Source organism: Mercenaria mercenaria, chromosome 15 (genome assembly GCF_021730395.1).
Source record: "Mercenaria mercenaria strain notata chromosome 15, MADL_Memer_1, whole genome shotgun sequence".
Taxonomy (NCBI): Eukaryota; Metazoa; Mollusca; class Bivalvia; order Venerida; family Veneridae; genus Mercenaria; species Mercenaria mercenaria.
In genome coordinates, this window is record NC_069375.1 from 44,180,595 (window position 1) to 44,324,773 (window position 144,179).

General features: G+C 35.9%; 5 protein-coding genes across 5 annotated transcripts; 1 reads left to right on the forward strand and 4 right to left on the reverse strand.

Moving 5' to 3' along the window:
• Positions 1-2,775: 2,775 nt before the first annotated feature.
• LOC123552753 (signal transducer and activator of transcription 5A-like) lies at positions 2,776-21,146 on the reverse strand. The gene is made up of 18 exons (XM_053525135.1): positions 21,001-21,146; positions 20,281-20,370; positions 20,047-20,119; positions 19,210-19,334; positions 18,549-18,697; positions 17,617-17,778; positions 16,677-16,751; positions 15,922-16,249; positions 15,165-15,260; positions 14,067-14,211; positions 12,857-12,909; positions 11,643-11,740; positions 11,038-11,222; positions 9,623-9,826; positions 8,423-8,504; positions 6,822-6,883; positions 5,184-6,375; positions 2,776-4,516 (listed from the first exon to the last, which is right to left on the reverse strand). Exons 2-18 carry the CDS (start codon positions 20,350-20,352, stop codon positions 4,471-4,473), a joined length of 3,147 nt encoding a protein of 1,048 aa, XP_053381110.1. The 5' UTR covers positions 20,353-20,370; positions 21,001-21,146; the 3' UTR covers positions 2,776-4,470.
• Positions 21,147-31,336: 10,190 nt separating this feature from the next.
• On the reverse strand, positions 31,337-67,703 carry LOC123552745 (signal transducer and activator of transcription 3.1-like). The gene is made up of 18 exons (XM_053525137.1): positions 67,651-67,703; positions 67,026-67,176; positions 65,909-65,978; positions 64,577-64,710; positions 63,550-63,698; positions 62,183-62,347; positions 60,737-60,811; positions 59,545-59,863; positions 58,994-59,086; positions 54,227-54,365; positions 52,925-52,977; positions 51,837-51,940; positions 44,679-44,863; positions 43,930-44,106; positions 43,431-43,521; positions 37,492-37,550; positions 32,991-34,173; positions 31,337-31,946 (listed from the first exon to the last, which is right to left on the reverse strand). The coding sequence occupies exons 2-18, from the start codon at positions 67,083-67,085 to the stop codon at positions 31,874-31,876; spliced, it is 3,129 nt and encodes a 1,042-aa protein (XP_053381112.1). The 5' UTR covers positions 67,086-67,176; positions 67,651-67,703; the 3' UTR covers positions 31,337-31,873.
• A 579-nt stretch (positions 67,704-68,282) lies between these two features.
• Positions 68,283-92,720, reverse strand: LOC123552719 (signal transducer and activator of transcription 6-like). Its single transcript, XM_053525138.1, has 14 exons — positions 92,593-92,720; positions 91,005-91,163; positions 90,317-90,391; positions 88,771-89,095; positions 88,154-88,246; positions 87,627-87,762; positions 87,326-87,378; positions 86,185-86,306; positions 83,960-84,138; positions 81,509-81,688; positions 79,495-79,561; positions 78,959-79,080; positions 76,684-77,656; positions 68,283-76,251 (listed from the first exon to the last, which is right to left on the reverse strand). Exons 4-14 carry the CDS (start codon positions 88,771-88,773, stop codon positions 76,152-76,154), a joined length of 2,028 nt encoding a protein of 675 aa, XP_053381113.1. The 5' UTR covers positions 88,774-89,095; positions 90,317-90,391; positions 91,005-91,163; positions 92,593-92,720; the 3' UTR covers positions 68,283-76,151.
• A 7,588-nt stretch (positions 92,721-100,308) lies between these two features.
• Positions 100,309-111,419, reverse strand: LOC128546065 (uncharacterized). Its single transcript, XM_053524216.1, has 5 exons — positions 111,367-111,419; positions 104,630-104,800; positions 103,100-103,227; positions 102,242-102,404; positions 100,309-100,443 (listed from the first exon to the last, which is right to left on the reverse strand). The coding sequence occupies exons 2-5, from the start codon at positions 104,705-104,707 to the stop codon at positions 100,309-100,311; spliced, it is 504 nt and encodes a 167-aa protein (XP_053380191.1). The 5' UTR covers positions 104,708-104,800; positions 111,367-111,419.
• Positions 111,420-111,656: 237 nt separating this feature from the next.
• On the forward strand, positions 111,657-127,769 carry LOC123559812 (selenoprotein F-like). Its single transcript, XM_053525139.1, has 4 exons — positions 111,657-111,784; positions 123,500-123,673; positions 123,932-123,995; positions 126,194-127,769. The coding sequence occupies exons 1-4, from the start codon at positions 111,740-111,742 to the stop codon at positions 126,370-126,372; spliced, it is 462 nt and encodes a 153-aa protein (XP_053381114.1). The 5' UTR covers positions 111,657-111,739; the 3' UTR covers positions 126,373-127,769.
• Positions 127,770-144,179: the final 16,410 nt, after the last annotated feature.

Below are 144,179 nucleotides of genomic sequence, written 5' to 3' on the forward strand. Positions count from 1 at the left end.
ATAGTTAATTAATTTTTGCATGCCAAATGCCCCCCCCCCCCACCCCCCCCCCCCCCCCCCCCCCCCCCCACCCCCCCCCCCCCCCCCCCCCCAGCCCCCACACACACACACAAATGCTCTCTTAGTATGATAAATGTCGAGAGCAAAAGGCAAAGGAAGTTGAGACAAAACAAGGAAAATTGACTATTAGATCCCTATATTTCAAATGAATAATGGCCTCTTTATTACGCTACACCGAGGGTAAAAGATGATATCGCAACATTTTCTTCGAGGCTATACAAAAACCTCCAGGTACCAAATTCTAAAACATATGCAATGAAACGCTTCCGAGTTTTGTACCAAATTTGTTAAAATTTGATTTCTAATAATACGGAGATTTCTTCAGCGCACACTTCCTTTTGCAGGCCCATTGAGTCCTCTAAGTTTCAAAACAGATCCTTAATTGTTTGTTTTTAGTTATGATTCTTTTAAGTATTTGTTGAGGATTTCCTTAAACAAAATAGGAACACTGGCCAATATTTCAGTGTCTAAATCACAAAGTTTTACGAGGGATTCCTTTCATCAACTGACTCGTTTAAAATATAAACGTTTACGATTTGCTTATTTTTAGGGTTTCCAAGCTTCATCTATTGATTAACTTCCGTATTGGGATATCAATGTTGGTGGTCAGGTGACAATTGATTTACATATGTACAGCCAGAGTAAACCTTTCATATGAAGTTAGAAGTAAGAAAAATGATCGGCTATATATTGATAGATCCTTCAATATCAGATGGAATTGTTTTGCCTTCGCCAGACAGAACACTTTTTAAACTGAATATTCTTTTTTTTTTTTTTCAAGTAACTTTAGGTTAACATTTGCAAAAAAAAAAAAAAAAAAAAAAAAAAAAAATCTCCAGAATGCTGTTTCAAGAATGAATAAATATATAAAATCACGGACTTGTCATTTTTGTGCTAGTCTGCTAAAAGAAAACAACTGGAGCTTAAAAAAGGTCCGATTTCAAAATGATATGAAGTTAAAAACAGGAAATAACTGAAATTTTCATTCGGCTGACAGTTGACGGAAACTAATGAAAAAAGTACAACTGTAAAAGCGTCAAAATAATAATAAAATAAAAATCTTAATACCAGGTTGGTATTCTTTAGGTGATTGAGGAAACTCCTAGATATTTGATACTTACCATATTTTTCTATTTTATATGCCTCCCTTTGTAGGAGGGGTATATTTTTTAGCAGATGTCCGTCGATTGGTATGTAGACCAATCGGTTTCTGGATGATAACTCAAGAACCCTTGGGCCTAGGATCAAAAACGTTGATAGGGAGGGTTGGTCATGACAAGCAGATTACCACTTTTGACATTGAGGTCAGTAGGTCAAAGGTCAAGGTCACAGTGACCCGGAACAGTTAAACGGTTTCCGGATGATAACTCAAGAACGCTTGGATCTAGGATCATGAAAGTTGATAGGGATGTTGATTCCTATTGATTTTGAGGTGCGTAGGTCAAAGGTCAATGTCAGAGTGACCAGGAACAGTTAAACGGTTTCTTAATGATAACTCAAGAACGCTTGGATCTAGGATCATGAAAGTTGATAGGGAGGTTGATTCCTATTGATTTTGAGGTGCGTACGTCAAAGGTGCGTAGGTCAAAGGTCAATGTCAGAGTGACCAGGAACAGTTAAACGGTTTCTTAATGATAACTCAAGAACGCTTGGATCTAGGATCATGAAAGCTGATAGGGAGGGTGATTCCTATTAATTTTGAGGTGCGTAGGTCAAAGGTCAATGTCAGAGTGACCAGGAACAGTTAAACGGTTTCTTAATGATAACTCAAGAACGCTTGGATCTAGGATCATGAAAGTTGATAGGGAGGTTGGACATGGCCAGCAGATGATCCCACTTGATTTTGAGGTTAGTATATCAAAGGTCAGGTCACAGTCGCCCGGAACAAATAAACGGTTTCCGGATGATAACTAAAGAATGCTTGGGCCTAGGATCATGAACTTTGATACGGATGTTGGTCATGACCAGTAGATGACCCCTATTAATTTTGAAGTCAGTAGATCTAAGGTCGAGGTCACAGTGACCCGGAATAATTAAACCGTTTACGGGCGATAATTGGAGAACGCTTGGGCCTAGGATCATTAAACTTAATAGGGAGGTTGCTCATGACCAGCAGATGACCATTATCGATTTTGAGGTCAGTAGGTCAAAGGTCAAGGTCACATTGAATAGTAGAACTTGTTTTGCCAAATAACTAGAGAATGCTTTGGTTTAAGATCACATTTGATACAGAGGTAAATATGACTGGTAAATGACCCATACTTGTTGATTTGAGGTCAGTATACGTCAAATGTCCAGTGCATAGTGACCAAGTAATTTCTGTTCCTTGTACAGTTACTGAATGCATCAAGGGGGCATTTTGTGTTCTACGAGTTCTTGTTCTGTTGGGTTTAGGATCACACCGATACAAGTTTAGGCCATACGGCAACTGTCCACACTTTAATGGTGGAGAACGACCAAAGGTGCCGCTTCGAGCATTATTTCAGGCACGGGCAGGTACCTGTGTAGAACAACCGACCTTCCGCAAACCAGCTGAATGGTTTTTCTATACGAAGAAAAAATCTACACCCAAAGAGAGGTTTCGAACCCACAGATGGGCCAAGTGACTTTATTCATTCGGGAACGGAAGACTCATATATATTGTTATACTTAAATTACAGTGTAACTTTGGAGGTTAAATATAAATGTAACCCAAACAAGTGTAAGAACAACAAATTTAGTTTTGGGAACAATTTAATTTCTATCTTCTCGAATCAACACGTTCAACATACTGATCCTAAACGATGAATTCAATTAAATAACTCATCAAACACAGCATAAACTAAGAATCGCTGTACCTTTTCGTTTATTTAAATAAAGCTTGGCGTAGATATGAGTTAGATTTTTGAAGCAACCCGTCTGTAATATTTTTCCAATACAGTTTCTTTCAGTTGTGGGCCTACCTTGCAAATACGTGGCTTTGGGGCGGTGGCTTCCGAGAAATCTACCCTGACCTGTTATCTTTTGATGTGATCATGTTTTGCTTAAAAAGCTATATGCTGCGATTTGTGTTTAGAGTGTTAGATGTTATAAAAAGCTTCATATTTGTATGATTTGCAACTATCACGTTATGTTTGTATATATAAAGGCAAAGACAACAATAACCATGTTAGAAGCCAAAGAAAGTGTTGCGTAATCAAGTTAGTCAAGACGAGGACTTTTTTTGAAAATGATTAAATGAATGCATATTAGTCACTCAAATAGCATCAAAAGCTTTATAATGATATGATTTATATTACATATGTTTGCTGTTATTATGCTTTGTATAAAGAAAGACTTTATACTGATGTGATTTATAATTTTGTAAGTTTTTATCATGTATTGTTGATACAAAAGCTTCATGATAAACTGATCCGTAACTGTTTTGGATTTCATCATGTCCAAGATGCCAACTCAACTGTACAATACACTTCTGCCGCTGCATCACCAATCTTTTAACATGCACTTAAAGGAGGCATAAACGATTCCCGCCTGAACTGTTTTTTTTCTGAGTTTTTATCCTTTTAATATCTATTAACAGTTGTTGTCTTGAAATGTTTCCACTTTATCTGACACTGCAGTGAATGAATGAAGAACTTTGTCGCATTTAGTACGTGTCCTCGAAATTGTCCTGGTTTAATAAGTAAATAAATAAATATATGAAGATTCCTTAAAACATTTAATTTTAGAGACTGCAACTCTCACTTTTGTGCGTAACAGATTTGATGAATATACTCAGTTTAATTTTCAAACTTATTTCTAGCGGTTGGGCATTTATCGTCCAAAATCCATAAATGAGCCGTGCCATGGGAAAACCAACATAGTGGCTTTGCGACCAGCATGGATCCAGACCAGCCTGCGCATTCGCGCAGTCTGGTCAGGATCCATGCTGTTCGCTAACGGTTTCTCCAATCCCAATAGGCTTTAAAAGCGAACAGCATGGATCCTGACCAGACTGCGCGGATCCATGCTGGTCGCAAAGCCACTATGTTGGTTTTCTCATGGCACGGCTCAAATATATCTATTTGAATATGCTTTATTAAAACGTCTCAAAAGATAAAGATAAAGGTAACCTCGACTCAAGCGACAGAATCTGATAAATTTTCACAGTATCTGGAGTATTACGACATTGTTCAACAAAAATACAACACAATATTTGTTTTCCTTTTTTGTACATAATAACAGGCATTTTTGGTGAAAAAAAATACAGATATCGCCTATACTCGTAACTATCATGTTTCAAGATATCACCAAATATTCTCATTACATATTCCACAACAGAAGCACTTTCGAACGATTATGATCTTAATAATGATCGTACAACACCAAAAGAGAATTAATGAATCAAATACTAGATAGATTTTCACATTCATACGGGTTCAAGCGAGCGAATTATAAGCCGTTCAGAATTCCGTCCAAGTCTCCTAGATCTGGCAGGCTGAAACATAAAGAACGAAAACATTTATAAACTTTCGAAAAATGCTCTGTCATTTACCGTATTTGGACAATTTTTTATTCTCAAAACTTCTGTTAAAAAATGAAATTTTATAAGTTAAACTATCAATTAATTTTCATATAAACCATGAATCAATTTTTATTACAATGTCAAATATTAGAGCTGGGGATTTTTGAATTTCAGAAATGCATAAAATGCTTTGTATAAAATGTTAAATAATTTAGATTTTTTATTCTAGTATTGTATAACAACTAAGTTTAGCCGTGTTTCCTTACTACTTATAAGAAGCCGATATTTACTTTTGATCACGGTAAAAAATGATAAACTGCATACAAAGCCCAACAAGGAACACAAGTACAATATCAGTTTTCGCAATTTACCTATAACAGTTTTCGCAATCTATCTACATGTATACCAGTTTTCGCAATCTACCTATACCAGTTTTCGCAATCTACCTATACTAGTTTTTGCAATCTACCTATTCCAGTTTTCTCTCAAAAACAGTTTGTGCATATACCTTTAACAATCATTTGTTCAAAACATACATATCAACTCATACAGACAATATGCAAAGTCTCATTTTAAAAGCGGAAATGTTTTAAATGTTGCCGTAATTTCAGTGTCTTTCAATTTTCAAAAAAAATCATACCCAATTTCAAAGCTGTTATCTTGTTCGTTGAGTTTATCAATGTCAGCTACATCAAACTCAGTATCAGCAGTAAACGGCATATCTGTCTCAATGTCATCAGAGTCAGCAATGTTCTGTCCAGTGTAACTGGTGGGTGTAGCAGGCACTGCATTAATATCTTCCTTAATCAATAAAAGAATCTTTCTAAAACCATCAGGTGTAAGTAGTTTCTTCAATTCATTTCGGGTAGGTAGCGATAATACCGGCTCTATCTCTTGATTCATTATGAATGGGTCCAGTAGGTTGTGATTTTCAAGACCGACGTTTTTCTCTCCTGTATCATTCTCACAACTACCAACTTCTTGACAGTTTTCCCTATTACTTTGATTAGGAAACAACACTGATTGATCAAATATTTGACCTCCTAGTGACATGCTGACGTCATCGGTTAATACAAGAGTATTGACATTTTGCAATATAGTTCCATCTACATGTACAACTGCTTCGCCCGCTGGAATGTCAGAGCCAACCTCTAGTTCACTGATTCCTCCATCTTGGGCACTAACTCCTCCATTCAACAACCAACCAATTTCATTCATTGTTGAACTTCCTTCTTCAACAGATGAGATGACATCGCCCAGATTCATATCTGCATCATTAACTGAGAAATCTAATGTTCTATTTGAAGTAGTAACGCCTCCTACTACAGCACTGTTTGCATGCATGATTACAGGGTGTCCTTCCACGCTGTAAGTTGTCTCTGAAAATGAGGTATCTAAGACTGGGCCATTTTCTCCAGCTCGATTGTAACATGGCACAGCTTCTCCAAAAGTCTTCTCAGAACTGTTATTCTGGTAATTGATATGATTTCCACGTGACGTTGTTTCGCAAATTTCCATACCCTCCAGAACTGTTGGCAGTCTTGCATTATCAAGTGAATCTGGTACAACCGAATCTCCATTCACTTCATGTGTTACGTGCCCCTGGAGGGCAGAGTCAGGAACTGATTGAGCTGGACTTCCATCTTCATATATAAGGCTCACAGAAATGAGACCTTGTCTCTGTTCAGTACAGGGACTCTGCATGGGTTTAAATGGGACCTGTTGTATGGAAACGCTTGAGAAACAATCCGTCTGTTCCTGGTTTGATTTTTCATCCGATTCAAGCCTTTCCTTACTACGTCTCGGTTTCTTAACAGTTCTGGTTTCTGCAACTGAAAACAACAACCTACGTCATCATTTTGAATAAGCACGTGATTCCAAATAACTAAAAAAATAAATAAAACAGCACTGCGAGGAAAAGAAAAACACGTTTACTTTATTTTAATTCATCTAATTTTGCTAAAAAAGTAACAATGGGGGTCAATCGGACATATCTATCTGAGAATATGAATTGTTTACACGGCTAAACTTTATTGAAGTGGCATTTACCTCTAACCAGGTGACTAAATACATTTTCTTTTTGCTTGCAGACTATCAGATACAATGTTTTAAGAGAATGCTAAACAATAATAAGGTATGAATATTCTAATAAAAAAGTTGTTTACATTATACAATAAAACACATTTAATAAAGAGTTTGGAAAACTGACTTGCAACCTGTTGTATTACTGTCAGTAAATTAGAAATTGGGCATATACTGGTGACAAATAAGTAATTACCCGAGCTCTGATCAGCCTGTGAACTTGGAGAGCTTACAACTTGTTTACCGAGGTCTAAGTTTCTGAAATACGAGCAATTCTATTCGTAAGTCTCAATTTTTTTAAGGTGTATATGTTACTATATGAAATACATAAATAATTAAAGCCTTGAGACGTCTGTTGGTTGCGGGTTTTGGTAGATTTATTTTCTGTTTAAATGCCAATCTATAAATATACATGTATGAGAAACAAATATAAATGTGCCTCATATCTAAGATGAACGCTGCTGACTTTACATGAAATTTACATGTGAAAGTTTACGACATCTAAGCTTTTGTTGAAACCACACCTTCGGGTGAATTCAGTGTAATAAGAGCTGCTTGTTAAAAAACATATGCCTTCATCTTTTGTGGTGTAAAGCGGTTTCAAACAATAGTACAAAGAAAGAAGTTCGCTACATTTTATATACTTTCGTTGCATGAATGTGAAAATTGATCCAGATAAATACACGGTGTAGACTCACAAAAGAATGTGTTTTGTTTTAAAAAACATATACCTTACATCTTCTAGATAGGTAGTGATTTAAAACAACGGCTTTTGAAAATATCGAGGAAAATGACTTGAGAAAACGTAAATTTTGAATATTTTAATCAGGTAACGATATAATGTACTGACAGTTTTCTCGTTATTTATTGCTATACATGCACAAACAGTACCTGGGCATCCATTATTTGAATTAGCAACTTCTGTAGATATTTTGCAAACTTACACATGAAGTGCGGTAATCTATTTTTTGACCTTTGTACTTGCCAGTTGTAGCGATACACTCCCCATAACGAAAAAGACCCCCACATTATACGATTTCACAAAAAAGACTATATTTCCATAAGCAAAATACTACATGAATGTAAATATCTATCTTTTAAGGTTATTACTGGGATGCCGTTCTACTTCTATTCACGGCTCTGTGCTATCTTAAAATATAAGAGTATTTAATAATAGCCGCCAGTTTCTTTCTGCCACGCCAGTATTTAGCAAATTCAGCCCATATTTTATACGCGCTTTACAAAAAGGATTTGTTATAATTACTAAGCTGTTTGGATGTTAGCATGGTTTTTATCATGACAATTCTTTTGTAAATATGTATGACAAGATTGCATTTGTCATAACAGAAACGTATTTGCCATTGCAGATTGGTCTTTTGCCATGACAGAATGCATTGTCATTAAATGATATCACTAAATTCAAATTATGATATCATTCAATATACTAAGTGATATCCTAAAATGATTTAAAGATATCATAAAATGGAATATTGGATATCTCTAAATGGAATAATTTTCAAATTCGTTACTTCGATTTCAAATAATGTACGTAGTTAGTTAACCTATCCAGTGCAACAGGAACTAACCATATCAACCTAATTTCCATAAGTAGCTGAGAACTCGGTATGAATATGACTTGAAGATAGAATTGTTTTAAAATCACTGTATTCAGTCAGTTAACACGGAAAATATACATCTCGCCCAGGATTCGAACTTCGGATCACAAGGCTGAAAGACGTGTTTGCGGGTGTTGGCTAGTATAGGTCTGACAAGAGTGAAGAAAGAAATAAAACATACGCCATATCTCGTTCCATGTCATCGGCTGCAATATCCACATCAGAAGCATTCCTGTATCCATCCAAACAGCTTTCCCTTTTATCTGTAAAAAAACCCATATAATTTCATCATGACATTGGACTATATTTTACACACCTTAAGACGCAAACGTGTAAGGAAGAGCTATGTGCCGAACATATACCCCCTATTTATACCCTCCCCGCTAACTCATGATGGCCTATCAAAGGTTACTGGGTGTGAAATTTTCTGTTTCAAGTAAGCTATGAAGTTAACTTTTGCCTGAATGTCAACAGAGATCATTTACTGAACAAATGATAACTAAAAACTATACACAAGAGCTGCAGGGAGACAGCGCGTTCAACTTCGATGCTCGATAGAGAAATAGGACATATTTGAGAAAACTAGAGTCACTGGTGGAGTGACTGATATTCCCGATGCAAATGATTATCTTGGACAAACGTTTGAATCAAATCGAGTTAGTAATAACAGACAGAGTGAAAGTGCATCAAAACATTAACCAGAATTTCTAAATATAACAGTCTCAAGGTCATTAAAAACAACTGACCACAAAAAAGGCCATCTCAGACCAGGAAATCATGGTATGAAATTTAACGAATGCAAGCTAATGCGTTCTTCAGATATTGACTGGAAACTGTTTTTAATTTTACGACCACTGATGTGACCTTACACGTGACTTGCATAAGTCAAATAAAGTTTCGTCTTCTAACCACATTTGTATATATATGTATTTATAAATTCAAATAAAAAATTTAAGCTTCAACAAAATTTTAAGTTAAGTGGGGCTATATCCAAACCACAATACTTTCTTCATGAAAAAGGAACTGTCGTTTAGTTAACATATAGTACAATTATATATCCATCACTATGTATTGATCATAATGTCCAAATACAAATATGAGCCGTGCCATGAGAAAACCAACATAGTGGGTTTGCGACCAGCATGGATCCAGACCAGCCTGCGCATCCGCGCAGTCTGGTCAGGATCCATGCTGTTCGCTTTTAAAGCCTACTGCAATTAAAGAAACCATTAGCGAACAGCATGGATCCTGACCAGACTGCGCGGATGCGCAGGCTGTTCTGGATCCATGCTGGTCGCAAACCCACTATGTTGGTTTTCTCATGGCACGGCTCATATGTTTTTTGATTCTAGTATGTTACAAATTTGTATTTAAACTATACCTGTACAGTATTTGTCAAAAAGCTCCTTTCTAGGCTTAAGACTAGGAAACAGGAAGCGATATAATGGTTTCGGTTCTTTCTTTAATATATCTGCCAAGTTTTCTGGTGGGCCATCCTCTTTCTTCGAGAAGTCTTTTATCTTCACATGCTCTATAACCGTTTCTTTCGCAATATCGTGTTGACCAAAGATGTTTCTTTTATTTCCTTATGAACATGAAGTGTTGGAATTATGATTAATTATATACATGTTTAAAAGCAGTAAAGATACTCTAAACGAAACTTTATAAAACTATTCTTATTCATAAACATATTCTGCTCTCAAAATTAACATACATATTTTTAGCCTGGTCCTAGGTAGTTTAAGTAGTACTATATAGAGTGTATTTTCAAAGCAGTGTTTTGATAATTATATATTCATTTCTTCTCACCAACATATGAGCCGCGCCATGAGAAAACCAATATAGTGGCTTTGCGACAAGCATGGATACAAGACCAGCCTGCGCATTCGCGCGGTCTGGTCAGGATCCATGCTGTTCGCTAACGGTTTCTCTAATTGCAATAGGCTTTGAAAGCGAACAGCATGAATCCTGACCAGACTGCGCGGATGCGCAGGCTGGTCTAGATCCATGCTGGTCGCAGAGCCACTATGTTGGTTTTCCCATGGCACGGCTCAATTATAATATGTCAGAAACTGCATTCATTGTAAATATTCGTATAAAAGCATAAAACGCAACCAAGTATTGTAATTGTCTAAGTCAGTTCATGAGAGGTAGTTCACTCTGTAACACCCTCACGCACCATAGCACTGACTAATCAGCGGAATTCTATTCCTGTGAAACTCAGTATACTCCACGATTCAAATTTGTTCGGTTTAACGTCGCGTCGACAAAATCATAGGTCATATGGCGACTTTCCAGCTTTGATGGTGGAGGAAGACCCCAGGTGCCCCTCCGTGCATTATTTCATCATGGGCGGGCACCTGTGTAGAACCACCGACCTTCCGTAAGGTAGCTAGAAGGCTTCCTAACATGAAGAATTCAACGCTCCGAGTGGGGCTCGAACACACAGCGGTGAGGGGTAACCAGGATTCCAAAGAACCGGATATTATAACAACACAACAGTCCAAGTAAAGGGCGACATTTTAAAGCCGCCACACGGCATTTAAAGGCTGTTGTTTTGATGGTTAATAAAATCTGTAAGAAGATCCTTTAGAAGTACATTGTACAGAACGCAATCAAGAAAATAAACCCAGCAGACTTGAGCCTGTCATGGTTCACACCATGTAAAACTTCACCACTTACCCGTCCTCATCAATCTCAGGTTCAACTACGAGCGCACCACTGAAGTATAGATAAGACCTGATATTACCCTAAAGAAATCCAAACACTCAACAAACATATAAATTCTCTGCTGACCTGTTTCTTCTGCTGCTTTATTTCTTTTACACAGGATTGACGATGTCAGGTGACCAAACACGTTTTTATACCCATCTCTGTCATCAAGCAATTTGTCTGAGAATCTTAGAATGAATGTCCCACTTCGGTCACAGTTTAGAAGCATTTTCTCTGCATCTTCCTTTTTAACAAATCCCACGATCAACCTAGAAGAAGCAAACAAATTTCATTAACGAAAATACAAAATCACTTGACACGATTTATTTGGTCCGACAATTGACATACTTCAGATTTTGAAAGTTATATTAATTCGTTTTAGCAGGACATGTATACCCTCAATATAAACACACTGGATTTTGTCGATTCATTTTGTCAGTCATTAAAATTTCATTACATAAGTTCGCTAAAAAAGAACGGTGAATAACAGTAGTCAGGTTTTTAAAACTAACTATTTTTACATGGCCCCGTTTCAAATTAAAACCAGGATTTTAAACTTAAACTTCTAAAACAAACACAGTCACTAAATACATGTTACCTCTTACAAAAACAAACTTAGTTTTTCTGTAAATCTGAAATGTTCAATCATATAACTTTTTGCCGGGATAAGTCAGTGAATATCAACTAACCCGTCATCCCAATACTTGACGAGATGGCCTTCTATCAGGTTGCAAATACCAAGGAACCATTTCCAGAACGAAAATGTCGAACCATCTGGCATGGCAAGCTGTACAATAAAATATTAAAGTATACTTCATAAGATCGAATTCAATCTGTTTTCATGATATGATTTCTGCAGATAATTAAAGTCATTTTAATCATGTTAGCTGATTGGAATAAATATACATAACATCTTTCAGTAAATTGTAAAATATTATAGAAATAAACCATGACATAGTTCGTAAGTACCATTTTGCTCCAAATATGTGTTTGTTTGAAAATGGGACTGACCGTCAAAATGTCAGACAGTGTTACAATGTATCCAGGATTGAATTATATGCGTCCTTGCCCGTGTACCAACATTGCTCAAAGATGTATTCTGCATACTATATGTTTTTTTTTGTCTCAACAATGTAGCCATATCATTTGAAACTCCTTTGATTTAAAAACAAATGAAGCAGACAAGGAGGGTTTTGACCTTCGACGTCATCCAATGAACTTTACCTTGAACAAACGCTTACAGTTAACCAACTGTATAAAGGTTTCTGAAAATCTTTTTATGTGGTTTCAAAGTAACTGTGCAAACACAAACCACTGTCTTTCTTATCTCACGGTGATACCTTGACCTTGAACCGATATAGTCTGCATTTTATCACTATTCTAGTTCAGTCTATAGCATGCTGAATAGTATCAAAGGTGTTGTGCAAGTTAACGAAAAATATTCATACGGAAAAGGAGAACCAAACAATAACTAAAATTAATTTTGTAGGATCATCATAATAGGATATTACACGGGTGTCTTTTCATGTACAATTAATAAACGAATAAAAAAATTGAGGCTATGCCGAGAAATTTATCAGTTCTATGTATGGGGAAAGGCATAATTATAAAACAATTATCACATGTTTGCTTTTCCTGCTGAAACATACTTTTTTCTTAACAAATAATAGACAAATGTAGTCGATCAACGTTTTAATGCCCCCGAGGGTGGGTATATTAAAATCGCACTGCCCGTCCGTCCGTCCGTGTGTGCGTCCGGTAAATTCTTGTTCGATACCTAAAACGACGTCAACGTTAGAGCTTCATCACGTCAACATTACGCAGACTTTTTTTCAAAAACGTAATAAATATGTACGTGCTAAATTCTGTAAACTTAAAGAGCATAAAGTATTGTATAGCTTACACAACAGAACTGGGTCAAAGACACAGGCGTATCATCTGGTTGGTCTTCTACGCCTGTGGTAAGAAAAATATCAATGAGTTATAATTTATTTCATTAAAATATCTTGTGTTTGGAAAATTCTACAATTATTTGAAGTTAATGAGAAGTGCGGAAATACAGCTTTTATCCTATATTACGTACAGACAGATGTTTTTTGTCTGTCACAAATTTTCAGACATTGTCATTTTGTACCAAACCAAGGTTTTATTTGCAATTATTTACCCAAAATAAATACAAAATGTATTTTATAAGCACTTTTTCCTTAGTGGGCTGGCAAGTTGCAACTAGCAAGTGGCAACTATAGCAACTAACATATCGTGACCGGCATTCACTAATAACTCGAGGTCTGAATAAAACAAAAACTACAGACTGGAAATGAGTAATATTTTCAGCTGTAATTTCAGAACATTCTGATAAAGTCTTTAATAAAACAAGTGAATATTCACTAATAGAGACCAAGCTTCTAGATAAACTACAGTGTTTTATGTCTGCATTGTCTATTGTTTGTAATAAGACTTATTTTTATCGCTAGCCGGAACATATATCGGCGACTCCTCTAGAAGTATGTTAAATGCAAGATAAAGAAGACAGACAATCCGATTTCCTTTTGCGTTTCAAGTATAAAGCTGCCATACCTAATCATAATGGTATCAATTCAAAAACAAATCATCTACAGATGCTTGGAAAACAAATTATACATGCAATTAAGAGTACATTTGTAATTTAATGATGTCTTCAAGTATAACACGAGGAGACTATTACTACTCATTGACCGCGGATAGTTAATTAAAACACACTAAAATAATCCCATGACTGGGTATGCCTCTTTTATCATGAGGCACTCTAATACATCAACCTTGTCATGGCCGGATACCAAAAATCTCTCAGAAAGGAAACGTACGGTGTTATTTTATTTAGGCATTTGCCCCGGAATGACTCTCGTAATTACGTTTTGGCAATTCGGCATTCTTCGGAAGTACATATGGCTCAACGCGCACACGATTTTCCGTAAAAGCCAGAGAACGACGACACTGCGCATGGGAAGCATGTAAACAGCCGATTGTCTTTAAAGATCTATTTTCTAAAGTTTAATTTTAGTTATAGCAGCTGAAACATGGGCAGTATATATGCAATACTTTAACTGCTGAAAACACAATACATGTGTACGTACCAAACATTCTGTTTTTCAGGTGAGTGATATTGTCCTTAGTTAAGTTAGATCTATGTGATTTAGAGATCACAGACATCTTTTTCTTAAGCATTTCTGCAACAGAATACCACGGAAGCTCAGCTGGCACTACTTCTTCCAGGGAAAACTGAAATGTGTAATTATTTATTGAGTCAAAGCATTCTGATAAAAAGACTACAGGATTCTTTAATATGCTCAAATATATACCTGAAAAAAAGTTTAAATTTCTATAATTTGCATACAGGTGGACTACCCAATCAAACAGAGTCTGATCTTATTTTGCTTTGTTGCATTCTCTGCTTCAAAAGGATCTTCTCACAGATTTTATTATGTATGCTGAAGCAACCTACACATTCATCTTAACCATGTTAACCTTCTTTTTACTACTGTACAAAAATAAGCCAGCAAGAGAATAGTATAACCTGTACAAGCTTAAATCCATACTAAAATCCCACAGTCCGCCTAACATTTTGAAATACTCGGATCCCCTTTAAATGAGTAGTTAATTCAACATTCAAGTTAAGTCATTTTGACAACAATGAGATTGGTCTGGTACATTTAAGTGGTGTCTTGCCGGATTTGATACTATATCCCAAATGTGGTCGAACTTTTTCTGAACATGATCGGTTAACAATGTGGTCATCAGATCAAGATTCTCCCGATCTAGTCAACATTAACCCAAAATATGTCAACATTTTAGTGCATAAATGCATCAAGTTTGATATTATAAAGATCTAAAACGACAGTTTTAACACTGTTTTTAAAAAACTTCCTTCAACACTGTTGTAATCTGATCATAAGTCTACAACTCTCCGAATGGTAACCACGTGTATGTGTAGGATTGTTTTACTAAGCGTCTGAGACTTTAATCTCAGATGTTGTCATTAAAATAAAATTTTGCAGTACACATTAAAGTCATTATCTGAAATGTACGTAGTGTAACTTTAATGTGTAGCAAACAATTTAACAATAATAAGCAGATGGTTATAGGTTATCTACATGTATGCGTCATGGTAATGAAATAACAAACTTTCTGTAGTCATAAATGCTTATTGCAAACATAAATATGTTTTTACTTACAACATTTTTTGTAGAGAAACACTGCCACATAATGGAGGCTAAACTGGAAATGTCCTGGTTTGATGCCGTTATTACAACCAATGGCAGCGACATTGTCTACAAACAAATAAACAACATTTTACAGACCTTTTTAACCACAAAGTCGTAACGTATAAAAACAGAGAGTTGTCCTGAGCTTAAAGTAGCAACACGCGGGACACTGCATGGTCCGAACTTGTTGGTTATAAGACCGTGTCCTAGATCTTATACTGAAATTCCCTCTATATAAATCAGGTTTATTTCAACATTGTCTATTTTCACACATTTGTCTTAATCAAGGGACACAACTCTAGAGATTCTTAACCAATCTGACCGCCAAAACATTCTACATATATGTATAAAAATAACTACCCATTAAAATACATTCTGTACTCTAGAAAACAAGCATACTGAAGAATAAAGGTTGACGATGGATGCCAGATCACCCACCTATACTCTACAGCTCACGCTGAATCTTCGGTTAAGATGACTAAAACCCCAACAGCCGGAGTGATGTTTCTAGCGCTCTGCACTATAGACTTAGTATAGAAACAGTTATCTTTACATATGTTTTAAAGTTATACTGCTAAAATGTATATAAACTCAAATATGTAATTTTCAAAGGCCAATATTTTTTTTCACAAAAAAAAACCCCTTGTACTGACTACTAATTTGCCTTTGGTGAAATTTACGGAATTTTATCAGCGCCAACATTAACAAGGCATTATATAAAAATTACCCAACATGTTTTCGACTCCATCCTGGTTATGAAAACAACCCTGAATTTTTCTTCGTGCACTTTTGAGTCTTTCTTCTGCTTTCTCTTAAATGTATCAACAAACTGGAGATTTTCGAAACAGCATTCCATTTTCTGTTTTCCCTTTAGTGTTGACATTTCTAGTTTGTTAAGAGATTTATGCTTTTTGTCCAGAGTTATTTTCAATTCTTTTCTCTTCAGTGTTTCAATGTCTAGGTCGTCGCCATTGATACATGGTTTAAGGTCAGATTCAGCCACAAAGTGAGCACTGACTTCTGTCGAATTTTCACAGAAATCTGCAGCTAAAATTCTGGAATGACACAAACAGTCTAAATTATTAATAAAATGACATATCCTTTCCAGAAAAAAATTGTCTTAAAGAAATAGTTATCAATAAATTTCAATTACAAGTATGGAAAATATGGCACAAATGATAGGAATGGTGATTGAAGAATTGGTGGTCTATACAACAGAATAATATAAAAGTTGAGGTCCAATACTCGTATTCACTGTGAAGGCTTGAATAATAAGAATCTACAGCAATTTACTCTCTGGCATCAATCCTACAATATTTGCTACATTCAAAAATATAAGAATAAAAAAGCACTGTCCCATTAAAAAAAACAATGCCCAATAAATGTAATTTTTAGTATATTTGGAATTTGTTTTACAATCTTTACTTATTTACATGTCAGTAGAACCTTTCAAGTTGGCAGAAGAAATTGGTACACACATACCTAAGACGAAATGTTGGAAAACATTTCTTCAAAGTCTTTATAAAGAAATCTCCTTGCTCAGAGACTAGAAAGGTGCTGAAACAAGAAAGATAATTATGTACATAGAAACGTTAACAAACGCCTCATAAGGCTACATGTGATGAGCTGGAAACTGGTAAGCTTGTAGCTGTGAGAATTCAAGACGGGTAAGCTAATCTGTCGAGAAAAATACTGTGCGTGGATCTAAGGGAAAACATTTGTCAGTACTCGCTTAATTAATACCAAAAATGTATATATTTAGGCTAAAAAATCCGAACCTTTTTATATCCACTTATCAGCAAATAAACGAAAATGAAATAAACGCTGTGCTTGTACCTATACTGAGACTATTATCCTCACCTTACTTGGCAGAAACGTACACTTATGACTTGCATTATATTCGACACCATGATAGTTACATCACTGATAGGAAAAGTTCTGATACAATTAATTCATTTTTACACAGCGAAATGAAAATTGATGTTGACCTACAACCCACGAGAATTTTAGGTATCGTACATTTGGGAAAAATAACTCGATTCAGGTAGCATTTTAAGTCTTTGTTATTACCTGAGGAATTTTCATACCATAAAAAGCGTCTAAGAAAAGAATACGAGTTCTTTCCGCGGCATAAAGCGTCTGCAACATTTTCTGAAAACACTTCGCCCAAATCCTAGTATACATGATGCCAAAACATTTAGGCATTGAAAAAATACATTAGGGCGAAGTATTGACAACGTGGAAAACCCTCGTTTTTCTGTCTTCGATGCGTTTTTATATTATCAAAATCAGTCAAGTAATAAAAAAACATAAGCAAAACTTACCTGAATCGAGCCATTCCCACGTGTGTACGATATGGTTGGCCGCCCTGTTTACATGTAACTACTTAAAAAAAATTAAATATCAACAAAAAGACCAAAACCTCTGAATAAAGCAAGTCATCAGACTGCGGAAGGCTGATTTCTGCGTTTCATACTCTGTCATCATTGCTTCAGTAACCACAGGAACATTTTGTAAAATTTTCCCCCAACTTTCAAAGCTTTCGTGCAGAATCTTGTGCATGATTTGTCCAACCTCGGCACACCTGAAGATACGAAGAAAGACAACTGAGGTTCTGCAGTAAAACACCTGATAATGTACAATCTGTAGAGCAAAATGCTGATATTTTCTTTTCACACAGATCAATCTGAAAGTTCACAGAAACTGTAGATTTGGTAATATTCACGAGGGGTTTATGGCAGCTAGAAAGAACACTCATGAATTATTATTACCGCTGCAATAGTGTTATAACCTAGGTAGAGTAAGCGCGACGAATATATAGTGCTTCAGATTTCGAAACAAACAAAAAAATGTTTTAAGCAGCATAAAATAAAGGAATATCTTAAATATCTGGAGCCTAAAATAATGTCAGTTGTTCTTCCTAATATACCCGATGTTGCTTGAAATTATGTCAGTGGTTGTACCCAAGTACCCACTGGTACATGAAATAATGCCTCTCCTAAAAGCCTAAAGTGGAAGGTTGCTCTAAGTTATAGTGTCTTAACAAAACGAATTAAAAGCCTCGAGAACTGAATGATTCGGCCCTAAGACTAACTGTCAAAGTGTTACAAAAAACCAAACTCGTTTCTTACTAACATTTTTTGTTTAGTTGTCTAACGGTTTCACTAGTGAACAACTGACACATTATATATACATGTATAAGTCAAATATTTAAATATATAACTTCTGATACCATATAATAACATACATGTATTAACTGAATGCATTGCCGGTCAATCGCAAGTCGAAACTACTAGCCCTCGGTCCTTCGGTTTTGACTTTTGATTGACAAGCATTTCTCTGTCTAATAATTACCATTGTGCGATTTTGTCCAGATCTGGTTGTGCCATTAGTTTTGCATAATGTAGTTGAAATTGCGACTGCCATTCTTCTATCTGCACAGTCAGACAATTAACCAAACCTTCCATAGTACAGTAAGCATTCTTGAAGATGTTTGCTATTTGCTGAAAAAAAGATCAACACATCAAAAGTCACGAAAACATAGTTACTCAGATTTTGAAATTAAAACAAGAAATATTTATAAAACAATTGTATCCTTGCCATAATATATGATATCCGTGGGTACTTTGAATATGCAAATTTTGGCATAGCAAATTAAAAACAAAATAGTGTTTTGATTTTGTAGGTTAACTGTTAATGATTGTTATACATTTGTTTGTATTTAATGTCGCACCGACACAATTATAGGTGATATGTGATGATGGAGGGAGACCCCAGGTGCCCCTCCGTTCATTAATCCATCATGAGCAGACACCTGGGTAGAACCACCGACCGTCTGTAAGCCAACTGGATCGCTTCCTCACATGAAGATTTCAACACCCCCAAGTGAGGCTCGAATCCACATCGGTGAGGGGCAAGTGACTTGAAATCAACAACCTTAGCCATTCGGCCACGGAGACTCCTTGTTAATGATGGCAGATATTAGTTTCTAATGAGTACAAGAACATTAATTCACCTGGTTCTGATCTTTAAATTCTAACCAGTGTTTTGCTATAGTCTCCATCTGTTTTTCCAATATGCCAGTCTGTAAGTGTTGCAGGCCTGGTCCTGTTCCATTTCTTCTAAGCTGTACAGCAAATGCTGAAAGACAGGCATTTTAGTCAAGCAGATCCAGTGGAACGTTTTTACCTAAGTCTAATTGTTGATGTTGTTTCTTGGTAAAATGTCAGTCACCGTACAATGTACTTCAGTAGACTTACTTCATTATATAAACACATAAATTAAAATGGCCCTTATTAACAACAATACTGCACTCTTTTGAGTTACAATTGTTTCAGTTTCGCAACTGATGACAGTATTTCGAATCTGGCACTACTAATGAAAAAACTGATATCTAATACTAGTATATTAATATTTAATCACAGATATCTCACAACAGGGTATCAATACCGATATCTAATTCTAGTATATCAATATCGATATCTTATACTAGTGTATCAGTAAGGACATCTAAAAGCAGTGTATCAATACCGATATCTAATACTAATATATCAATATAGGTAGCTAGTTCCTGTGTCAGTACAGATATCTTATATAAGTATATCAATATCGATATCTAATACCAGTCACGATCAGTACCGGAATATATTCCTAACGTATCAGTAACAACACCTTATAGTGGTATATCCATACCGATATCTAATACTAGTATACCCATACCGATATCTAATACTAGCATATCTATCATTGTCATCTTACACAAGGGTATCAGTACTGATATCAAATGCTAGTATATCAATGCCGACATGTTATATATAACTAAAGCCAGTAAATAAATGTTGATATTATTTACCTGAATCATCCTCCCTCTGACTTTTAAATAAGATAACTTTATTTCTCAGTCGATCCAATGCTTCGGAGAGGTTCTGAAATCATTTTTGACACGAGATTAATGTTGGGCTTAATGTAACATTTAACGTCATTTATTCTCTTACCATACAAATTTACACTCCATTAATCATTATGACAAAGATTTGCATGTATGTTTTACCAATAAAAAAAGAAACTTTAGAGACGTCATATTTACCTTCTGAATCTCTACAGCATTGTTTATGTCCAGAACAACCGTCGACGTCTGGTCTACTTCCATCATGTTCATTTAACAGCTGCGAAACATCTGTAATTAATATAAAAGTACTTTTAAATGAAGTAGCTGTGATATTTAATTTGAGTGCCAATGATAAGCAAATATTACATGTTCTTCAGTTAGTTATTGAAATATACTTCACTGTTTCTGAGCAAGACAGTATTCTAAAATTATTGTCAAAATAAATGTTTACAGGATCTGTTGACATCAATAATTAAATGTATTGATGTTCACAGGATTTGACTGTTGCTGTCTCCGTCAGAGGGATGACAACTATAAAATATCAGATCATAAAATAAGTCAATGAGTAAGGCTATACTGCGCATAATATACGAGGGAAGGAAGGATAATATTCATCATTCATGATGCTTCAGTGGTTTAAATAATACTTGTAAAGAGCACATGCTGGCGAAAACGAACAGAAAATTGCCAATATGCATAGAGAAAGTGAAATATCGATCGCTACCCGTCATTCTTTTCGTGCACTTAACTTGTATTTGCGTAGAAAAAAATACGTTTAACGTATACTTTGCAAGGCGAATGTGGGCGGACTGCCCTAACTCCAGCCCCTTGCCCTAACTCCAGCCCCTGTTATGTAAATACAGTATATTAATACATACAACTACACTGTTAAATACTTCAAATGAAAATGTATCTTACCCGTTAAATCTCAAGTGGGCACTTTAAATGAAGTCGTTGACATACTTTGAAGTTAAATGGACATCTTTCAAAAGGTTTAAATAGATAAACTAAGTCAATAGTAACTCCATAGGTCACGTGTTTGTGTTTACATTATTGTCCAATCAAAATGTGGCATATTTGGTTTAAACCAATCATTTTATCCAATACATTCTGGTTTCCCAGTTGTACTATAAATAAGTAGTTTTTCAAAAACTAAGCCTTCGGCTTTTACCGATGTTATTTTTAGACCAATTCTAGGAAGACAAATGTAGCTAACACATGTATACATACATACGTGCGCACGTACATGTATCTTAAATGATTTAATTACTACATGTCAAAATCATTTAACTTTGCGTGTTGTAAAGTCGGTTAATCTTTAAATTTAATACGAGTGCATGTAATACGTAAAGCCGTGTGATCTGCAGGCGCGTAGCTGCTGCCTTTACGCAGCGTCGTAGTGAAAACACAATAAGGCCTAAAAAAAATCTTTGTTTCCGGCAACATGCTCAAAAAAATAAGGGTAGGTAGGTCGGAAAAAATTTGTTTGCGATTTTTTTTTATTAAGGGAGACTTTTATGAAATTATTTTTATGTCCAAAAATGAATACAAATAAGGGGGTTATGCCTTTAGAGCATCAGTAAGTCGATTTCTAACATCACTGAGCATGTTTAAAGCATAAAAAGAAAGTTTTGCAACTTTTTGTTAAAAAGTTGAAAAACATATTTTCCAAGGCCATAAAAACATTTAGGGTCGGGCCAAAAATTTAGGATAAGTCGGGATATCGGAAACAAACAATGTTTTTTTTACGCCTAATAATGGCTCATCTAAGGGATTATATCTATTTTGTTACATTATGTAACGGAGACTGTTTCGTACATAATTATACTCCTCACTTCATACTGAAGTTTGTATACATACATTCAGTTAAAATTTCGAACTTTTCAGGTCTTTTATCGGAGCTCATTTGAAAGGACAAGCTAGACTTCTTGTAGAACATTAACGAAAGTGAACGTAATCTTTTATCATCCATGATTCTAAAAATCTTATACATGTAAGGCATTATACGACATTCTAAAATGACTAACAATGCTTTAATAATCACAACGATATTATATGTTGACGTATTACCATTTCCGGTCCTGGCGTGAATAAACAAAGACCTACTATTGGCGCCATGCTTGCGCGAAGAAACAGTTCCATCATATTTGATATTTTAAATGAAGAACATATTAGAATAGAAATAATTTATAGCAAATTTTTAGCTGCGCCCTCGTGAAATTATTACGCTCGACGTATAACCGCCCATCGTGTATAGTGATAAAGCACTGTTTTGCTATAAATTATTTCTTAAATAAGTTTACTGTTTTGTGATTTCCAAAGAAATACTACGCTAAAAAGTCTAAAATATACATTCATCAATTACATGTACATTTGCGGCAAAAATTCTCGCATACCAAAAGTTTGCCCGCGGTTCCCTATAGTTCGTCTCGGGATTCTGACGAACCTCGATATATCTTACTGAAAACTAACATTTTGGTGATTCAAAAGGTATATTCTGTTGAATTATATTGTGAAAGATTGTCCAAGTTTAAAAAAACAAAACGAAAAATAAAAATACCGTTAACAAAACTGATATGAGTCTTGGTAAAGAAATGATATAAAAATTAACATTCAGGCGCGTGACTGCCTTATACGCAGCTGCGTAATGAAAATCTGGAAAGCATGCACAATTAAATTGGGTAATCTGGAGCATTGTATTTATTTGGTTATATCATTTAACGGAAAATGTTGTAGGCAACTCATAATCGGGTGTCTGAATGTTTTGGGATTTTCGTCTAGATATATGTGTCTTTGTCTTTGTATGTATGCCGGTGTGAAGAGTTCCACTTAGAGATTCTTCAGAACTATGAACCCTCTGTGTTGTAATGTCCATCATCAAGCGGTGTGGTCACGATAGCACGAGCATGCACAATTAATACAATCAGGTTATTCCAAATACGTAAGAACCATAGTAACTCACTATCGTCTTAAATTATAACAAATAACAATATATGCATCAGGACATCACAACAACTCTGCAAATCTATTTTAGAATATTCAAGTGATGTCTATTGAAAGTTAAACTCGTTCGTTCTTTAATATCGTTTTCATAAGAACGTCTGTAGAAAATTCCGAACTACTGAAACAATGATGGTTATTGTAGACCTATCGTAAAATTGACTGACGTAATCATTTCAGGGGTCGAACGTAAAGTGTTGCCGTTGGGGTCTTTATGTGAGGAGTTGTTGTTGTGGGAGTCATGTGAGGAGTTGTTGTTGTGGGAGTCAAGATGGCGGAAAATATAGTGTTTCTTTGTGGAGAATTTTCTGAAAACTTTGTAAGTGTAACTTTATTTGCAGTTTTCACTTAATTTCAATATAGCCAGTCCAGAGAGCTATGTTTTGGCTTTAATCGGCATCAATCGTTGGCTAAATAGATTTAAAACAAAAAAGTTATTGAAGGCACCAGTTGGCTGATTGGGGTAATATTCTGAAAGACCTTCACTTTTTAGCTCGACTATTCATAGAATAGTAGAGCTATTGGACTCGCCCATGCGTCGGCGTCGGCGTCGGCGTGTGCGTCCGCGTCCCGATTTGGTTAAGTTTTGTATGTAAGCTGGTATCTCAGCAACCACATGTGGGAATGGATTGAAACTTCACACACTTATTCACTGTGATAAACTGACTTACACTGCACAGGTCCCATAACTCTATTTTGCTTTTTTACAAAATTATGCCCCTTGTTTGACTTACAAATTTTTGGTTAAGGTTTTGTATGTAAGCTGGTATCTCAGTACTCACTAATTGGAATGGATTGAAACTTCACACACTTGTTCACTGTCATGATCTGACATGCACAAAGCAGGTTCCATAACTCTATTTTGCTTTTTTACAAAATTATGCCCCTTTTTTGACTTAGAATTATTTGGTTAAGGTTTTGTATGTAAGCTGGTATCTCAGTATCCACTAATGGGAAAGGATTGAAACTTCACAAACTTGTTCACTGTCATGATATGACATGCAGTGCAAAGGGTCAATAACTCAACTTTGCATTTTACAAAATTATGCACCTTTTTAAACTTAGGAGTTTTGGGTTAAATTCTTATATGTAAGCTGGTATCTCAGTACCCTCTAATGGGAATGGATTGAAACTTCACACACTTGTCCACTGTCATGAGCTGATAAGCACTATGCAGGTTCCATAACCCTATTTTGCTTTTTTTAAATTATGCCCCTTTTTCGACTTTCGTATTCATTCAATCGACAAGGCTGTTGAATAGTCGAGCGTTGCTGTCCTCCGACAGCTCTTGTTTTCTCAGTTTTAACGTATCTAAACCCTACTCAGGCCTTTATGTTGTTAACTATGATTGATCACTTGCTCATTAAGAAAGTCATCTAATTTCCACGCTCATAAAAACATTTATCTGTGATAAATTTCATTTGATGCATGTTATGTCTTTGTGACCATATTTTGTTGTGGGTAAACATTGATGGAAAGGTCCTGGGTTCAGGTCTAGCTAGAATGAGTGTGGGTTTCACTGAAAAGCGTAAGCTGATTCAAAAAATTAAATGGATACTAAAGAGAGGAATATTTCAAAACATGTCCCAATCAGCCAATTTGAGGTGGGGATAAAACGTTTTCTTATGAATGATGCTCAAGTAAAGTTTAACTTTAAAGGATTAAGTCTATATTTAGAGCAAAATGACAACATATAACTTCTTAAAAATGAAAATGTGTAATGTACGGGAGTCAGAGTATGTTGCTGTCCAATGTTCTCTTTTAAAAGAGCTCACAGTACGTGGATTTCGCTCTCCTAAATCCAAATTGGCTGCAGACAAATTGACATTTGAACAGTAATTGCAGTGTAGTACAGCAAAGCGTAACTCTAATAAATATGACATTAAAATCATTTTTATGAGATTTTATTTTGTCATACTGCTCAAAATAAACACTTGTTCCTTAAAAGCGAATGTGTTTATATCCTGTCTCCTAGTGTAAGATGGCTTAATTACAAATCAGTCCAGAATGGGAAAATGTGTCAAAAATAATTATTTTAAGGTCAGCTGTCAGAACTTACATTAAAAACTTCTTTTAAACCCTTAAAAAATTGATAAAACATGCCAGGTACCAGTGTGTCAGCTTTGGTTCAGCAGTACACAGCGAATATGGTATTTCTCACAATTCGAGGGGTCAGGGCGAAAGTAATCCAAGTGAATATAAATAAAGAAACTACGGAATTCCGTTAGGGCCATCGCCTTTGAATGTGTTGATCTGAAACGCGATACTCGATAGTACGATGATGAAAACGTGAAATTACTGAACTACGATATCGAAAACGCGACAACACGATGATGATAACGCGATATTACGATAACGAAAACGCGATAACACGATAGTACGATGATGATAATGCGATATACTATCGCGTTTTCACCATCTAACTGTCGCGTTTTCACCATCGTACTATCGCGTTTCGTTACCGTAGTATCGTGATTTCGCAATTTCATTATCGTACTGTCGTGTTATCACCATCGTACTATCGCGTTATCATTATCGTACTGTCGCGTTATCATCATCGTACTGTCGCGTTATCACCATCGGAATGTTGCGTTATCATCATCGCACCATCGCCTTCCGGTGCGCATGTGCATACTCAAAATTAGAAGACTAGAAGTTATGCTTTTAGAACTACAGCTCCGCTCTCGCAATAGGCAGGTTCAAACGCAGGTCCTCGTGTGCGAAAATCATGATTTGTATTGATGATCCTACTATAGCTACAGCTGCTAGTTAGCCAAAAGCAATATATCCTATTGCTTGTATTGTTATGTCTGTATGTATGTGTATGATTGTATCTTGTGTAACATCTGCAATAAAATATTCTTAAACTAAAAGCAATATAATCAACCATTCATTTTGTATGCCTTTTCAGCTTTCGTCAACTTAAGAAACATTTACAGAAAATGAATTTAAGAAGGCGAAGCGTATGTGATGTCGAACATGTTCAAAATGCTATGCAGATATATTTTGACTGCATTTCTCATTCCTGTAAAATCATAAACAAAATTTCTGAGTAAAGGGGCGTTAACTCTGTCACTTTTGGTTGTAAACTGCTTTACTTTTTATTTTGACATGTGAAAAATCGAAAATGAAATGCTATCTACTTTTGCAGAAAATTGCCAGACTTTGATGCATTAAAATGAAAATATTTGTCATGCAAATTCAGTGTAGTTATGCATCTTATGGAATTCAACATCGATAACTTGAGCTTTACAAGACATGCATTTACTTCAATTTTCAGTGTAGAAATAAAAGCCACCATATTTTTGAAAATATTCACCATGTTTGTGAAAATATTCATGTAAAAAAAACCTCACTCAGTAACAAGGCCAATCATTGTACAATATGACATTCCCTTTTCTTGTTATTAATATTTTACTATATAGAAAATTCAAAGCGATTGACCTGCAGAGTTTTTGCCAGATCACATATCTGGTTTTAGCTGAAAAACGTTATACAACCTGTGAACAAGCAATAGAAATCATTCTGAATTTTATCAGTGCTTAAATAACAAGATAAATAGAAACCAAAACACTGGTTGGGAAATTCATCTTTGCGCATGGGCACCGGAAGGCGATAGTACAATGATGATAACGCGATAGTACGATGGTGATAACGCGACAGTACGATAATGATAATGCAAAAGTACGATGGTGATAATGCTAGTACGATGGTGATAACGCTACACTACGCTGGTGATAACGTGATACTACGATAACGAAAACGCGATAATGCGATGGTGAAAACGCGACAGTACGATAATGAAAATGCGATACAGTTCATCGCATTATCATTATCGTACTATCGCATTTTCGTTATCGTAGTATCGCGTAATCATCATCGTGTTGTCGCGTTTTCGTTATCGGAGTATCGTGATTTCGCGTTTTCATCATCGTACTATCGAGTATCGCGTTTCAGATCAACACATTTAAAGGCGATGGACCTAACGGAATTCCGTAAGAAACAGGTAGAACATTTTTGATATCGCTCCTCGATATGTTATTCACAGTGTATAGTAGTACGCCCAACCGGAAGTCGCCAAAAACTAGGCGTTCAGAAATCAAAACACAAATTTTTACTGTCGCGGATGGCTTGGATTTTCATTGTTTATTTCGTTAATATCGCATAAAGTAAGTGTATTTTTAATCTACGTATTGTTTAAGAGCTACTGTTTACGTAGATACCAAACACGTCTATTAAAACTCTTAATATACTTCATTTCAAGTCAAATCACGTGTGGGTATTTGTTCGATTTTGTAATGAAACTATCAATTCTTTGAAATACATGTATCTTGAGCTTTTGCAAAGAATTGAAACCTTTGCTACTTCGTAGATAAATATCTTACGCATCGATAAATACTAGCATGGCTCTATGGTAACGAATGCGTTTTTAGGAAAATGTGTTTTTCTGAGACATATATGCCGATTACACTGTCCCACTAGTCGATACATTACTGGCCCACTAATCGCAATTTCTAAAATCCGGACTGAACGCTTAGTCGAAAAACTGTACGCCTATTCAAAACTTCTTTTCAATCATATATTTCAATAATTTGACTTTGTTTTATGACAACCGACAGTTAAAAAGTAATAGTTATAATTTCTTTCGTTTTCGTAACAGTCACGGACCGGTTTATATGTTATTTCTGCAGTTTCGAATCCACTTTTCGTAAAGGTTAGTGTTTATTTTGAACCCGGAAGAAGGCTGATGTAGCCGAAACGTTGATTAAAAATAAAGTGACTTGTTTTTAAAAAGTTTTTGTAGTTTTGACTACTTTTAATACTTATGTTTATTAGTAAGTAATTATCAAATTAATTTAGTCTAGCACGGCTCAGCCGCGCGACTAATTCAATTTGGTAAATGCGTACTAATAAACTCTAACCTGCATAGTGTTTGAAATTATGTTTTGTTATAATGACTAGATTCTTTACACATAAATCACTAACGCATCATTCATATAATCGTTACGTGGCACAACTCAGTGTTTGATCCATTTCCGGCATCTCAGAGACTTGTTCGGACTTTACCTCGGGAACTTTATCATCATTCACAGAAGAAACAGCTGCATGCCGTCAGCGCGGTTATTGGTAATTTCTGTTTATTTTAATATCCGTCTCCAAATCACCGCTGATATCAGTCAAAATCAAGCAGACCGAAGCTATTATCCAATTCTTTTTCGTTTGCATTAATAATTATTGCAGTAATCGCTACAGAATAAGCGGAAAATGACCTGGCTCCTAACGTTTACATCAGTTGTTCTACACGTATAACCAACCACACCGTCTTGGAAGATAGATGAGCGGACTCGTTTTGGACACTGATTGTACAAAGTTTTCATGTAGACAACGCGTTTGTCTGTTGGCGGAGCTTAAATTCAAAAAATTATTTCAAGTACTTCGCCTTGGGTATTTGGATATAATGGGAAGTCCCTGCATAAAAAGGCTTTGTTTGCACAATGTTTACGTGAAGTTACAGTAAGGTATAAGCAAAAGTAAAAAAAAAAGATATGACAGAAAAAAGGTTGCCGAAAAACTTCATTTAACCGAAGCCTGAGCGAGTAGAATAGCACCGCTATTCCCCGAATAATCGAGCTAAAAATTCAAAGGAAAGAAAACAAAGTGTCCTGTCAAGCTGAACGGAATAAATATATATTTTTCTCGTATGTTAACGGAAACTCGTGTACAGATTCTATTTCTTGTCCAAGACAAGGACATCGTTGGTGAAACAGACCAATAAATACTCTTTCACTGTCGCAAGTAAAATACAATAAAAATTTATATTTATAAATTCAGTAAGTACAGTGTATAGAGCCTACAAGCCCAAACACTTCGTAATGTCTTTATTGAATAGGCGTACAGTGTTTTGGCGAATAGTGGTACAGTTATATATAAAGTTTTGCGACTAGGCGGTCAGTGCATAATTCAGATGCATGTTGAATTAAACAATATTTAAACTGTTCAGGATTGTAAATTCATATTTGTAGGTATAAACTCATTTGCATGGATTTATAATTTAACATTCAGAAGCGGTTCTGACAAGTATTTCACTCGCAGTTCCTAAATAATGGGCATTTTTAGCCTGAATGCATCGTCTTTTGCTTTGACTTGCTGGGTTTTGGGTGAAAATACGTTTTAATTTCATGTGTTTGTCTCTATTTAACGGCAGTTTGTTGCAGAGACATTTATCATACACTGAAAAATATATACAACAAGAATATTTATTTCAAATAGCCACAGAAAAACATAAAAATACTCACTACCCGATAGCTTCCAAAAATTTGAAAAACGAAAGTGAACGCCTAGTTATTAGCGACTTTCGTTTGGGCGTACAGAGAGTCTATACACTGTGTTATTGTCGATTAATCTGGAAGTTATGACAAAAGTCTACGTTTTTAACAACCGAAATACTTCGTTCAAGTGATCGGTCAATTTGCATAGAAAAAGGACAGTAGGTTCGCTCTCTTATAGTTAAAATAGGCTATCTGTAACTTATCTATAATAAAACTATCTCAGATCTACATGCAGATCTGCTGCATATTTTTTCACATGCGTGTAGGTCTACTACAATTTCATATGAAATTTATCTAAAAAAACAACAAGGTTTAAGTTCACTGTATTTACTTCAAATATACACTAAAATGCCTCATTTGCCGGTCTCACTTAAACAAATCCCGGGGGAGGATGCCCATGTACCCCACTACACCACCCTGCGTACTATGAATAAGGTCCTAGCTACGCGCCCGAGTCATTATTAAATGTATCGTGAATTTAGCAGTTTCAGATTTGGTACGATTGTAACAGATAAATTAGTATTCAAAATGATAGAAATGAGTGCATGTCTTTGTTGAGTAATGGCGCTTTTTAACATCCATTATATATACTTGTGAAACTTTCCAACTACTAAATTTTTTTTTAGTAGACACTTTCACATTTCAACTAGTATATCTTGAATAATATATTCAGTCATAATGGTATTTGAAATAATAATGACAAACAAGTGATCGATCAAGGACAGTAGATTTGTTTCTAATTTAGAGTGTATGTTAAATAAATCCATTAAACAATTGCAGATGTGCTACATATTTCATACAAGCACGAAAGTTGCGGCAAGATGCAGCAAAAGGAAAATCCGTGCCAAGCAAAGCAGTGTACGTAGTACTGTTAGAACAGGAGATGATATAATGATACTGGTGTCTTTGTTATAGACTCTAGGCAAACAGACAGTCTGATGGGGTTTCATGAATGTTGGAGAAAAACATAGCCTTTGTAGTGTGAGTAGGATTTTTATTGTTGTATTTAGTGACCTAATTATTGACTGATCATGACCCATATGCGAAATTGACCTATAACTTCAAAGTATAAGAATGAAATGTATTGCATACACAAGGTTGTGCTTAAATTCAGACTTACGTAGTTGTTCAGCCGAAATGACTGAGTTTCAAACTTAGCTCAGATGTTATCAAGACCATTATTCTGATAAATGTCTAATCAGGAATGTGGGCTCTATATGATATACTTTCGAGTTAAACGATTAGGAAGGACTAAGATGTACAATGAATGAAACACAACAAACATCATTTTATTCCGCCTAGGGGTTTAAAATGAACAAGAAAATTATAACCCAAGTGTTATGTGTTGACGATTACGTTGGTGTATTTACTTGGAGGGTATCGTTGTTGTTGTTGTTTTCTTCACCTCCTCCGTCGTAGGAGAACAGCTTCTGGATTCAGTGTTGTTACATTTTCTTGTCCTTTGGGATCATGGAGTCCATTCAATAAATGTGTAATAGAGCTCCGCTTAAGCCGGTGCTAGGGTGCGTAAGAGATGCTGCACATTTTATTACCGCTCATGAACAGACTCGATCAAACCGAGTCTGCTATTATTCTTTTTTGGTTGCAGTCTATGCTTCCAAAGGCTCTTTTTACAGATTCTATTTTTTCTGAATACGCAGCAATGAATATTAACTAAACAGTTCACAACTATAAACACCTTAAGGCTTTACCACTATATACAGTCATATACTGATCAACTGGTGTTTTGGAAGGACAAACAGTCGATGTTGTGCAGTCAGCCACCTCTCAAGAAAGACCATTGTTCTAATATTGCCAAAGGACAGCCTGTAAGAAACCTACATTGAGATAAAAGAGCAAGGATACTTTAAAAATGCAAGTCACCTTGGTTCAAATGCCAGTTTTTGCCTTATTGTTAGGTGATATTTGTAAAACGTTTGACTTTAATTAATTAATTATGCATATTAAACATTAGACACATAAATACTTATCTTTAAAAAATCAAAGTATAAGACTGAAAATATAAGACACTGTTTATGCTGCAGTTTCATGCTGCATAACCATGATCTTCATTGAGCTCATTAACAACTTTAATGTTTTTTTACGAGCGGTTTGGTCATCGCTGTTCTTCTTTTCGCCTATATTCCCAACGTATGGACCATTAACCGCAATACTAGTTTGTATATTCAGACGTCAAAGTTCTCGATCCAAAACTGGTCCGCTCTCGACATACAATCTAGACATAAAATCATGATCGTCCAAGACAATACACTGCAGGTACTTCTTTAAAAATATCGACTTTTCGTGCGCTGAAGCAAGTAATGATTGGAATGTCTAATTGGTCACATAATATCCTTCTAAAATTTCCACGAAAATGAATAAAAAAGATTAAAGTTATTTTCAGTTTTTTACAAATGGGAATACATCCTTGAAAACACTATGTCTTTCACATTTTGATTACGTTACTTTGTCTCTAATTCATCAAGGAGCATGTCAAAATCTTGTAGGTCTGGAATTGTGTCATCATTCAGAAGGCTGAAATGCAAAGAAAGAAAATAATTAACAAAATGTGATAGATCACAGATCAATATTCCATTATCAAAGATTCTAATGACGTTCAATTTCTGTTACAATCTGAACAGATGAGCAATCAGGAAGTGTGAACTATTAAGTAAGTTCTGTTTTATATTTTTACAATTTGTTTTAAAATCATTCAGTTTGCAATGACTAACATAATGTGAATTCGACCAAATCGGCAGATTCGTTGGGACATGATTGGAAATTTTGCAGATAAATTTTTACATGACCCGATTTGCTATCGTACTAATTCGTGTATTATTGTCCAACAATTTGTACGTCACATTACGTCATAGCGTCTTAATTGCGCGCTGGAAAAGGAATCCACATAAAACAGGCAAATATTTGGTGGATGTCGTCAAGTAATCCTTGATAACATGTAAGAATTAAAACAAAATATCTAAAAAAGTGATATACTCTTGAATAAAATCATTACTGTTTAGATGCGTATTATTAGATAATAGTACGCATCTAAACGACAATGATTTTATTCAAAAGGATATCACTGTTTGCTATTTACAGTTTGATTCTAACACGTTATAAAGGATTATTATGCACATCCTTGATGACATGCACAAAACGTTTGCCTATTTATGCGGATTCTTTTTAGAGCGCGCCACTATGCATACTCATGATAAAATGCTATAAAACATGCGTTTATTCAGCGACAAATCTCTGTTTGGGAAATACCTAGGAAAGTATTATATATTGGGCGGAGTGTGATTTACTGTCGTGGACTGACAATAAGTAGGTAATCCATACATAGATTATCTTTTTTGTAGCATAATGCAGATTTCACAATAAACATAAGACATGTATTTTAACATCAACTTCCTCAATGTTCCTACTTTTGACATTCCATTCAAAGGAGCTTTCGAATCTAACACCTACAAAACACACACATGCGCGAGCACACATAACATGACACACTACACATGTAAGGAATGTTTCCTATTAATAATTTCAATTAATATCAACAAATACTGAATAAGAAAATCATACTCAGCGTTTAGTAATCCGTCCAAGCTGTTCTCATGTTCAGCGAATGTGGTAGCATTTTCCATACAAAGTTCTGCATTTTGATGAAATGGCGAATCTGCCTCGATGTCAGCAATTTCCTCTCCAAATTCAACAGCAATTGTAACAGGCATACCTGTTTCAACTTCATCATTTTCAATTTGGGTCCAAAGTAAAACCTGTCTAAACTGATCTGGCTTTAAAGTCTGCTTTAATTCACTTAAAGTTGACGGTGACAACTTCGAGTATGCCTCTAAGCAACTAAATGCAAGTGGAACTTGTTGATTTTGTGGAGCATGTACTTTAGAAGCCCCACAGTTATCAACTTCTTGAAAGGTCTGCCCATCAACTTGATTAGGAACCTGGCTCAACAAGTCTCTTCCTATTGACATGACGAAATTACTCACTACTACAGTGGCATTATCTTTTGAAACTGCTGATCCACCTGCACCAACTACCGATGTAGCAGTATCAACCAATGCCTGTTTATCTCTCCCATCATGCGTACTGGTTCCTCCCAGTGATAAAATTAAATCATTTACGGACTGAGATTCTTCTTTAGAGGATGCTCCTCCTACTGTCATATTTCCATCGTGAACTGCCATGCCTGTTCTCTCATTCGAAACATAAACTTCTCCTACAGCTGCACTGTCTCCTCCCATTTTCGAAGATTTGTCCAGCGAACCCAAAATGCTGTCAAGCTTTTGATTTGATGCTATTTCAACAGCGGGAGTGTCCAAGAAAAGGATTTGTTCCCTAGGACTGCTGTCGAATTGTGAAGTTTTGTCCAGATTCTTTTGGTAAGCGTTTTTCTTACAAAACTTTTTCCGGTAACAGAAATTATTACTGGACGGTTCAAGAACATCCATGTCTTCAACTACTGTTGGTAGCAAAGGCCTATCAGGCGAATCTGGTACAACTGCGTCTTGATTTAATTCTTTCGTGAAATGCCCCTGAAAAGTATGATTGGGCACAGACTGTGTTGGACTTTGGTCTAAATATCCTAGATGTTCTGGGCTTTGCTCATCACATGTGTTCTGCACTAAATTTAATGGGCTGTGGTTTTGCGTAGAAACATCAGAAGAAATGTCTGTCTGACCGTTTATTGACACCTCATCAGATTTCACCATTCCATCACTTCTTCTAGATTTCTTTACTATTCTGGGTTCTGCAACGGAAATGATATGACGTAATTGTCACGAGTTCAAATTAAATCTAATATGGTAACGATAGTCATGTCGATGCAATTCTTAAAATAACTGTAACACAAAAATTCACTTAACATGCTTACGAAATGGACAAAAAGATGTGAACATGCCGCGAACATGCAACGAACATACCTATTCACAGGAAGACCAATGATCGCGGCATTAAATCGCAAGAAGATCTTTTAGTAAACTGTTCATGAAGAGCTTTGATAAGAGCAGGTAATCGTAGATCAATTAATTTGTAACAATATCTGTAAGGTCACAGTCTGAGTCTGATAAGTTAATTACAACCAGATATTTTGGACATGTTTAGAAGGAAATCTGTATGCATTACAGACATTTTTCAAAGGTGAATGGTGATTCTTAGAGGATGATGGGAATATATTCTTATTTGTTGTAAGTCAGAAAATTTATGTTTAATATCTATTCTCATATGTCTGAATAAATATGAGAAATTTTGAAAATTAAACAGATGCTTAAAACTTTTGCAGAGCTGAATCAGATTATCTAAAAGGAAATATAAAAATGAGAATTTTAGCTTAATTTATAAGTTTGATAATCAAGATATAAAAGTAAAATTATGACAGATTTGTAGTCATACATATAATTTATAAGCAGTGTGAAGAAACAAGAGGGCCATGATGACCCTATATCGCTCACCTGTGTTAAGTTGTTTGCTTGAACAAATTTCTTGCTAAAGCTTCAAAAACAAGAAAGTAGGTCAGTAGGTCATATTCATGGTCACTGAAAGTCAGTTTTAAGATTGGTGTGCAAAACTGTACATGTCATCCAAATTTCAAGGCTGTATCTTAAAAAACAAGACAGTAGGTCAGTAGGTCAAGGTCACAGTCGGGTGACCCCTTATCACTTGGGGTCATCCGGAAAATGTAATTAAACAGTCTAGGAAATATGATCTGATAATTTTTGAAGTATTTTTCCTATATAACTCATATATCAAGTGACCCCTGGGGCGGGATCTCTTTTCACCCAAGCGGCATAATTCGAACAATCTTGTTAGAGATCAACTAGGCAATGATACATACAAAATATCAAAGGCATAGGCCTTGAACTTTCAGACAAGAAGATTTTTAAAGTTTTTCCTATATAAGTCCTATATTCCTATATAAAACTTGGGACACCCAAGGCAGGGCCTCTTGCACCCCATGGGGCATAATTTGAACAATTTTGGTAGTAGATCACTAGGCAATGCAACATACCAAATATCAAAAGCATAGGCCTTGCAGTTTCAGGCAAGAAGATTTTTAAATTTTTTCCTATGTAACTGTCTATGTAAAACTTGGAAGTCCCTGGGTGGGGCCTCTTTTCAACTCGGAGGCATAATTTGAATAATCTTGGTAGAGGACCACAAGGAAATGCAACAAACCTATGCCTTGCAATTTCAGACAAGAAGATTTTTAAACTTTTTTCCTATATAATTATATCTATGTAAAACTAGAGACCCCCGTGGCAGGGCCTCTTTTCACCCAAGGGTAATAATTTGAACAAACTTGGTAGAGAACAACAAGGCAATGCTACATACCAAATATCAAAAGCCTAGGTCTTGTGGTTTCAGACAAGAAGATTTTTAAAGTTTTTTTCCTATACAAGTCTATATAAACCATGTGACCCCGCTGGGCGGGGCCATATTTCACCCTAGGAGATCATTTGAATATTCTTGGTAGAGGCCTACTAGATGATGCTACATACCAAATATCAAAGCCCTAGGCCTTATGGTTTTGGACAAGAAGATTTTTAAAGTTTTTCCCTATATAAGTCTATATAAACCATATGACCCCCACCCCCCTGGGTGGGGCCATATCTGATCCTAGGGGGATAATTTGAATAATCTTGGTAGAGGCCCATCAGATGATGCTACATACCAAATATCAAAGCCCTATGCCTTGTGGTTTTGGACAAGAAGACTTTTTTATGTTTTTCCTTTCGGTTGCCATGGCAACCAGAGTTCTGTATGGAATTCAATTCTTTGAACAATTGTTAAAGAAGACCATCTAAGGATCATCCCTGTGAAGTTTCATCAAAATTGGCTTGGTGGTTAAGGAGGAGATGTTGTTTAAAGGAAAGTGTGGACGGACGGACGGACGCCGGACGGTGAGCGATCACAACAGCTCACCCTGAGCCTTTGGCTCAGGTAAGCTAAAAACATTGGGATGAAATGAATACATGCACTGAGATACTGTTATTTAAATTACAATTAACAGTTAAAATTCATACATATTTCATCATTAAAATTAAAGTATCATGATATGAAAAAGTTCAGATCTGAATTTGTTACAGCCTCAGTGCTGAAGTTTATTCAATAAATTTATATCCCCGATTCCTATTAATTCATTTGTTTTTGCACTTTTTCTCTGCTAATTTGTGAGCAATTTCTGGCAAAGTTTTGCTTGGTAGGCAATACTAGGCATGGATTTAGTTCATGGCATGTCCGCAGCAACTAGTTCGCGGGATGATCGCAGCAACTAGGTAATGGGATGATCGGGAAGTTCACAGCTACTTGTTTGCGGGGTGTTCAAGGCAAATCCGATTTGCATGTGAAAAATGAACACCAAATGAACATCCCGCGAATATTGTATCAATTGTATCAAAAGTGTTCGCGGCATATTCGCCTGATATTCGCGGCATGATCGCAACAAGTGTTCGCGGAAAACTATAATATTTCCGTAAGGGTTATTATCCTAGAATAAGTATAATCATTCTTTTTGAGCATAGACTGATAAGAAAAGCAAATGATACTGATATTCAAGGATGTTCTAATATAACAAAAATATGTGATTTTGGCGCATAATGTTCAATTTTAGGAGATATTCATTCTGGTGAAACTAAAAACGAAATTACTTTTTGACAACATAACCAACCGGAATGTAAAATATTTTTGAGCAAATAAATCTGATGGTGACAAGTACCAGGGACGATTCCAGGATTCTGGTGTGGGAGCAGCTGGGGGAGGGGTCCTAAATTGTCTAAATGCCCCTTCGGTATACAGTACGTCAAATGGTGCAGTGTGACGTATATTTGAATAGTTTGTAAATTTTCCAAAAAAAAGCAATTTGTACATGCTGATAGCTTTTTATTTTGACTGTCGTGCGGTCCCGGCACTTCAGCAGTGATAAATACATTATATTACTAATACAGTGTTGCGAGCAAAGCGGACTAAACATTTTGACTTAAATGATGGATGTCTCAATTTTAAGCTATCAGAAGGCCCTGCCCCAACCCTGGAACTGCCCTTGAGTACTTTGATCACTAGTGTATACAACCTGATTGTAAACTGTGCTCAGCAAGTGAACTTCCAATTTCTTTAATGAGGCTGATTTCTCTAAAATAACAAATGTGATTAAACATTCACTTAATACTTCCTTACAATTGACAAAAATCAAATTTAACACTAAACAAAATAATCTTGCAACTTTCCAATGCATTACTTAACTTTCAATTCGATAACAAAATCAAATGAACATTCTTACGGCTTAGGAGCGTAACAGAAATTGAAGAGAATAGAATTTTTATAATGAGAAATCTAAAGTGCCTGTAGCAGGATTCGAACCCGTGTCGCACGGGTGGAAGGCAATTCTCTTACCACTGAGCCAAAGAGTCGACTTGCTGACGCAGTTTCAGAGATAGTGTTTTTTTTTGCAAAATAAGTGCCATTCGGCACGAGATAAAGTCCGTATCCTGGACAAGTTACGACTTTTAGCCGTAAAGGACACAGGGTGTGCTCCCACTGGTATATTTATCACAAATAAGGGGTAATAATTCAAATGTTTGCGGTCTTAAATGGGTTTAGCCTCAACAAACATTTTATATAGGGGATTCATTATTCTAGGCCATATACTTTTTGAGCTATGAGCATCACAAACAAAAAATCCACTATTCTGGCTCTTTCAAGGGCCGTAACTCTGTAATTAACGCTAAAATCTCAAGAAGAATACCAAGTGTGCAAGGTCACATCATGATAAAAACTCATGCAAGGTTTCATGAATTAACATCAAATACTTTTTTGAGCAAGGCACGTCAATAGGTGAAAATGTGCATTTTAGACTATTTCAGGGGCCAAAACTTTGGGAATAGGGGGTGAAGCCAAAAGAAAAATAGGAGGTGCGCAAATTTATATCATGATAAAGACTCATGCAAGTTTAAGTCAATTTATATCTAATACTTTTTGAGCTAGGTGCGTAACAAGGTGAAAATGTGCATTTTTGACTATTTCAGTGGCCATAACTCTGAAAACAGGGGGCAGAGCTATACGGAAAAATAAAGGTGCGCAAGTTCATATCATGATTTGATTCATGCAAGGTTTCATCAATTTATATTAAATACTTTTTGAGCTAGGTGCGTCACAAGTTGAAAATGTGCATTTTTGACTATTTCAGGGGCCATAACTCTGGAAATAGGGGGCGGAGTCAGACGAAAAATACCAGGTGCGCAAATTCATATCATGATAAAGATTCATGCAAGGTTTCATTAAATTATATCAAACCGTTTTTGAGCTAGGCGCGTCACAATCTTTTTTTTTTCGGACGGACGGACGGATGGAAAAGACCAAATCTATATGCCCCCAACACTCATAGTGGGGGCACAAAAATCTCAAATGCCTCTGTTGGGATTTTAACCCGGGTCGCACGGGTGGAAGTCCAATGCTCTGGCCACTGAGCCAAAGTGTCGACTCCCTGACACACTTGTCAGAGATTGGTTTTAAATGCGAGGCTATACGTAAGCGACCGTAACAACATATAAAACTATAAAACAAGAGGACCATAATGGTCCTAAATCGCTCACCTGTCCCCACATGACCCAGTTTTGAACCGAGTACGACGTCGTTTTTTCTATTATTTGACATAGTGACCTAGTTTTTTAGCTCATGTGACCCAGCTTTGAACCTGACCTAGATATCATCAAGATAAAAATTCTGACCAATTTTCATTGAAAAATATGGCCTCTAAAGAGGTCACAAGGTTTTTTATTATTTGACCTACTGACCTAGTTATTGATGGCACGTAACCCAGTTTCCAATTTGACCTAGATATCATCAAGGTGAACATTCTGACCAATTTTCATGAAGATCCATTCAAAAGTATGGCCTCTAGAGAGGTCACAAGGTTTTTCTATTTTTAGACCTACTGACCTAGGTTTTGACCGCAGTTGACCCAGCTTCGAACTTGACCTAGATATCATCAAGATGAACATTCAGACCAACTTTCATACAGATCCCGTGAAAAATATGGCCTCTAGAGAGGTCACAAGTTTTTTTTTATTATTTGACCTACTGACCTTGTTATTGACGTTACGTGACCCGGCTTCAAATCAGACCTAGATATCATCAAGTTGAACATTCTCACCAATTTTCATGAAGATCCATTCGAAAGTATGGCCTCCAGAGAGGTCACAAGGTTTTTCTATTTTTAGACCTACTGACCTAGTTTTTGACCACAGTTGACCCAGTTTCGAACTTGACCTAGATATCATCAAGGTGAACATTCATACCAACTTTCATACAGATCCCATGATAAATATGGCCTCTAGAGAGGTCACAAGGTTTTTATATTAAACCTACTGACCTAGTTATTAAAGGCACGTGATCCGTTTCGAATTTGACCTAGATATCATTAAGTTGAACATTCTAACCAATTTTCATGAAGATCCATTCATAAGTATGGCCTCTAGAGAGGTCACAAGGTTTTTCTATTTTTAGACCAACTGACCTAGTTTTTGACCGCAGTTAACCCAGTTTCTAATCTGACCTAGATATTATCAAAATGAACATTCAGACGAACTTTCATCCAGATCCCATAAAAATATGGCCTCTAGAGAGGTCACAATGTTTTTTTTATCATTTGACCTACTGACCTAGTTATTGACGGCACGTGACCCACTTTCGAACTTGACCTAGATATCAACAAGGTGAACATCTGACCAATTTTTATGAAGATCCATTCACAAGTATGGCCTCTAGATGGGGTCACAAGGTTTTTCTTTTTTTAGACCTACTTTTTGACCACAGTTGACCCAGTTTCAAACTTGACCTAGATATTATCAAGATGAACATTCAGACTAACTTTCATACAGATCCCATGAAAAATATGGCCTCTAGAGAGGTCACAAGGTTTTTCTATTATTTAATCTACTGACCTAGTTTTTGACGGCACGTGACCCAGTTTTGACTCTGACCTAGATATCATCAAGTTGAACACTCTGACCAATTTTTATGAAGATCTTGTGAAAAATATGGCCTCTAGAGAGGTCACAAGGTTTTTATATTATTTGACCTACTGACCTAGTTATTAAAGGCACGTGACCCAGTTTCGATCTTGATCTAGATATCAGCAAGGTGAACATTCTGATTAATTTTCATGAAGATCCATTCATAAGTATGGCCTCTACAGAGGTCACAAGGTTTTTCTATTTTTAGACCTACTGACCTAGTTGTTGACCGCAGTTAACCCGGTTTCGAACTTGACCTAGATATTATCAAGATGAACATTCAGACCAACTTTCATACAGATCCCATAAAAAATATGGCCTCTAGAGAGGTCACAATGTTTTTTTTATCATTTGACTTACTGACCTAGTTATTGACGGCACGTGACCCACTTTCAAACTTGACCTAGATATCATCAAGTTGAACATTCTGACCAATTTTTATGAAGATCCATTCACAAGTATGGCCTCTAGAGAGGTCACAAGGTTTTTCTTTTTTTAGACCTACTTTTTGACCGCACGTGACCCAGTTTCAAACTTGATCTAGATATTATCAAGATGAACATTCAGACTAACTTTCATACAGATCCCATGAAAAATATGGCCTCTAGAGAGATCACAAGGTTTTTCTATTATTTAACCTACTGACCTAGTTTTTGATGGCACGTGACCCAGTTTCGAATTTGACCTAGATATCATCAAGATGAACATTCAGACCAACTTTCATACAGATCCCGTGAAAAATATGGCCTCTAGAGAGGTCACAAGTTTTTTTTTATTATTTGACCTACTGACCTTGTTATTGACGTTACGTGACCCGGCTTCAAATCAGACCTAGATATCATCAAGTTGAACATTCTCACCAATTTTCATGAAGATCCATTCGAAAGTATGGCCTCCAGAGAGGTCACAAGGTTTTTCTATTTTTAGACCTACTGACCTAGTTTTTGACCACAGTTGACCCAGTTTCGAACTTGACCTAGATATCATCAAGGTGAACATTCATACCAACTTTCATACAGATCCCATGATAAATATGGCCTCTAGAGAGGTCACAAGGTTTTTATATTAAACCTACTGACCTAGTTATTAAAGGCACGTGATCCGTTTCGAATTTGACCTAGATATCATTAAGTTGAACATTCTAACCAATTTTCATGAAGATCCATTCATAAGTATGGCCTCTAGAGAGGTCACAAGGTTTTTCTATTTTTAGACCAACTGACCTAGTTTTTGACCGCAGTTAACCCAGTTTCTAATCTGACCTAGATATTATCAAAATGAACATTCAGACGAACTTTCATCCAGATCCCATAAAAATATGGCCTCTAGAGAGGTCACAATGTTTTTTTTATCATTTGACCTACTGACCTAGTTATTGACGGCACGTGACCCACTTTCGAACTTGACCTAGATATCAACAAGGTGAACATCTGACCAATTTTTATGAAGATCCATTCACAAGTATGGCCTCTAGATGGGGTCACAAGGTTTTTCTTTTTTTAGACCTACTTTTTGACCACAGTTGACCCAGTTTCAAACTTGACCTAGATATTATCAAGATGAACATTCAGACTAACTTTCATACAGATCCCATGAAAAATATGGCCTCTAGAGAGGTCACAAGGTTTTTCTATTATTTAATCTACTGACCTAGTTTTTGACGGCACGTGACCCAGTTTTGACTCTGACCTAGATATCATCAAGTTGAACACTCTGACCAATTTTTATGAAGATCTTGTGAAAAATATGGCCTCTAGAGAGGTCACAAGGTTTTTATATTATTTGACCTACTGACCTAGTTATTAAAGGCACGTGACCCAGTTTCGATCTTGATCTAGATATCAGCAAGGTGAACATTCTGATTAATTTTCATGAAGATCCATTCATAAGTATGGCCTCTACAGAGGTCACAAGGTTTTTCTATTTTTAGACCTACTGACCTAGTTGTTGACCGCAGTTAACCCGGTTTCGAACTTGACCTAGATATTATCAAGATGAACATTCAGACCAACTTTCATACAGATCCCATAAAAAATATGGCCTCTAGAGAGGTCACAATGTTTTTTTTATCATTTGACTTACTGACCTAGTTATTGACGGCACGTGACCCACTTTCAAACTTGACCTAGATATCATCAAGTTGAACATTCTGACCAATTTTTATGAAGATCCATTCACAAGTATGGCCTCTAGAGAGGTCACAAGGTTTTTCTTTTTTTAGACCTACTTTTTGACCGCACGTGACCCAGTTTCAAACTTGATCTAGATATTATCAAGATGAACATTCAGACTAACTTTCATACAGATCCCATGAAAAATATGGCCTCTAGAGAGATCACAAGGTTTTTCTATTATTTAACCTACTGACCTAGTTTTTGATGGCACGTGACCCAGTTTCGAATTTGACCTAGATATCATCAAGTTGAACATTGTGACCAATTTTTATGAAGATCTTGTGAAAAATATGGCCTCTAGAGAGGTCACAAGGTTTTTATCATCAAGTTGAACATTCTGACCAATTTTCATGAAGATCTTGTGAAAAATATGGCCTCTAGAGAGGTCACAAGGTTTTTCTATTTTTAGACCTACTGACCTAGTTTTTGACCACACGCGACCCAGTTTCGAACTTGACCTAGATATCATCAAGGTGAACATTCTGACCAATTTTCATAAAGACCCCATGAAAAATGTGACCTCTAGAGTGGTCACAAGCAAAAGTTTACGCACGGACGGACGCATGGACTTTGTGACAGGTGAGCTAAAAATGGAGCGCATTCAATGCATTTGTATAACAGGGATCCCCGTAGCAAGAGCAAGAGAAGTGGAGCATGGTGTGTTGCACATTACATCTATCACGAACAGACTTAATCAAACTAAGTCTGTTACATTTTTGTTAGATGTCTTACTACATTTCCAGATGATTTTCGACAGATTGTTTTATTTTTTCAAATAGTGTAAGGGACGTCGCCTTTAGTGAAATGCCTGAGAGGAACAATACCTGAACGTTTGTTGTAGATCATTAATTGTAGGTCCCACCTTAGAAGGATCCGTGTATACCTTGGCAAGCAAGGTGCTTTCCTCCTTTTTTTCTGTAAATGTAATGATCCTTATATGTTGCACATATTTTTGAAAGCATCCAGATCATGACGGTTAAATAATGATATTGTTTCTAGAATATAGAATAATAACAACTTTAAACATGATAAATGAGCAATATGATAAACCAAAATGCTTATCATTTGTATCATATTATATAATCATGACTAACTGATTTTTGTCACAGTATAAGATAATGTTCATCATTTTACAGTACTGAAACTGAATAATTTGACTAAACGCCTGTTTCTATACAATGACATATTCAATGGCGTTTTACATAATAATAACAATAACAATAATAATAACTTTATTTAAACAAACAGTCATGACCGCACCCTGGCTCCTGAGGCCATTTTACCCCTATGTACCGTATATAAAAAGGCCTCCATGCAACATACCTTCATAGTATTTATTGAAGAGTTCCTTCCTTGACTTATCACTGGGGTATAAATAACAGTAAAAGAGTTTCTTTTCATCGTCTAAAATATTGGCCAGTTTCTCTGGTGGATCAGGTAAATCTAGATTTTCTATCTTTTTTTCCGTAAGTTCCAGCTGACCTGTACTGTTCCTCTTACCTGCTCATAAAAGTGATAATGTTTCATGTTAAAATATGTATCAAAGCTGTAAAGTACACCTGAATCATAACGTGCTTAAGGTTTATCAGTATATTACCAAATCACAGGAACTTTACCAACAATCTACCTGTCCAATACATGTGTTACCGTACTGAACAACAGAAAATGGGAGATAATTAAAATACAATTCAAGCTAGATTTATGGTTCTTTCTTATGCAGGTACAATGTTTGTTTGCTGTGAACAGGCATAGAATTTCTTGCATACCGGACAGGTGTTTTCCAATGATTTTAACCATGCTGTCATATAATAATTTGTCTGGCTGTAGATACAGAATGAAATAATTAATATTCAGCTCTCGGGAAATCGTCTGTCGGGAAGTTGACAGCCTTTTTTTTACCACGAAAACAGTTACCCTTGAACTGGATTTACTAGCATTATTGTAATACCACGTTCAAACACGAGGTTCTTACATAAATGGCAAGGTAACTAACTGTCAGCTTTTGATATAAGGAACACAGTGCCCAGTAACCATGCAACATATATTACTACTGGTAAAACATTTTTTCTCACCCATTTTCTTTGTTGTATTAAGGTTTATGCAAAGCACGGATGCCTTTAGTAAACCCTCTACATTTTTTAGCCCATCTCTGTCATTGAGCTCTGTGTCAGCGAATCTCAGGATAAATGTTCCACTTCGTTCACACTGTAACAACATTCGCGCCGCATCTTTCCTTTTAACAAACCCTTTTATCAATCTAGTAAAACAATTTGTGTATTGGTTATTTATTAAAGTTTACTGCAGATTTGCTATTGAACTAGAATGTGTCTGTAGGACACAAAGTGTGCCCCCACTGGTACATTTGTCAAAAATAAGGGACAATAATTCAAATGTATGCAGTCTTAATGGGGTATAGCCTCAACAAACATTTTATGAAAAGGATTCATTATTCTAGGCCCTATACTTTTTGAGCTATGAGCATCACAAACAAAAAATCCACTATTTTGGCTATTTCAAGGGCCATAACTCTGTAATAAGAGCTAAGATTCTCAAGAAGAATGCCAAGTGTGCAAGGTCACATCACGTTAAAGACTCCAGCAAGGTTTCCTGAATTTACATCTAATACTTTTTGAGCTGGGCACATAATTAGGTGAAAAAGTGCATTTTGTTACTATTTCAGGGGCCATAACTTTAACAAGAGATCACAGAGTGATCTTGGCGCCCACCAGTGAGCAATTTTTGAGTGTTCCGATTTCAAGACTAGCTCAATGTCAAAATCAAGGTCAAATTTCATTTTGGTACACAACACTGTGCATGTGGTCCATGCATGTGGTCAATGCATGTGGTCCAAATTTGAAAGCTGTACCTTGAGAAATGTGAAAGTAGGTCACAAGATCAATTTCAAGGTCAAAGTTCATTTCAGTATACAAAACTATGCATGTGCTTCAAATTTGGAGGCTGCAGCTTGAGAAATGTGAAAGTAGGTACTAGGTAAAAGTCAATGTCAAATTTCAATTCAGAACACAAAAATATGCACGTTTGAAGCCTGTACCTTTAAAAATGTGAAAGTAGGTAACTAGGTCAATGTCAAGATCAAAGTTTTTTTCGGTACACGAAACTATGAATATGGTCAAAATGTGAAGGCTGTAGCTTGAGAAATGTGAAAGTAGGTCACTAGGTCAAATTTCATTTCGGAACATGAAACTATGCAAGTGGTCCAAATTTGAAGCCTGTACCTTCAAGAATGTGAAAGTAGGTCACTAGGTCATTCTGAAGATCAAAGTTCATTTCAGTACACAAAACTATGCATGTGGTCCAAATTTGAAGGCTGTAGCTTGAGAAATGTGAAAGTAGGTCACTAGGTCAAAATCAAGGTGAAATTTCATTTCGAAAACACAAAACTATGCATGTGGTCCAAATTTGAAGCCTGTACCTTCAAAAATGTGAAAGTAGGTCACTAGGTCAATGTCAAGGTCAAAGTTTTTTTCGGTACATGAAAATATGCATGTGGTCAAAATTTGAAGGCTGTAGCTTGAGAAATGTGAAAGTAGGTCACTAGGTCAAAATCAAGGTCAAATTTCATTTCGAAACACAAAACTATGCATGTGGTCCAAATTTGAAAGCTGTACCTTCAAAAATGTGAAAGTAGGTCACTAGGTCAATGTAAAACTCAAGTTTTTTTTTGGTACACAAAACTATGCATGTGGTCCAAATATGAAGGCTGTAGCTTGAGAAATGTGAAAGTAGGTCACTAGGTCAAAATCAATGTCAAATTTCATTTCGGAACACGAAACTATGCATGTGGTCCAAATTTGAAGCCTGTACCTTCAAAAATGTGAAAGTAGGTCACTAGGTCAATGTCAAGGTCAAAGTTTTTTCTAGGCACAAAACTATGCATGTGGTCCAAATTTGAAGGCTGTAGCTACAGAAATGTGAAAGTAGGTCGCTAGGTCAAAATCAAGGTCAACTCAAGTCAAGGTTCATCTTGCCACTCAAAATTATACAAAAGCTTTTCCCTATATAAGTCTATATTAACCATGTGACCCCCGGGGCGGGGCCATATTTGACCCTAGGGGGATAATTTGAACAAACTTGGTAGAGAACCACTAGATGATGCTACATTACAAATATCAAAGCCCTAGGCTTTGTGGTTTGGACAAGAAGATTTTCAAAGTTGTTCCCTATATAAGTCTATGTAAACCATATGACCCCCAGGGCGGGTCCATATTTGACCCTAGGGGGGTAATTTGAACAATTTTAGTAGAAGACCACTAGATGATGTCACATACAAAACATCAAAGCCCTAGGCCCTGTGGTTTTGGACAAGAGGTTTTTCAAAGTTTTTCCCTATACAAGTCTATATAAACCATGTGACCCACGGGGCGGGGCCATATTTGACCCCAGGGAAATAATTTGAATCATCTTGGTAGAGAACCACTAGATGATGCTTCATACCAAATATCAAAGCCCTAGGCTCTGTGGTTTTGGACAAGAAGATTTTCAAAGTTTTTCCCTATATAAATCTATGTAAATTATAGAAATAAACAAAGGGCCATAACTCACTCAAAAATTGTTGAACCAGTCTGATTTTCAGGGGGACACAACTAGGGTACCAATACATCATTCTGACAAAGTTTGGTCAAAATCCCCCCAGTAATTTCTGAGGAGATGCGATAACGAGAAATTGTTAACGGACGGACGGACTGACGGACCACGGACGCAGAGTGATTTGAATAGCCCACCATCTGATGATGGTGGGCTAAAAATAGGGGGTGGAGCCAGCCAAAAAATTAGAGGTGTGCAAGTTTATATCATGATAAAGATTTATGCAAGTTTTCAACCATTTATATTAAACACTTTTTGAGCTAGGTGCGTCACAAGGTGAAAATGTACATTTTGACTATTTCAGGGGCCATAACTCTAAAAATAGGGGGCGGACCCAAATGAAAAATAGGAGGAGCGCAAGTTCATATCTTGATTAAGACTCATGCAAGGTTTCATGAATCTGTATCAAATACTTTTTGAGCTAGGCGTGTCACAAGGTGAAAATGTGCATTTTTGACTATTTCAGAGGCCATAACTCTGAAAATAGGGGGCAGAGCCAGATCAAAAATAGGAGGTGCGTAAGTTCATATCATGATTAAGACTGTTGCAAGGTTTCATGAATTTAGATCAAATACTTTTTGAGCTAGGCATGTCACAAGGTGAAAATGTGCATTTTTGACTATTTCAGGGGCATAACTCTGAAAATAGGGGGCGGAGTCAGATGAAAAATAGGACGTGCGCAAGTTCATATTATGATTAAGACTCATGCAAGGTTTCATGAATCTATATCAAATACATTTTGAGCTAGGCGCGTCACAAGGTAAAAATGTGCATTTTTGACTATTTCAGGGGCCATAACTCTGAAAATAGGGGGCAGAGCCAGATGAAAAATAGGAGGTGCGTAAGTTCATATCATGATTAAGACTGTTGCAAGGTTTCATGAATCTAGATCAAATACTTTTTGAGCTAGGCATGTCACAAGGTGAAAATGTGCATTTTTGACTATTTCAGGGGCCATAACTCTGAAAATAGGGGGCGGAGCCAGATGAAAAATAGGACGTGCGCAAGTTCATATCATGATTAAGACTCATGCAAGGTTTCATGAATCTATATCAAACACTTTTTGAGCTAGGTGCGTCACAAGGTAAAAATGTGCATTTTTGACTATTTCAGGGGCCATAACTCTGAAAATAGGGGGCGGAGCCAGACAAAAAATAGGAGGTGCGCAAGTTCATATCATGACAAAGACTCATGCAAGGTTTCATCAATTTAAATCAAATACTTTTCGAGCTAGGCGCGTCACGAACTTCGGACGGACGGATGCACGGACAAGACCATATCATTATGCCCCCCACCACTCATGGGGGGTGGGGGGGGGGGGGGTGGGGCACAAAAATACATGATTGTTCTCTGTGACGATTACATAGAAGACATCCAGTGTCTGAAGTCATTCATCCTTCACCTTAGATTAATATGGAGAAGTTGCTAGTTACTTGGTTAGAACAGGTCAAGTACTGGTACAACATTCAGGAATACTGTTTTGGTTAACTGGCCATCACTGCATAGCTTAAATACTGTTGAAAAAAAGCGTTGACCTAACTAACAAACAAACAAACAAGAGGCACAAATGGCCCTAAGTCACTAAACAGAGGAGGACCTTGACCTTTTGACATAATTTGCTTCTGACCGAGTTTGGGTAACATCCATTCAGCAGACCATTAAATGTCATTCAGTTTTTTAGGTTTGTTTTGCTGTGATGGCTCCTAAATGCATAACCATTAGACCAAACTTGAGAGAAGTCCAACAAAGTGTGCTAAAGATCATTAAAAGACTGTGAAAGATCCATCCAGTAGTGCCACAGACCAAGTTTAGCGAGGATCCTTCAATTTTATTTTATTTCGTCGGGTTTAACGTCGCACCGACACAGTTTTATGTCATATGGCGACTTTCCAGCTTTTATGGTGGAGGAAGACCCTAGGTGCCCCTCCGTGCATTATTTCATCACGAGCGGGCACCTGGGTAGAACCACAGACCTTCAGTAAGCCAGCTGGATGGCTTCCTCACATGAAGAATTCAACGCCCCGAGTGAGGCTCGAACTCACATCGATGAGGGGCAAGTGATTTGAAGTAGTCAGCGACCTTAACCACTCGGCCACGGAGGCCCCGAGGATCCTTCAAGCATTTCATGAGAAGAAGTTAAAGGATTTATCTATTTTTAGTTCTGGTGGCCCCTAAAAGGGGTCAGGGAAATCCACTTGAAAAAAAACCCAACTTTGAGAGAGGACCATTCAATGATGGTACAGACCAAGTTTTGTTAAGATCTATCAATCAGTACATTAGATGAAGTTGTTTAAATCTTTATCTATTTTCAGCTCTAAACGGGACCAAGTATACATCCATAAGAACAAAGGTCTATACAAGGAAGCTTCAGACCCTTCCGTATGAAAGAATAGGTAGGACAGTATGATCAAAAAGCTTTATTTGGAGATCAATGGGGAGGTCAAGGTTGTTTATTCTCATGTATAACAGGTGCATAGCCTTATTCGCCTGTGTGACAATATGTTTTTTGCAAGACAAAAAACTCCCAGAAGCAGACAAAACTACCCCTAAATATTTGTATTCCTTAACTACCTCTATAGTTTGACCATTTATGCTAAAAGAATATCTGCTAGGTTTATTTGTACCGAAAACTATTATCTTTGTCTTTGAGAAATTTACATTAAGTTTCCAAGTTGTTTTTTTATTGGTCAATTTTCCTTAGAGTTATTGCCCTCTAATTGTTTAAAAATCCACAGATTTGTACATAACAGACCAACCAATTGGTAGAATTTCATTAAACTTCTTTCATTCTTTTCCATGAACATTTATTATAAACATGTGAAGTTGTGTACCCACACCTGGTCACCACCTTGGCTTGGTCACCCCCGTCCCCTCCCCCCCCCCCCCCCACGCCAAAATTATTTTCATTCCTTTTTTTTTTTCAGACCTTCCATGAATATTTATCAACATGCAAAGTTATACCGTTCTCCCACCTCACTCCACCCAGTCATGCTCACCACCCCGATCATGCATCCCCCCCTCATTTTTTATTTTTCATCAATATATCAACATAATTATGAATTTCTGTACCCTCACCCGGTCACCCCCCCCCCCCCCCACTGCCCCCACCCCCTCCCCCCAAAAAAAACATTCATTTTTTGTTAAATTGATTTTGACTAATGAAATTATTTGCTTCTTAGTAACATCCTTAACTTTTTGCCAGATATATTTTTGCCGTTCCTCACCACAAACCCTTTTGGCGGGGGATACCAATTCATCGAATTTGCTTGTTGTTTATTATCTTGTCATTGTTTAAATGTTTTTGTATTTTTTGCTTTGGTAGATCCGTTTGAACAAATATTAGAGAGGACCTTACAAGGATGCTATGGACCTAGTTTTTTGAAGATCCATCAAGTGAAAAAAAATATGAAGAAGTCGTTTAAAGGCATTTCTCTGTTTTTGAGCTCTGGTGGCCTCTAAAAGCACACCTATTTGAATAAATCTGAGAGATGACTATACAATGATGCTACAGACCAAGTGTAATGAAGATCAATCAAATGGTTCATGAGAACAAGTTGTTTAAAAAAAATCTATTTTTAACTCTAGTGGCCCCTGAAAGGGGCCAAGCTAAACCAGTTGGATAAACTTGAGAGAAGTCCATGCTGGGATGCTACTGACCAAGTTTGGTGTAATTCTGACAGGTACATTCAGAGGAGAAAATGTTTCAGTAAAAATGTTGACGCAGGAAATGGACAGAAGCCGGATCATTCGCATATACTTCAACAATAGCTCGTCATTGATAAAGGTAATTAATGACTTTTACATGAGCAAGGCAATAACATTTAAACAAAAGGGTTATGATGACCCTATGTCACTCACCAGAGTTTCACAGCTCAAACAGGCATAACAAGAAACATTTCTGTAAAATTACTTCAAAAACTGGCCTGAAAATTTAGAAGAGAAGATATTCAAGGTTTTCCAAAGACCCATACAGGTAAAACTAGACCTACCTGGCCGTCATGTTTGTTTTCCTTTTAACAAATCAAGATGGCTTTAACAGTTTTAGTAGAGGGTCACCCAAGGAAATTATTTTAGAATTTAACCAGTGGTTAATAGCACTTGGAGATTCTTCTATGGATGGACAGACAGATTGACAAACAGAGAAAATAAAAAAGGAAATCCGATTTCCATATTGTCTTCTATCTATGTTCAAAATTTATGAAGAAATACAATGTATTTTTGGTTATTGCAGGATATACATTTTGTCATATTTTGGACAATTTGTTGCCATTATGGTAGTAACCACAATTGTTGCAACAGCAAAATAATGGACACGTATATTCTCTGTGTTGCCATCTATCCATGTACAAAGTTTCAACAAAAATATCTCTTGATTTTTTAAAGTTATTGCATATGATCCTAATTTGCTAAATTTTGTCATAGTCGAAGATCGGGTCAATAATTCCATCTCTAGAATGTTAACAGTATAATTGTTGACAACACATAATGGACGATAAGGAATGACAGACACAGAGCGATCACGATAGCTCACTTTGAGCATTTTGTGCTCCTGTGAGTTAAAAAAATCAACTAAACTGGTCATTTAATACTTATACTAATATGCTCTATGATAATTAAATACAGACCCATCATTCCAGTAAGGTAATAGATAATCCTCTATCACATTAAAAATTCCCAGGAACCACTTCCAGAAGGAAAATTTTTCTTTTGGTAAACCTTGCATTTCAACCTGTGAAACATCAAATAGTTACGTTCAAAACAGCTTTTTCTGTATCTATTTAAAGATCAACAGAAACTAATATTATTCAACAACGACAAAGTAAACAATGTCTATATATGAAGGTCCCAAGCTTGCTTGTTACTTGAGACAAATGTTCTTTTTTAAAATACAAACATAAACATCATGCACATGATTAACAGAATTTACACTAACTGCATCTGAATGCCTGCTGGAAACACATTAAAAACAAATTAAACACGACTTTTTAAATTTTTAGTATTTTATAGTTGCCTTGTTGCAACAACATTTTTAGATACCGGTAGGCATTTCTTTGTATAATTTTGAATATCAGAGAGCGAAAAGTACTTTTAAACATGTGATTACACAAAAAAGAGTGCTATATAATTTTGATATAAAAGTAATAATTAATTTTGTGCAATAAATCATTGGACATTTCTGACTGCTGCTTACTAACACCATTATACCATGATTAAGTAGACTTAAACTGAGAATTACAGCTGCAACTGGTAACTTAACAGTCTTCATGACTTTGTTACTGGTACTAATCCTAAATAACAAACTTTTTTCACTACGAGTTTGAGAATGGCTTTGTTAAACCTGTATCTGGTATATATGCCTTGCATGCAGACAAAACTTATCAACATTCAATACCTACTTATAAATATCCGTAACTGACAATTACATATGTAGCCCAGACCCCGTTTTCCACAAAATGTTTTTAGTCTCAGCCGAGTTTGATAATGAAATTTTATTTGTCATTTAAACAAATCTTCAAGTTGATAACTATTTTCAAGTGGCTATTTAGTATTGGTGGTCAGCCTTAGTTTGAATTTAGCCTTGAAGTTTTAGTAAAATTGATATTAAAATTTCAAACTCAAACTCAGCTGAAAAATGTTTGGTGAACACGGGGCCTGTTAACATATATCTAAACATTCAATGATTTAATAATAAAGATTATAAAGTTTTACTTACAGAACAAAACTGCGTCAATGACACAAGGTCATCATCTGATTTGTTTTCTTCACCTAAGATCAGCAAAGAGTAACAAATTTGTTAACATACTAGCTAGTGTGACTGTACAAACATCATTGATAATAGTTTACATTCAAACGTGACAGAAGTGGTGTGTGTGTGTGTGCGTCTGTGTGTGTGTGTGTGTGTGTGTGTGCTTGAGTGCATGAGGAATGGGTAGGGAACATGGTTAAGCTATTACCTCTATAAACGGATCCTTTGTACATTTACCTTACCCTCTGTTTGGCAACACTACAAGATGGAATTTATTTGATAAGCTAGTACTATACTGCTTTTTACTGTGTATAGTCACGTTACATTACAATCTTTCATGAACAAATGTGAAACTTTTAAAACTTATAACCCGGATACTTAACCCGATTCAAAAAAAATAACATAACACATTTACCCATAAAAGAATTAGGTAATTTCAAAATTACATGTCACAATGCTTCTGCTTTATATCAATTATGAATAAAAGGATAAACAAGGTATTGGACTCAGTAATGCCGTTGCCCGGTTCTAAATCCCTACTCAGGTACTTGTGCAATACAATTTATATTGAGGCAGCTTAAAAAATCGCTTCATGGAAAAGAAAATATATGACATTGTGCTAATTATATATCCATACATTGTCAAGATAAACAGTAGGTAATGTGACTATTTATAAATGGGTACCAGGATAGCCCGAGTTATAAATCAAGAGGAGTGCTAGCAGTCACTATTCTAACTTTAACTATTTTAACAGGATACCAAGATAAACAGTAGGTAATGTGACTATTTATAAATGGGTACCAGGATAGCCTGAGTTATAAATCAAGAGGAGTGCTAGCAGCCACTATTCTAACTTTAACTATTTTAACAGGATACCAAGATAAACAGTAGGTAATGTGACTATTTATAAATGGGTACCAGGATAGCCTGAGTTATAACTCAGGAGGAGTGCTAGCAGTCACTATTTTAACTTGAATTTATTTGTATTTAAATTTTTTGATTTAGAGTCATGCAGACACAACTTAGGTCATATTGAGACATTTCCAGCTTTTGTTGATGGATGAAGACCCCAGGTGCCCCTCACTGTTTCAGCTGGATGGCTTCCTCATGTGAAAAACTCTACACTCCAAGTGAGGATTTGAACCCACATCGGCGAGGGACAAGTGATTCAAAGTGAGCAATCTTAATCACATCACACAGCCACGGAGGTCCTTTCTAATTGAGAAGGAAGAACAACAGTTCGTTTAAATAGAATATATATATACATACCAAACAGTCTGTTTTTGAGGTGTGTGATGTTATCTTCAGTTAGATTGTGTGACTGCGAAATCAAAGAAAGCTTCTGTTTAAGCATCCAAGCAACAGCTGACCATTTCATCTCGGCTGGTGTTTCTTCTTCAATTGAGAACTAAAAAAAATAAACTTTTATAATATATAATTATAATGTAAATATTAAGCCTATAAATTATAGTTAGTTGTAGAAATGTTTAATAGTTATTATCACAAATATTTGCAATTTCCATACAAAATTAGAGTTTTGTAAACGTTAAGTCTGAAACCTTCCATATGTGGTAATATTGTTAGAAATGGTATTAATTAAATCAATTAAAGTTTCTGGGGGTAAAACAAGATATCAATAAAACAATTTATCACATGACCCTTGATATATGTTGCTGGTCTATACTTTGTGCTGTATGACCAGTCTAAAGTTCAACACCATAGTTTGTTGGACAAAAGTAAAATCTTGAAAAAGTAAGTAACTGAAACTTATTTCTGAGGTCATATAGTAAAACACTTACTGAATGGCTTGCCAGTCAACAGTCAAAACTATTGACCCTTGGTCCTATGGACCTTAGGTAATAGTTTTTACTACTTACCTGCAAATCATTTAGTAAGTATGTAGTAGTATATGCAAATGAATATATGAATTTTGTTAAAATAAAAATAAGAAAGACTTCTATAATAATAAAAACTTTATTTGTTTTCAATTGAAATTTTCCTTAAAAAAGCTGTTTAAAAGGTTAAGCTTGGTACTTCTATCTCATATTAATTATTTCCTAAGGAAAACTTTTTCTGCTTTTGTAAGCTATTGTATCTGTATAAACACTACAATATACTATGAAGTATTACCATGCAATACAAAGTCCCCTACTGAAAGGCACCTAATTTTCTCTACTGCAGTATAACATAATGAATTGATATCTGTCAATGATGTATAAACAATATTGTACTATATATACAATATAATATAACAAAGCACTTGGATTAAAATTTGCATTAATAAAAATGTACAGTTGTTTTCATTTGGATTTTTTGGCCGATTATACAAAAATTTATCATAAAAGTTATTTATAGTAACAACAAAGTGAAATTAACCCTAAAAGTCCTCAAGAATCTCTTTAACAGGTAGAGATAGATCAAAATACACATAAAATTTGGATTTACCAAGCATGTTGTACCACAAAAAAATGGTCTCGATTTTTTCCCTACGGCCAGTAATAAAAAAAGTTACAGTATAATCTATTTATAGTAAGACAAAGGGACATAATTCTAAAAAAAAGTGTGCCTCATAGTGGTGAACATTTGTGCCAAGTTACATCAAAATCCCTCCATGCATGAAGAAGAAATGCTCCGGACAAAGTCGTTCTTGAATTTGACCTTTAACCTCTAAGTAACCCTGACCTTAGACCTAGGGACCTGGTTCTGGTGCGGCAATTCGTCTCATGGTGGTGAACATTTGTGCCAAGTTACATTAAAATCCCTCCATGCATAAAGACGAAATGCTCCAGACAAAGTCATTCTTGAATTTGACCTTTGACCTCTAAGTATGACCTTGACCTTAGACCTAGAGCCGGGGCTTTTCGCACAACATGTTGTCTCATCCAGGGAAATGTTTGTGCAAACTGATATTAAAATCCTGTTTTGCATGACACAGTTATAGACCGGACAGGAAAAAAATCCTATTGACCCTTTATCTCGAAGTGTGACCTTGACCTTTAAGCTAGGGTTATGGGTGTTGCGCGCGACACGTCGTCTCATCATGGGGAACATTTATGCCAAGTAATTTTGTAATCCGTTGATGGATGACACAGTTCTGGACCAGACAGGAAAAAAAACTATTGATCTTTGGCCTCCAATAGTGACCTTGACCTTTGAGCCAGGGGCCCGGGTTTTGCGCATGACATGTTGCCTCATCATGGGGAACATTTGTGCCAAGTAATATCAAAATCCCTTCATGGATGGCAGAGTTATGGACCGGACAGGAAAAAAACCTATTGACATTTGACCCCAATGGTGACCTTGACCTTTAAACAAGGGTCCGGATTTGCGATGACATGTTGTCTCATAATGGGGAACATCTGTGCCAAGTAATTTGAAATCCCTTAATGAATGACAGTTATGGACCGGAACAGAAACAGACCCTGTTCATGCCATGTTAACATTACTATTTGACCTGGCTAATCAAAAGTGTGCAGACAATCCATTATGATCATTTGATGACCCTAGGGGTTGCGGGGCTTTGCTTGCAGTGACACCTTACGTCTTTATCATGGAGGAAACATTTGTGCCAAGTAATATTAAAATACCTTCAGGATGAAAGAGTTATGCACCGGAACACGAACAGACCCTGTTCATGCCATGTTAACATTTCACTGCTAAGTGTGACCTTGACCTTTGAGTAAGGGATCAGAAAGATGTGCATGACACATCATCTTAATATGAGGTGCAATTGTCCCAAGTGATATTAAAATCCCTTCATGAATGAGAGTTATGGACCGGACAGGAAAAAAGCCCTGTTGACCTTTGACCTCCAATTGTGACATTGACCTTTAAGCTAGGGGTCCGGGTTTTGCGCATGACAAGTTGTCTTATCATGGGGCACAATTATGCCAAGTAAAATCCCTTCATGGATAAAAGAGTTATGGACGGGATACGAAATTGCTGACGGGCGGAATGACAGAATGACGGAAAGCGCATTCCTATAGTCCCCCGAAACTGGTTTTCAACCAGTAGGGGACTAATAAACAGTTTATTACATCGTAATGACCTGAATGGCATTATCTGCGACCGGAAAAGAACACCACAAGGTACAATTCCACCCCAGATTTTTTTTTAACAGAATCATAAAAGTTAATCACCTGATCTTGACTATTTTACTCTGATTATATGTTTGACACACTGATTCAAGAATGGTAAAACAATGTTTAGCAAGAAAAAACATAACTCAGGTCAAATGCCTCTATTTAAACAAATATGAAGGAGGACTTTACAAGGATACTACAGACCAAGTTTAATGAAGCATCATCAAGCATTTCAAGGGGAAACGTCATTAAAAGATATCTCTATTTTGACCTCTTAAGTGTCCCTTTTGAGTGCCATAATTTGAAAAGTTTTAACAGAAGACTCCCTTTGAATGCTACAGACCAACTTTGATGAAGATCAAAGTGCTTCATGAAAAATTGTTAAAATGTATTTCAATTATTAGCTTAAATTGCCCTGAAAGGGGGACAAGTGCCCTCATTTGAACAAAAAGAAGAGAGAACCCTATGATGATGCTATGTACAATTTGATGAAGATCTATCAAGCATTTCATGAGAAGAAGTCCTTTAAAATTATTTCTGTTTTTAACTCTTGTTACCCATAACGGGACCAAGCATCCACAGTTGAACATATCTGAGACAGAACCTTACAAAGATGCTACAGACCAGTTCAACATTCAGCGGTTCATGAAGGGTTGTTTAAAATTCTTTTTGTTTTTTAGCCTCTAGTGGCTCCTACTGACCCCTAAAAGGTGCTAAGCATTCCTATTTGAACAAATTTGAAAGAGAATCTTATAATATTGCTACCGATCAAGTTTAATGATAGTTCATCAAGCGGTTCATGAGAAGAACTTATTTCACTATTTTAGCTCTAGCAGCACCTAAAAGAAGTCAATCAAAACCATTAAATTCCGAACAAATTTGAGATAGAAACTTTAAGTTATCAAGCTGTTCATGAGAAGATTTTTTTTTCTATTTTTAGCTCTAGCGGCCCCTAATGGAGTCAATCAAAACCATTTGAACAAGCTTGAGAGAGGACGTTGCCAGGCTGCTACAGCCCAAGTTTGTTGTAATTCTGACCAGAAGTTTCAAAGGAAAGGAGGTTTATGTAAATTATGGACGATGGATTGTGGATGAAAGAACATCCAGCTATACTAATAACTGACTTTAGACATTTGATTCAGGTGAGCTAAAAATTAAACAGTGCCTTACTTAATTAATATATACTTGAATTTAATTTAAGTGGAGTGTCTGTAGCATATATGTAGTGAAAAAGTTTTGTGTGAACAACTGTCCACATGGAAAATGTCTAAGGTAGCACATATAATAAATAATTACTACATTTATACAGACATTGACGTCACGTTTCACAGGTGTATAAAGTATGCTTGTTAAGGTTTAGCTGTATATCACAAAACAACAGATTTTTTAGCGAATGAACAGCATCTTGACACACAACTTATCTGTCCAATACATGTTTTACTGTTCTGTCCAACAGAGTTGGATACTTAAAATATTCTAAATGAGTTGTCCCCCTTTAAATAAGAATGCCATTTGTAAAGAAATAGATGTAAACAATTGTCAAAACGATGTTTTACCTAGTTATGTAAAGTTTAAACACTCGCACGATGTTGCAAATGCATCAAAACGAAGAAATGTAACAGCTTTTAAAAAAATGGTGAGTTTTTAAAGGCGCTGGACTGTCCAGAAGTGTGGCCCCTTCATGTAGTCCCTTTTCGGAATTCAATACATATATGAATAAATTGACAATGGTTTTGTACAATAATATAAATGTTTTATATGCTGTTATATTTTCATGTAAAATAATTCTTTCTTTTTATGATTTGAAGACGTTCGAACTTTTTTCTCCGAAACATGGACCTATACCTTAAATAATTTCAAAATTCTGGGATTTTTAACAGAATTTTTAATTATATAGAATGCTCTTGGATAACAATAAATTACCCATTACATAAACACATGCAATACTACTTACAACATCTGTTGAAGTGCACTGCCACATGATAGAAGCTAGACCATCTATCTCTTGGTTTGACGCACTTATAACAACCAATGGAAGAGATATTGTCTGTAAATAAATGCACTGTATTGGAGAACAAAACTGTAAACTGTAACTGTAAACTAAAGCTTTGTGCTAATAATTATAGAGTCGAAATATTTTCAAAAAAAGAGTTGTCAATATTGGTGACAAATGCCCCCCAAAGCATGCCCAAGTATGCTACAGTTGTCTGCCCAAAAACACACATCCTTTCGTGACCTTGACCCAAGAGACCCGGGTCATAAGCGTGACACACTTTCTCAATATGGTTAACATTTGCGTCAAATTATTTTCAAATTGCTTGATAAATGGCCAGTTAATGACCAGACAAGAAACACCTTTGACTTGTAAGTGTGAGGTCCCTGACCACATTATAGAGCTCATGTTAGTAGATAAGACAATAAAAAGAGAACCATATGGTCTACCAATGGGCCAATCTGAGTAAAACAGTATTTACAAACCCTTGTCATAAAGGGAAGAATGCTTACCAAATATGTTTCTGATTCAATCTGTGTAACAAAAACGACCCTATATTTGTCTTCATATACTTTCATTTCCTTTGCTTTCTGTCTCTTAAATGGCTGTTCAAAATGAAGATTTTCAAAACAGCATTCCATTTTATCTGTGCCCTTCCGTGATTTTAATTCTAGCGTTGTCGGGGACTCAAGCACAGTTTTTATTTCCTTTTCTTCTAAAGTTTCAATGTCAAGGTTATCACCATGGAAACATTGTTTCAGGTCTGGTTCTGATGCAAAATAGACTTTAACTGCTCCTGAATGGTCATAAATGTAGTCAGCAGCCAGCACTCTGAATTGAGATATAGAAGGTCTCAACAGATATCTATTATTCGAGATACAAAAGTATTTAGAGTGGAAAATGTCTTGGGAGACGGGACCAGGGTTTGTCACTTACAAACTGAACCTCCTGATAAAGGGTCACCAAATAAACATTTTTTTTTAAATTGGGAAAGTTATCTGAGAAGAAATATTGCATGACAAATTTTCTAGCAGCCAAGTTTCTCATCACATCAGAATAATTTGAACATTTATGGTACATGGTCATCAGAGTAATATTTCTGTGCGTTAGTTTTAAATCACGTTAGCAGTTCCTGACAAAGTTTCCAGTATTATAGATATAATTAAGCCAAATGATCTGGAGATATTTGGTAGAAAATCACCAAAGGAACATTTCTTTAAAATTTTCAAATTTGAGAAGAACATTCTCAAAGTTACTTTGAATAATTTAATAGGAGGTCACCAAAGGTACATTTCTGTGAAACTATTTGAAATTTGACCAGCAGTTTCTATGAAGATCTTGTATAGACTTTTCCCTTTTGGTTGCCATGGCAATCAGAATTCTGCATTGTTTACAACATGGCTGCCACATTCAGGTCATTATGAACATAAAATATTATCATTCCTTGTTAAATCCTAAATATCCTTTTATTATTTTTTTTATATTTGTCAAAGTAGTAGAAAGTTTTATTGAATCCGATGTTTTCAATTACCTCCCTTTATGGCCCTAACTTTACAAGTTCATGTGTAATATTAAAAGAAGAGTTTTGCTAACCATGTAATAATTAATAATGCATAACATATATTTGCACAGCTGTCTCGTCTGTTTTTAATATAACATTAAATTTTAAAGTTTTACGAAACTTTAACTGTCTATATTACATACCTGATACGAATTGTTGGAAAATATTTCTTCAAAGTTTTTATAGAGAAGTCTGCTTGCTCAGAGACTACAAAGGTGCTGAAATGAGAAACGTAACAATTAATTGGTGGCACATCTCCTGCATGCATTTAATATCTTAATAAACTTAGACATGCCAACTTGAAAGTATATTTTGTTTATATAATCATATACATAGAAACATATGCTGAAAGTTATGAATGGGACAATGCAGACTTTTTTTATAACTAGATGTGTGTTCATAGGACACAGGTGTCCCCCCCGCACCCACACTCTTGTCACTGTACATAGTTTTATGACTCAAGGTAAGGCCCTTTTATGTGTATTTTTGACTAAGTCAAGGGCCATAACTCTGGTCTGACTGTGTGAGCTCCAAATTAAAACGACTGGTGCACTGTCTCTCGTATTGAATAACAATCCTGTGAGGTCTGATGACTCTGGGTCAAATACTTTTTTAAATATGAACGGCACAAATGGAGATGGATGGACTGAGTCTGACAGACAGACGGACAAGGGCAACTCTAAGTGCCCCCAAACTTTTGAGGGGCACAAAAATAGAATGGTCATAACTTATTCAACAGGAGCTCCACAAAGAGGGACAACATATCCAATTTTAATTCTAGATCAGAGGGGAAGGAAGGGAAATTTAAAGAAAAGTGGGGGGAGGGATGTAATTTGGCAGAGGGTAAAGGCTTGATTTTTTTGTGCCGCAGCGGCTATGGAATACTAAGGCACAAGAAACTGCTGCAAGTGAATTGGGTGGGATTTGAAAATAATGTGTGTGATAAAAAAATGTGTGAATAAAATCATCCAACACGAACACAAAGACAATAAGAAGTTTCACTAAATTTCAACCAGTGGTTGCTAATGAATACTCCGGACAAGAATTGCAGGACTGACGGATGGAAGAAGTGCCGCCTGTGGTCTTCCCCTTTGGGGAGCATATAAACTAACATTTTTAATGTTATGAGTTAGATAATGTGTACTTAAACAAAATGGATACATTCTATAGTAATGATAAAGTGTTGGTGTATATCTCTTTATCTAACTGCTGTGTTTATCACCGATCCGAGAATAGGGTCTGGCTTTTTATAGTTGGGGGAAAATGTGCTGTGAAACATCTAAAATAGGAACTGTGAAAAAAGTTGTAATTTACGTTAGAATTTTTAATTTAAGAAAAACTTGGTGCAGTAATGACTCGAGTCAGAAGGTTACCTTTTATTTCAGATGTTTATGCTTTCACTGGTACAGTTGCTGGAAAAAATAACAACATGTTTTCTTTTAATTTTGGAATTGTAGACTGAGAAAACCCCACTATTTGCCACTGGGACTCACCAGGGACTGAACATCAGCTGCAAATCAACCCAGAAAAAAAACACTGAACTGTAACTTCTTCAGACTGCGCTTCCACAAATCAGCATATCAACAAACCTCTGAATGAAGCGGGTCATCAAACTCTGGAAACCTGACCGCTGTCTTTGATGTTCAGTCAGAAACATTTCTGGATCATTTACAGGAACACTTTTCAAAATTGTGTGCCAAGCTTCAAAGCTTTCACCCAGCAGTTCATGCAAGATCTGTCCAACCTTGGCACACCTGAAGGTTAAAAGAATGTAATTACTTATAATGTAGATACTGTAGGGACCTGAAGTCATAAAGATAATAATCAAGGTAGATACTGCAGGGCTAAAAAAGTTCGCATAAGTTAGTGAGTATGTTTGTGGTTGTGGGGATGAAATTCAAGGCTGTGTTGTTGAGACTGCTGATTTCAAACCTCACGTCCCTCACAACAGCTGGTTTTGACCTAACACTTAAGCGTCCAAATGTCCCCATGCACGACATCCAGCTACATTCTCAAAGCCTGCTATATCTTCATTAAGTGTTCATCAATGCATATGGCTTTTGCTGTTGCTGTGACAGATCAATCTGCGGGACACACTACCATAATATTAAAAGACAAAATTGTAATGTTATTATGCAACAGTATTGCTGTTTGTAAATAACAATTATACAGAATAGCATTTAATGTTATTATGCCACGCTGAAAAAGGGTATAAACGTTTTCAACCTTTTTTCCTGCTGTCAGCAAGGGATTCTGCCTTTGCAACCAGTGCAGACCAAGATCAGCCTGCACATCCGTGCAGTCCGATCATGGTCTGCACTGTTCGCTATTCAGTCAGTATCTTTTGGGTAAGCACCCCCTTTTAACAGTTAATGGTACTGTCCAAATTGTAAGATAGAAATCTAACAGGGTATGGATTAACCAGGCAAATATCTGCATGTTAAGGATGCAGATGTAATCCTTGATATCGTGTTAGACACGTTGGAATTTTACTGGTATAAAGGTAAAATGATCACATTCTAGTGCATACATTTCCAGTTAATCTGATTACTAACCGTTAAAGAATTTTAAATATTTTTATGTATCACCTGTTTGATGCTGTGGGAGTGAATAACACAATGTCAAATATTTGATATTATACTAGTATACTAACATTGACGTGGATGGTGTTTCAAGCATAGATGATGTTGGTTAAATTAATGTTATCTATAATAAAGTAGGAAAGAAAGAAGAAAGTTTGATGTTTCAGCAGACAAAAAACATTATGATAAGAGTATACATATGTGCTGTTCAACATTGAAATCATTAAACTCCTTGAAAAAACAAAAAGATAAAATGCTTGGCATATGCAGCCTCGCGTTTCATTTTTTCCCCTTTATTAAACTCATTAAATACATTTCACATGAAAATACGCCCATGTAAGATCCTCTATGATCTATAGAAACAAAATACATACCATGGTGCGATTTTCTCCAGATCTGGTTGTGCCATCAGTTTGGCATAACACAACTGAAATTGTGATTGCCAGTCTTTTACCTTTATCGTAAGGCAAGTAACCAATCGCTCCAATGTACAGTAGGCACTTTCAAACAGGGCTACCATTTGCTGAAACATTGTTAATCAATTTTAAAAATGTACTTTTATCTGCAGTTCCTTTAACGATTCCCTTCCCATAAAATGGAATACTTTGTCATGATCCAATATTCTATTTGGCAATATTTTTATGACAATTTTTTATCTAGACACCAACAATTAATGCAGTAAATTTTGATATTTACACAGAAATTTATTATAATCTTATGTTTTTTTCTACTTGTAAAAATACTTGTTTTTCCTACTTCGAACTATCATCAAATCATAGTCATATCTAAATAACCCAGAAAAGAATTGTAGCTAAAATTCCAAAATGTATGTGTGATGTATACTACTTCTCATGCACATTCATATAATTTTTACAAATACAATATAAACAATTGCATTCATACATTTTTTTTACAAAAGTAGGGATAACGTTTCTTTTTTCATGTTAAACATCTGCAGAATCCCAAGGGATTGGTTGGTACCAACATATCCCGAGGGATTCTTAAGATATTATAACATGAAATAAACCTGCTAATGTTATTCTAGCATAAAACGCGAAAACAAAAAACACCAGTTAATGAATACATTATCCTTCAACATCATTACATTTTCATGAAATGCGTCGGAATACCAGTGTTGTTTTTTTTTCACGTCCAAGTCATTCCTTCTGAATAATCCGTTTTGGGGCCATAATATGTTTATGCTTTGCCACGGAATGCGCATGTATAAAAGGGTGTTTTAACAGCACGTGGGCGCGAGAATCTCTCCGTTAACTCATGTTTTCTCTCCAGTTAAAACACTCCCAAAAAGTGACAAGAACAGCAGTTTTATGCTAGAATACATAGATTCTTATAAACAATTCAAGAAATCCATAAACACTGACTAGTAATACCGTACTTTACCTGACTGTTAGTTTTAACTTGTTCAACAAAGTTTCCTGGAGTGTTTTCAAACTGCTGTTTCCCAGCTTGGACATGTTGCATGCAGGGTATTGTGCCATTGGTTCCCTGTAACTGCTTCAGAAAAGCTTGGTTAACTGCAATGGTAGCAATAATATATTTTAGTTGAAAAGTTTCTTTTTTTTTAAATTTTGTTCAGTTCCTTTCTTAAGAAAAAAATCGAAGAAAAAATCTTAAATTTTCTTTACTGACATTAATTCTATTATCAATTAGTAAGAAAACAAATGACTGAGGTTTTAAACAAGATTCAGACAGACAGAAGAAGAATTTTGTACCTAGAGGAAGTTTCAAGCTAGGACAAGAAAGCAAGACTGATGTCAACAATGTTTGAAAATGCCTGATAGAATAATAAATAGTCCAAACAAGAGGGCCATGAAGGCCCTATATCGCTCACCTGACCTATACTGACGTAACGATCAACAAGATTAACATTCTGACCAAGTTTTATTAAGAACTGGTCATAAATGTGGTCTCTGAAGTGTTAAATAGCTTTTGCTTTGATTTGACCCGGTGACCTAGTTTTTGACCCCACATGACCTAGATTCAAACTTGACCTAAAGATTATCAAGATTAAGATTCCGACCAAGTTTCATGAAAATACAGTCATAAATCTGGCCTCTACAGTGTTAACAAGCTTTTCCTTTGATTTGACCTGGTGACCTAGATTTTGACCCAGGATGACCTAATATCGAACATGTCAAAGACGTTATTGAGGGAACATTCTGACCAAGTTTCATTAAGATTGGGCCCAAATTGTGACCTCTAGAGTGTTAACAAGCTTTTCCTTTGATTTGACCTGGTGACCTGGCCCGTGTTCACAAAACATTTTTCGGTCTCAGCTGAGTTTGAGTTTGAAATTTTAATATCAGTTTTACTAAAACTTCATGGTTAAATTCCAAATGAGACTGACCATCAGTACTAATTAGTCACTTGAAAATAGTTATTAACTTAAAATCTAATTTTAAACATGCTACTTAGATATAAATGACAAATAAAGTTTCGTTATCAAACTCAGCTGAGACTGAAAATGTTTTGTGAAAACGGGGCCTGATTTTTGACCCCAGATGACCCAGTATCGAAGATACAGTCATAAATTTGGCCTATAGGCCTTTGTTTTAAAGATGACAATTAACTTGTATTTTCCTGCCATTATTAGCAGATCTATCGAGGACAATACCTATATCATATCATATTATTATGTTATTGTAAGTAGGATGAAATACATGACATATCTGGAAACTTGTAATTAAAATATAATGTATACTAAGATCTTACCTGAACTTTCCAAGTGATCTTTTAATATGGAAACAGAATTTTTCAGTATGTCTAACCCTAGGGAAATATTCTGAAACAAATTTATATAAGTTACATAAAGCCAATTTAAACTTTGAAAAGAATGTGCAATATTTAGATATATTCGTTTCATTTCCAGTCATTTTTAAATGCCAACCTAAACACTCTGAAAATGCTTTGGGTCGAAACACTAATGGGCGCCTAATTAGCAACATGTTCATTGGAAACTGTGTCAACACTCCAAACAAAATTGTAATTTTCTGCCACAATTATTTACTATGTACGTGACGTGATATGGGGTGAAAATTATCACAGTCTGAGAGTTATTAGAATAGAAAAAAATCCTCTCTCTTTTTTAATACGTGTACGTATATATTAACCTTAGCATTCTGGTGGCAAGTGATTTTGCCTTTGCGATCTGTGCAGACCAAGATCAGCTTGCAGGTCAATGTTGAACACGTGCTTTACCTTTGAACGATAAGTGGCACTGCCAAAATTGAATGACTGACCAGTCCATTTTATTTATTTAGCAGGGTAAATGTTAAAGGTAATTACCTGTGAGATATACCCATATTTACACGAGTGCTGTATGGGTGGCTGCATTCTCTGAATGTGACTTTTCCTGTTGTACTTTTGTCTTTGTTTTTTAATGAATATATTTTAGTACATTTGCCCTTGGCCTCCGCCTTAATGACCGCCAAAACACTAGAGGTTAAACTACTGCCAATAGGCAATCATCCATTTCTTAGTATATTAATTTAGTTTGTACCCGACCACAAAATTCATTCATGTCGCCATTGGCACAAGTTTTCCTCACAGAAATCAATTTGGCTCTCTCAAAGTTACCGTTACCTTTTCATCTGATATACCTGGAACAACTGACGTATTAGACCTTCCTGGATATACTGACATCCGATATTATGGAGCAATGCTTTATTACTTAAACCGAGTACATGGCAGTGCAGTCGAAATGCTATTAACAGACAACATTATGAGCATAACATTATGCTTTTATTCAGTATTTTAAATAAAGCCTAATTTAAGACCCAGGGAAATAGAAATCAACTCTTTACTGATTCAAAACAAAAATAGCTTGTACCTTTTGAATCTGTAAAGCAAGGTGTAGGTCCTGCTCAACCCTTTCCTCAACTTCTGCCATGCTATCAGCTTACTATATCATGCATGATAGGACGTTTCGGGACAGTGTGATAACTTTTGACTGTTGCCGTCTCCGTCTAGAGGGATGGCAACTGTAAAATATCAGATCATAAAATAAGTTATCCCGATAAACCTAATGAGTAAGGCTAGTACAGTATGTCTCTGCATCTTTTTATATTAAAGTGCAGTAAAACCTGTTGAGTATATAGTATATATACAATGTATAAGCCATGTGTACTCAATTAGTAGCTACTAATAAACTTCGATAATGTGGCAGTTGACCTGAATACAATCGACACTGTTTATTGTCCAATACAGGTAAATCCAATAAAATTTGCTTTGCAATTATAGATCTATGACAGATTATCTTTGAACACCCCTGTACTTACTGGACTCAACTGCCACATTATCAAAGTTTATTAGTATGTATATAGTCAATATCTAGCAATCGAATGTAGATGTTTACAGCAAAATATTAAATAAATATACATCTGTATTGTAAGTCTTAAATTACTGACATTGAAATTTACAAGTATTATGATCATAAAAGCAAAATGGTATCTTACCTGTGAACTCTTAAGTAAACACTTCAAACAAAGTTGATGATATGGATCCTGCAGATCACATGTTAGTGTGTTTACATAATTGACCAATCAATATGCGGCACAGTTTGTTTCAACCAATCACTTTTACTCATTTCTATAAATACATTCTGGTTTCCCGACCTTACTATAAATAAGCAGTTTTTCAAAAACTGAACATTTGGTTTTTACCAATGCTATTTTAAGACTAGGTACAGGTACTGATAGCTTTTTTGAGACGTTTGTCCTTGAACATATATATTTCTAGTTTACTTTCAATTTTGGAAATTCCAAAGGGCAATAACTTGTGGATGTAGAATTATCTGAATATCAAGCTTGCCTATAATCATATTAATGCATCGAGCTGTGATGTTCGTCTTATTCATATAGAGTTAAGGGCTATCAAGTCAGATTTAACTTTGCATCATAGAGTCAAACATTAAAGCTGCTCATTGGAGAAGAACAAAACCACAAGAAATAGGCAAATATTTGGTGGTGTCCTCGAGGATCCTTGATATCATTTTAGAATATTTTAATGTATCTGAAACAGTGATTTTCTCAAAGTCATTGTGAAATCATTTCTCTGAATGTGTGGAGTGATAAAACTAACAAATAAATTTATGTTGTAAAAGCACTTTATTTCAAAGAAAAACTGAACAAAATCAAATCAATGCTGTGAGTAACACGAAAACATCTATACATTTGCATAATATGAAATTCAAGCAAAATGAGTGAAAAACTAACTGTACAAAATCAGATGACATGGTTATCAATAAATACAGAAAATAATTAGTTTACTAAACTATCATAATTTATACTCCCTTATTAATATCCTTGGGGTACTACATTTGCAAAAGGGGGCTGTTTCTTAAGACAGAATGTAAAGGTTATAAGTTGAATACAGCAGTTTTAAGATACTAATTTCTCGCTACGCTATAACGTTCGCTCGAAATTAATATCTTAAAACTGCTATATTCAACTTATAACTATCTTGTACAAATGCAGTGTTACTGGGCAGAGTCTATTAAATCATAACATTTAATGATTAATTAAATCTAATACATACAAGTTTGATGTGACAACTGTATGCGAAATAGATTATGGCCAGATTTGAAGTAAACGGAGCAATTCCATTGGCAGAGTAACTTGGGCGAAACTGTAAATATTAACTATTATTCCAACTTCTAATGAATTAATTTTAAAAACTCTAGCACTACCACATTACAATTATTCACTTTTAACCCAAACTATCACCATAACTTTAATATTTTTTATTTAGTTTAGGAATCCTAAATATGGGAGGAGCTAGCTAGCTAGGACATTGATTATGGTATATACGGTATGTCATGTGAAATTAAATGAATAGGTAAGAGAATTCGCTTACTTGACAACATGGTATAAAATACTTCAGTAATGAAAAAACGACACAGATCCCAATATAAACAGGTGGAAATATGTATAACTAACATTCCCTCTAGTACATTTTAGGCTAAATGTATTTTCTTATAAGTTTCACAAACATAGTGCTTAACAAAATGTATACATGTACATTGTATGTAATCAATGGGAAGGATTCAAAAGTACAAAATGAGATAGAAATAACTAATATATATATAAAACTGATAGCAGCTTTCACTTTAGGCTGCTAAACATTAAGTAGTGCTGATGAGACACAAATAAGATGGTGTACCCAGTGAGACAACATTATCCAGATAAAAGGCAAAGCACTATCCTTTAAACAGATCCAATTTACCTTTTTTTCAATTATTAAAGGAAACATACTTTTACTTTGTGCTGTTATTCTTATTCTTTCTTAGAATCTACTGACCGATTGCACCTAATAAATTTGATATAAAACTCTGTGCAATGGTAATATTTATTTAAACAAGAGGACCATGATGGTCCTGAATCGCTCACCTCTTCCCACATGATCCAGTTTTGAGTATGACGCCGTATTTTCTATTATTTGACATAGTGACCTAGTTTTTGAGCTCATGTGACCCAGTTTTGAACTTGACCTAGATATTATCAAGATAAAAATTCTGACCAATTTTCATGAAGATCCATTGAAAAATATGGTCTCTAGAGAGGTCACAAGGTTTTTCTATTATTTGACCTATTGACCTAGTTTTTTAAGGCACGTGACCCAGTTTCAAACTTGACCTAGATATCATAAGGTGAACATTCTGACCAATTTTCATGAAGATCCATTCAAGGGTATGGCCTCTAGAGAGGTCACAAGGTTTTTCTATTTCAAGACCTACTGACCTAGTTTTTGATCGCAGTTGACCCAGTTTCAAACTTGACCTAGATATCATCAAGATAAACATTCAGACCAATTTTCATATAGATGCCATGAAAAATATGGCCTCTAGAGAGGTCACAAGGTTTTTTCATTATTTGACCTACTGACCTACTTTTTGATGGCACGTGACCCACTTTTGAACTTGACCTAGATATCATCAAGATGAACATTCTGACCAATTTTTATGGAGATCCATTCACAAGTATGGCCTCTAGAGAGGTCACAAGGTTTTTCTATTTTTAGACCTACTGACCTAGTTTTTGACCGCACATGACCCTGTTTCGAACTTGACCTAGATATCATCAAGATGAACATTCAGACCAACTTTCATGAAGATCCATTGAAAAATATGGCCTTTAGAGAGGTCACAAGGTTTTTCTATTATTTGACCTACTGACCTAGTTTTTGAAGGCACGTGACCCACTTTCGAACTTGACCTAGATATCATCAAGGTGAACATTCTGACCAACTTTCATACAGATCCCATGGAAAATATGGCCTCTAGAGAGGTCACAAGGTTATTCTATTATTTGACCTACTGACCTAGTTTTTGATGGTACGTGACCCACTTTCAAATTTTACCTAGATATCATCAAGGTGAACATTCTGACCAATGTTCATGAAGATTTCATGAAATATATGGCCTCTAGAGAGGTCACAAGGTTTTTCTATCTTTAGACCTACTGACCTAGTTTTTGACCGCACGTGACCCAGTTTCGAATTTGACCTAGATATCATCAAGATGAACATTCAGACCAACTTTCATACAGATCCCATGAAAAATATGGCCTTTAGAGAGGTCACAAGGTTTTTCTATTATTTGACCTACTGACCTAGTTTTTGATGGCACGTGACCCAGTTTCGAACTTGACCTAGATATCATCAAGGTGAACGTTCTGACCAATTTTCATGAAGATCTTGTGAAATATATGGCCTCTAGAGAGGTCACAAGGTTATTCTATTTTTAGACCTACTGACCTAGTTTTTGAAGGTACGTGACCCAGTTTCGAATCTGACCTAGATATCATCAAGGTGAACATTCTGACCCATTTTCATGAAGATCCATTGAAAATTATGGCCTCTAGAGAGGTCACAAGGTTTTTCTATTTTTAGACCTACTGACCTTGTTTTTGGTGGCACGTGACCCAGTTTCGAACTTGACCTAGATATCATCAAGGTGAACATTCTGACCAACTTTCATAAAGATCCCATGAAAAATGTGACCTCTAGAGTGGTCACAAGCAAAAGTTTACGGACGGACGGACGACGGACACCGCGCGATCACAAAAGCTCACCATGTCACTTTGTGACAGGTGAGCTAAAAAAACAAAACAATTTTGTATGACCCCATGAAATTAGATTAGTTCTAGATAATAATATATTTTTTTCAGTGATATTTTCTTTCAAATTTTAATTATAATTCTCATGATTGGAGCAATTCTATATCTTATATCCAATGTTTATCTTACAATCATTTCTCCAAGAAAATCACCAGAATAGACCGGCTTGAAAATTACATTAAAATAAAAAAAAATTTTTTTTTAAATGTTTTTGCTATCAGTCATGAAAAAAACCCTGCCAATTTTGCAATTACCATTGCATATACCCAGCAACCAATTTGAAAAATTGTAAAACTGAACAAACAAGAAAACTGGTCAATAACATTGTAAACAGAAATAACATTCTTCAACAAATTTAAACATAACAAGCAAAAATCATACCTACATTAAAACAATTACTGCACAGCAGTATAAAATTAGAAATTCTTGTATCTTTGGAATGCGCAACCTCTTTAGAATGAACACTACAGGGAAGTCGCGGCCGGGGACACCACTGGGAAGTTGCAGACTTTGCTGGAAAGTCGCAGAAAATGCTAGGAAGTAGTGGACTTGGATGTCACAGACACTGCTGGAAACACACAGACACCAATGGGAAGTAAAAAGAGAGAGCTGAGAAGTTGTGGATACCACTAGGAAGCCACAGACAACACAGTGAAGTTGCAACACTGGGCAGTCAGGGACATTACTAGGAAGTTGTGGTCACCACTTGGAAGTCACAGACATTGCTGGGAAGTCAGGGACACACCACTGGGAAGTTGTTGACAAATCTGTTAGCTGAAAAGTGAAGTTGTTGTGGAGAAGTTTATTTACAAAGAAATTTGTCAACTGGGGATATTATCTGCTTTTGTAGAGGTGTGACCTTAACAAATGCAATAATCAAAATACTGAATACTATTTTGTAATGAATTTTAAAATCATTACAAACATTTTGAATGGTATATACATTTTGCAGCTGTAAAAAATGAGAAAGCTCATAACACAAATCTCTCATGAAACATAATGCAAATGTCATATGAGCCGTGCCATGAGAAAACCAACATAGTGACTTTGCGACCAGCATGGATCCAGACCAGCCTGTGCATCCGCGTAGTCTGGTCAGGATCTATGCTGTTTGCTTTTAAAGCCTACTGCAATTAGAGAAACCGTTAGCAAACAGCATGGATCCTGTCCAGACTGTGCGGATGCGCAGGCTGGTCTGGATCAATGCTGGTCGCAAAGCCACTATGTTGGTTTTCTCATGACACGGCTCAATTGTTTTCTGTATTTACAAAGAAACTAAACTCCTTTTGATTTTTACAAATTAAATATAACAAGAGGGTCATGATGACCCTGGATTGCTCACCTAAGTAATATGAGCTACATGTTTCAAATGTCAAACTGATGATAAAATATTAAGAAAGTCAGTAGGTCACATTCATGGCCAGTGAAATTCAGTTTTACGATTTGTGTGCAAAACTGTGTATGTCATTAAAATTTCAAGGCTGTATCTTAAAAAAAAACAAGAAAGTAGGTCAAGGTCACAGTCAAGTGACATCATATTACTTGGGGTCATCAGGTAATTATAATTAAACGGTCTTGGAAATAGGATCAGATGATTTTTTATGTATTTTTCCTATATAACTCACATAATAACTAAGTGACCCCAGAGCGGGGCCTCTTTTAATCCCAGTGGCATAATTTGAACAATTTTGGTAGAGGACTACTAGACAATGCATCATACCAAATATCAAAAGCCTAGGTCGTATGGTTTCAGACAAGAAGATTTTTAAATCTTTTTCCTATATAAGTCTATGTAAAACTTGGGACCACTGGGGCGGGGCAATATTTGACCCTAGGGGGATAATTTGAACAACTTTGGTAGAGGACCACTAGATGATGCTACATACCAATTATCAAAGCCCTAGGCCATGTGGTTTTGTACAAGAATATTTTCAAAGTTTTCCCTATATAAGTCCATATAAACCATGTGACCCCCGAGGTGGGGCCATATTTGACCTTAGGGGGATAATTTGAACAATTTTTGTAGAGGACCATTAGATGATGCAACACACCAGATAACAAAGCCCTAGGCCCTGTTATTTTGTGGACAAGAGGATTTTTAAAGTTTTTCCTTTCGGTTGCCATGACAACCAGAGTTCTGCATGGAATTCAATTCTTTGAACTGTTTTGAAAGGGGGCCACCAAAGGATCATTCCTGTGAAGTTTGGTGTAATTCTGCCGAGTGGTTTTCAAGAAGAAGATTTGTTTAGAAATTGTTGATGCACAACGGACATCAAGCGGTCACAATAGCTCACCTTGTCACTTCGTGACAGGTGAGCTAAAAATATCAAGAATTGCACAAAAGCCCTGCTTCAAAAACAGCAGAATATCTTCAAAACAACATTCATCACAGCTAAAAATAATTCATAGCACTACATGTACCTGTAAAAGTCTGAATAAATCCAGATTTCATCATTTAATAATTTATAAAATTGACATACACTAGTTTCACCAAGGTTTAACATTAAAAGTGTAATCTTGTTCACTAATTCAAGTAAGTATTGTTCAAAAACGATGTTTGAATTTGAAATAATATGTCCAACTCTAAACAGAAACATTATCAATACTGATAATATCTCAGAAATATCAGGTCGTAATTGTTACTTATAACCATATATGACATTTTCAGAACCCGCATATAAACGGCCATAACGAGAACATAAAGTCATAATTGTGAGACCCTGTTTACTGGGTCAGAAATTACATTTTGTTAATTATATATAAGGTCATATCAGTTATGTACATGTACAACCACTTTTTGGTCAGTTTTCGAAATATCTACTGATAGAAGAAAAAGTTCGATTTTTTGGTCAGTTTTCGAAATATCTACTGAAGATTAGAATTAAGGTTGTACTTACAACATTTTAAAATTGCATATAAGATTTATAAAGTTGATACAAGTAGGTCGTAAAAGGCAGAAATGACCTTTTATTATTGACAATTGTAAAAAGGCATACATACAATTTCTCAAATACCATCAGCTCAATAATTATAATATGATAAGCGGTACAGTCAGTATCTGAAAGCTTTGACTTTGGTGTAACAATATAAATATGAAAGTGTCTGGTGAGAAATCTGTAAAACAAAATACATGTATGCAGTATTCTTCAGCTTTCTTAAAAGTACTATTTTTCAAACTTTCATCTCTGAGAGGTCTATTACATTTTCTTACACAAAGCAAAATTAGTTTACAAACCTACTTAAAGATATTATAGAGATTTCAGCAATCTCAACAAATAAGATTTTCTTTTAAAGCAATTTCACATATACACTGAACTGAAGACAAGTACAAACTGGTACCATTTTTTTCATTTTGGAAACAGCTATAGCTTTCACTTTCAAAATGAATTCTTATCCAAATCTAAGCGAAAAAATGCAAATCAACAATTTTGTGGAAAAATGTGATCTTTTTCATCTTTTCAAACTGAATTCTGTAACTGAACAGTTTAATTTTACTTTTTGTTTTAAATTCAGCATAAATGTGAAATGGCCCAAAATGCGATCCAACTAGAAGATGCCTTTTTAGAAAAGTGCATGTCTCCCAAAATGCAAAGTAGTAGTAAGCAAGAAGTCATTGGGGACAGGAGTGAACGTCAAAAAGACACTTATGGTTGGTTGCAACCGGGATCATCTACTCCACATGTCCAATCATCACATGAAGTTTCAACATTCTGGGTCAAGTGGTTCTCAAGTTATGGACTGGAAATGGCTTTCCATGTTCTGGCCCCTGTGACCTTGACCTTTGCTCTAGTGACCCTAAAAACAATAGGGATCATCTACTCTGTAGGTTCTGGGCCAAATGGTTCTCAAATTTCCATGTTCTGGCCCCTGTGACCTTAACCTCTAATCAAGTGACCAAAAAATCAGTAGGGGTCATCCGCTCTATATGTCCTATCATACTATGAAGTTTCAACATTCTGGGTCAAGTGGTTCTCAAGTTATTGATCAGAAATAGTTTTCTATCTTCAGGCCCGTGACCTTCATCTTTGATCGAGTAACCCCCAAACAATTAGGGGTCATCTACTTTGTTAGCCCTATCATCCTATGAAGTTTGAAGGTTCTGGGTCAAATAGTTCTCAAGAAATGGATTTCCATGTTCTGACCCCTGTGACCTTGACCTTTAATAGAGTGACTCTAAAATCAATAGATGTCATCTACTCTGCATGTCAAATCATCCTATGAAGTTTCAACATTCTGGGTCAAGTGGTTCTCAAGTTATTGATTGGAAATGGCTTTCGATGTTCAGGCTTCTGTGACCTTGACCTTTAACATAGTAACCTGAAGCTCAATAGGGGTCATCTACTCCGCATGTCCAATCATCCTATGAAGTTTCAACATTCTATATAATAAGTGATTCTCAAGTTATTGATCAGAGATGGTTTTCCATGTTCAGGCCCTTGTGACGTTGACCTTTGATGGAGTGACCCAAAAAACAATAGGGTCGTCTACTCCACAAGCCCTGCCATCCTATGAAGATTGAAGGTTCTAAGTAAAGTGGTTCTCCAGTTATTGATCGGAATTAGTGTGTGAAGTCAGACAGAGAGATGAACTGATGGATAGATGGATATATGGAAAAGGATAAACCTAATTAAGTGCCTTTCCTAAACAAAAAATGCTTTAAAGTGTAAAAGCTTACAGAGTGGACTGCACTCTGTGACAAATGGACTGACAACCACAACAGAAACAACTTATCTCCCAAGAAATAAAGGGAGATAATTATGTACCAAGACAATGATCTAACATTTGTTAGGCTCCAAAACCAGAAGAAAGCCAGGAAACTTGTAAACTGAAGGACAGTCAAATCAGCTCATCATACCACTGCTGCTGGAATCTACTGTTGCAAATACGCTTGTGTCAATTGTTCCACTGTTCATTTCTTGCACTTCCGCTATTTCATTCTGGCTGTAATTGAAAATGTTTTAAAGTTATGTATGCATAAATCGTTATGCAGAGATACAGGGAAATTTCATTTGCTCAGTAACTTGAAAGCAACCTGTGATAACTGATAAAATGGTTAAAACTACCATATTTTCAAAGATTAAACTTAGTATAGAAATTAACAATTCCTTTTGTAAAAGCGAGTCTTAAACTTTGACTAATTCAATTACAATATAAATGATAAAACTTTCAATAAACTCATAATATCTTCAGAGGAATTAACTCTGATAACAGTATCTCTAAAAACAAAGGCAAAACTTTCTTCGAACTGACATTTTCTTTTGTAAATCAAAACTTAAGTCTTTTCAGCTCTATTGCTTAACAGCAGTTACAACCTATCCAAAAAAATTAAGAAAGGATAAATGGATAATGGATTTTAAAAAAATTTTCACCTACCTGAAATTGAATGCATCAGACATGCTTCCTGAAGACGTCAGATGGGGCGTGCCAGAAGTTGTAACAACTGGACATGCTGGTGCCGGGTCTATTTCTGTTGACATTTGTACACAGCCATCATTTACTACAGGAGCCATGTTCTGATCCAAGTAACTCTGAAGATACTTTAAAATGTCCGGTGTTGCGTTATTTAATATAGATAAAATCTGTGCCAACTCTGGATTGTTCTGTAGACTTGAAAGAACATCCTGCTGTTCAGGAACTGTTGACGTCACAGGCTCCCTTCTTTTAAACATGTTATTACCCATGGACACCATGTAAGGATCATCAGTTTGGGCTGGCAAGATCACGGCACTTTGCTGACCGTTTGAAACTGACGAGTGACAGCTGCTGTTGCTCTCGAGAGAACTGTGGCCGCTAAGCTGCTGTACAACCACTTCATTCGAGCCCGTTTCGAAAGAGACAACTGACATCTGACCATCGTCACCTTCGATCAAAATATGTGTAGCATCATTGCCGTTTCTTTGTGGAGACTGGTTTGTTGTGCAGGAACTAGCTGGGCTGCATATACCGTTATCCGACATGGGTAAACGATTCAGATCCTTGGAAACCGTAGTCGCGGGTAAGTCTTCTATCACCGTTGGCAACGAGTTTAATTTCGGCGAGCCTTGTTCGGACATATCCATTTGTTGTAATCCTCCCGTGTCTGTTGCGATTGGTGAACCAAGAACATCTTGAGATAAACAGTTACTGTGCGTGGAGTTTGCAGGACTTGGTGTCTGAGCGTAAAAAGGACTCATGGCTGACGGAGCAGGGCTCTGTGCAGGGTAGCAGGGACTTTGACCAGGGTAAACTGGACTTGGCACGGCAAATGGGTTGTTTTGGGGACTCGACACATCCAAGCTTCCCTGCTGTAATATTTTTGCTATGGTTGGATGATTCACACTCACACGAGGCTTCTTTATTTTAGCAGCTGTTTAATGGAGAGAATGAATACATATCATCAGAATTTTAAAGAAAATTCAAAGCACAACTTAGGGCATCTATAATTATGACCTCTAAGTTTAAATGCAATACATATCTGCCTCACTTACCTCTGTACTCATATCAAATTCATCAAACTTGTTAACAATATCTTAAATTAGATACATGTACACATTAACTTTCAAACCTTGACTGAAAATGATAGTTTAACAGAATTGGTTTAATACCATTGGGGAAGTAAGAGTAACATGTCTTAGATCATTTATATATTAATGCTAAGATTTATATAAAGACACAAGTCTGTGCAGTTTATGATACTGAAATAGAATACACAGAATTCTTTTAGTCACGGCAAGATTAAAATGTACTGCATCTTTTGAGTTAACTAGACATTACAACAAATATAAGAACAAAAGCTGTTTGTAAAACACATATATGCCCAACATAATGGCCAGTCAGAGGTAACGTGGTGGGTAATTTTTAGGGTCGGGTAAGGTGTGACACCATGACCATCTGGCCATCAAAACAGTTGTGGTCACTTGACCACTGGGAATCATCTTAAAAAATGTTTCAACTGTAGGCCCAACAGTCACTAGTTACTGACCAAAACACTTTTTTCACACTAAAGGTCCCTGTGACCTTGACCTTAGACCCCAAATAATATAAAGGATCATGTACTGATTACAGGCAATTATCCAACAAAGTTTAACATTTGTATGCTAAAGCATTGTACAGTTATTGACCAGAAGCCATTTTCAGTCTTGAGATCCCTGGGACCTTGACATCTGACCAAATGACCCCAAAGAACAATAGGGATCATTTACCAATTGCAAGCCATCATTTCTTAATGTTTGATGGCCATAAGCCCAAGCATTTTCTATTTTTTTAATCAGAAGCCATTTTCAGTTTATGGTCACTTTGACTCACTGACCCTAAACCATTAGGGGTCATCTACTGGCCAAAGGCAATCATCCTACAAAGTTTGAGAGCAAGGGCCATAATTTCTAACTGCCTGGGCCGATTTGGCTAGTTATCGAACTTGGCCGAGGACTTATTGGCAAACGCATTTTGTTTAAGTTTAGTGAAGATTGGATGTTCGACTGAGTGTGGACAAGATTTGTGACAGACAGACAGACTGACAGACACACACACACACACAGACAGGAGTAAATCAATGTCTCCCACACCACTGTGTGGTGGGAGACATAACTAGTCCCCAACAAATATTACGTTTTGTAGGGGGGTGCGGTGACTAAAACCATATAAATATACTCAAGCTCAAAATACTTACCAGGAAGGGATGGTCCATTAAAACTGAGTGCACTGTTGAGAGGTGATGATGTGTCTATGGTTTCTATCCCAGAATCCACAGAAGGTGAACGAGCGTGCTTTCCACAGCTTATCTCAAGAGCACTGAATATCAGAAATAAAAGCAAAGTTAGCTTTTGGTGTAAATAATTCTGCATGGTCCAGATTTCTGACAAATCATTATGTATTTCAGTCTATGGTTTAGTCAAGTGGTTAGGGTGAGAGCCCCTAAATCAAGAAGTAATTGGTTTGAGCCCCTATGAGGTCATGGTCATGTCTTCTTATGGCACCAGTCCTGGTTTTACCAGGAAGAGGACTCAAGAGTGATTCAATTATGCTTCAAGTTTTCATCACAATCAAGCTAAAATAAGTTAGAACAAACTAGTAATATAAACTTAACTAGTCATAGCCTCTACTCCATATAAACAGTTGGTTGGTTGCATGTCTGACTGAGGCCAAGCAGGGGTAGCTGAATTCAGAGCTCTATGCAAAGATCTAAAACTAAACTAGCATACTTACGCAAACTGTTGGTCAAGATGAACTACAAAAGCATCCTTAGTCCCTGTATAGCCGGGTACCACAGCATCTATGATAGGAATTAAAACTCAGAATTAAATCATTTCATCCTGAAGAACTTTTTTATCAACAAGTTCTGGAGATCAATGATTTCTGGGTTACATTTATTTCACAAATTGACAGAAAACAAGCAAGTTTCATGTTATTGAGAATTTATGCTTATAAGTTATTCACATATTTTTAGTTTAAGGACATGCAATCCTTGCGTGTATCAGTGCTATACACTGGGCACGTTAAAGAACCAGGCTGTCTATTCGCAACGAGCTAGGCTAAGTTAGCCGGACAAGCCTGTATCTGATTTCTGATCTCTCTGTCGTGGGGGCTTTGTCTCACTCTGTCCCTCTGGTCAGATCGCTCTGTGTCTGTACTAGTAGAGGATGAATTATGCGCCCTGTGTGGCTGCATTTGAACTATGTAAAGCGCCTCTGAACGTGAAATTGATCATGAAAAGGGCGCTATATAAATCTGGTATAATAATAATAATAATAATAATAATAATAAATAATGCCACCCTTAATTATTCACAACTAAATTATGAATAAGAGAGTTATACTATATTCGGAACAAGAGCTCATCGAACACGAAATGCCCCCATTGATGCATTCAGTGACTGCACAAGGACAGAAATTATATGCTCACTGTAAACAAAAGTTCCACTGTTCTGGTTCAATGTGACCTCGACTTTAAATCTATTGACCTCAAAATCAACAGGGGTCATCTGCTGGTCATGATCAACCTCCCTGTTAAGTTCCATGATCCTAGGCCTAAGCGTTCTCAAGGTATCATCCGGAAAGAGTTTAACTGTTCCGGGTCAATGTGACCTTGACCTTTAGCCTACTGACCTCAAAATCTATAGGGGTCATCTACTGGTCATGGCCAACCTCCCTATCAAGTTTCATGATCCTAGGCCCAAGCGTTCTCAAGCAATTGTTTGGAAACGGTTTAAATGTTCCGGGTCACTGTAACCTTGACCTTTGACCTTCTGTCCTCAAAATCAATACGGCTCATCTGCTGGTCATGATGAACCTCTCTATCATCTTTCATGACCCTTGGCCCAAGCATTCATAAGTAATCGTCAAGAAACTGTTCAACTGTTTCTGGCCAATGTGACCTTGAACTTTGACCTAATGACCTCAAAATCAATAAGGGTCATCTGCTGGTCATGATCAATCTCCTATCAATTTTCCTGATCCTAGGCCCATGCCTTCTTACCGCCCAGAAACCATTTTACTGTTCCTGGTCACTGTGACTTTGACCTTTGACCTATCTGATGGTGATGACCAACCCCCCTATCATCCTTCATGATCCTAGGCTCAAGCCTTCTTGAGTTATCATCCGGAAACTGTTTAAGTGTTCAGGGTCACTGTGACCTTGATCTTTGACATAATGACCTCAAAATCATTAGGGGTCATCTGCTGGTCATGACCAACATCCCTATCAATTTTCATGATCTTTGGCCCAAGCGTTCTTGAGATATCATCCGGAAACCGTTTAACTGTGACCTTGACCTTTGACATACAGATCTCAAAATTATTAGGGGTCATCTGCTGGTGATGACCAACCTTCCTATCAACTTTCATGATCCTAGGCCCAAGTGTTCTTGAGTTATCATCCGGAAATGGATTGGTCTACATTCTGACCGACCGACAGTCAGAACGACTGACCGTCCGACATCTGCAAAACAACATACCCCCTCCTTCTTTGAAGGGGGGGGGGCATAAATATAAGCAAAAGTAAAGGCATAGTGTATAATTATACCCAATCTTCAGAATTCAGGTAGGTCAATAATATTTCAGTTTGGCCAATAGAAGCAGAAAGGAGACTGAGATTCCTATCAAACATTTGAAGCATTTTTCCATACAATAAGCCAGGCCTTCAAAGAAACTGCTGGTGAAATCTTGTTTCAGGTATGATTAATACCAAACTTGATATATAGTTTGTAAGCTTCACCAATTACCTTTATCACAGTATTTGTCGAATGTTTCTTCCCTGGTTCTGTCCCCTGGATAAAGGTACTGATATATTTTCCCTGGTTTGACATCATGTGTCATTTTCAAGATGTTGGCAAGGTTTTTCTCCTTTAATTTCTTATGTCCAGCAACATCCATGTCATAGATCTTCTTTTTCTTACGACCATCTGAAAAACACAAATTGTACAATGTTTATAGGGATAATATACTGTGATACAGAGAAAAGAGAGAAAATTTAGATGCCTGCTATCGACAAGTTTGCACCCTTATAATGTATGAACGATCTGCAAGTTTACAATTGCTGGAAATTAAAAAAATAATAATTGGAAACAAGAGCTGTCACTAATGGTGACAAATGCGCCTTGACCTTTGACCTGGTGACCTTGACCTTTGAACAGGTGACCCCAATCAGCATTTGAAGTTTGAAGGTCCTGGGTGCAGTGGTTCGCGAGTAAAGTGCCTTCATGCAAAAAGTTAACATTGGCCCCTGTGACCTTGACCTTTGACCTGGTGACCCCAAAGTCAGTAGGGGTTGTGTACTCAATAAGTACTATCAGCATGTGAAGTCTGAAGGTCCTGGGTGCAGTGGTTTGCGAGTAAAGTGCCTTCATGCAAAAAGTTAACATTGGCCCCTGTGACCTTGACCTTTGACCTGGTGACCCCAAAAACAGTAGGGGTTGTGTACTCAATAAGTACTATCAGCAAGTAAAGTTTGAAGGTCCTGGGTGCAGTGCGTCGCGAGTAAAGTGCCTCCATGCAAAAAGTTAACATTGACCCCTGGGACCTTGACGTTTGACCTGGTGACCCCAAAGTCAGTAGGGGTTGTGTACTCAATAAGTACTATCAGCACACGAAGTTTGAAGGTCCTGTGTGCAGTGGTTCGCGAGTAAAGTGCCTTCATGCAAAAAGTTAACATTGGCCCCTGTGACCTTGACCTTCGACCTGGTGATCCCAACGTCAGTAGGGGCTGTGTACTCAATAAGTACTATCAGCACGTGAAGTTTGAAGGTCCTGGGTGCAGTGGTTTGCCAGTAAAGTGCCTTCATTCAAAAAGTTAACATTGGCCCCTGTGACCTTGACCTTTGACATGGTAATCCCAAAGTCAGTAGGGGCTGTGTACTCAATAAGTACTATCAGCATGTGAAGTTTGAAGGTCCTGGGTGCAGTGGTTCGTGAGTAAAGTGCCTTTATGCAAAAAGTTAACATTGTGACGAACGAACTAACGAACGAGTTAACATTGGCCCCTGTGACCTTGACCTTTGTCCTGGTGACCCCAAAGTCAGTAGGTGTCATGTACTTAATAAGTACTATCAGGATGTGAAGTTTGAAGGTCCTGGGTGCAGTGGTTCGCGAGTAAAGTGCCTTCATGCAAAAAGTTATCATTGTGACGAACGAACGGATAGATAGTTGAAAACTAATATGCCTCCCTTCGGGGCATAAGAAAAACAAAAACTAGAAATGTGTCACCGACACAGATGCCCGCTCAACATGAGAAAGGTCACAGGCATGGTACTGCTCACAAACTAAAAGAATGACTCTTGGCCCTATTTTTTTACAAAAAAAATATTGTAGGAAAACCAGAAAATTTAGTAAAAATTGGCTAAGTTCAACCAAAGACTGTGACCTTGACCTTTAAGATAGTGAAATGGTTGTTGCGCGTGACACATCATCTATCCATGCATGTCAAAGTTATGGACCGGACACAAAGACCGCATTATCAGTATATATGTAGTGAAAACTGGCTAAGTTCAACCAAGGACTGTGACCTTAACCTTTGAGCTAGTAATTTTAAAATGGTTTTGTGCATGACACATCGTCTATCCATGCTTTTCATTTGTGTCAAATTATTCTGAAATCGAACCATGCATCTCAAAGTTATGGCCCGGACAAGAACACCATCCTTTCCCAAACACACACACACACGGACAGGGTAACACTATATGCTCTCCCCCACCCCCAATTTTATGGCGTTGGCATAATAAACATATATGAAGTTCCCTGACATTCCTCTGATTACATGACACAGCTGATTTCCTGACAGAGACATTGCAGAATAAAATTAAAAGCAATAGGTATAATACATTAGACATTTTCTGAAAGGAAAGGTGGTTAATTTTTCTGATAAAGATAATCAAAACTTTTAAAAAGTTCAGTAAGTTTCTTAAATGCAAAAACAAATACACTATTTTTCAGGAAAATAATTCAGAAATATGGCCTCCTTTACTCATTCTTACAGAAAACTGACCACTGAAGGCCAGATAATAATAAAATTCAATTTCCCTGATAATCCTTGACCTCTAAGTGTTTTGGATTTCCCTGACATTTCCAGGGAGTGTTGGAACACTAGAAACCTCTACAGCAGAAGTAAAATGTGCTCCACACAATGTTTCTAGTGGACAGACTGACCTAATCAAAATCAAGTGTGTAAAGACACCTACCTATTTCCTCCTTTATAATGAGTACACAAGCTGTAAGGTGTCCAAAAACACTTTTCACACCCTGGCTGTCTGTTATATTCTGGTCAGAGAACCGGAGCAGGAATGTACCAGATTTACCATTCTTACATCTCTTCAATTTTTCCTTGGCTTCGTCTTTGCTCACAAATCCCATGATCAACCTAAAGAATGTCAATGAATTACTTTCATGGAGATGGAACTTTGTGGTTTTTGGCCAAAATAGCCATATTGTGTCCATAAAATTACTTTATTTTGTAAACAATCTAAGAGCTAATTCTACATAGATTTTTCTACTAGCTAACTGCTATGAATTTATACAAACAATATTAAATTTCCTACAAAAAGTGATTAGTCTCTTGTACATTAAGCACAATATCCAGTGCAGTCAACAGTGAGAAAAAAAGTTTGTATGTTGTACAGGAAGTTGTCATCCTAAAGAGATTTAATTTACATACTGTTACAACTAATCTAGAGGCAAAAATTTAAATCTTACATATGTGCAAAGAAACGTAACAGATAAAAATGAATCATAACTTAATGTTAATGATTTACACATACTGAAAATAAAAAAAAAATGCTCTAATCTATAATACTTTGAAATCATTTATATTCATGGGGGACTTGTTTATGTGGCTGAGAAAATGCAAGAAATAAAATCCGAGAAAATGCAAGAAATTAAATCCATGGAACAAGTAAAATTCCAATTCATTTTATACAAACTTTGTTTGCTCAAACTCATCTTCAGGTCCCATATAAATATCTATATAATGTATCTTGTTGACCAGGCTCAAGCTACCGACAACTGGAATAAATCTTGCCTGTCCCATCTGAATTCGAGTTAACGAAGTCTGACTGTATCAAGTTTCGAAATCCAAAAATTCATATCCCCCCAAACAAGAGCTGTCTGTAAGACAGCAGGCTCCACTATTCAGTGATTTGACAGTAAAATGAACATATGTCTCAATAAGAGACCTCTACTTTAAAAGGAAGATACTCCAAGGGGCATAATTCTGTCAAGAACACAAACTAGAGTTATTGGGATTGTTAACACACATGCAGACGATGATGGTAAAAATATATTTTGAGTTTCAAGTCATAACCTTATATAGTATCAAAGTTATGTCCAGAAAATAAAGATTGTCAAAAAAATTAAGTATGAAATGGGCATAATTTGGTCAAAAATACAAGTCAGCGTTATGGAGATTGCTATCACTCATGCAGATGATGATAATAAAGATACATTTCAAGTCTCAAGTCTTTATCTTATATTGTATTAAAGTAACACCAAGAAAGTAAAGATTTCAAAAAAAATTTAAGTATAAAAGGGGCATAATTCTGTCAAAAATACAATTAGAGTTATGGGGATTGTAAATACATTATAAAGAAATAATTTTAATTTCAAGTCATTATTTTTTAAAGAACCAAAGATATGTCTATAAACAAAGCTTAAACAAAGCAAAAAATTAACATGAAAATAATTCCTAGTATAACAACTTTGTGACCTTGACCTTGGGTATAATAGGCCCAGCCCCTGCACATACTTTGATTGTATGCTGGACAATGTTCATCTGAACTTACAGTAAAATATAAGCAATAGTAACAAAGATATGACTGAAAAGCAAAGGTTGCCGAAAAACTTTAACCTTATAACTAACCTAAGTATAACACCTTGGTGACCTTGACATTTGATATAATGGGCCCAGCCCCTGCACATACTTTTGTTGGATGCTGGACAACATTTATGTGAAATTACAGTAAGATATAAGCAATAGCAACAAAGATATGACACAAAAACAAAGGTTGCCGAACAATAGCGACAAAGATATGACAAAAAAACAAAGGTTGCCGAAAAACTTAAACCTTAAAAATAACCTAAGTATAACACCTTGGTGACCTTGACCTTGGGTATAATGGGATCAGGCCCTGCATTTACTTTGTTTGTATGCTGAACAATGTTTATGTGAAGTTACAATAAGATATAAGCAATAGTAACAAAGATATGACAGAAAAACAAAGGTTGCCGAAAAACTTTAACCAAGAAAGCTCAAGCCGACGCTGATGCGAGTAGAATAGCCCCCCTATTCTCCGAAAAGTGGAGCTAAAAAGAGCTTTTTTAGCCCAAAACAGGAAATCTTGTTCCCATGAAATTAAATGATTTGACACTGTTTAGAACAAAATATTATTGATGTTAATTACGTATTATTTACCCATCTTTCCAGAAGTTGAGGAGATATTTATCGAGGAGATTATAGATTCCAATAAACCACTTCCAGAATGAGAAAGTCAGCTGTGTGTTATCATCGCTACTGTCCGTCTTCTCCAATTTATCCTGTAAAATATGCGTAAATGTTATCTGAAAACAGTTTTATCAATTAATCTACAAATTAATACTAGAAAGAAAACAAGTTAGAAATGTTTACACGTTGAGTTCAACAGCTTCAATGCTGTTGCATTATATCTTTATAGCTCTAGGTCTCGCCAATGTGGGATTGAGCCTCGACCGTGCGTTAAATTCTTCATGTGAGGAAGTCATCCAGTTGCCTTACAGAAAGTTGGCGGTTATACCTACTAGAAACCCTCTCATGATGAAATAATGTTATAAATGTATGTGTGAACTTTTCTGATAATTTCTGCACTTTTGTTATAAATGTATGTGTGAACTTTTCTATTAATTTCTGCACTTCTGTTATAAATGTATGTGTGAACCTTTCTGATAATTTCTGCACTTCTGTTATAATTGTATGTGTGAATTTTTCTGATAATTTCTGCACATCTGTATTAAATGTATGTGTGAACATTTCTGATAATTTCTGCACATCTGTTATAAATGTATGTGTGAATTTTTCTGATAATTTCTGCACATCTGTATTAAATGTATGTGTGAACATTTCTGATAATTTCTGCACATCTGTTATAAATGTATGTGTGAACTTTTCTGATAATTTCTGCACATCTGTTATAAATGTATGTGTGAACTTTTCTGATAATTTCTGCACATCTGTTATAAATGTATGTGTGAACTTTTCTGATAATTTCTGCACATCTGTATTAAATGTATGTGTGAACTTGTGTGAACATTTCTGATAACTTCTGCACATCTGTATTAAATGTATGTGTGATCTTTTCTGATAATTCTGCACATCTGTTATAAATGTATGTGTGAACTTTTCTGATAATTTATGCACTACTTCTGCTTAGTGTGAGCTTTTTCTAATATTTTCACACCTTTGTTTACAGTGTGAACTTTCCCAATAGTTTCACATTTATGTTTGCAGCCTGAACATTTCTGATAACTCCTGCACTTCTGTTTTATATGTGAACTTTACTAACAATTTCAGTCATACTTACAAAGCAGAATTTCTTTAATGTAACAAGCTCGTCATCTGGAACATCTCCTCTACCTGAAAATAAGATGTCACAGTATTTTCAGTTACAAATGTGCCAAATGAGACTTACGCAACAGTACATAGCTATATAGATAACTCTCAAAGTGTGAGTCACTCTAAATTTGATAAAAATGACAGTAGGAATATATCTGCAATTTGTATCACAATCATTCAGGACTGTCACATTTATACAGGTTTAAATATCAAGATAAATAAGATTCATACTATTAGAGAGACTTAAAAAAATTACATGCTCTTCTTACCAAATAATCTTCTTTTAAGGTGATTTATGTTTTCTGCAGTCAGTCTCATGGGGCACAGCTTCTGCATCTTGGCCTGTAACATCTCTGCTACCTCGCACCATTTCAATGGGTGACATTCCTCAATAGGAAGACTGTACTGTAAAGATAATCATACATGTTTCTTTTTTTAAAATCACTTTAAGACACATTCTATCAACAAATTTTGTATTTCGTTTTCTAAGGTTTAACAACACTGTCACAGTTATAGGTCATATGGCAGCTAGTGCAGGAACTCCATGCATTATTTCATCATGGGCAGGCACCTGGGTAGAACTACTAACCTTCCATAAGCCAGCTGGACGGTTTCTTCACAAGAAAATTGATGCCAGGGTATTTTCAACAAACAGTGATTCCAAGACAGCCACCATAATCACCTCGCTTATTATGGAGGCCAAAGAAGTACCTGAAATGTCTAGAGATGTTGATGTCAAAGCAAAGGGTAGTATCCAGTAGATTTTTGAAAGACAAAGAAAAATAATTCAACTTACTATATCTGTACTATAACACTGCCACATTACAGATGCTTGGCTCAGGCAGCCCTGATTTGCTCCTGTAGTCACCACTAGGGGGAGTGACATCGTCTGAAATCATACATGTCATATATAATTTGTGTGTCTGATTTGGGTTTAACGCTGTTTTTTCAACAGTATTTCAGTTATGTAATGGACGGCAGTTAACACAACCAGTGTTCTGGATTCTGTACAAGTACAAACCTGTCTTCCGCAAGTAACTGCCAACTTCCCCTCATGAATCAGAGGCAGGGGCAATTGATTTCAGACACAATATCTTTTATCAAATCATTACGGAGAACATACGACCAACCTGGCGATCGAACTCAAGACCCTGTGACCCATAGATCTGCGTTCTCCCTATTGAGCTAAGCGGGAGGGTAATCATATAATATTATAATTAGCCTCGTGTAAGTGTAAAAATAATGAAGCAGACTCAGTTGTCCACAGTTCAGACGCTAGATTTAGTGACTAGTCCCGAGTTGAATCCAATAAAATCTACTGCATATAAAAATTTGCGGTTATCTATCGTAATTACTGTATTCAGTGAAACTAAATTGCCTTAAAAATATGCCCTTTTGCAGTAATATAATTACCATGTACTCATAGCTATTAATTGTTGTGCTGAAAACTATGCGACTCTTCTCCTCATGTACTTGTTTCCCTGTCTGGTTGCCATGACGACTGAATTTTCCCTTGAAGTGTAAAGTCTGGAAACACGCCTCACATTTATCTTTCTTCTTTCCATTATCGAATTTGAAAACATTGGACGCCAAGTGAATTTCCCGCTCATCAATCTTGTTTTTCAAGGACAGAAGGTCAACAGTGTTGTCATGGCAACAGGTATTTATATCCTCTTCAAAAACAAACCTGGCTGTTACCGTCTCCAATCTTTCTGGAAAATTCTCTGCGGCAAGTAATCTGCAATCAAATAACATTGTTTCAATACAAATGTTTAGGTTTTGTTTTGTCTCAAATAAAAAGAACAACCTAATAAATATTTATAATCATAGTATCCAAAGAACTTTCTAGGATCTAACAAATATATATTTGACTGTACAATCAGTAATATTCCTGAAGGGCTATTTTTCATGGATTTGTTGGTCAAATCAATCCATGAAATTTACCCCCCCCCCTCCCCCAATGAACAATTAATATTCTTAACCATTTTATGTTCAAATATCGAAATATACCAAAACAATCATCAGGAATTCCTTTCTGCCACACACTGTTCTGTTTCACTTACTAAATACATAGTAAATATCATATAAACTTAAATATAATAACATGCTGCCTAAATCATGAAGGCAATTTCAAATATGTTTTCATTTTTGCATTTTTTAAAAAGCAAATGCAATCTTTGGTCAGCAAAACATATAGATATTAAATCTATCTGTAGGCCAAATTTCATTTGAATCTTTCCATCAAACCAAAGTTATGGCACAGACATTGCCTTTTCTATTTTAAGTAATGGTGCCCCTGGCTGAGGGCAAGCAAACTTGAAACACGGGTTCTGCAAATCATTTTGATTGATGATCACTCCATCTCAGTTTCATCAACTTCCTTTTATTTAGGAACTTAGAAGAAGGATCCAAAGCAAAGTCTAAGGCTCAAATGATGGGGCTGACATAGACTGAACCTAAAATCTCAAACATTTGACCTTCAACCTGTCACCCTGATGCTGGGCTGGCAAAATTGGAACATGGATTTTGCATGTCATCTCAATGAGCTGATATTTTCACCCCAAATTCATGAATACCCTTTAAACAGGTGTAGACACTATGGAGCAGACATTTAAATATACCTTTCAATGTCAACAAAACTATATTCTTTCATCTCTGATAGGGGAAAACATTCTTTCTACAATCTGTCTCAAACTCTGTAGTTAAACATAATTGTGCTGCATCATGAGAAAACCAACATAGTGCATCTGCGACCAGCATGGATCCAGACCAGCCTGCGCATTCACGCAGTCTGGTCAGGATCCATGCTGTTTGCTAACGGTTTCTCTTATTGTAGGCTTTGAAAGTGAACAGCACAGATTCTGACCAGACTGCGTGGATGCGCAGGCTAGCCTGGAACCATTCTGGTCGCAAACGCACTATGTTGGTTTTCTCACATATGATATATATATATACCCACCTCACAACAAACTTTGGCAGATGTTTCTTGTCCACCTTGATGATACAGCTTTCTTGTTCTGTCACCAGGAATGTGCTATAAATATAACATCACATCTTATGTCAAACTAAAAATGCATCTAATGGAGACAGATGCCCATTGTAAAACAAACACCGCTAATCCTAATTAACAGCTTTTGAACGAATGGATCTTTAAAAATTTCCGTATGCATAATCATTTACACAATCACACATGATCATTAGTAAAAGTTTTACCAAATTCAGTTTTAAAATTATTGTAAAATTCAACAAAATCGTTTCTGGATTTATTGACAGCTGAACTATGGGAATCTAAATACATTATTCTCTGTTTTGAGTGAGAAATAAATTTTGAGAGACAGCCAAAACAGAAAACTAAATACCAATAACATGAATTATTTTTTATTTGTGTAAATTGTTTGATGAAATTTTATCATTTTTAAAATCGAAATCCATGAATTTATGACCCAACAAAATCACTGTTTTGGAACTACATACAGCTGTATTTCTTCAAGTATGGAATTTCAATGTCCCTTATAATAGTCAATTCTTTCTGTGAAGGATTTTTTTGCCCTAGTAGTATATTTCTAAAACATTCCTTTTTTTTCCAAGTATGAGTCAAAACTGATTATCATTGTCCTATTTCTCCTCACTGGCTTATAATAACATACCACTGTAGTAACTGTGTCAGCAGAAAATTGAAGTTTTCCTTGAATTCTTCCAGTTGTTGAAACTGTGTCTTATCTGCCTCTATTGAAGTGAGGATGTTGTCCCAGCCAACGAGATTCACTTTTAGTATATCATAAATCAATCTCCCTGTCTGTGCACACCTGAATATAAAACCTCTACAGATTGATTCATCTATACCGTAACATGGGTTTTCCTTGATTTCAATGTACTGTCAGATCTGTGCTAAAGACCACCTCTAAAGACTACCTCTGAATAAAGACCACATCTGAATAAAGACTACCTCTGAATAAAGACCACCTCTGAATAAAGACTACCTCTGAATAAAGACCACCTCTGAAAAAAGACCACTTCTGAATAAAGACCACCTCTGAATAAAGACTACCTCTGAATAAAGACCACCTCTGAATAAAGACTACCTCTGAATAAGACCCCCCTCGAATATAGACCACCTCTGAAAAAAGACTACCACTAAAAAACCTGCTTATAAAGGCCACTATTTCAACTTCTCAATAAACCAACCATTATTAGTGTAGATTTACCTCTGTTTAAAGACCAACTGTCCAACAAAGACCACTTGTTTTCATTTCCCAAGGGTCGTCTTTACAGACAGGTCTGTCTGTTTGTAAATATATATATCACCAAATTTCATACATAATCTTAAAGAACTCCAAAGGTTAAAGTGGATTTTTTTTTTTTTAAAGTTACCCTCATTTATTTTTTGAATTTATCATAAAAAAACTATATGCTTCCCTTTTAAAAAACATTTTTCCCGCCATAATAAGTGGGAAAATGCAATTTTGACTTCACTTGTCCATCAGCTTCACCAGTAACTCTCAAAATACTTCACTCTGGTAGAATAAAAGCTACTACCCCCAAGAAAAAAATTCAAAAATAATTTGAAATGTGTACTTTTTTAAAAGTTTTGTAAACCAAAAAATTTATTTTCCAATATAAACTATATCCAATTTTTGCCTTAAAGTTTAAAATATCTCAAGATATCTTCAAACTTTCAGAAAGTATACTTATATCTCTGCAGATCTGTCACAATTCTTGCAACATGCTCTTTGTGTTCTTGCAGTCAACAACTAAACATTGAAAGTGAGAAGCTACTGAAAGTGAGCGATGGCTTGTAGTAAAGGTGTTGGTTGCTCAACTTGGGATTGTGGGTTTCGAGTCCACTGGGAACAAGACCATGCCTCTTAAATAGGGAAATCATTACGGGTTTTTTTCCAGGAAGCAGATAAGAGAGTGGTTGAAATAACCTCGAGGCTTCCATCACAATCAAGCTAAAATAAATTAGTATAAACTATATGAGCCGTGCCATGAGAAAATCAACATAGTGGGTTTGCGACCAGCATGGATCCAGACCAGCCTGCGCATCAGCGCAGTCTGGTCAGGCTCCATGCTGTTCGCTTTTAAAGCCTATTGGAATTAAAGAAACTGTTGGCGAACAGCATGGATCCTGACCAGACTGCGCGGATGCGCAGGCTGGTCTGGATCCATGCTGGTCGCACACCCACTATGTTGGTTTTCTCATGGCACGGCTCATATGTTGTATACTCTACGTACCACGGTGCAATCCTTGTCAGGTTTGGTGATGCTGCCAGTTCCACATACTGTAGCTTAAACTCTGTCTTCCATTCATGTACACCTTCAGCAAGTTTTGTTTACGAGGTCTATCAGTAGTTCATAAATTTTCTCCAAACAGCCTGATCACCTCCTGAACACAAAAGTACAGCTGATATGGTACATAAATTTCAACTCAATTGAACAGAAAATTGAAAAAGTTTGTAGTAGAGGGAATTGGATGAATATTATATAGATTGCAATGGTGTTCCACAGAAGAACAATTCTGTCCTCTGTCTGCACCATCACTTGGAGGCAAAGCAGAAAAATTTAACAAGAACACGGAGGCCACCATCGGTTAAATTTTATAACAATGAAACCTTAACTACCTTCTTGAAAAATGTTTTCTTTCTTTCATAGTTTTAACATAAACTTGATTAGAAAATTCAGTAAACTTCAAGAAATTGGTTCAAACTTCATTTTTCCCTATTCTGATTTGACAAATTACACCAGTTTGGAACAATGGTCCTGGGTCTTGCACAAAACGTATCATACTGTAACAGGTAACATCTGTCACTGCGAAAAATATGTGCTATACGGGAGTAAAAACGGCCCGTATATGTCTAATATACGAATATCATATAAAAGGACCTTTCCTGAAAGTATGATAAAAAACTTACGCCTTAAACATATTTTTGGACCTTGACAATCCCTAACTTTGAAACTGACATAAACTGTTGAAACTTATTAATGCTAAGTATGAATGAACGGATCCATGTGAAAAAAACCCTGAATGCCCAAATTTAAAAGAATACAGGATTCCCGTATAGGGAAAATGTTCCATATACGGGAAAAATGTTTCCGTAACGCCCGTAAATAAGGATTTATACGGAATGTGTACCTCCTGTATACAAACCTTTTTCGCAGTGTTCCAAGCAGAGTTTGTGCTGAGTAGAGTTTTGTGCCAAGTAGTTTTACGGGCTTGACAAGAACAGATTCTGTAACCTTTTTGACCTCCAAATTTGCCCTTTAACCTTGTAGCTGCTTAGTGTTTGACTTTAATGAGGCAAAAATACCAAGACAAGTGTTAGCAAATAATTGAGTCAATGACTATAACCCACTCGCTAAAACAGCACCACAAAAAAAAATCTGATTTCACAATTCAATAATTATTCATTTCATGTACACTTACCTTTTATTCAATGAAGCTTAAGTTATTAACAAAAGCAGTTTATTCAATGAAGCTTAAGTTATTAACAAAAGCGGTTTATTCAATGAAGCTTAAGTTATTAACAAAAGCTGTGAGAAGATTCTTTAGAAGCATTAAACACAACCAAGCAAAATAGCAGACTCTGTTTGACTGAGTCTGTTCATGAGAGGATATGAAATGTGCAACATCCCTCACGCCCTCTAGCAACGGCTTAAGCAGAATTCTATTATAGAAATATAGAATGCTTTCTGTGATCCCAAACATATGTAAACTATGCATGATACCTACTTCCTGGATTTCCCTTGGTAAGCCCTGCTTTTGCCAGGATTTAAACCAGTGACCTTAAGACCCTTAGTCTGATTCTCCACTGAACCTCCCTGACCAAAAAAATCATATGTACCTGATGGTTAGAAGTAATCTGTTGCTGGGCTTTCTGCAGATGTGCCTCACAATCCTTTATTGTAGATTCTAGCTGCTTTACTTCAGAAACCACTCCATTCTTGGCTATATGATCCAAGTAGTTTGTAAGCCCTATAAAAAATGATTTTTTTTCTCTGCATTAAAGCTACTTGCCCATAGTCTGTGTAAAATTTTTCAACATGATCATTTCCACCAAGTTTGGCATAGAGTGTATATATGACACTGAAAGATGATAATGTGGATAAAAATAAAAAGTTAGATATTGGTAAAAATGCAAGAATGTAATTATTTTCTGCATTATTTCAAAAGCGTTGCAATGGTTTTACTACACCTTTTGCACAATATTTTTGGTTATTTATAAGAATATCTAGCAAAAATGTTATGTCAATAAGTTTGTACCACTAGTCACTTTCAGAGTACTCACTTTATATGAATTTTTGAGGGAAATTATTTTTCACCTGATGTCAAACATCTTTTTTTCAAATTTATTATACACAAAGAAAACAACTTAGGGCCAAATATCCACAGTTTCAAATATGTAACCAAATATTACTGTTTGATCCAACTAATACCTATAAACAAGATTTTTCCTTGATTTCTCTTTCAGACAATGCCATTGATATTCTTGCATAACAGACAGGATTTTCCCATGTTTTTGCCGATGCTTGAAAAACTCATCTTACACCCGGGATGTAAGATGACTGACATGCTGAAATTTATGAATGCATGCCTAAACTCATATGCTACTATAATAAATTAGTGCTTAAAAAAAAAGCAATGTGTTTTATTTCTTCTATTCATTGAAGAATATGGTATGCAAGAAAAGGAATCTATCACCAGTTGAAGGTGAGGATGGATATATCTGGCTCTCGGGTAACTGTTTTGCAGTAACTCTGCAGAGCCTCGTTACCGCCTAAACAGTTACCCTCAAGCCAGATATTTTCATCCGCACCTTCAACGAGTGAAAGATTCTTATACATTGTATTATAGATCCCTCTAAGAATCTGAGCACGGTAACAGGAACTTTTCAAATTTTCAAAAAATATTCTCATTACATGTAACATTGACTTTATTGTCAAGAAGTGATTTTGATGGGATATTTTCCATTTTAAATTTCAGCCATTTTTGATGCCAATCTTTTTTTTAAAAAGTCAATTTTGACTTGTGAATTGATTGTTTAGATGGGATTTCATAGTGGGAAATATACATTTTGTGTGTGAAAAAAATGACATTATTAAAGATATTTTAGTAGTTAAAGATTGATCCTACCACCACCTTCATATCAGGATCTTGCAAAATAAAACTGCTCTTCAAGAAAAATCTGGTTAAGGATAAGGTGGATCAACAAGAGCTGTCAGAGGACAGCAACGCTCGACTATTCAACAGCCTTGTCAATTGAATGAATACAAAAGTTGAAAAAGGGGCATAATTTTGTAAAATGCAAAGTAGAGGTATTGAACCTCTGTACTGCATGTCATATCACGACAGTGAACAAGTGTGTGAAGTTTTCAATCCTTTCCATTTGTGGATACTGAATACCAGCTTACATACAAAAACTTAACCAAAAACTGCTAAGCCCAAAGGGGCAAGTTTGTAAAAATGCCAAGTAGAGTTATGGACCTTCACAGTGCATGTTAGATCATGACAGTGAACAAGTTGTGAAGTTTCAATCCATTCCAATTAGTGGATACGAGATATCAAATTACATACAAAAATTTAACCAAAAACAAACTAAAGTCCAAAAAGGCATAATTTTAAAAAAAAAGAGTAGATTTATGGACTTGCTTAGTGCATGTCAGATCATGACAGTGAAGAAGTATGTGAAGTTTCAATCCATTCCCATTAGTAAGTACTGAATACTAGCTTACATACAAAACCTTAACCAAAATTTCTAATCGAAAAAGGGGCATAATTTTGTAAAAAAGCAAAATAGAGTTATGGAACCTGTGCAATGTAAGTCTTTTCATCACAGTGAATAAGTGTGTGAAGTTTCAATCCATTCCCACAAGTGGTTACTGAGTTCCACTTACATACAAAACCTTAACCAAAAATTTCTAAGTCAAAAAAGGGCATAATTTTGTAAAAAAGCAAAATAGAGTTATGGAACCTGTGCAATGTAAGTCATTTGCCCACGTGAATAAGAAATGTAAGTTTCAATCCTTTCCCCACAAGTGGTTACTGAGATACCACTTACATACAAAACCTTAACCAAATCGGACGGGGACGCCGACGCATGGCGAGTCCAATAGCTCTACTATTCTATGAATAGTCGAGCTAAAAAGTAGTTCCATAAGGCTTAAAATTAAATGTTAAAAAAAGACAACAAGAGGACCATGATGGTCCTGAATCGCTCACCTATCCCCACATGACCCAGTGTTGAACTGAGTATGACGTCGTTATTTCTATTATTTGACATAGTGACCTAGTTTTTGAGCACATGTGACCTAGATATCATCAAGATAAAAAATTCTGCCCAAATTTTTTCATGAAGACCATTGAAAAATATGGCCTCTAGAGAGGTCACAAGCTTTTTCTATTATTTTGACCTAATGACCTAGTTTTTGAAGGAAACGTGACCCACTTTTAAACTTGACCTAGATATCATAAAGGGTGAACATTTTCACCAATTTCATGAATATCTCGGAAAAATATGGCCTCTAGAGAGGTCAAAAGGTTTTTCTCTTTTTCGACCTACTGACCTAGTTTTTGACCGCACATGACCCAGTTACGAACCTGACCTAGATATCATCAACTGAACTTCTCACCATTTTTCATGAAGATCCATTGAAAATATGGCCTCTAGAGAGATCACAAGGTTTTTCTATTTTTAGACCTACTGACCTAGTTTTTGACCCCACATGACCCAGTTCGAACCTGACCTAGATATAAACAAGGTGAATATTCTGACCAATATTCATAAAGATCTCATGAAAAATATGGCCTCTAGAAGGTCACAAGGTTTTTCTATTTTTAGATCTACTGACCTAGTTTTTACCCCCACGTGACCCAGTTTCGAACTTGATCTAGATATCATCAAGGTAAACATTCTGACCAATTTTCCTGAAGATCCATTGAAAATATGGCCCTAGAGAGGTCACAAGGTTTTCTCTATTTTTAGCCCTCTGACCTAGTTTTGACCGCACGTGACCCAGTTTAAAACTTAACCTAGATATCATCAATGAACTTTCTGACCAATTTTCATGAGATCCATTGAAAATAGGCCTCTAAGAGGTCACAAGGTTTTTCTTTTTTTAGACCTACTGACCTATTTTTTTTGACCCAAACATGACCCAGTATCGAACTTGACCTAGATATCATCAAGGTAAACAATCTGACCAATATTCATGAAGAAAATCATGAAAAATATGGCCTCTAGAGAGGTCACAAGGTTTTTCTATTTTTAAAATCTACTGACCTAGTTTTTAAACCCCCCACGTGACCCAGTTTCGAACTTGACCTAGATATCATCAGGTGAACATTCTGACCAATTTTCATGAAAATCCATTGAGAAATATGGCCTCTAGAGAGGTCAAAAGGTTTTTCTATTTTAGACCTACGACCAAGTTTTGACCCCACGTGACCCAGTTTCAAACTTGACCTAGATTCATCAAGGTGAACATTCTGACTAATATTCATAAGATCTCATGAAAAAATGGCCTCTAGAGAGGTCACAAGGTTTTTGTTTTTTTTAGACCTACTGACCTAGTTTTGACCCCACGTGATCCATTTCGAACTTGACCTCGATATCATAAAAGGTGAACATTCTGAACCAATTTTCATGATGATCTTGTGAAATATATGGCCTCTAGAGAGTCACAAGGTTTCTATTTTTAGACCTACTGACCTAGTTTTTGATAGCACGTGACCCAGTTTCGAACTTGACCTAGATATCAACAAGGTGAACATTCTGACCAACTTTCATAAAGATCCCATGAAAAATGTGACCTCTAGAGTGGTCACAAGCAAAAGTTTACGGACGCACGGACGGACGGACGACGGACGCCGCGCGATCACAAAAGCTCACCATGTCACTTTGTGACAGGTGAGCTAAAAAAACAGATGTCAAAATATATGTTATGCATACTTACATTGATAGTAAAGCACTACTTTGAATACTGCTCATAAACTTACACAGTTAGGACCATAATGGGAGGTAATATGAACAACAGATTCAATAAAACTTTCTACTGTGTTAATCAATACTTCTTTCATAAATAAATTAAACAGAAACTGATACAATTTATGTTCCTAACAAAGAATATATCAAAAAAGGTTGCAGCCACACTATAAGCATTATGAGCCTTTAAAATTGTTAGCCAGAAACCCTCATAATAAAATCTGGAAGTAAACCATTTACTTACTGTTTAAATTCTGTTGGCATTCTTCCTTTTTATTGTAATACTGGTTCCAGTTTGTGACTTCATTCTTCATCTTCTCAATACATTTTGATATGTTCTAAAAGTTAGAAAATTAATCTGTTATGTCACACTGCGAGTACACAGGAGTAAACACACCAAAAGAAACATGTCCTCACAAAATGCACATCGAAAGTGTATTGAAAAAGGCCCATACGCATGTTTGTTCTTTTTTTAATACAAAAACTGTGATTCAAAATTCTCTGTCATTGAAATTCAATGATATTGCACCTATATCATTGGAAGAAAACTACTGATATATGTCTAAGACCATCTTGATATTCTGAAATTGTTTAATCTTGTAAGAATACACTTACAGGATTTTTGCAAAAATTGCAATTTCATGTCACATGAATTGGATTTTAATTGTTTTCTACTAGTTTATTTTAATATGCTGATTGTGACTTATATTAATCATTCTCCACACCTCATTCCTGATGGGATTTCAATGCCACAAGGGTATGAGAGAAGAGAAGCCAGTTTTCCTTTTCATGCTGAGCACCAAGCAAGGGAGCTACTGGTACCTTTTTTCATGTCTTTGGTATGACGCAGCCGGGGATCGAACCCATAACCTCACACACTCAAAGCAGATGCTCTACCACTAGGCTATAGAGGATGGATTGCATTTTAATTGTTCAAGATACAATAAATATTTATTTGCTCTTGGTATTAAATTTTGTGACTTGGGAAGTTCGTAAACAACCCACCTTTTCCAGAAGTCTAGCTTCAGTCAGTTCCTGTTCTATCTTTTCATTTGCTTCCGCCTTCTCTTTTTCTATTTTTACCTGAAAAATGAAATATTCATCACCTGGATGTTTCACCACCCCTTATTCTTTTTATCTATCAAGGAACATGTTCTTTTGAGGAAAAACCTCATATTATATGATTAAGCATTTGAATATCTCTAAATTAAGATGCCAAACAAGAAAGGTTTAAAAATATATTGATTTATCCTACCCTCATATAAGATATAGCGAAAAACGCCTGCCCAATAAACTTTTCTTTATCTAGTCATGTCAAATATCACTTTTGCGGGAACTTTTTTAAATCACTTATTTTAATCAAAAGTTTGCATTTAAATCATCACCATTGTATTGGGTATGACTAACTAGGAAAATGATGGTCAAATCAAAGGCTTTTAATCCTGAAACAAAAAGTTATTGCTATTTTTCACTTTTACCCGCACTTCAGTCGGAAATTTTGAAAATTTTTTTTCCGAATTATCCATTGAAACTGTTTATCCCTTGTATTGGAAATGTTCTAACTAAGAAAGTAAGGGTAAAATCAAAGTTTTTATCCAGAAACAAAAAATTATGCATTTTTCAATTTTCCCCACAACTGAATTAGACTAGCAAACGTCATAATATATTACGTCAAGTCTGCGCGCTGTTGCTCTTTCCAACGACTTTTTCCTAATTTTCTGAGCAGGTAGGATAAATAGAATATTAGATATAAATTTAAATTTATGAGGCTCGTCTACGAAAAAATATAAGGCTCGGCAGAGCCTCGCCTAATATATTTTCTTCAACTTGCCTAATAAATTTAAATTTATCAGACAGTAACCTAATATTCTTATTTTTTAAGGTTGTAACAGAAAATAAAATAGCAAATCAAAAGTGTAAATTTAGCATAGGAAAATATACAAATTGGTTTATGATCTGCAATTTCTCACTTTTAATTTAAGCATTGTATTTTAAAGATAGTAAATTCTTCAAAAACCTTTTTAAAATTGGCTACAAGTTCCATTTCTTTTTCCACACATTCAATGGCTTTGTCTACCCAGTCCTCAGGGTTATGATGGTAGTTTCTCTGAAAACACAATTTGCAACATATAATATGGTACAGAAAAACAAGCTTCTAATTTCTTCAATAAATTTTTCATGTATTTTTGGCCCAAAAATTTTGCGATACTGGTAATTATTCCTCCACCATAGTGAAATTAACACCATTTCAATATCTGAAAAGCAAATTGTTTAAACATCATTGAAGATGTGTATAATGATATGACAAACCAACTTTTGATAATGAGTGTCGTATTATATGGTTTATGGAAAAACTAGCAAACAGCTGTATACAAAATGTTGTATAAACAGGTTATACTGCAACTAAAATACTGTTGATCCAAAACCAATGACTACAAAAATTATTCAGGGCTCCATGGCCAAGTGGTTAAAGTCTATGATTTTGAATCACTTGCCCCTCACCGATGTGGGGTCGAGCCTCACTCGGGACGTTAAATTCTTCATGTGAGGAAACCATCCAGCTGGCTTACAGAGGTCGGTGGTTTTATCTAGGTGCCCACCCGTGATGAAATAATGCAAGGAGGGGCACCTGTGGTGTCTTCATGGAAAGTCGCCATATGACCTACATATTAACCCTTACCCTGCTAAATATCTAAAATGGACTTGTCCATCATTCAATTTGGGCAGTACAACTTATTCTTCAAAGGGGTGTTCACTGAAAATTTACTGACTGAATAGCGAACAGTGCAGGCTGATCTTGGTCTGCACTGGTCGCAAAGGCAAAACCAATTGCCGCCAGCAGGCTAAAAGTTAAACATATAAGTTACCAAACAACAAGATGTACATCATTACATGCTTCATTTAAGAATATGAACAATTTAAGGATATGAACAAACAAATATGTGAACAATCCTTTCAAATTGGTCTAAAATACACAAGCCAAGTATTTTCATCATATACAATACATATAATTAAAACATTGCCAAGCAATTCCATAACATACAATATATTTACATCAAGCAATTCCAGCACATACAATGTATACAATACATATATGCCAAGCAATTTCAACACATACAATATATATATAGCTAGGTCAGTAGGTTAAATAATGAAAAAACCTTGTGACCTCTCTAGAGGTCATATTTTTCATGGGATCTGTATGAAAGTTGCTCTGAATGTTTATCTTGATGATATATAGGTCAAGTTTGAAACTGGGTCAACTGTGATCAAAAACTAGGTCAGTAGGTCTTAAAATAGAAAAACCTTGTAACCTCCCTAGAGGCCATACCCTTGAATGGATCTTCATGAAAATTGGTCAGAATGTTCACCTTGATGATATCTAGGTCAGGTTTGAAACTGGGTCACATGCCATCAAAAACTAGGTCAGTAGGTCAAATGAGAAAAAAACCTTGTGACCTCTCTAGAGGCCATACTTTTCATGGGATTTGTATGAAATTGGTCTGAATGTTCATCTTGATGATATCTAGGTCAAGTTTGAAACTGGGTCAACTGCGGTCAAAAACTAGGTCAGTAGGTCTAAAATTAGAAAAATATTTTGACCTCTCTAGAGGCCATATTTTTCAATGGATCTTCATGAAAATTGGTCAGATATACATATAGATATGCATATATATATATGCAGAGCAATTCCAATACATACAATATATATATAATTATGTGTCAAGCAATTCCAGCACTTATATTGTATAATATATGCTATCATTCTGGCAAGTCTGAATGAAAGCTAGGAATACTGAATGTCTTATGAACCTATTTTTGCAAATGTTAATATCAATATCCAACTGAAACAAGAGGAACAATAATATAAATGCCTTAAAAACATAACTGTACATGATACTTACATAGACCTCATCTTTTGCCGCCTCTATCTTGACTTTATTTATAAAATTTTCTTTATGTGCTTCAATGACCATTTTAATCTCTGTCATAAATTGTTCATACAAATCTTCTTTCCTTCTTTGAGCCATCTCTGGTGACACCTCACTCAGTTTTCTGATATCTTGACTACAAAAGAGAAAATTAATCACTTCCAGTTTAATACAATAAAAAAAAAATTCCCGTTTAAAAAGCGACTATTAACAAAACTGTCAATAATGTACATATTGTACGTCTTGGAACTCAGATCTTTTTTTAATTCATCAGCTTAAGAAATGTTGTAACAGATCATATCAAGGTAACGGACATGTAACAACACTTGGCAATTTCCATGTCATAAAGTATTTTTGTTAGGCAATTTGGGATTCTTCGGACATAAATGTTTTGTTTGTTTTGGGTTTAACACTAGCTGTTTTTCAACAGTATTTCAGCTATGTAACGAAAGGCAGTTAACCTAACTAGTGGTCCTGGATTCTGTGCCACTACAAACCTCTTCTGCGCAAGTAACTGCCAACTTCCCCACATGAATCAGATGTGGAGGACCAGTGATTTCAGAAATGATGTCTTTTATCAAATCGCCATGGAGAATATACGCCTCGTCTGAGGATCAACACTCACTACCACGTCCCCGCAATCTGTAGACCTGCGCTACAGCTAAACAGACTGGCTTTTGACGTAAATGTAGCTTATATAATGTACCTCAATATAGAAATGGATTTCCTTAAAGGCCCTAGAATGACGAAATTGCATTAGAAGAATTATACAGTAATGTAATTTGCCAACGGTTATTACAAGTTATTACCACTACCTTAAATAAAATTTACCTGGCATGGTAACAATCCTGGAACCAGGAGTCCAACTTCCATCTAACGTAGGTCAGGTCAATCTGTAAATTGACACACAGACTTTCCCAGGCATCATACAGCTCTTTTATCTTCTCATTGCTACTGTTCTGAAATTACAAAATTAATGGCTCATAATACCTTTGTTTTAATGCCGCTACGACATTTATCAATTTTCTTGATATGTACATAAAAATATCAACTTTTGTTAAATTCTATTTTTGAAAACTGTCTCATTTGTTTATACTAAGTCTTGTCAAAGGTTTGAATACTGATTAACATAGCAGGAAGTTTTATTGAATGTATTGATTTTTATTACCTCTCTTTTTATAGTTCTAGCTGAATTAGTTAATGCATGTAGTAATATTGAAAGCTAAGTGTTTTCAAAGCATCATGTATTTATGCATAACACCTATTTTGAAAGCTGTTTCATCTGAGTTTAACATAAAATTTAAAGCCTGCTGGAACTTTAACCTATAACCTGCTGGACACATTTGATTCTGTCTCTACGACCAGTGCAGATCATGATCAGACTGCACGGCTGGTAGATCATGATCAGCTTGCACATCCATGCAGTCTGATCATGATCTGCACTGTTCGTCATTCAGTCAGTATCTTTTTGGTATGCACTTCTTTTAACAGTTAATGGTACTGTCCAAATTGAAAGATGGACAAGTTCATTATAGAAATTTAGCAAGGTAAGGGTTAAAGGAGAAAGCCAAACTGTCACAATATAGCTCTTCACAGTGAATTGATTATTCATATATATATAGTTTTCATTTTTCTCAATTTTTACTTATTCAAGGGTCATAACTCTGGGGAAAATTACCGAAACTGGCAAGCATTAATCAAACCAGCCCTAGATTTTACGGAGATAGTAACACATTCTACATATTCAAGGATCATAACTCTGGAGATACTTACTGAAACTGCTGGCAGGCATTAATCAAACCAGCCCTAGATTTTACATAGATAGTAACACATTCTACATATTCAAGGATCATAACTCTGGAGATACTTACTGAAACTGCTGGCAGGCATTAATCAAACCAGCCCTAGATTTTACGGAGATATACATTCTACATATTCAAGGGTCATAACTCTGGAGATACTTACTGAAACTGGCAGGCATTAATCAAACCAGACCTAGATTTTACGGAGATATACATTCTACATATTCAAGGGTCATAACTCTGGAGATACTGAAACTGGCAGGCATTAATCAAATCAGACATAGATCTTACAGAGATAGTAACACATTCTACATATTCAAGGGTCATAACTCTAGAGATACTTACTGAAACTGGCAGGCATTAATCAAACCAGACCCAGACTTAACATAGATAGTAACACATTCTTCATATTCAAGGGTCATAACTCTGGAGATACTTACTGAAACTGGCAGGCATAAATCAAACCAGACCTAGATTTTACAGGGATAGTAACACATTCTACATACTAAAGTATAGTTGTGATCAAGGATTAAATACTCTAATGCATAAAATTGCGAACCTTTTCTACAAAAGTGACAATACTTTCGCACTGGTTATCCTCAGACATTTCACTTTGGTCAAGAGATGCTTCTGCCATCACTATACTCAGTTAGTCATTTCCTGCTGGCTGTCTTATACTAGTAATACGATTTCCTTGCTTCTGTTCTTTTTGAAGAAAAAAATGCGTTTCCTGAAAATGATACATTTATAAATGAGCACAGTAATTTAAAAATGATACATTTTTACAGACTGAAGTATATCATGTTTTCTGCTTAAACTTTCAATAGCTTAATTATAAATCAATAATTGTATATAAATATTAAAATTGTTCTTTAATTCTGTGTTTGACTGAAAATATCTTTCACCAAATTGAAACCAAATCTGATTTCAACTGAACTAAATCCTCTCCTATTCCTGACTCAGATGATACATGTCACGTACAATCTAGACATTCAGAAAATATCCAGAGTATATAATATTACCTACAAAAATAACATTACCCTCGTCCCCAGCAATTATTTTTAATTCACTTAAATTGCCTTCATTATACATGACTGAAATTCACTGACAAACCCGACATCAACAATAGTCAAACATAAAATTTTCTGCAATTTAAAAATAATCTAAATGAAAACAAGCAATGCGCCCAGTGGTCTCATTATATTTAGCTCTCTCTAGTTTTAAGTTATGATATGTTTCGAATGATAAACAGAAAAAAACCCGCATGATCTTTTTCTACCATACCACTGCCTAATCAATCTCCAACATCCCTGGACCTGCACTTTTTGGGCCATATCCTTGGGATATATGATTATTTTGCCTTGCAACTCAAAAAGTAGATCTATGGACATATTACCAGGTGATTTGAAAATATGTCAAATCAACAGTATAATATTCTTCTAGTGTGAGGTTGGCTGCGGTGGTATGTTTAGGACCTGTATTTACATTTTTCAAAATTAAATTATCTTGTGCGCACAACATCTGATCTCCAGTACATTCGATCTTGTGGTCAAAAACAGCTTATTTCATGCCACAACACCTTCCTCATGTGCACTACATCTTATTTCGAGCGCTGATATCTTATCTCATGTGCACAACATCTTTTCTCCCAAAGGGATGTCATCTTTTCTCGTGCCAAACATCTTATCTCGAGCCCCAAAAACAGTTTAGCATTTTGAAATTAGCATGGCGCACACAGCCTTCCTAGGCTCATTACAATACTACAGTTTATTTTTTCTATAGAAGCCCGCTCCTAAAAATATAAAAATGAAAGTAATTGCTAAAAATAAAAATATTTAGTTGCTGGCTATATATGTTGGCTGATTTGTGCAATTCATTATTTCATTCTGTCATTGTGACGCAAGGACAAACATCGTTATGGCACTCTATCTTCAATTAAAGTGACATTTATCTGGGCGCAAAAACAGTGTTCAGCAGTGCAACTTCTGGCAGGACGATGTTTGCAGGGGTATCATTCAGCAGTGCACTGTAATGATGTTTGTTATTGCCTCATTGAGACAATGAAATGGCATAAATCAGCCATCACAGACTGCAGTGGCATTTAAATATTTTATCTATTTTGTTGGGTTTAACCGCACACTGACACAATCACAGGTCATATCAGGCCCGTGTGCAGGATTTGTTTGCTGCGGGGCCCAACCCCGGGTGGGTTCGGGAGGGGGTACCCCCCCCGATTGCAAATTTTTTTAATATGGCACATGAAAGAGCATTTTCTGCTACCTGAAAAAACCTTTAAGGATGCATGAATGTATCATATATTTAAGGAAAAGTCTACATTTAATCATTCCATCAAGCCATTTCAATGTATGATGATTGTACAGTCACAGTGTAATGGCCTTTTTTTTCTGTATGAACCCATTTGAAAAAAATGTTGAAGTTTTAAATGATTATTAAATAGACTACTTCTAGACTATGATAATTTTTTTTCACATTTTTATGATTTTATGTAGTGAACTGAGCCAGTCTATATACTATGTCCAGTATTACAATTTTAACAGTCAGGGGTGTAACTGTTTCAAGTTATCGCAGTTTATACCCATTTGAGTTATTGGTTAAACTTTCATAACTTGTTTCAGTTATCATAAAATATTACAAAGCCCTCCTGTGCCAATTCCTCATTTTTAATGAGACTAACCAAATTTTTTTCCTGAATCCTTGACCTTTTATCTTTCCAGCTATGCAGTAAAAATTTTTACGCAAGGCTGATAAAGTTTTACGCCCAAAAGCTTTAAAGTATAAAACTCTTAATATCTCTTTATTATCCCAAATTATGCTTATCAGGGCATGCTCAGACTAAAAGAGAATTTGATAAACCTCAGTTTACTACACGGCTACTAAACGCTAGCGCCACCACCAAATTGTGGTGATAACGAAAAGAGCTATCGTCATTTCCGTGGTGCAGCTATCACCTGTTTTTTTACTTGTAAACACGTATAAAATTTATATTTATCTTATATTTTTATTGAAGATTTTTTTCGAAAATCGGGGAATGTAGTTCCGTGTAAACAACAGTTTTTACTACAGGTTGGCTGTGATTTTATTAAAATAATATGCAAGTTGTGGTGTGAGAGCCTTTTTCCCCGAAACTGACAGTGGCACATTTTCATATCGGCCAGTATTGAACACCATTCTGATGAATAGACACACTGTAAAAACATACCTGCGCATGCAAATGGTGTAGAAATGATAAATAACTATATACGCACACACCATGAATAATAGAATCTCAGGTTAGAAAAAATATACCAGGATTTTTAAAAGTGGTGGCGCTATAACTCTAGTGATGGCGCTATACAGTAGTGGTGGCGCTGTTACGGTATTCAATAATGCGAACTGCTGACGCATCCGGAACAAAACAAACACCAACATTTTTTAACTGATAATTTTCCTGCAAGGAATTATGTTATTAAAGAAAGAAAAACACGATCATAGTTTATTTACCTTGATGAAACATTCTCTATCTAAGAAAAAAAAGAACAAAATACTCACAGACCCTTGGGACTCTTGTAGTCAAAGTAAATATTTTCCTTTGTTTAAAACGTTAGTGTAGAATTATTTCTAACCTTTAAATATTCTACTTAAATACAAACGTAAGTGTACTTTAAATTCAGGTCAAGAAAAATAGTAGCAATACTTTTATTTCAAACAAAGATTTGTGCCCAGGAAATAATTTGAAGATAGTGTAGAATTTATTTGTTATATTAAGATTCTGAACGTTACTTCCCTTTGTTTTTATATGTCGTTTGCATGTCATTGTAAACAAAAGACCTTACTGTCACAATTCTTTCTTGAAAGTGAGTACAGTGCATTTTCAGTTCCAATCGATTGAATATGATTAATCAATAGAGCTTAGATCTACAATATGAATCCATATACATGTAGATTATTTTGCGATCATGTAGAGGTTACTACATGTATTTTGTTGAGTAACGTAATTTTGTTGTAGTGTGGGATAGATTGATAATATCAATTATTGTAGAAATTTCCGTGGCTTGCAGACAGACATTTTCATATATTAAAATTGAATATATCAGCCACTAATCATATACAACAGCGCCACCACTACTGTATAGCGCCACCACTTGAATGATAGCGCCACCACTTTCAAAAATAATCGTGTTTTAACTTTTTACTGTGTTTTTCGTAATTCTTTGGTGTATGGGAATACGTGTAATTCATTTCTACACAATTTGCATGCGCAGGTATGTTCTTACAGTGTGTCTAATCATCGGAATGGTGTTCGAATACTGGCCGATATGAAAATATGCCACTGTCAAATTCGGGAGAAAAGCTCCTGGCACCACAATTTGCATAATATTTTAATGAAATTACGGCCAACCTGTTGTAAAAGTGTTGTTACACGGAACTACATTCTCCGATTTTCGAAAAAAGTTCTATCAATGAAAATATAAGGTAAAATATAAATTTTACTCACTTGTTTACAAGTAGAAACGGGCGATAGCTGCACCACGGAAATGTTGATAGCTCTTTTCCTTATCACCACAATTTGGTGGTGGCGCTAGCGTTTAGTAGCCGTGTACTACTAATTTCATTTTAAAGGTCACTTTGTGAGAACAGCAAAAAGACTTTTTTAGAATAACTTACCTAAGTTAACTATATTTTATAACTAATACAGGTTATACAAGAGCTGTCCGTAAGACAGCCAAGCTCGACTATTCGAAATATTGTCACAGAAGCAGGAAATAATTACCCAAAATGTTAAATATCAAAAGAGTTTTAAGTTCGAAAGGGGACATAATTTGACCAAAATGCATATCAGAGTTATGGGACTTGATGCTATCAACTAGTTTTATAACCCCGAAGAAACATGTTAAGTTTCAATTCCATAATCTGCATTAGTTTTGGAGATGGTAACTTGCATGTAAAACTTTAACCAGAATTTTCTAAGTCCAAAAGGGGGCATAATTTGCTCAAAATACAAGTTAGAGTTATAGAACTTGACCCAGTGAGGTTGGTAATTGACCTAGAAAAAGAATAAATAAGTTTCAAAGCTATACGCCTTTTGGTAATAGCTGTATGTACTTGCACGCAAAACTTTAACCAGGATTTTCTAAGTCCAAAAGGGGGCATGATTTGCCCAAAATACATGTCAGAGTTATGGGACTTGATTCTATCAACTAGTTTTATAACCCCGAAGACACATGTGAAGTTTCAATTCAATATCTGCATTAGTTTTGGAGATAGTAACTTGCATGTAAAACTTTAACCAGGATTTTCTAAGTCCAAAAGGGGGCATAATTTGCCCAAAATACATGTCAGAGTTATGGGACTTGACCCAGTGAGGTAGGTAATTGATCTAGAAAAAGAAAAAATAAGTTTCAAATATATATGCCTTTTAGTAATAGCTGTATGTACTTGCACGCAAAACTTTAACCAGAATTTCTAAGTCCAAAAGGGGGCATAATTTGCCCAAAATACATGTCAGAGTTATGGGACTTGACCCAGTGAGGTAGGTAATTGACCTAGAAAAAGAATAAATAAGTCTCAAAGCTATATGCCTTTAAATGATAGCTGTATGTACTTGCATGCAAAAACTTAACCAAGGTGTGACGCCGACGCCGACGCCGACGCCAGGGTGAGTAGAATAGCTAGACTATTCTTCGAATAGTCGAGCTAAAAATGCTTGAAAAAGTAACTGAAATAGGTTACATAACTTAAAACAGTTACACCCCTGACTGTTTAACATCAGTCCTCTTAGAAAATCTCTAGAATAGACAGGCTTTTGTCTCTATGAACATAAAAAAAAATCAAAAAAATCATAGAAATATCGTAATTATCAGTCTAGTGGCTAGTCTATTATTAAGGGTATCCTATTTGCTAAATGGTCAAATGTTTTTAGATTTCCAACAAAACAAACGAAGTATTATGACAATTACTATTTACATCATAGATTTCAAATGACAATGAACTCTTTTAAAACTGTACCAAAGATCTATAAAAATAAATAGATGTGTATTTTATACTTCTTTGACTGTACAAACTATAACATCACAGCACATATTAAATGATATTTTTATGTATAAAACCCCTCATAAGTAACGAGTTTTAGATGCGTTTTGTAAGATTTACTGAGAGACTACTTTTAAAACTATGGGAGTTTTTAAGTAAGGTTATCGGACCCAAAAGAGTAAAACTGATACAGTAGTTTCAAATTCATAATTGTTGTAAAATAAAAAGATAGGATAAATATCTATCAATTTAATAAATTTGGGGAATGTGCCTTTAATAATGTAAAAACAAAATAAAACCATCATAATGTTTCAATTTTCAGATTCATTTTAAGATTTACTTAACAAAACCAACAATGTTCTGATCATTTTATAACACATCCAAAGAGTAAAAAACATAATAGTTTCTCCACTCCCCAATCAAGTACCGATCAAGCGATCAAAGAAGCATGCACTGATAAACTTTTACCTGTGACATACCTGGGGCTAATTTCCACTACCGGACACGGTTCTATGGCTCTTTAGCCTGTGTATTGCTGTCAAATCAAGCCAGTTGTGCTGGTGTATAAATTTGTTAATTGAGGGGCCCATAGTAATAAAAATCGTAACTAGCCAGCCAGCTGGGGGTCCCGGGCCCCCTGGCCCCCCTACTGGACACGTGCCTGCATATGGCAACTTTCCAGCTTCTGATGATGAAGCAGACCCCACATGCACCTTCGTGCATTATTAAAGGGTAGAGATAAGATTTCATGCGCAAGAGAATATGTTGTGCCCACAAGTTAAGATGTTGCGTGTTCAAGATAAGATAACTTGTGCGCACGATATGTCAAGCACGTGAGAAGATGTTGTGCACACAAGATAAGTAAGATGTAGTGCGCTCTTGATAAGATGTTGTAGTCATGCGCACAAGTTAATATGTCACGCGCATGAAATCTTGTCGAGCACATTAGATAAGATGTATGCCCCAAGTGCCAGAGATAATTTAATCTTAAGAAAAATAATGCATGTCCTAACATTCCACGTTCTTACCTTTGACAAGGCTTTGTATACTCACAGGAACCTGAAATTCTAGCCAAAAAGCGACCAACCCCTTTTTCATTCATATATACAGACTTTTGGTGGCTTTTTGGATAGAATTTCAGGCTCCTGTGTAATATCCAGGATACAATATTTGTTTGTGCTAATGGCGTAATGCCATGACGCATTTAACATGGAATAAAACGTTATTACGCGTTATTATTTTAATTGTTTAGAAAAAAAAACATACCCTTGTCTCCTCGTAGTATCACACCTAATGTATTTCCTGTAAAAACATTGACCTAGTTTTGCTAAAACGAAAGTAGGTAATTGTTATTGTGGTTGTATTATAAGCCAATCATTGTGAAGCGAAATTACGTTCAGCCAATCAGAATTCAGAAATAGATTGGTTTTCCTAGAATTCTATTTTTAACTATTCCCAAAAAATACGAAACTAAAAGTTCAACATAAATATCTTACAGATAAACTATTTATTCAGGCATTTTTCATAAATGTAGCGGTATATCTTTTCTTTATATATTATCAGAATATTGTTCTCATTTGGTAGATTCTATTGTTTATTTTATGAGTTCAGATATGCGGCAACATTTAAAATTTCCAAGATGGCGAACCTTAGTTCGCTGTGGTATTTTCTGGGAGTATATTTCGTAAGTTCTCCCTATACAATTGTCCTAACAGTCATATATAGTTGCGACATGAAGTTAAATGTTTTTTAGTTTTATTTCTAGTAAAGTTTTTGTTCCTTTTGAAACCATTTATGTGGAAATCGACCACTATTAACAGGAAATTGCCACGTCAGTTATACTTGCATTTACAGTCCATTATTTGGAAAGACCAACTTTTCACAATATTCAACGTTATATAATTTATAAATAATTTATAATGACTTAAGTCATTTCTTACATATCTTAAGTTTAAGCTGTTTTATGAATAGGACTTAAGTTTTTTACTTAGACTTAAGCTGAAATCACCACAAACTTAAGTAAAATCTTCAACTTAAATCAAAACTTATACTTAAGATGCTTTATGATTACGGCCCCAGCTGTCATTCTGCTATCACATATCCTATCATGATAAAATTTGGCAGATATAAAGTGTAACTTTACTCAAGAAACCGTTCCAAGTTCACAGACCGAAGAAGATTTTTACCGTAAGAGGCATTATCTCATTTATCCATCATCTGCTTAAGATTCCATATAGAACATATTTAATAAATAAAACACATTGATTCATTTTATTGAAAATATTCAATATAGGTTTATATATAATACACAATTAGAATATAAAACCAAAATCTCTAAATAAAGTTATATATCATAACAAAAAGAAACATATTGATGCTTTTGCCACCGTTTAAAATGTTAATTCCTTTTCGTTAAAAATGTATTTCATTTTTGTCTGGAAAGCAGTTTCACCACATTTCGTATCTTGTAAACAGTAGATTCGGTGTTAGCTAGTCACTTGAAATATTGAAAAGCAATAAGGAATGTCGTTCAGTTTCGCAATTAAACATTACAAAAGGTAAAATGAGCCGCGCCATGAGAAAATCAACATAGTGGCTTTGCGCCCAGCATGGATCCGCGTAGTCTGGTCAGGATCCATGCTGTTCGCATACAGCCTCTCTAATTGCAACAGGCTTTGAAAGCGAACAGCATAGATCCTGACCAGACTGCGCGGATGCACAGGCTGGTCTAGATCCATGCTGGTCGCAAAGCCACTACAGGGATCACTTTTGGCCGCGATTTCGCGATATTCTCGCATTATTTTGGTGAAAATCGCATAAATTTTGCTCAAATGCGCTTAAAAATCGCATCCGCGTGGCCGTAGATCTTTTGCCGAAATTGCAACTTTTCGCTGAAATGCGATCTTGCCGTTACTTAATTTTCGTATGACGTTCATTTAGGCGCTTGAATTTCGCTTTTATCTCCATAAAGCGTCCGATGATTATGACTACCAGACAAAAATAATCTGTTTTCGCGATGTTTCAAAATACCATTGAAACAGAAATTTAAGCATTTGGAAGGACAAACTTACTGCTTCCATTTGCGTGGATGAATAGCGATGAGAATAACAAGATGGTGGAGAAACCTCCGGTGAAGTCCCTTCATAAAAAACGCTGAACGCCCGAATTTCCAAACGAAATGGTTGAGGGTAGGGTCATAAATAAGTTTGACTTTAAAATTGTTTTGACCTAATGGAAGTGTATCAAGTCCAGAAAGATTAAAACATAACTGAACTTCAACTTTGACAAAGCAGCTTTGAAGTAAAATCATTAGGGGAAAAATGCATGTGGACCCAAGACTTGGTTACAACTTTCATCAACCTATTCAGCAATTCCTGGCACTGAATTTTAGAGTTGTAAAAGGTGTCTCTGAAAGGATATGTTTTGTTTATTTACAAGATAATTGTTCTTACAAATAAACAGATGTTTGTTTTTCAGTGTAATAAAAGCTGTCTGCCAATGTAAAATCCCATCATAAAAAGAAAAAATCCCATTCATTTTGTCAAAAATCTCATTGATTCAAGGCAAATGGGAATTAATCTCATAATAGTATCTGCCAAAAGTGATCCCTGCCACTATGTTGGTTTTCACATGGCATGGCTCAAATGTAAATTTGCAAGTCACTCCTTTTATTCTATTTTATTGTCGGTGAATAATTAAAGAAACCTATCTTTGAAAATGAAGAATTTTGACTGCTCCGTTTTATTCATAGCGGCTAAACTGATAAGATTTTTTCTTCCTCCCCCCACCACTTAACTAACCCTTAAATACGGAGCCAGATACGCGAGTTATGCAAGATTAAACATTTTCATAAAAAATTCAACCACTTATACCATATTCAGTAGTTATAGTACATGTTTTAGTGGGACATATTCACATTTTGTGCCAAACTTGGTGAACATAAACGTGTTGAAAAATTTCACCCAAACTGTAGGCAAGTAGCTTTAACTGACTCTGATATATATATTACTAGATAATATACTTTGACTGTAAAATACGCAACAATGTACATCATGTGAATATATTCAAATAAAAACGATTCTAAAGATTTTTTTGTGAACTCTGAAGGTCCTGTTTATATCAATGAAAGACATAATGAAGTTAGCATTTGCGCGACGTTAACGCCGTCATTGGTGTATCAACAATCACAATATTTAGATTACCAAAACAAATAAAAAGTAAATTTACAAAAAGTCTGCCGTGAAGACCCCCTATTTTTATTTTATTTTCTTGTTCACAAATGATTAAAAAAGAATATATTTGAAATCAAGAACTTTGACCGTTCCGTTTTATTTTATTTCGGCTAAACGGCCACGAAATACATTGAATATTTTCGCTATTTTTCCCCACCCCTACTACGGATATCTCTTTTTTTAAGCATTTTCCAAATGAAATAATTTACAAAACGCAACATGTAAACAATAACATTGAATTTAGCTATATTCCTGAGTTTGAAAAAATGTAATAACATTAATGTTAATGCGATTATTACAGAAAAATGAAATACATTGAATATTTTTGCTATTTTTCCCCACCCCTACTACGGATATCTCTTTATTTAAGCATTTTCCAAATGAAATAATTTACAAAACGCAACATGTAAACAATAACATTGTATTTAGCTATATTCCTGAGTTTGAAAAAATGTAATAACATTAATGTTAATGCGATTATTACAGAAAAATGGCGATTTCCCTTGAAAGATATATGTGCCGCCAGGTGGCGCTCTTCAAAGGAAATTTGGACTCGGAACGATTTTCTTTTTACTCCAAATGAAAGACAGGATATGTTAGTACATACAGACCAAATATCAGTCTTGTATCTCATACTTCGAAATTTTCGTAGGAAACCCGCGAACCACCTTAAGTGTATATGGTGTCCAACTTGTCAGTGTTACTGTACCTAACATTACTTGAATGCAAATATTTTTTATGCCCCCGAAGGTGGGCATATTAAAATCGCCCTGTGCGTCCGTGCGCCCCATTAATTCTTGTCCGGGCTGTAACTCTTCCATTCATAAAGGGATTTTGAAATAACTTGACATAAATATTCACCATAAGGAGACGACATGTCATGCGCAAGACCCAGACCCCTAACTCCAAGGTCAAGGTGACAGAGGTCAAAGGTGAACAGGGTATGTTTCGTGCCCAGTCCATAACTCTGCCATTCATGAAGGGATTTTGAACTTAATTGGCTAAATGATCCTCATAATGAGATGACATGTTATGAGCAAGACCCAGACCCTTAGCTCCAAGGTCAAGGTCACACTTAGAGGTCAAAGGTTAACACGGTCTGTTTCTTGTCCTGTCCGTAACTCTGCCATTGATGAGGGGATTTGAAATTACTTGGCATAAATGTTCCCTATAATGAGATGAGTTGTCATTTACAAGACCCAGACCCCTAGCTCCAAGGTCAAGGTCACACTTAGAAGTCAAAGGTGTTTCTCGTCTGGTCCATAACTCTGCCATTTATCAAGGGATTTGAAAATAATTTGACACAAAATTTAATGTTAACCATATTGAGAATTTGAGATGTGTCATGCTTATTACCATAGCCTCTTAGGTCAAGGTCACAAAATGATACGTGATTTTTTTGCGCGTACAACTGTTGCATTCTTGGGCCTACTTCGGGGGCATTTGTCACCAATTGTGCCAGCTCTTGTTTTTAGCCTATATCACCCAAGGCCAAAATTAAATATATGTTTGTTTGCTGTCTCCCTACCTACCCCAAAAGTTTTTATTGGACAATGCTGGTCAATTTTCTTTTAAGTTGCAATATGACAAGTGCCGCAATTATATTTCAAGTGAGCAAAATAGTAAGTAAGAAAGTTTAAATTGTATTAATTAATTTCATCCTTTTATACAACACATATACAGATTTGTCTTATTTTTACAGAAGAAATATTCTGTAAGAAACAATCATATATCTACTGGTAAAAGTATAATAATCCTCCCATCTAATCCCCCCCACCAAAAAAAATGGAATTGCCTATCTACCTACCCAACTTGAAAAAGTGGGGTTGGGTGACAGCAAACAAAGACTTTCTCCAACACCTGTCACTAAAATATAATCTATCATGATTTATAGTGTTATGTACCTGATGTAATTGTTATACTGTATTCTTCAATGTTGTTGGACAGGTATGGACGTATTATATTCCCCCTGTGTCCGTCTGTCTGTTAGCAATTTCGTGTCCGTTCTTTAACTCTTGAAACCCTTGAAGGATTTTGAAGAAACTTGACACAAATGTTCACCACATAGAGACAAGGTGCAGAGCGCATGTTCTGGATGGCTCACTTCAAGGTCAAGGTCACACTTAGGGGTCAAAGGTCATATGACTTTGTTTCGTGTCCGATCTGTAACTCTTGAACAGCTTGAAAGATTTCAAAGAAACTTGGCACAAATGTTCAACACATCAAGACGACGTGCAGAGCGCATGTTTTGGGTAGCTTGCTTCAGCTCAAGGTTACACTTAGGGGTCAAAGGTCATATGAATTTATATCTGGTGTATATTACAATTGTTCTGCATTGCAGTGCTCTTGTTTTTATTTGGCAGACCCTTTTTGTTCACATACAATAATTTTTTTTTTAATTACTTCCCTTTTATGTTACTATAAATAGCTTGTTTTGTAACTTTTTTATTATTGGCCGTAGGGAAAAACTGAGACCACTTTTCTGTGGTACAACATGGATGGTACCTCCAATTTTTAGGTGTATTTTGACATATCTGTCCCTGGGAAGGAATTTTTTTGTAGACTTAGAATTGTTTGTTTCTGTGGACTTAGCATTTTCTTCCTTTTGTAGTTCCTGTCCTTTGGGCTTCAACAGTCAAGTTCTTTTAATTTTTCTCCCATCCTCTGATATAACCCTTTGGTCACACTTAGGGGTCAAAGGTCATACCTTCTAGTGTATATATTGCTCTGAATTGCGGTGCTCTTGTCTAATATCTTTTTTACCTAAGCTATACCACCCAAATGAATTTTTCACATTTTCACACAAAATCCACTTTCTCCAAGAGCTGTCACTCAACAATCATATGTTCTGTCATGATGAAATTTTGCAGATATCAAGTGTAACTTGTACTGGACTTTATACTTTATTCAACATTATTGCTAGGAGAAGAAATATTTTTTTCCTCTGTTCACCTGTTCACACTTGCAGATTTTATGTTGTGACAAATTATCAAAGTCTAAGGGAATATAATTATCTACAGAAATTAATATTGAAACTTCCATTCTGCTGAATTTACACAAACATGTTGCAAATGAACAGCATGCAAACTGCCGAAAAACTGTGATATCTGAACTCAAGATAATAGCAGGGTTAAATAAGACAAAATATGAATACATATTATACCAGTTAAGGTATTGGACCCGTGATAGAGTATCTCCTTTTTGAAGAGTATTCAATTCCTACCATAAACCTACTTTGACTGCAATTTTCAGGGGTGGGGGGGGGGGGGGGGGGGCGTAGGTTCAAGCCCCACTGGGACCAAATTTTTTTTCTCAATATTTTCCTTTTTAGCTCATCTGATTTTTTGAAAAAAAATGATGAGTTATTGTCATCACTTGAGCGGTTGTCGGCGTCGGCGTCGGCGTTGCCTGGTTAAGTTTTATGTTTAGGTCAGCTTGTCTCCTAAACTATCAAAGCTATTGCTTTGAAACTTGGAATACTTGTTCACCATCATAAGCTGACCCTGTATAGCAAGAAACATAACTCCATCTTGCTTTTTGCAAGATTTTTGGCCCCTTTTGTACTTAGAAAATATCAGATTTCTTGGTTAAGTTTTATGTTTAGGTCAACTTTTCTCCTAAACTATCAAAGCTATTGCATTGAAACTTGGAATACTTGTTCACCATCATAAGCAGACCCTGTACATCAAGAAACATAACTCTATCTTGCTTTTTGCAAGATTTATTGCCCCTTTTGGACTTAGAAAATCAGTTTTCTTGGTTAAGTTTTATGTTTAGGTCAGCTTTTATCCTAAACTATCAAAGCTTTTGCTTTAAAACTTGCAAAAACTTGTTCACCATCATAAGTTGACCCTGTACAGCAAGAAACATAACTCCGTCCTGCTTTTTGCAAGATTTATGGCCCCTTTGGACTTAGAAAATATCAGATTTTTTGGGTTTAAAGTTTTATGTTTAGGTCAACTTTTTCTCTTAAACTATCAAAGCTATTGCTTTGAAACTTGCAACACTTGTTCACCATCATAAGCTGACCCTGTACAGCAAGCAACATAACTCCATCCTGCTTTTTGCAATAATTATTGCCCCTTTTGGACTTAGAAAATCATTTTTTGGTTGAGTATTATGTTTAAGTCAACTTTTCTCCATAAACTATCAAAGCTATTGCTTTAAAACTTGCAACAGTTTTTCACCATCATAAGTGGACCACTGTACATCAAGAAACATAACTCTATCCTGCTTTTTGCAAGAATGATGGCCCTTTTTAGACTTAGAAAATCATGGGTAGGACAATATTTCTATTACACAAAAAAAATCAGATGAGCGTCAGCACCCGCAAGGCGGTGCTCTTGTTTCTAGTAAGTTTTTACTTCTTTCAAGACTATGGATGTATTGTACAAAAGTGGAAAAAAAGTCATTTTATAAGCGATTTCTTGCTGTTCAAAGTGAATTTACCTCTGAATCAGGAGGGGTAGAGTTAGACATCTTTAAAAATACTGAGTTACATGCGGTAAAAGTTCTCTATTTTGCCTTCGTTCTTTAGATTACATATTGTGGAAGAAATGCAGGTAGGTTTTACTTATGCCCCAAGGTTATTTTTGATGTAGTGAGCAAAATTCAAAACAGACCCACAGGATTCGGCCTTAATTTTTCAATGTTGGAGTTAGAATTCTGTCTCATTAAATCAGTTTACTTGAGGCACCCTAGAAAAAATGATATTTACAGTTTTATAATTGTTTAACAATAGTTTGATGATGTTTCTTTTATCAAAATTAATGGTGTAATGACTTCTCTGCATACGTTTTAGATAGTGGCCATCACATTGAAATTTGTCTCTACTTGAGCTTGAGGAAATACCATAAATTATACAAAATTTACAAAAAACGGCACGGTAAAAGTTGTTTTAAAATTTGCAACACTGTGAGTGCGAAACATGGTGAACTTTAAGAATATACCAAGCAAATGCCATTTTTTAAACATAACTATTAGGGGTCCAATACCTTAAGTTGTATCAAGTTAGGCTTATTCATACACAAAAATCATTTACTCAAACATAATTATTATGTATCAAGACTATTTCATGTTTGATCACCAAATAATTTTACATATCCTACTTGTGCATGTATGGTATATAACTTCACTTGAATACAATATATTTTATCTTGTTTTACCTGTTCCCAACAACTAAATGAAAACATCAATATAGTGGAAACTGACTGAATTATTTACCAAACCCTGCAGTTAAGACTATGCACGGCATTTTCCACAGAAAAGACCTCTGGACAAACTGCTTATAGATCCCCCTCTGAGAGACGCATGGACATGACAGATTACGGAAGGCATTTTTGCCTGAAAAGACACCCTAGCTTGCACAAACTGCTTATCGACACCCTTAGAAGACCCCCTCCCAGACACAATTATATAGAAGGCATTTTTGCACAAAAAGACCCCCTTGGACAAATGGCTTAACAGTCTTAAACATGACCCACCCTCTGATTGACCCCACCCCCTGCACAGGCAAGATGTTTTTGGCATTTTTTGCTGAAAAGGACCCCTCTGAGAAGCTGAAGATTATAGAAGGCATTTGACCTGAAAAGACCACCTTGGACAATCTGTTTCCAGACCACCTTGGACAAACCACTATATATAAGGCAAGGCTACAGAAGGCATTTGACCTGAAAAGACCACCTTGGACAATCTGTTTCCAGACCACCTTGGACAAACCACTATATATAAGGCAAGGCGACAGAAGGCATTTCTGCTTGAAAAGACCCCCTTGGACAAGCTGTTTCCAGATGCCCCATCCCTGGACAAGGAAAGACCCCCTTGGACAAACTCTTTCAAGAACCCCCCTTGGACAAGACTATGGAAGGCATTTTTGCCCGACAAACTGTTTCCAGAACCCCTTTGGACAACCCCACCCCCCACCTGCCCGAAAAGACCCCCTTGGACAAACCGTTTCCAGAACCCCCCTTGGACAGACCCCCCTGGACAAGCCTATGGAAGGCATTTTTGCCCAAAAAGACCCCCTTGGACAAACTCTTTCGAGAACCCCCCTTGGACAGACCCCCCTGGACAAGCCTATGGAAGGCATTTTTGCCCAAAAAGACCCCCTTGGACGAACTTTTTCGAGAACCCCACTTGGACAGACCCCCCTGGACAAGCCTATGGAAGGCATTTTTGCCCAAAAAGACCCCCTTGGACAAACTCTTTCGAGAACCCCCCTTGGACAGACCCCCCTGGACAGGACTATGGGAGGCATTTTTGCCCAAAAAGACCCCCTTGGACAAACCGTTTCCAGAACACCCCCTGGACAGACCCCCCCTGGACAACTGCCAGGAAATACCCCCCTTGGACAAAAAAAAGTGCCTTCCATAGGGGGGTTCAGATATTATCTGGAATAGCCCATTATAAGACGTGTGCATGCTCATTTTTAACTTCAATATTCATTATTTTACATTTTATTTTGCAATTTGCATTGTAATGTCTAAAAGGGGAGGGTCTTTTCACCCCAAGACACCCCAAAACACCCAAAGACACCCCAAGACACCTAAAAAATATTAATTATCCTATTGTTTAGTATCAAAATGTCAAAATAATAACATATTTTAATGTTTTAGGTGATAGTTTTCTTTTTTTCTGAATCATAAAAAAGGTAACTTTAGAAAAAAAATAATTCAAGGGGAATAATCCAAAAAGCTTAACTATGATAAAGTCTAAAGGAGATCCAGTTATTTCCCTTTCATTCAGAAGTTATTTGTGTTTTTAAAATATGTTTGTAAATTTGAGTAAAAAATAAAAATGTTTTACTGTAAGGGTGTCAGGGATCTGCAGAATGACTATATCCAAGGGAAATAAATAAATATGTAATTAACATAGTAATGTTGGCTTTACCTCCCTTTCACATTAATAACAAGTTCATTTCAGCTGATGTTCTTAGATGTATTTCCTTGAAAAAATCTACTCTAAGGTTATCTTAACTGTTACAGTCTGTATTAGCATGTCTTTAAGATATATATTTTTAATAAATGATACAAATAAATTAATATTCTAGGTGTCTTGGGGTGTTTTGGGGTGTCTTTGGGTGTCTTGGGGTGAAAAGACCTTCCGGTCTAAAAGGGCCCTGATCAGTAGAGTGTAGTATTTTCTTACACGTAAAATATACCATGATGCAGTACACTGGTTTAACAGTTGAGCAAATGTTGATTTAGTCAAAATAAGTCGACGTTCAGATTGTTTTATATTTGTGAATCTAAACATCAAAACTTTGGACCAAAATAATGGAAATAAAATCACAGTACACAGTCATGTAAAGTTATTGGTTTTATATGGCATGTAAACAGGTAAACCAGGGCACTAGACAACTTTTGAGGACAGGTACCCATACCCTTAGAAAGGGGAATTTTTCGTCGTTTTAAGACAAAAAGGGGAAGTTTGCCATATATATGTTACTGCTTTTCACACTCATTAATACTGTTTTCAGTCATTTTTAACTAATGTAATTATATTGAACTTGAAGCAGTATTCTTCCTTAGAGGCACTATAATACAACTTGAAAGAGAGTTCATTATATAGTTGTGTCAAACACCTGTTATCAGGGGAATTTTCTTCTGAGAAAGGGGAAAAAAGCATATTTTATGAGGGGAATGGTACCCATATTCGGCCCCAAAAATGGTCAAACGAGTGCCCTGTTTAAAACACCGTTAACGTTGATCGTGTACAGTACACACAAAGGTTTAAATCACCAGAAAATTGGTAATTTTGGATATCATTTGATAATTTTAACATAGATTAATGAGGGATTGAATCCTCTTTCGATACATGTAAGTTATATTTTGTTTTATGGCCAATTTATGAAATGATTGACATTTAAACCTTTAGCATTGGAAGTTGCTTGAACTATTTTGGTCATTCAAGTGTTTGACGCAAGTGGGGATATTGCCTTTATGAAAAAATTATCTCAATATTTCCTAGGATCACGTCAAATTAGTTGGACTTGAATGTTAATTGTGCTGAGAAAAAGAATAGACAAGATATTTTATTATAGACTTGTACGAAAAGTACATGATCTCAACACATTATATAAAAAAGATAATCCTTTCTCAAATGTTCACACCTTATAACTGGTGATTAATGGGTTTATGACACCTGGTGCTAATATATGATAGGTGTTGATTAAATCAATTTAGGTGTCAATAAAATTGATTTTGAGTAATACATGATTGAAAAATATTTAATATAAAAGATTAAAAATAAGATTAAAATAAAAAATTTTGACCATGTTCTAAACCAAATGGGGGACGTTTTGACCAAAATGGGGGTGTTTTGACTAGGGGACATTTTGACTTGATACAGTTGAACATAACGTTACTGCGATATTTTGTTAAAATTTACCTTTAAAACCCCTAATATCCAATATAATGTCAATTGTGTACACTTTTCAATACACATTCCGCCGTTTTGTATGTTACTATGTACATTCAGCAGGTTATAATATATTTAGAATCTACTTAGACAAAAACAGTTTTCCCCGTGAACTATTTGCGAGGGGATCTAGAGGGAAGATATTTCGTCTAAAATTGATTCTCAAAATAAATTGTGTTTACACAACATTCGGAATAGACTGGCAATGTTGCACACCCTAACAACGATACACGGCGATACATTCAGTGGAAAGAAACAAGTTGATGTTTATACATAAAAAAATTAAAGTTTTTTTATTGTATTTTTTTACCTAGGCAGTTTAAAAAAGGATTTTTTCTGTGAAAGTAGTGTTCTTTCACTTTGGATTGTGTTATATTGTTCATAGTTCAGGGCCTTTATAACAGTTATAAATGTTATGAAGGCCCCGAAAAAATATTTTTAGTAAATATAAACAATAAATCCCTCTTAAAATGAATGATTGAATTTAACATATACATGATATATAGCACTATTACTTATGACCTAAATTAACTTCTTCTTTTTAAATGTATTTGGGCATATTTTAGGGGGAGGGTGTAAAGTAGGGAATATATGGTAACTTAGATTAACTTGTACTAATGTTGACAGTGTCTTAACATTCATATTACGAGGGTTCAACGCAATAAGGGCATATCTACATATAATAAATATATGTAGATACGCCCTTATTGCGTTGAACCCTCGATTAGTAAAATTTATTTACCTTTCAGATACAGCTAGGTTTAGGAGATAAACTGTCAGAGGAAGAATGCAGAAGTCTTGGTTTCACCCCAAATCTGATGTGTGCCTCCTGTAAACTGCTTGATGAATACAATCTCACTCCTATAAAAGATGGTTGTTTAAACTGTTGCCAGGAAGATGCAAATTCTGATGAAGCTTTAAAGGTAAACATACATGTATGATTTGTTTGATTTGGATTTTCTTGCAGTATTTTGGACTGGACTGTGAAAGAATTTATAGCTGACATGAATTTATAATTTTTGTCAGTTAATAATATCTGGAAGGGGAGTTAAGCAGTGTTCTAAGATAGATAGGGTTGCTTAAAACCTTTTTTGACTTTCCTGATTTTCTTTACAGTATTTTAATGGTGTTTTTAGATTCTATTTAAAGAAGATGTATTAAATTAGATAAATCTTTTGCAGGTATATCCATACGCAGAATTACGAGTGTGTGGATGAAAGCTGGGGAGATATCCTCAGGTGCAGGGTAGGTGGTGTAAATACTCTTCAATTTCCGAAGGTTCATTTAGTTATATGAAAAATGAAGTTCAGCATTAAAATGTTCTCAAGTGCCATTGATTTAACTTATTTGTCAATGCATATAGGATTTATTTTCAAAATAGACAGGAATTCCTGAGTTATGTATTTGTACCTTGTTAACTATAGACATCTCATTAAAGATGTTTTTATCCTGTTATTTTTAGCTTGACTGTACAAAGTACGGAGAGCTTTCCTACTCGACCCGGCTTCTGCGTCCTTCCGCATCCACACCTTGGATAAGGTGTTGAAACACTTTCTCTTTATCTCTGTAATTACTAGATGGATTTGTTTCACTGTATCAACCACATCATATGACACAAGGTCCATAACTTTGGCACAAATTTTTCATGAATTATGACCCCATTTTACTTAGAATTTAAGGTTAATTTTGATGCATTTTCGCTAGATCTCTGTTATTACAGAGAGGATTTGATTAAAGCTTTAAAAAGTTGTTCAACATCATCACTCACTCATCAGACTCAAGGGACATAACTCTAGTACCATTATATCATGAATTATCTCCCCTTTAAACTTAGATTTTCAGTATAAAGTTTTAGTGCACTTTCACTCTATATCAGTTATTATGCCCCCCTTCGAAGAAGGAGCGGTTTATTGTTTTGCAGATGTTGGTCGGTCTGTATATAGACCAATCCATTTCCGGATGATAACTCAAGAACGCTTGGACCTAGTTTCATGAAAGTTGATAGGGAGGTTGGTCATAACCAGCAGATGACCCCTATTGATTTGCTTGATTTTGAGGTCAGTAGGTCAAAGGTCAAGGTCACAGTGACAGTTAAACAGTTTCCGGATGATAACTCAAGAAGGCTTGGGCGTAGAATCATGAAAGTTAATAGGGAGGCTGGTCATGACCAGCGGATGACTCTTATTGATTTTGAGGTTAGTAGGTCAAAGGTCAAGGTCACAAAGACCAAGAACAGTAAAACAGTTTCCGGATGATAACTCATGAATGCTTGGGCCTGGGATTATGAAAGTTGATAGGGAGGTTGGTCATAACCAGCGAATGACCCCTGTTGATTTTGAGGTCAGTAGGTCGAAGGTCAAGTTCACAGTGACCCGGAACAGTTAAACCACTTCCGGACAATAACTGGAGAACGCTTGGACCTAGGATCACGAAACTTGATAGGAAGGGTGATCATGATAGCAAATGATCCCTATTGATTTTGAGGTCAAAGGTCAAGGTCAAAATGACCCGGAACAGTTGAACAGTTTCCAAATGATATCTCAAGAACTCTTGGGCCTAGGATCATGAAAGTTAATAGGGAGGTTGGTCATGACCAACAGATAACTCCTACTGATTTTGAGGTCAGTAGGCCAACAGTCAAGGTCACATTGACCCGGAACAGTTAAACTGTTTCCTGACGATAACTTGAGAACGCTTGGGCCTATGATCATTAAACTTATTAGGGAGGTTGATCATGACCAGCAGATGACCCTATTAATATTGAGGTGAATAGGTCAAAGGTCAAGGTCACATGGACCCAGAACAGTAGAACTTTTGTGTACAGTGACCAAATAATATCTGTTCCTTATTCAATTACTAAATGCATCAAGGGGGCATTTCGTGTTCTACGAGCTCTTGTTACTAAATGGATTTGAGTCAAAGTTGTTGTTCCACATCATCACCACATCATATGACACAAGGTGCATCACTCTTGCCCCAATGTTTCATGAATTATGCCCCCTTTTTGCTTAGAATTTCACTTATTTACAGGTTATTTAAGGTTTAATACACTTTATCTTTATCTCTCTTCTTATTTAATAATTTTGTCCAATATCTTCATTCACATTGGACTCATGAAACACTCCAGTGACAGCTCCAGCTTCCTCTGATATGCCCAGTTTCACGATAAAGCATCGAAATAGTCGAGTGCTGTCTCCTGTGACAACTCTTGTTGGTGACACCTGTTATTGACATCTCAGCGAAAATATTATCTTGTTATTTTTTGTGTCTCCATTTATTGACATCTCAATAAAAAATATTATCCTGTTATTTTTATTTACACCTGTTTTTTGTCATTTCAATAAAAAATATTATCCTGTAAGTTTTAGTGACACCTGTTATTAACATCTCGATGAAAAACATTATCTGTGCATTTTTAGTTGATAAATTTTTCTGTGTTCCAGCCTTCGTGAAGAGCGAGAGGCCTAACCAGTTTCCGGGACTCGAGGTTAAATATGTCCGAGGCGCGGATCCTGAGATTCACCTGATGGATGAAGATAGAAATGCACGCGAAACGTTAGGCATTGAAAAATGGAATACAGATTCTATTGAATCATTTTTTCATGAACGCTTGAAAAAGTAGTGTATGAATGACATTAAAGTGTGGTTGTATGAATGAAAAGAGTAATTGGTTGAAGGCTGAGTATTTGAATGGTTCATTGATGGATTGATTTATAAATAGACGTAAGAAAATATTACTGTTAAATTGATCAGCTTAGTGAAAGCATGCACATGCTCAAAATACTTTTTCTTGGAAAAAGTATTCAGTTTGTTTTAACAAATCATTGTAGAATAGTAAATTACCCTTTCAGTTAAATGCCAGTATGTGTAAATTGAACATAGTTGCACAAACAACATTTTGATCATTTATTATATTAGAGTTGTTGTAGTACATAGACTTATAGACATTAAAAAAACACATCCAAAACATTATGGTAAATTACTGTTCAAAATGAACTTGAAGTGTGTCAGTTTATGTGGTTTCTAAAACCAAATACGTGATCATTCAAATTTTGAAACATTACTTTTACATAAATGGTTGTCAGGTATTTTCACTGGATAGTTATACACGGGTAGAAATAGTAACAGAAAATCAGTTATCTCTAGGCACAAACAGTATTAGTTGATGTATATCACGCCTTACAATTTAACGTAAATCTTAGAGATTTATTTGGTACTTTAAAACTTACACATTTTATACCCAAGTAACTTATCATGTGATGTAAAATAGTTTAGATTGTTTCATTATGCAGAGCAACAAAGACATCTTAATGTTGCCTATCAGTGAATCTGCAGATGTTGTTATTTAAAGTATTGTTGAAGATGTTATTCATAACATTTATAAGCATTTTATAACGTTTTCTAGTTTTTTTTTTCAAATTTTACATTTGTATTTTTAGAAATTTATTATTGGTGTGATGAGATCTTGCTTTTACAATGTACTGTACTTGTGAAGTTAACATTTTCAGAACGAAAATATTTCAATAATCTACACACTTTAACAATAAATGTGTTTCAAAGTCTTGTGTTGTAACGTAAAAAGAAAGCTATTGCTTGCAGTCTTTTTTATGGAAGACATGCATATTTGAATCATTTTAGTTCTACATATCTTTTTTTATTAAGTAGACAAGCTCATGTTGATCATGTTACTTGAGAGTGAATGAGAAATCCATGTTTTTTAAGTCATATTGTTGTCATTACTAAAGCAGCTGTTTCTCCAGGAAATTCTCATTTTCCAGTTTTGTTGTTTGATTCACCATTTTTAAACTGATGCAAGCATTGTCCAATCATGTTCTTGATGACATTCTTGCTGAAAACCTATTGGCTGGCAGGTTTGGATGGGCGAATATGATTGGATGATTCAATACTGCATTATGGGAAAAATGCTGACTTGACCAATGAAATTGGAGAATGGCAATTTACTGGAAAATATGTTATTTGAAGTTATGTAAATGAAAAAAAAAAGATGAAGAAATGTTACCCTTTGTTGTGATTTATATCCATTTCTAACATATTTTCACCTTATTATTCCGTGGGGTATTCTGTGTCGAGTTGTTGCTGACTTCAAAGCACTTTCACTTTGGAATTGAAACCTGGCTCGAGATGTAGACTTCTTCGTGTTAGGAATTCATCCAGCTGGCTCACTGAAGGTCGGTGGTTCTACCCAGGTGCACGTCTGTGAGGAAACAATGCACACAGGGACACCTTGGGTCTTCCTCTACTGCCAAAAGCTGGAAAAGTTGCCATTTCACCTAAATGGTATTGCTATGGCTCTAAACTCAAATTATTACACTGAAAAGTGAACATTATATGTCAACACGAAGCATATATAATCATACTGTGTATTCTGTTGACATGTGTCTGAGTATCATATCTGTAGCTTGTTAGGACCACTTAATAGGTTAAAAGCAATGAAAGTGTTCATACCGTTAAGTTCAGAACATGAGTACTTCGAGAACCCAGCCAAATTAAATTTCGAAGTGCCTGTTACAGTAGAAGACACTGTGTCAGTTGAAAGTTCATTATCAAGAAAATCACAATGAACCTGACTAGGCAGACAAAATCAAGCTCCACATTACGTGTACCCATGCTTGTGATAAATTGTTCTCCAAAATTAGAAAATAAGTAACAAAAATACGAACAAACTACATTCACAAAAGGTCGTAATGACTCGCTAGATGTATTTCCATAGGATATCCTGTCACTGTACATGGTTTCTTGATTCTAGGTAAAATATTTTTATGCTCCCTGAAGGGCGAGCATATAGTTGCTGCTTTGTCCGTCTGTCACAATTTTGTCCAGAGTATAACTTGAAAAGTATTAATGGCATTTGATTGAAACTTCACGTAATTATAGAGGGGATTGAGACAAAGTGCAATGTCAAAGACATTATAACTCTACCTTACCTAGTTTTTGAATTATCTCCCTTTATTATACAAAATAAGGCTTGTCCGGATCATTACTTGAAAAGTATTAATGGCATTTTATTGAATCTTCACAAAATAATAGAGGTCATTGACGGAAAGTGCAATGTCAAAGAACCATAACTCTGTTTTACCTAGGTTTTGAATTCTCTCCTTTTATTACACAAAATAAGTCTTGTCTGGAGCATTACTTGAAAAGTATTAATTACATTTCATTGAAACTTCACAAAATGATAGAGGCCATTGATGGGAAGAGCAGTGTCAAAGAACCATAACTCTACCTTACCTAGTTTTTGAATTAGCTCCCTTTATTCAAATTTCTTTTTATTATCTCCATTTTTAGCTCGACTTTTCGAAGAAAAAGTAGAGTTATTGTACTCGCCCCGGCGTCGGTGTCGCCGTTGGTTAAAGTTTTTGATAAAGTCAAATATCTCTGTTACTATCAAAGCTATTGACTTTAAACTTAAAATAAATTTACTATCAAAGTCTGCACTAGGAGAAACAATCCCCATAACTCTGATTTGAATTTTGACAGAGTTATGCCCCTTTTTAACTTAAAATTTTTGGTTAAAGTTTTTGATAAAGTCAAATATCTCTGTTACTATCAAAGCTTTTGACTTGAAACTTAAAATACTCGTTAACCATCAAAGTCTACACCAGGAGAATTAATCCCCATAACTCTGGTTTGAATTTTGACAGAATTATGGCCCTTTTTAACTTGGATTTTTTTACTGGCAAAGCTCTAATTCAGAGTCAAGCAATGAGAAAAATCGAGCGCACTGTCTTACAGACAGCTCTTATTAGCTCACCTGTCACGTAGTGACAGGGTGAGCTTTTGTGATTGCATTTTGTCTGTCGTTCGTCCGTCAATCGTCCGTTCACAATTTCTCGTTAACATGATAGAGACCACATTTTGCAATTAATTTTAATCAAACTTGCACACAACTTGTATTGGCATAATAACTCGGTTCCTTTCGAAAACTGGCCAGATCCCATCATGGGTTCCAGAGTTATGGCCCCTTAATGGGCAAAAATTTGCTATTTTTGGTTTGTGAACATGATAGAGACCACATTTTGCAATCCACTTTAATCAAACTTGCATACAACTTGTATTGGCATAATATCTTGGTTCCTTTCGAATACTGGCCGGATCCCATCATGGGTTCCAGAGGAATGGCCCCTTAAAGGGCCAAACTTTGTTATTTTTTGCATGTTAACACGATAGAGACCACATTTTGCAATAAGCTTTAATCAAACTGGCACACAACTTGTTTTGGCATAATATCTCAGTTCCTTTTGAAAACTGGCCAGATCCCTTCATGAGTTCCAGAGTTAGGGGCCCTTAAAGGGCCAAAATTTGCTATTTTTAGCTTGTAAACACGATAGAGACCATATTTTGCAATCAACTTTAATCAAACTTGCACATAACTTGTATGTATTGGTATAATATCTCGGTTTCTTTCGAAAACTGGCCAGATCCCATCATGGATTCCAGAGTTATGGCCCCTTAAAGGGCCAAAATTTGCTATTTTTACTTGTGAACACGATAGAGACCACATTTTGAAATCAACTTAAATAAACTTGCACACAACTTGTATTGGCATAATATCTCAGTACCTTTCGCAAACTGGCCAGATCCAATCATGGGTTCCAGTTCCTTTCGAAAACTGGCCAGATCCCATCATGGGTTCCAGAGTTATGGCCCCTTAAAGGGCCAAAATTTCCTATTTTAGCTTTTGCATCCATATAGAGACATCATTTATAGTTTGATTTGATACAAACTTGCAAAATTTCTTCAACAACAATAAATCTTGGATTCCATGATGAATCTGTCAGATACAATCATAGATTCCGGAGTTACGACCCCTGACTGACCCCTGAAAGAGCCACAATTTGTTAATTTTTACCTTGTGAACACGATAGAAGTGACATTTTATATTTGATTTTAACTACACTTACACACAACTTAAGTCACAATAAGATCTCAATTCCTTTCAAAAACCGGCTCGATTCCATCATGGGTTCTGGAGTTACTGTCCCTGAAAGTTGCAAAATTTTCTAGTTTGGCCCTTTCAGCCATATAGAGGTTTTATTTATGCTTTCGTTTGATACAAACTTGCATAGAATGATTATCTTGATGATTTCTAGGCCTGGATCAAAACTTGGTCATGTCGGGTCAAAAACTAGGTTATCAGGTCAGATCAAAGGAAAAGCTTGTTAACATCCTAGATGCCACATTTATCACCCTATCTTCGTGAAACTTGGTCAGAATGTTTATCTTGATGATTCCTAGGCTAAGTTTGAAACTGGGTCATATGGGGTTAAAAACTAGGTCACCCGGTCAAATCAAAGGAAAAGCTTATTAACACTTTTGTTCGTTTGATGTGCATGAAATTTGGTCTGAATGTTTCTATGCATGAAATATCGGACGATTTTTTATCTGGGTCATGTATAGTCAAAAACTAGGTCACCAGGTCAAATCAAAGACTAGGCTTGTTTACACTCAGGAGGCCACGTTTTTTGGTCCAATCTTAATGAAAATTGGTCAGAATATTAGTCTCCATGAAATCACTAGGTAAAACATGTTTACACTGTTATTGTTTGTTACTCGGGTGAGCGACTTAGGGCCATCTTGACCCTCTTGTTAGCTCACCTGAGCACAAAGTGCTCAAGGTGAGGTATTGTGACCAGTCATTGTCCGTCGTGCATCGTCCGGCGTCCGTCAACATTTGCCTTGTGAACACTCTAGAGGCCACAGTTGTGACCCAATATCTTTATAAAACTTGGTCAGAATGTTAGTCTTGGTGATTTCTAGGTCAGGTTCGAAACTGGGTCATGTGGGGTCAAAAGGTAGGTCAGTAGGGCAGATTATAGGAAAAGCTTGTGAACACTAGAGGCCACAGTTGTGACCAAATCTTTATAAAACTTGGTCAGAATGTTTGTTTTGATGATCTCTAGGTCAAGTTCGAATTTGTGTTATGTGGGTTAAAAAACTAGGTCACCCGGACAAATCAAGGGAAAAGCTTGTGAACACTATAGAGGCCACAGTTGTTTTTCAATCTTTATGAAACTTGGTCAGAATGTTTGTCTTGATGATCTCTAGATAAAATTTGAAACTGGGTAATGTGGGATCAAGAACTAGGTCACCAGGTCAAATCAAATCAAAAGCTTGTGAACACTAGAGGGCACAATTGTAACTCAATCTTTATGAAACTTAGTCAGAATGTTTGTCTTGATGATTTCTAGATCTTTTTCAAAACTGGGTCATATGGGGTCTAAAACTAGGTCTCTAGGCCAGATCAAAGGAAAAGCTTGTGAACACTATAGAGGCCACAGTTGTGATTCAGTCTTTATGAAACTTGATCAGAATGTTTGTCTTCATGATCACTAGTTCAAGTTCTAATCTGGGTCATGTGGGGTCAAAAACTAGGTGACCTGGTTAAATCAAAGGAAAAGCTCGTGAGCACTGAGGCCACTGTTGTGACTCAATCGTTATGAAACTTGGTCAGAATGTTTGTCTTGATTATCTCTACTTAGTCATGTGGGGGTCAAGAACAAGGTCAATAGGCCAGATCAAAGGAAAATCTTGTTAACATTCTAGAGACCACAATTTAAGTTTCAAACCATGAGAATTGGTCAGAATGTTTGTCTTGATGACCTCTAGGTCAGCTTCGAATCTGGGTCATGTAGGGTCAAAAACTAGGTCATCGGTCAAATCAACGGAAAAGCTTGATAACACTCTTGAGGCCACGTTTATGACCATATCTTCATGAAACTTGGTCAAAATGATGATCTTTAGCCCAAGTTAGAATCTGGATCATCTTGTGTAAAAAAACTAGGTCACCTATGAAAGTCAAAGAAAAACCTTGTGCATGCAGTAGGGGCTGCATTTTTCATTTGATGTGCATGAAGATTGGTCAGAATGTTTGTCTGCATGAAATATCGGATGAATTTTTATGTGGGTCATATGGGGGTGAAAAACTAGGTCACCAGGTCAAATCAAAGAATAAGCTTGTTACACCCTAGTGGGCACTTCTTTTTTATTCTATCTTCGTAAAACTTGGTCAGAATGTTTGTTATCATGAAGTCTTGGATGATTTAAAATCCGGGCCACGTGGGGTCAAAAACTAGGTCAAATCAATGGAAAAACTTGTATGCACTCTAGAGGCCCTTTTTTGCTCCAATCTTCCCGAAACTTTGTCAGAATGTTTGTTTTCATGAAATGGTCAAGTTCAAATCTGTATCATTTGGGGTACAAAACTAGTCACTAGGTCAAATCAAAGAAAATGCTTGTTTACACTCAAGAGACCACGTTATTTGGTCCAATCTTAATGAAAACTGATCATAATATTTGTCTCCATGAAATCACTAAGTAAAACATGTTTACACTATTATGGTGTGTTACTCAGGTGAGCGATATAAGGCCATCTTGGCCCTCTTGTTTTGGTTTCTAATAAGTTGACAAGCACATGCATCGGGAAGCATCATTCGGTTTTACCGGTTCCTTGTTTGTGATATATGCCACATCATTTTTTAAGCACTTTATGTGTGTTTGTCACTAAGTCAAGGACCATAACTCTGGTCTGGTTGAGAGAAATCCCAAGTAGAACACAAGCTGTATAACTTACATGCCGATAACAATCCTCAAATGTTCTTTGATCATTCTGAGATACGTGGAACACAAACATTTTCGTCCTTTTCTGCATATTTGACTAAGTCAAGAGCGATATCTCTGGTCTGGCTGAGTGTAATCTCTAAACAAAACATAAGGTGCACAACTAAACATGCTGAATGATATTCCAGTAATGTGTCATAATCCTAGGAATAAACTAACTGGGAAGAGGAATTACAAACATCTTTTAACGTAAAGATCAACACCACATTCTACTGCGGAAGTATCTCCAGTAGAAATGTTATTCCGGGTGAAAATACGAACAAATTCCCGAAATTTCAGACTGCATTATTCTGGATCAGGAAGTAAGGGACAGAGACAGCGGTAGGAATGGAAACAGAACATTGTACGCGGATGCCAGATGTCAAACGGAATCTTGGGATATTCAAGAAGGTCGTGTTAGTAAAGCAGAAAGAACAACATCAGTTGTCCACCGTGTTTAATCCAAATCCTATGTCAGTTTTAAAGGGCAAGGGAATACTTAGCAATTGAAACAGATGATGGTGCTCACTATTCAAGAAATGTATTACATGTTAAAAAGTTCTATAAAAGTAATCCAGCTTGTGGAAGAAGTGGAAAAAGTAGAAGTAGAAAGCCTCTTTAATGTTTAAAATGATTGTATTACATATATGCAAAATGGATACAAGAGAGTTAAGAGACCTAAAATACTGGCTCCCGGGCCATCCCTATGTTTGTTCTGTCATATTTCCCATACACAAGTTTTCTTCATTAACAGCGGAAGTAACTCCAGCAGGTTCTTTCTATATTGATATTTTTTATTGCCCCTGGCTCCGAACATAGGTACAGCCATTAGATAAAAACGTGTAATTTTAGAGGCTTAAATTTACTTATGAAAGGTTTGCAGTATTTCTTTTTAAATAATCAGGAAGCCAGGCTAGACACCTACCCGTGCACATTTATTTAAACAGGTTTGTAATAAGTTTCATGAAAGTGACAGACAGATCTATATGTTTTTGAAATAACATGACTGATGACGTGCTGTAAAATGCATATGTTTCAGTTTTAGGCAAACACTTAATTGCTCAGTGTGAAATTTTGAGTCAATTTCGAAAAAAATGTATGTTACATAGATCTATATGTTTATTAAAATGCAACGTGTGCAGTTTATATCGGATCAAAATTTAATAAGGGAGACAACTACTCCAGTCTTAGATAGAGTATAACTTACAGGCGGGATATTTCAGTAAAATGTGACTGAAATATCTAAGTACAGATCTATCGGCTAAGTTTAACGTCGCACCGAAACAATTGAAGGAGCCCGTGCAAAAAGGTACCTATCTCCATTTTTGGTCAAAATAGAGTTAGGGCATTTATGGCATAAAAATGAACATTCCGCACCTGATTAACTCCCCCAGCAGCGTATTCTTCTGTTTTAGAGCGGAAAAAAAAATGGTATTTTACGTATGCAACATTGGGTCTAACTCCACAATGAGTTGACTTTAGGGGTTCAGGGCTTTGATGGCTGTTTCGGTGAATGAAAAGAACACAAGCATAATGTAAATAGACTTTATCAATAATTTTCAAAGTCATCAGGTATGTGAAATTAATATATTTCACTGATATATTTAGGCAAAAATGATTCGCAAATCATAGTTTAAATGTAACAATGGTCCTAACTCCATGGACTTAGAACCTTTGTTGCATAACTCCATGGAGTCAGAACCCTTGTTACATAAACATAATCGACAAAAACAAGAGTTTTTGTTATAAAAATGATATAAATAGTGTAAAATACACGAAACTTTAAATAGTATACAAGCTACAGCTGCAATTATTTTAGGAAATATCATATTTCACCGAATTTTACAAAAATGTGTTTTCCCAACATTTTTAATAAATGGAGATAAGTGCCTTTTTGCAGGGACGCCTTCAATTATAGATCATATGGCGACATTCCAGCTTTGGAGGTGGAGGAACTGCCCCTACGTGCATTAATTCAACACGAGCGGACACCTGGATAGAACCACCGACCTTCCGTAAGCCAGTTGGATGTATTCCTCACATGGAGAATTCAACGCCTCGAGTGAGGCTCGAACCAACATCGATGATGGGAAAGTGATTTGAAGTCAGCGAACTTAACCACTCCAATAATAATAATAATAATAATAATAATAATAATAATAGAATAATAATAATAATAATAAAAATAATAATAATAATGATAAAATGGCGTATTTTCTGTGTATAAGTTATATAGTGCTAGTTGAAATATGAGATGATGAATTACAAAATTTTACAAAAATTCTATACCATTTGGTTTCTGAGTTAGAACTGAAGCTGAATACAAGAAACAATACGTTTGGCATATAGTGTTTTTGCTCTGCATATATATAGCGCTGGACTCTTGATCTAGCGCGGTTGCTGGTGCGAGTCCTGATATGAAACTGTGAAGCAACCATTGAAGTGATTAGACGTTTTTCTAACAGTTATCCACCGTGTTTAATCCAAACCCTATGTCAGTTGTAAAAGGGCAAGGAAATACTTTAACAGTTGAAACAGAACATGGTGCTCACTATCACATGTTAAAACGTTCTATAAAAGTAACCGAAGTGAAAAAATTAGAAGTAGAAAGCCTCTTTAAAGTTTAAAATGTTAGGATTTGTTTTAATGTAAAATGGAAACAAGAGTTAAGAACTTCCGGGCCAATGTGCATGAACTTTAGAGCAGCCAGAGTAGACAGGGTTAGGGTTAGGGTTAGTGTTAGGGTTGGTTTCGGGCTACTCTGGCTGTTCTGGTTGCTCTGGCTAAATTCCCACAACCCCGGGCCATCCCTAAGTTTGTTCTATCATATAGAGGAAGTATCATTTGATTTCTCTTTGAACTTCGCCTAACCTTTTTACAATTGAAAAACTTTTTTATGAATGATCTATACTTGGTTATAAGGGATGCTTTTTTTGCATACTTGAGGCGACCGTTAAATACGAGTATTGGTTATCATCCGTTGTTTTTTGAGTTATGTCATATTTTTGGATTGATCTTACAATTTGTATCCAATTTAAACGAACTTTGGCATAATGAAGTGAGCATGCGCATGTTATGGGTACATTTATGTGTATTTATTACATCTTGAGTTATGCCTCTTTATGGATTTAGTCCTATTAGAGCTACATCTGTACCATGCTAACGCAACTCCTACAGCTTCTATCCACTTCAAATGAAACGCTTAAATTTACTTATAAAAGGTTTGCAGTAATTAAAAAAAAATAATCATGCAACCAGGGAGCCAGGCTAGACACCTACCCGTGTGCATTTATTTAAATTAGTTTGTGGTAAGTTTTATAAAAGGGACAAATATATGTTGTTGAGATAGTAGGACCGATAATTTTGGTGTTGTAAATGCATACGTTTCAGTTTTAGGTACACACTTAATTTCTCGGTGTGAAATATCACATTGTAATTTTGTGTTAATGTTGAAAAAAAAAACAACAGAAAACACTATGTTACATAGATCTATAAAGTTTATTAATATGCAACGTATAAGGGAGACAACTACTCAAGTCATAGGTAGTGTATAACTCACAAGTGGGAGATTTCAGTAAATTGTGACTGAAATATCTAAGTACAGATCTATCGGTTAAGAGCCAGGGCCAATAAAACAAAAAAAAATATGTATTTTATTTTGTTGAGTTTAACGTCGCACCGACACAATTATAGGTCATATGGCGACTTTCCCGCTTTGGTTGTGGAGGAAGACCCCAACTGCCCCTACGTGCATTAAATTCATCACAAGCGGGCACCTGGGTAGAACCAAGCAAGCTGGATGGCTTCATGGAGAATTCAATGCCTCGAGCGAGGCTCGAATCCACATAGATGAGGGGCAAGTGATTTGAAGTCAGCGACCTTAACCACTCGGCCACTTATAATAACAATAATAATAATAATAATAATAATTATAATAATAATAATAAAGTGACGTATTTTCTGTGTATAAGTTATGTAGTGTTAACTGAAACATGAGATTATAAATTACAAAATACCGTATAACTCGATAACTATTGGTTTCTGGGTTTGAACTGAATCCGAATACAAGAAACAATTATGCTTTGCATATAGTGCTTTTGGCGAACAGCGCTTTGCATGAATATAGCGCCGGTCTCTTGATCTAGCGGTTGCTGGTGCGAGTCCTGATATGAAACTATGAAGCAACCATTTAAGTAATTAGACGTTTTCCTACAAATGGTATGAAATAAATAAACTCATTTGGCGGAAGTGTGACAAATAAAAAAATAATGCCAATGTGACATCAAACGAATTGATTAATAGCTGATAGAATCATTTCCTGTCTTTAGGCTTGCTACATGAGATACACCTGTGCCTTACCGAAGTAAGATTTTAGATACGTTGTCTATTACAGTAGTATAGGGGCCGGTTTGGCCTCACGACTGCGCATGCGTGAGAATGACGTCATGCGCGGCGGCCATTTTGAATTTTATTTTTAGAATGACATCATCTTCCTATTTTAAGAATGACCTCACTCTGCTATTTATATCTCCCAGAAGTATATAGAGCTGACTTATATACCTATCTAGGGCATGTTTGCGCACATTGAGGGTCAGGTGCTCAGCCCTAGACGGGGAGATATCATGAAAACAAAATATTTCATGAAAATCAAATAAATATTAATTATATTTGAACATATAGATTTATCTATAACCTAAATGAATAAATACATTGTATGGTAAACAAATAACTTATTAATGATAATTTAAAGCAAAATATTTATGTATCACAATAATATCTTCCTTTGTAACTTTACATTGTCATCTTTAGTAATTAAAACAAATCATAGTCTCCGAAATTGAACATCCCAGTTCCACTACGGTGTAGATACCCCAAAACCCATACACAATATTTCATATATATAATTTAGAACATCCAGAATTTGAATTAACAGAGTATACATTTCAATTTTAATCGTAAAAGTCTATGCATGAAATTCAACCTTCAGCGGATTTTAAGTTTTAAATATTTTTTGACTTGAGATCGGCTTAAGATAATGTATGAAAGAGAACTGGCCAATGTTGACACTAATACTTTGAAAACTTTTAAAAGCGGATTAAATTTCGGTCAATTTTATGACTTTTTAGGGAAACTTATAAAAAAAACGGGGTATTTTGTGTTATAAAAACTTTTTTGGGTCCTTTAGGATACTGTCTTAAGTACATTTTGGTTCTAGAAAGCCTATTTCGACCATGCTAGGAAATCGTCAAGATTTTCAAAAAACATAAATACATTGAACAATCAGTTTTCCCCATTTCGTGACACACTTTCTATTCATCAATTCTGAGATGTTTATTTATGTGATAGAATTCATAAAATCTTTCATTTACTCCCCACTCTCGATTCGATTTTCAACCGTTATCGAGTTTGAGTAACAGCGATTTTAAAACCCTTCTTTCTTAAACTTTGCAATAAATCTTGAACAGATAGCATTGGAAAGATCCGCCCGCATAGGTTCAGAAAATGTATAGATATTTACCTCTATTAGATCCGTTCTCAAGTATTGGCGTTTAAAGATTGAAGTGACGTCACCTTTTGAGCGGTAAATTCATGTTTCGCAACCAAAATTTTTCAAAATGTAATTTCCCCTCTATTTGTGGACCGATTTTAATGATTTGGTGTCAACAAAACGCTTGACGAGAAACTAAGGTTGGTAGCATAAAACCCGGAAATGAAATCACTCATGCGTAAAATTATCGATTTCTCCTTTATTACTCAACCGACTATACCCGTGTTTGGTATCCTACGAAACGTTTTGACTAGTACTTTTTCCATTGTTTGCACTAAAGAATATGGGGTCACTCACGCGTAAAATGCGTCAAAGTAAGCTTACCTGATCCTTACACTTTGAGATCAAAAATGACAATGAACGAATTCACAGTGTTCATTTAGAACTGCTAGAAAAGCTTATTGCGAAGCATGATATCAATTTGTGAAGCGATGTTGGGGAAATAAAATACAATAAAACGAATATGTTGTTTTATTGTGTAAACCACAACACCTACTGACGCTTCTTTTTTTCTTTCAAATCGAATTCGAACGTATAGGTTATAAATAAACAAATGCATATTGTTCTTTCAATTTTTTATTGCCAAAGTTGTATCACTAATACAGGTAACATGTATCACTAAATAAGACAAAATAAAGTCATCATTAAAATTCTTGAAATACACATCAACGGTTTTAAAATGTCCTTCGTTTTTCGCCAGAACATGGGTTTTCATAATGAAATATACGCAATACAGCCCGCATAGTTTGAATCTGTATCCTGTATTTGACTGAAATTCATCCAATAACGCTTCTTTAACACTTGCTCAAAATGAACTTTGTAGTGCTCTGGTCTATTACCTAGTGAATCGAAAAATTGTCGGGCCCCCTTTTTGGAAATAAAAGGCCCCCAATGTTTTCTGATCCCTGGTCGTGTCTGTATTTGAAATGACGTATTGTCCCTAGTATCGGGAAGTTGGTCCGCCGCACATATTGTCACAGGGTACTCTTTTAACATTTCCTCGAGCTCGTAGTTATTCATTTTAAAATATATAGGTGTTCCAATCCATAGTATCTTGGGGTCATATTTTGGCGATTTTTCTTACGTCGTTGGGTGTTTAAATCACGACTCAAGGTGTGTCCCTTTTATCCCTATGTCGCTTTAGATCACTATGCTTTCGTGACCGTCTTATTTCCGACCTAGAAATATAAAACGTTTGGGGGCTACGGGTGTCAAAAATTTTATACGGGGAGATCTTCACCTTTTTGTTCTTGTGCTTCTCTTTCTTTTTTCTCTTTTATTTCAGCCATTTTTCTTCGATGTGCCCCGCTTCCTAAAAAGTAACGGCCCAATATGATCAGGATACCATATCCGTCCCTCAAGTCTTTGAAGTTTTGTATCCATTTTTCCGGGTCCGGTTTATCCGGTACCATTTTTCTTGTTTATAATGTATACCTCTATGGAACCCATTTTGCATGATGAAAGGTAAAACACGCAATCCTTCTTACAACGTTCATTCATCATCATCCGTTTTCATCGTCATCATTTTCTTTATTATCATCCATTGAATATTCTTCTTTGCTTTTATGATCGGGCCACAACTCATCAAATAGGTCTTTTCTAAGGGCAAGGCTTGCCGAACAGATTTTTTTGGACAGTCATGTCGTGCTGACTTCTTGGGTTTCTTAGCCAAACTGTAGAATCTGCTGCTGAGTAGGGTCGTTTTGTGCTCATAAAGTCAATTAGAAATCGGGCATAATTTTGTCTCAGTCTCTTTCTTAATTGGGGCAATTCATCATTAGCAGTGCGACTGTACGCTTCTTTGAAAGAGACCCCTTGTTCTGTATAGTTGTTAACTTTAGCTTTAAATTGTTCTTTAATAGATTGTCTGAGAGGATCCTGAAAACGCTTATCCCATATCTCAGGGCGTGATCGCTCTTTCTATAATCTCAACTTTTCTGCGTTTACCTGGAGGTCCTTGATCAAAGATCGTTTCTTTACAAAAGTATTTATTTCTGTTTTCTGTTCATCATCACTATCATCATCATATAGTCATCAAAATTCTCCTCCTTATCTTCAAATTTGTCATCATTTTTATCAGATCCTTCACCATTGAAATAGTCTTCTTGTTTATATTCATCATCTGTTCGTTTTCTCTTTTTGGAGTGTTTGCCTCGAAAATGTTTTCACGTAAACGGTGTTGTTCGGGGGTGCTTGATTTTAAGTCTTTTACCAAAAAACCCGTGAGGTCTTGATGTCGCTCGTTCAAACCGTTTCATAAAGATGTTACTAGACAAAAGGTTTATATTCTTCTTGCCAATGTACCCCACTTGCTGTCTATCAATAGGATTTTTAAAATAGCACCAGATATGCGTATTAAAAGCGATATCTCTGCAGGCTTTACCTTGAGGAAACAAATTTTGGGTGAGATATACGACAGATATGTTCCTGTGGTGACTGCCCTTGGTGAAGAGTCAGCATTTCTTTGGTTGCATTTAGCTTCCGTCATCAGGTCGTCAAAGCCAGCAGGTTCCTTTGACTAACATTTATATACTGGGAATCATTCAAGTAGTCTGGGAATACCGTGTACAATTCGGGCACCGGGGATTTCACGTGAAGTTCATCATACAATGGTTGCCATTGTCCAAACACCATATGATACGCTGAGGCTGAGGTCTTACAAGATTTGATGATAGCAGGGTTTTCCCTTGTCCATTCAGTTTTTCCACTACCACTTGGTCCAGAGAAACGACCATAGAAAATGGATGTTGAAACGTCGTCTCTCTTTAAGGTTCAATATTGTAATGATGGTGAATAGTTCCAGTGTGGTCGTCACTCCAATGTTATTACGTTGAGTCTCAGCATGGCGTCGCGCCTAGAGAATGATGGTGACATAGAGGGCACTTATTCATTTGTGAAGTAGATGTAAAATTATTTTCATACAACAAGACACTGCTTTGTATTCTTACAAATTTTAAATGCCATTCTTACGCTTATTAAACATATTTTGCTGTCAGAATTATTGTCAGTAATGGTGGTGGTGGTGTGGTGGTGGTGGAGGACGTGGTGGAGGTGTCGGAGGTGGAGGTGGAGGTGGTGGAGGTGGCGGTGGAGGTGGTGGTGGTGGTGGTGGTGGAGGTGGTGGTGGAGGTGGTGGTGGTGGAGGAGGTGGTGGAGGTGGTGGTGGTGGTGGAGGAGGTGGTGGTGGAGGTGGTGGAGGTTGTGTTGGTGGTGGAGGAGGTGGTGGTGGTGGAGGTGGTGGAGGTTGTGGTGGTGGTGGAGGAGGTGGTGGTGTTGGTGGTGGAGGTGGTGGTGGTGATGGTGGAGGAGGTGGTGGGTGGTGGTGGGTGGTGGTGGTGGTGGTGTATGTGGATGTAGAGGAGTTAGTGGTGGTGTGGTGGTGGAGGAGGTAATGGTGGTGGTGTGGTGGTGGTGCAATGATTGTTGTTATAGTATTTCTAGCTTTGTGTCGATATGTAAAAATTCTGAATGCTTTGTGCTTCAATGATTTGGCTGCGTCGATTTTAGGAAGAAGTTGTATGATGATTTCCATGCTTAAGGTAAAGTTGTATTCAATGATGCTTGCGGTGGATTTATGAAACGTCTCAAATCCACTGGATTTCACTATCTCTGTTGCAGACAGTAATATATACGTTTTGCTGTATATCGAACTGTTTCATATAGTGGGGAGGCAGTCTGGTTTTCATTCACTTTAATTTCATAAATTTCGTGTGTAGTTGAATTCTTAGTCGCAAACGCTAAAGCGAAAGGCAGGTAAATATAACAATAAGTATAATCGTGCATAAGATGATTGCTTTTTGTCGTTTGATGTGACATTTGAATGGCGAGAGTTTTCCCCTATGTAAGCGTTGAGTCTAAAGTCAGAAATGATTTGGGCTAACTAAAAGCGTGCTCTAATATACACATTTCGAAGGGACTCATTTTCAAAGCAAGGCTTATGTAGAAAAGGGAGTGATTTCATTGGTGGTTAAAAATTGAAAAATTTTAGTTAGGAACAGCTTTGAACCAAGCTATCGCATTAAATGACAAGTTTAAACCCTGTAAGCTAACCTTCCTTTGAGAAATAAACCAATCAGAATGCGTCATATCACTAGCCAATCAGAGCTTTTCTTTAACCTTTACTGACTAAACAGAACGTGCTCAGACTCCATTTAGTTTACTTTACCCTGTGAATTCGTTTATTGTCATTTTTGATCTCAAAGTGTTTTGGATCAGGTAAGCTTACTTTGACGCATTTTTCGCGTGAGTGACCCATATTCTTTTAGTGCAAACAATGGATAGTACTAGTCAAACCTTTCGTAGGATACCAAACACGGGTATTAGTCGGTTGAGTAATGAAGGAGAAATCGATATTTTTTCGCATGAGTGATTTCATTTCCGGTTGTATGTACCAACACTTAGTTCTCGTCAAGCGTTTTGGTTGGACACCAAGATCATTAAAAACGGTCCAAAATAGAGGAGAATTACATTTTTTTAATTTTGGTTGCGAAACATGAATTTACGCTCAAAAGGTGACGTCACTTCAATCTTTTAAAAGCCAATATCTGGGGAACGGATCTAGATAGAGGTAAATATCTATACATTTTTCTGAAACCTATGCGACGAGATCTTTCCCAATGCTATCTGTTTCAAGAGTTTATTGCAAAGTTTAAGAAAAAAGGTTAAAATCGCTGTTACGTTTATAACTCGATAAAAGGTTGAAAATCGAATCGAGAATGGGGGATGTAAATGAAAGATTTTTATGAATTCTATCACATGAAATAAACATCTCAGAATTGATGAATAGAAAGTGTGTCACGAAATGGGGAAAAATGGGTTGTCAATGTATTTTGTTTATTGAAACTTTGACGATTTCCTAGAATGGTCGAAATAGGTTTCTAGAACCTAAAGTACTTAAGACAGTAATCCCTAAGGACTATAAAAGTTTTATAACACAAAAAACTCGTTTCTATAAGTTTTCCTAAAAGTCATTAAATTGGACCGAAATTTTAAACCCCTTTTACAGTTTTCAAAGTATTATGTGTTTAACATTGGCCAGTTCTCTTTCATACATTATCTTAAGCCGATCTCAAGTCAAAAATATTAAAACTTAAAAAACCGCTGAAGGTTGAATTTTGCATTAGACTTGTACGATTACATTGAAATGTATACTCTGTTAATTTAAAATTCGGGAAAGTTCTAAATTATATATATGAAATATTGTGTGATGTGTTGGAGTATCTAACCGTAGTGGAAAATGGCATGTTCAATTTTGGAGACTATGA

Excerpts from the sequence above, each read along its gene's own strand:
- LOC123552745 (XM_053525137.1), bottom strand. The coding sequence starts at position 67,085 with ATGGCAGAAGTTGAGGAAAGGGTTGAGCAGGACCTACACCTTGCTTTA. Across the intron at positions 65,979-67,025 it reads TTGCTTTACAGATTCAAAAG|AATATTTCCCTAGGGTTAGA; the intron begins GTACAAGCTATT and ends AATTTGTTTCAG. Across the intron at positions 64,711-65,908 it reads AGATCACTTGGAAAGTTCAG|TTAACCAAGCTTTTCTGAAG; the intron begins GTAAGATCTTAG and ends CTACCATTGCAG.
- LOC128546065 (XM_053524216.1), bottom strand. The coding sequence starts at position 104,707 with ATGGCAGAAGCATCTCTTGACCAAAGTGAAATGTCTGAGGATAACCAG. Across the intron at positions 103,228-104,629 it reads TTGTCACTTTTGTAGAAAAG|AACAGTAGCAATGAGAAGAT; the intron begins GTTCGCAATTTT and ends TTGTAATTTCAG. Across the intron at positions 100,444-102,241 it reads CGGCAAAAGATGAGGTCTAT|AGAAACTACCATCATAACCC; the intron begins GTAAGTATCATG and ends TTGTGTTTTCAG.
- LOC123552753 (XM_053525135.1), bottom strand. The coding sequence starts at position 20,352 with ATGAACATGATGGAAGTAGACCAGACGTCGACGGTTGTTCTGGACATA. Across the intron at positions 9,827-11,037 it reads TAAAGCAGCAGAAGAAACAG|GAAATAAAAGAAACATCTTT; the intron begins GTCAGCAGAGAA and ends CATGTTCATAAG. Across the intron at positions 8,505-9,622 it reads TTTTGACAAATACTGTACAG|ATAAAAGGGAAAGCTGTTTG; the intron begins GTATAGTTTAAA and ends GTTTTTTTACAG.
- LOC123552719 (XM_053525138.1), bottom strand. Across the intron at positions 79,562-81,508 it reads CGACAAATACTGTGATAAAG|ATGCTGTGGTACCCGGCTAT; the intron begins GTAATTGGTGAA and ends TTCCTATCATAG. Across the intron at positions 77,657-78,958 it reads TAATGGACCATCCCTTCCTG|CTGCTAAAATAAAGAAGCCT; the intron begins GTAAGTATTTTG and ends TCCATTAAACAG.